This window comes from Rhopalosiphum padi, chromosome 4 (genome assembly GCF_020882245.1).
Source record: "Rhopalosiphum padi isolate XX-2018 chromosome 4, ASM2088224v1, whole genome shotgun sequence".
In the NCBI taxonomy this organism is placed as follows: domain Eukaryota; kingdom Metazoa; phylum Arthropoda; class Insecta; order Hemiptera; family Aphididae; genus Rhopalosiphum; species Rhopalosiphum padi.
The window spans coordinates 49902262-50046440 of record NC_083600.1 but is presented as its reverse complement, the minus strand read 5'-3'; the positions used below and the strand labels follow the sequence as shown (position 1 = coordinate 50046440).

Genomic DNA, 144179 nt, shown 5'->3' with positions numbered 1-144179 from the left:
TATTGTTTATGTATAGACACGCAGACAAAAATATTCGATATTCAAGAAAATGTAAGTACAACAAATTTAGAACAAAAGAAAAAATATATTTAAGTGCATATTTTTAAAAATTTGATATATTATTTTTGTACCCGTTAGAGGAAAATCGTCGAAATAATAGTAAGTAGACGATAAATTATAGGCATTATTATTGGCAATTCGAGCATCAAACTACGTTTATCGCGATTTTCATTATGTAGGTAACCGCAGTAGGCATAAATGCATGATGATGAAATAAAACATAATGTTCGATTTTACTGCTATTGATTTTTCGTCTTCAAAGGAAGTAAAGTAGGTATAATTTAATATTCAACCATGCGGAATTACGCAAACTCGATAAATCTCGAAACGTTGCTACTTGTATTTTAGTCTGTAGATTTACCATGCGTATACTTCATTACTTGTTAATATTTGTTTGGAGTCCTAGAGAGTAAAGTTTCTAAAATTTTCATTATTTATAAAAAACAGATGTGTGTATAGTCTTCTAGACGGTTCTATAATATTGAATTAGCCCTAATGAATCGAATATTATTCAGAATACGAATGTAATAGTTTTATGTTGGTATGCCAATTTATTAAAATAATATTCCTACTTTATAATATGTTTAAATATAATATTATTATATTAACACGTTGCATAAAATTAAATCTGAAATATTTTTCAGAGAATGTTTAAATAAAGTTTGATTTCATCAGTCTCCCAGAATGACAGGTTTTCCGGGAATATTACGTATTTATATTCATCAAGCTGTTTATCGTTTTGACCGTCGTCTCGGCTGTATAATATCTAATTTCATGGAATCCTCAACTGTTTCTAAAAAAACGACATGTGATATGTGGACGACTTGAGTTCGCATTAAAGTGTTTGCGTTATAAATAATAAATATAATATTTAATATTATTTGTTATGTTCGTCATGTTCAAACTTGAAATATTCTTCGATTACATAAGTCAGTGCAGATGGGACATAATAATAATATTAAATATGGGTTGGTACTTGGTTTTCTTTAACAAATAATAAATATATTTGCCGCGTTTAAAGTAGTCTTTTTTTCTAGAAGGTTATATTTGTATTCTGAGCTGAGCGATTCACTAGTTTTACAATGTGTTATTTTTTGTGTAAACTTTTTATAGTTGAACTATTAGTTCGATCTTTAACTTGGAGAATGGTTTCTGGTAGCGAATCGGATCAAGTTATATACTTTTAGAAGATCGCACTTAGAAAAAATTATATTACTTTTCAAAATAATCGGGAGAAAAAAACAGTAGGTAAGTAAATAATTGATTTGCTATACAGGCATCTAGTGCACCTCATCATTCAGTAGGTCAATGTAATTGAATGTGTTTAATGGTACTGTAATGGATGTATTAAATTTGAATTTAATGATAAATCATTGCATACGAAAAATGATTTTGATCGAAGATTATCTATCAGTTTAATTTATAAGTTTATTTTATTGTATACTTGTATTGCTATTTGTTAGTACGTATAGTGATGTTTTTTATTGTTAGTAATACGGTAGGTTAATTAATTTTTTTCTGCAAATTTTGCATTAATATATTAATTATTATTATAGTAGGTATCACATAAATCAGTTAAATTGGCTGTATTATTGTTATTAACTTTTTCCCCTAAGTCAATATCAACACACCGCATAGAACGGTGTGAATAAATTCGAGTAGGTATGAGTAGGCACGAGCCCAAAATTAATTTAAATATTTTTAAAATATCATTACGTAAACTAAAACAAATTAATAATAATTTAAAAGTTTCAAGTCCCTACATAGATTTTTAAATTACAACAAAATAACTAAAAATCGTTATTTTTTTGTTTAAATACCCAAATCCAATCATGTTAAAATTTGAACTTCAAATGCCTATGATGATTATATTGTATCTTGGAAAATATAATACAAGGTTTAAGGTTTAACATACATTTTTGTTCTTACAGCAATTTTATTTATACAATGTTTTATTGAAGACATTTGAAATAGAACATTTTAACGAAAAATAACGATTTTAATAAATTTATTATAATTCAAAATACATTATTTTTAGGGACTTGAAACTTTTCCTTACATATCTTATAATTTACTGTCAAAACAGTCTTTTATACTGTCGGGTCAAAATTGACTTAAAATATAATAATTAATAATAATATAATAATAAATTATGATTTTTTGCCAAAAACTAATTCAATCATCAACCGTAATACTAATTGCAATATATGTATGTATACAAAAAAATATTCTTAAAAATATACACAACTATACGAATATAGTTTAGTATATCCGTTCGGAATCGTTTTTCGTATGTGATGATTTATCATTAAATTCAAATCAAACACATTCATTACTTTGACCTATTCAATGTCGAGATACACTCAAAACCTATAAATAATAGCTACTTATTGGTACAGCAAAGTGATTTTCTTAGTTTTTTTTTTTTATTCTAATATTATTGTTCGATTTAATTTTATAACAATAGTCACCAATTTGTATTGCATAATGTATTGATCGATATATTTTTTTTACACATAATGTAATATTCTTATGTTTTATATACTTATATGTATTATTTAAAAACTAACGTAAAAACAATTACTAAACATTGAAATAATATGAAATCGTATGTTTACTTTTTCACAATATTGATCAATACATATTCAAAGAAGAATGCTAAAAGGATATAAATATATAATATTTATATCTGATATGTGGAACAGGAAAATAGTTGAAAAAAAAACAAACGCTGCAAACGCTTTTCTAAAAGAATATAATATATTACGACTACCGCCCATGGAGTATATTACCTTTATTTTACTTTTTTTTTAAAAATAACATTGTTATTACGAGTTAATCATTAATATGGTTACCTGCCAACAATTATACAACAATAATATCAGTGGGGTTCTCATGTTAATATGGTAAGTTTATATAGTAACAATAAACAGTAACAATAATTTATTGCAAAACTTGTGGTTATAAGAAGAAACCATAAAATGTTTGCAAAGATGTGCAACTCGTTCAATAGAAATCGAAATATTCTAAAAAAAAAGTAGCAGGTATAATATTATTAACATATTAACATAAAGAAAATCCCACACGAGTATAGATATCATATGCGATACCGTAATACGCTTAATTTAGTATACATTTTAAATAAAATGTTTTTGTTTTGTCAACTCGAATTATAAAAATACACCTTTCACGTAGTATAAGCTGTATTCTCATCACAAAACCATCTGTCGGCTAATAATAATATTTAAAAAATAAATTGCGAGATAATAATAGTTACACTGGAACACTGAACAATGAATAGTGTTGTGTACATTAAATACATTTCATTCACAGATTTTCAAATTCAACTAATATACTCGTAAGTTATAAAAAATGCTATCCCAAACACTGGCGCATCCCTGGACTTATTGATTGTGAAAGGAAAGTAAATATTTAATCTTTGAAAATGTACACAACAAAATTTACAAAATTATATTATAATGTCTGCAGTGCAGATAATAATTTGTTTATGATTATCGGAAAATAAATTATAAAAAATAATTTATAAAAGTTATATATTTTTTTATTAATTCAATTTTAGTTTATAAAATTTAAAGTGCAATGTATATAATACTTATTTAACAGTTTACCATATTATACAATCGGTTAGTACAGTTAATGAAAAACTATTCGCTGAAAATATTGAAAAATTTTGAAAAAAAAAATAATCAAATTAACTACAATACATAACCGAAATTGACAAATCTTCACCTATACAAATTAATACCACTCTCCACCACTTCAAAAACACTTTTGCACATTCGTTTTCGACCAATTATAGTTGCATAATATTATGATTGTTAAGAATATTGTAAGCTCGAGTCTCGATTACCGACTTCATTATCACTAATCTTTTCATACAGTAGATCCTACTGACTCTGAGTAGAATATATTATATTATAATATATAGTTATTTAAATATTTCGCTACAGTCTGACCCATACTGATTACTTGTCGTGTATGTAAGTCTTAAAGTAATGTAAGGGTTAGTGGTCAAAACTCAAAAGGTTGCTGTAACACGACACGTCTAATATTATGCTATTATTAGTGCTGCACTCGAAGTACAGAATCGAAGAAGACGTGTATTTTAGAAATAGTGATTGTGTACTTATTACCTAAATTTAATTTGACTTTGGTAACATCTGCAGTGCAGTACGAAATTTGATAACATTTAGGTGTTGTTCAATTGTTATTATGTATAGGACATAACTACAGGTAAATTAGTTAAATTCACATTATTGTTTTTGAACATATGTTTACAATGCTTATAGTTACAGTAATTTTGGATAGTAATATAAGTGTACCATTTCGATATGTTCTAATTTTAAAAAAAAATTGTTAAATTAATTGAATTATACCTACGAATGTAAATTTGTAATAAATATCTACATCATGATAAAGCATCATTGTTAATGATGTAACCTGACTATCTGAGTATTATGACATTTGCGTGTATCTGAAGTTGTTATTTGTATAATGTATTAATCACGGATGATTGGTTCATAAGAAATATACAAACAATCGTTCAATATATTTATTCATTAAACACGATAAATGTTAAAATATATACTATAGGTTTATATAAATAGATTTCCGAGAAATGTTAAATTATTTGAAAATCGTCTACAATAAAAATAAATCCAAGTGAATTCAATAACTTGTTTTAAAAATTAAGCAATATTCGAAGTAAACAATTGCAAACAGAGGTTCCTTACCTAATAAGTGAATAAACTTATATATTATTTTTTTCTTCAATTTTTAATACATGCTTGCGTGGGATCGTCTGGCGTCACTCCACGTTGCTTACAATTATTTTTTTGTTTTGTTTCGCAAGTCGACCACGGATGAAGTTGACATTTATTTTTTTTCAATTTCAATAATCAAGCCAAAACCAAACAAAAAAAATGTGAAAACAATAGTACAAAAATCGTTCCAACAGTTATTGGATGTATTCGAATTAAATCAGAATTTGACTTTTGAGTGAATCATGAAAAAATATATAGGTCTTATAAAATGTAATATTTTTTAACATATTTAAAATTGAACTTGTATTAGATAGCTCTTTAGACATGTAATTTGTACAATTTTGCGTGATAAACATAATTTAAGACAAATATACAGAGCATGTAAAGCTTATTCTGATGACGTTATGAGACAATATATTATTTAATTATTATGTCCATATTTTTTTTTGTACTAAGTGCAAATAGGTATTTACAAGGAAGATTTATGATTTTTAGGCTAAATCCCCTTACAAAACAAATATTAAGTATCAAATATATTTCAGAAAGAAATGAAAATATCATGTACAAATTTGAATTATAAAATAACGACGTAAAATATCGACAATAAAACGGTGAAAACCATTACATGTATTTAAATATTTTTGCTGGTACATGATTTATTATTAGTGTTTGAAGTTTATATTCATGACTCCTCCACCTCTTATCCCTTATGATGACGTCATGCATACCTATAGCATGTTGTCAACGTCTTTACAAAGGTACAACATAGTAAATTTGCATTCAACGGAAACAATTGTGTTGTTAGCTTTAATGTTTGAGATGTTTGAGTGAATTACCAAACTTACAGACAAGAACATGTCATAAATGAGCATTTTTCAATTGCAATAGTTTACTTACTCATAAAGTCATACCTCATAAAAAAAAAAAAAAAATCAAAATTTCAATTCACTCTAATGGAAAAGATAACGAAATTAGAGGGTCCTACTGCCTACTGGTTAACATTACACTTAACTTACATAATATGTCATATTTCTTTTCATTTCGTTACAAATATAATATATTATTATTATTTATTAGTATTATAAACTGTTGCAGAATAAATCTATATTATAAATTTATAACTATATAAGGTACATATTATACTACATCGTTACGCGTCGTTTTATCGCGGACGGGATACGATGGTTTTTTTTCCTTTTTATTATTTTAGTATCTTTCGATTTTATATTTATTTACCTATTTGTTGTACGGACACGCGGAGTAGATATCGAAGCGTTGTATTATTTTTGAATATGAGATCGCAGGAGTATAGAAAACACGTGCCAATTATTTTTTTACTATAGAAAACGAAAATACATTTATTATATACGTGATCACTGATCATTTATTATAATGTTGAACGATAAGAACACGGCGCCCAAGTTGAATACCTGTACTAATGTACTTCATTGTTAACTGCTGCAGGAGTGCAAGTAGTATAGATAATGTGCTATAATGTTATTAACCTTTCGCTAAAAATAATATTGAGCGATCATAGAATTAGATCCATCAGACCGTTTTATTAAATTTTTTATGGTTATACATAATTATTGATTAAAGGCTAAGTATCACTTGAAATTATTGTTTTTACATTTATTTTTAATAAAAAAAAAACCCCAGTTTTGCGATAATAAAATAAATAGTTTTATGCTGTTTTTATTGTAATTTAAGAACTAGATTCAAATTTCAAAAAAGTATAGTGGACAGTATTAACTATACAATGTTTGAATATTTTATTATCTACGTTTATTATTATTTTTTAAATTAAAAAAGGGTGGTACCTACTATGGTATAGTATACTCAATGGATTTTGCATCTAAATTTTTTTACTATTGTTGATAACATTTAAACTGTACGGGCAAGATCTACTGAAGTAATCTAAAAATGGATTTAAATTCGTTTTGAATTTGTCTAAATTTTTATTAAAATTGCCTATGTTAAACCCCTTAAAAAGGGCCTACAATTCAAAATTGAACATGATCGCGTTTATTAGTTAAAAGATCCAAAATGAAAAGGGGAGGGTGTACAATATAATGAAACAATAATATAAATAGATGTAGACGATTTAATGTAAATTAAAGACTTTTTTATATGATCATCGAGTAGAATGCTAATGTACCTGTGCCCTGTGTTCTATACTCCTATAATGGTTCAAAACATATAATAAGTAGAACAGATAACATAATTTACGTATAGTAATAATTATATTCAGGTAATAGTATTTATAAATAGACGTCTAAACTCGATATCATTGTGAGCGACAAAAGCGTCACATAATCTACTATATTATGCGGTTCTAATTAAATGTTAATAGTTGTAATTTAGATTATTTTTAAATATTATATTATGTTGAAAAACACTAAACGATCCTCTTTGACGCATTGTCGTCCGTGATTTTTTGACCAATTTTTATTTGTCCAACACAATGGACTGTCTATATTAAGGTCATTAAGGGCGAGTCCTGAAATTTAACTAGACAAATTTAAAATGAAATTGAGTAAACTATCGAATTAGATTGGTATGTGATGTAATTAGTAGGATGGTTATTTTTACATATTTTAATACATAATAAATAATAATATATTAGTAAAAATAACATTGCAATAATAATATCAATAGATTCAGACATTCTATAATAAATTGTTAGTGTTATTGTTCTACTTAAAAAAAGGTAGTTTAATAGTAAACGGATTATAAAAAACAGTAAGTGTAGTTGAAATTTGAAATTAAATATAGTCAAAATTTGTCAATATCAGGAAAATGTACAAATTATTTTTTAGTTAAAATGTATACAATTTTCAATTTTTTAAAGAAGTCTTGAACAATATAAGCTTTATCATAGTCGTTACTCGTTAGTTGTTCAAAAATACATATTGTATATGTATTAGAAATTTTAAGTTCAAATGTTGATAAAATTGAATATTTAAAAAATATAATAATAATAGAAAATAGAAAAATGAATTACTAATACTTAGTAAGTAATGTATCTAAGACCTAAATGTATAATAACATATCATTAGAAATATAGGTTGACAGATTGTCACGATCAGAATTGTATTGTTTTTCGTACACAATGATTAATATTGAATTAAAATTTAACATATCAATTGAAGCGAGTAAAGTTACCTACTTAGTAACAAGGTACACTCGACACCTACTTTATACAAAGAGTGACTAATCTGTTTTTTAATGTTATTATTATTTTTTTTTTTGTTATGTATTAAATTATTTTATTAGTTTTATTTTAGCGCACATTTTGATTTGTATTTGTGTGGTATGAAATCCTTTATATTAATAGTATTAGTTATAACAAGAATAGGTCACACATTTTGAGTGTTCACACTTTTTTGTTTGACGCAATTGTCGATTACTTCAAGGACCACTATACTATAATAACCTTTCGTATAGACAACCAAGTATCCGCTAAGTTGGTGTTTTATGTTTTATCTTTTTCTGTTTAATCATATTGATGTTGTTTGATTCAACTTGACGATGATTGATGCACTTTATACATTTATAATAACTGCATTTATTCATTCTCTTGTATAAGTTATGACGTGCGTTCTAATATTATATAAGTATACTTCTTAGTTCTTTTTGTTACATTCGCTAACTTGTTACTAGTAAAATACGATAATTAAAGTCACTATTTGTTGTACGCTAAACATCGTGTTATCAAAGTTACAACTTCGTATTCTTTATAACTTCAATAAGCTTAACCCCCCCCCCCCCCCCATTGTATTTATTATTCAACGCCACCTCCAGTTATGGTGAAAAATTCACGTTGGCGAGGAATTTTCTCGGATTATACTACGCTTTATGATTATATGAATGTATACAGATGTGGGCAAATACTCTCGTGGGCCGTGATATGGACGTATTATTTATAAGACAAAATTTTGGAAAATAGAATTGTTTATTAAAATATCGAGTCGCCAACACTGTTTCCGGTACAAAAAATAGATACAATATATTTTTTACTTTAATATTCGTTTAGCACGATTAGAAAGAGTTAGGTAAAAGTAAGAATAGTAGGATCGTTGTTCTCTTTTTAGAAAATCTGAAAGGACGTTACACAATGGTTAAAACCTAAGTCGCAAAAATTGATATAAAATAAGCTAACAATTTTCGCAAATACATTACATCATAATATTATTATATCATACACTAAGGTATAATATTATAGGTTTAATGTTTATATAAATTAAATTATATATATATATATATATAACTGTGTAATTTAATCGAGTGGCTACAGGGTTACTGCATAATAATATATAATATAATCGCATTCACATAATATACATATACAGAGGTACCATAAATGTGTAATTATATATTATTATGTGTGTTTTCTAAATTAATAATTTTACACAAAAACAACGTAATAATATACTTATATATAACACATATTATAAAATATAGTCCGATTTACTGCATACATGGTTGAAATTTATGAACGATACACGAACGTAAGTAATTAGAATTTGCGGGTTTAACCTTAAAAAATGAATATGATGCTTTGCGAGTGAATTACTGTTATTATATTTATTACACATTTACACACGTCAAACACGTGCAAGTGTGACAATAATTTATTCAGAGGTATGATGTCGTATATATTTTAATAAAACAATCTATTGTTAAACAAAGTCCCGCAAGATAAAAAATAACAAATCATAATTTATATTAGATAACTATTATAGATCTATGCGCGTTTAATTACATTAATACAAGAGTATTGAAAGTATTGAAGATTAACTTTGAATTGCTTGTGGAAACGAGTACCTATATACATAAAATGAATTATAATTCTATATAAATTGTCGATACCTATACATATTATTTGTCCTCGTCAATATACATTTATTCCAAATAATATACTTTTGAATTTATAATGTTCTCAAAAATAGTATTAATTATTATAATTTCGAATTTTTAAATGTAGCCTTCAACTCTTATCCAAATTCTTCTTCATTAAAAATCATTGCATGAAAACCTCAAAAATGTTCTAAGGGGAATTGGTATTGCTATCTATTAAATTAACACTTACCATTAAAATTTGGGAAAACAGAGGGAAAGTTAACTGTTTTGTTGTGTAACTTATCATTGAGGAGTCATTGCAATGTGTGTGTCAATTTTGAATTTAACAGTAAATAATTGCACACAAAAAAACGATAATACTAAGTATATATTTTTTAATATTTTACTATTAGAATAATTTATTTTTACTATATTACTATATTATTAGTACAGTAGGTTGAATTAATTTTTGCCGAAAATATTGCATTTTAAAATGTCATTGTGTGTATAAAATATAATAATTTATATATTTTTAATCATTTTTGAACGGTTTTTCTTTGAAAATCCTGAAACTTTGAAAAGTATTGAATATTTTCACTTTTGACCCTAAAGAATCAACTAGATCCAATTTAATACCAAAAACTATACCTTTAAAGACCAAACTTGAAAATCGATTTTTAGTGCCCCAAAAGTTGACAAACAAAAATACACACATATACACACACCATTTTAACATCATTCATTGCTCTTTATAATTTCTAAAATGTAGGAATAACACTAATTAAATAAAATAAATTATATTATCATTGTTTGAAGAGTTGTTAGTGATGAGCTTTTTTTAAATTGTTCATGTTAATATTTCCCTGTTATCATATGCTTATTGTGCCTTAAGATCGTACAGATTATATATTTTGTAAATACAAATTATAAAAATAAAAATAAATACATTTTAAGTGTATTTTGGTTTGACTAAACCCAAATAAAAATAATAAAATATTTATTATTAAGTACCATGTTTTAATATACTTGAAAAGCCGACGGGGTAAATTCACAGGGTTATAATATGAATGTATGTTAATATTTTAAAAAATATTTTTACTGAACAATTGCCTTTATAGACATTGAGTATTTTAATAGCTACAGTATTTACAGGTGGGTGGAGTAGAGTCATTAAGTATACAAGCGACAATGTACGAGGATAAACACCTACCCATAAAGGCAAATTCAACCTCGATCGTCTGAATTTTTTTTTTAATTTGTTTACAGTATTTTCACGTGATTCCACACGAGTATATTTACTCATACATTTTACGCGGTTATATCAATGAAGTACTTGCGTAAATACAATAATATAATAATATAATTACCTATATAGATAGTCAGATAGAATGTTCTTTAAATAGACATATCGAGTACTTATTTCGTCTATTATTTACGAACTGCTCTATTTTTAAATCCACAAAAAGTGATAACAATAATATTTAAATATGTTAGGTACATAAGTAATAACTTAGAACAATGTCGTCCCGAAATACATAATATATCTGTACGTTGTGCCGTGTAGCGCACCTATACAGTGTTATAATCTATATTTGTGGGATGGGTAATGACGGAAATCGATATTATGGTAAGGTAGCTCGAATGTTCGATTTATAGCAGTCCGTTAAATTGATCTAAAAGTTGGAACTTTATAAGCTATACAAATATAATAGCGATTAAACACGTTTACACGTTTCCATTATAGTTCTATTGATTTTTAATGAATAGCCATAGCGAATGTCGTCTATAAACACGAATAAATTTGTAACAATCTAATAAAAAATAAAAATAATAAATTGTGTTTATTTTTTACTGTACCTATATATATTATATTACATTGATAATGCCTAACAATAAAGCAATGTACCGGGCATGTCTGTCAACTGCAGTGGTTCACATTGAACTACAGTAATCTGAAGTTGCATATTATAGAGATCCTTCACAATTATATAAGCTCTCTAGCATCTCGGGTAAAACAATTTATTAAAGTCATACGATTTTAAGAACAAGTACTAGAAAACTTTAAGAGAACATTTACAATACTTGAATACTTCCAAAGCAATTTATTATTGGTTATTTTTGAATTAGTTGCATTATAATCATAGCAGCTTTAATTTATAATGTAATATGTGTTGGAAGCATTGATTATAAATACAACATAGTTAAATATCAATAGTGTTTATAATCAACGGTTGGAACTTGGACGTGTGTACACTTATCACAATATATTATATTTAGTTAATAAATTGTTATTTTATTAAGAGTATCACATTGCCTAAGATGTATATATATTATATAATATTATGAGACTAATACTCCAATAATATTAAGACGATTATGTTATGTATATTCCAATTTTCAAAGTCCTCATGAATGATATATTAAGTTAACACGACTCAATCAAAAATGTATTTTTGTATCACAATATATTTCAAGACTTAAATATTAACCGTTATCAATACTCGTTAATTTATAAAAAAATAATTACATTTATCTTTCATAAAGGTAGATTAAAATCCAATAAAAAATAAAAATGTATGCATATGAATAATATCTAAAATAAATAATAATAATATGTTTATTTTTTATCAGTATTTTTTATAACATTTAACAAAGATATTTAATACATTTTACTATTTTTAAAGAAATAACTACCTTGATAAATGAAATATTAGGAATATTATCCAAGTATGCGGCTACATGTAGCTATTTTAATTGGAATTAACCCATAATAAAGTAATACAATATGATGTAATGTGTATTAATAATTAAATATTATTATATTAATAATAACAATTAATTAATAAATAATTATTAATTATAATATCGTAGATCATGAATTATAAACCTATTATTTACCAATTATTAATAAAGCCATACAAGAGCTATTTGGTTTTCTATACAATAAATTTGTTCGTGAATAAACTACCAAGTAACATATAATAATATATTAATATTATTATAATGTTTATGCGAATAGGGTGTAAATAAGTTGGTCATAATATTTTAATGTGAACTACAAAGGTGAATAACATAGAAAAATAATAAAACAGATTATTTTTGGTAAAAATGTAGGCAACGTAGCATTACTTTTAGTTTTTACAATAATTTTCAGAAATACACTTACCTACCTAATTAAGTTATAGTTTAATCGTAATGATGCGAAATTATATAAATATATAATAACAATTGAACGATTTGATCCAAATTTTTTTTTTAAATAGATACCTACTTTTGAAAAGTATTCACAAACTTAGTTATTACTTATTACATAGCAAGTAAGTAGGTAATTACTAATTTTATTATAGTTACACGCTGTTGTATTATTGTAAGTATCTATACATTTTATCAGCGAGCGTATTCTTTATTATTGTAAATTATTAAATTTATTGTATATTATATTCTGATCACGGAACGTGCCGCGGCGAAAATTTGTTCTTCTGCTCAACGCCCAACAAACGAGACCGGTTTCACCATAGCGCGTTCCCTAATTGGATTATTATATTATTATAGTATTATATTTTATATCGTTTGTAAACATTATGATAATTTTCTTAACGTCGATGTTAACATATAAAAAACTATTATCAGTTACCTATAAATACATTGGTACCCGCACCCACTACATGATAATTATTGAAGGCTCGCGTGAATTTTAAGCACACAACAATAAATAAATATATAGTAATTGCTCATGCGTTCCCAGTGAACATCGGTAATTAGTTTACCGATGAACAGTTTTATGTCCCACTGAACGTCACGGCGTTTACAATAAACGTTTATGAGAGAAATAAAACAGTTTATGAACCACAATAAAAATTATGAGTAACAACACAAACAAAATAAATTACAACTGTCACAAATATAATATATAATATATGAATATTACAAAAACCACAAGTACACAGATATACATGTTTCGAGTATTGTGATGACTATTACTTGGAAAATGACACTTAGATTTTAAAGCCCCGAATAATCAAGACTCTTTGATTGGAAAAGTATAAACATATTACAATCAAATTTTAAAAAGATAGAGTTAATACTCAATGTCTGTATTTTAGATTTTTAGTGAGCCAATGTATTTATTTTTATTTTATGTATTTTTTTGGTTATGATTATCCTTCATCGGAGCAATAAAAATTCTTCCATCTTCAACTTCGAGGGTGGTTTCTAGTAGTAAATTAGATTTAGTGGGTATTTTGGACAGTGAAGTTAATATTCCAGCGGGGTATACATAATTGCTTCACGGGATATTATCTGATCTAATATAGTAAATTGAAAATTTAAAATACGGCGATGGTTTCTTACGATTATAGTCATGCAAGAACCATACCAATTATAACTTGGAACTCATTTACAAAAAATACTACCACGGTGAGAAGTCAAAATCATGTGAAGACTTTCGAGGTGTCAGGATACCATCAACCTACCTGCCATCCTTAAAATGGAACATGAGTGGTTGGAGTTATAGAACTTTGGTTACAAATCACTACATGTTATTATAATTTTCTATTTTTCTAACACGACGGGAAGTCAACATTTTTATTCAGAATACCTATAGGTGGTATATTTTGCGGCTTGAATCGTAAGCGTTTATATAAGTCGATAAACCCGAACAAATGTAATAAAAAAAAATTGAAGATTATTCGATTATTGGCTTATTATACCTCGCTGTATATAAGTCAAATTAAACATAATATTGCCGACCTAATAATTGCGTTATTAATTTTGTTTTATTTGTTATATTATTTTGCAATAGTACCTATAACTTACAACTACTCATTACTCTCATAATACTTTTGTCACATCGAGATTACGTCACGTCGTATTTGCATTGAAAAGAGTTGATGTATTCATTGACTTCAGAAATTGTTAAAAAAAAAAAAAAAAAAAAAAAAAAATACAAGGAAAATCGCTATTTGTAACTTCTTAGTAGTAAAATTAGTAACGCATATCAATGTATTATATTATAATTAATAACACATTAACATATCATGACGTCACTCATTTCTTTATTTTTCAGTTGTTACCGCTGCAACCGTTGTTTTTACGGTTACTGGCCATTTGTCCAGTTTCAATCGTTTTCACGAAAATAGTTAAACATCTAATAGTTTTTAGTTTATCGATAATATGTGCGTGGTATTAAAATATTAATTTAAATTTTTTGTGATTTAGGTGACCTGAAACTGACAATTAATATTCAATACACAATATTATACTTTTGCATTTTTCTATTGCGACGGACAATTTTGTGATTGTACATTGCGAGTGCCTATCATATTATTTCCATAATGATAGACTCATTAAATATTTAAATATATTCTATTTATACGATTAATGTATTGTTATTGTTTGTTATTACAAAGTACAAACATTTTGAGTAAATATTTTAAGAGATAAGTAATTTTTTCAAATTTATATACATAGGTGAGTAGGTGACCTATAATCAATTTTATAACTACGAACGCGTTCACACCCGGTGATATTCAATATAATAATATTGTGATGAACGGTCCTTATCAGAGTAACCTTTTTAACAAGTGCCACACCCGCATTTGTTGTCTCCGTCTACGTTCAGTAACTCACGTTTGGCTACGTGAGTTTTAATACTAGTGTGAATTGACCCATTATCAAACTTAGAGGTAACAACGTTCGGTCCACGTTTTTACGATAGTTTTTATGATATTTTAATTGTATACATGGACTTTTTTAAATTACAATATTTTATATGCTCAAAACTCGCTTAAAAATTCCAATACCGTAAAAAATCGGCGTACAATTACAGATGATATTGTTATCTTTAACTTTTAAGTTTTATAACTGATGATTTCACACTACAATAATCAAAGCTAAACGTGAACGGTTCAGTGTAAATTGGCCAACATGTTCACTTGTGAGACAGAGATAATAAATGGTTCTATTAAGAATATACGTTTGGGGACGAATTTTGTTGTGAATCGCTAAATATTACTAATACAACTACAATACTTACCGTTATTTAGATAGATGTTTTACATATCTATTATATAATGTCATTCACAAAATCACAAATTTATAGGCTCAGTGATTCCTAGGTTTTTATCTGACAGTCACCTGTGACCTGTTACTGTGATTAAAATATCAAATCACGATTCCCAAAAACCGTTCTCGAGGTTTAAAAAACGGTGAACGATTGTTGAATGGTCTCCGCGAGGAAGGGGCCGATAAATCACATTATCTAGTTCGTTTTAATATTATAAATTCGTGCACTCGTTTTCATGTATACGTTACCGTGTACACGTAATAATATTCATTTATAATAATAATATAATTATAATAATAGTTAATGATATTAATTAACGCGATTCTTTGAACAGCCATCTCGAGAAAACAGTTCTCAAATCTCAAGGTTGGGCATTGGATCTTATGCAATGTAAATATTAAATAATATTAAGTTTATAATTTTAACTGCGCACACGTATTTAATAGCGAGATCTTGGGTGGGATTTTTTTTCAATTAATTTTCATTTTTTACCCCGTCAAACCAAACGAACCTGACCCAAAACAAATAACATAATTACGGTTAATATGGTATAGGTATTCCCGCATCATTACACACGGAATCATATTATGTTTGATAAATAATATCATTATTAAAATAATGTATGATATATAATTATTTTAGTCTGTATATAATTATTACATGAGAATAGTGTTGATCATCTGACACGACGACTTTCTCTGCTACAATAATCATCGGGTATTATTGATAATAGCATAATACTCAAATGACCGTAATGTTTCTATAGAATACGTCATTTGGATGTATTAAAAATTGCAAATAAAATCCATAGTCGACTTTTTAAATACATATACCTAATAAAAGGAACTGTGATTGGCCGCAGCAGATTGTAAATTATTTAAATTTAGTGTTTTTACGCTATAATTTATGTTTTCGTATAATTTAATATTGTTTGATTAGGTTAGATTAGGAATTTATCATTTTATTTTATGGTTTATGACGGTTGGTGCGGACTGCGGATTAGTGAAATACAATGTAAATTGTAATAAATGTTTATAAATAATATTTTAACACGTGTCTACAAGATGTCTGAAGACGAATGTTATGTTCTCAAAAAGTGTCGTATAGACCGACGAGGAGTTGGGGCTGCAGAAATCCTATGCATATACTCGTACATCACGTTTCGATCGGGCTGAAAAAAGTCCGAACTCTAAAGGACGGACGCTATATGTGTTATTTGCTTTACGGTATATGGTGTAGGTACATTGAAAATAACAGTTCAGTACTTCAGGATTTTTACGAGATAACTTTCATATTATTGTAAGCTAAATGCGCACCACGAACCTTTATCGATTAAAATAATGGTTTTCACAAGTGTAAGTATTTCTGTAGCGATGATTACACTTTATATACTTGAATACAAGTTTTGATTTACTAGAGAAATCTGATAAATCTATAATATACGTACGTAGTTTGTATTGATTGTAATAATTATTAACTACACACTCGATTATACGGTTATTGCGTCTCATATTATTAGACGCAGAGTACTTAAATAGTACATTCTATAATAGGCAGTATAATATAAGAACGGGAATTTATTTTATACATCTTTAAGTATATCTTGTTATTAGGTATATATTGAATTACGAAATTTAACAAAAGTCTATAAGATAGGTATAGTAGGAACTTAATGAATCGAGTATTATGTCTAAACTTAAGTTGTGTTTCTGCGTAATCCGAAAGAACGCGCGTTCGCTAATGCGTCGTTTTAACTTTTAAGTGAGCGTACTTCCTAAACACAGGAAGTATTGTGATTTTCATTAAATTGAATGTAAAAAATATCGTACTTTTATTTCTTTGAAAATTTAATATTTACTCGTGATATATTATACGCATCAAGTAGTTGCTAATTAGACCGATTTAATAGTAAAACATAATTAAGTAAAACAATAGCTAATTTAATACTTGTCTTAAATAATTTATGTGAAAACCTTGTATTACATTTTTCTATGAATAGCTTAAAGTTAAGGCTTTAAGTATAAACTTTTGGCTAAAATTTCGAGTATCAATGCCTTATGGCTTATACTGTTATTCGTTTTTAATTAAATCAAAATAAAAAAACCTTTTGACAAGAAATTGTATTTTACTGCAGGAATATCAAATTTTAAACTTCGAACAACCATAAAAAATAATTGGGTAATTACGCTCATACGCTCAACATTATTTTTTAATTACAGTAATAAAAACTTATGAGAAAACTTGAATTACATTTTCTTATCTTAAGTATGAATAAAAAAATTGTTATTGATTCATAATTACAAAATATTTTGCAAATGTTCGAGATTCAAACGAAAATTGTCAAAATTGTATCTTTAAACGTTTATGAAAAGTTGCTGTGACATATATTTTCGATATTTTTTAATTGGTATTTAAATATTTATGAGAAATCTCGAAGTAAAAATATGATTAATTTACCAAGCGATTAGTTTAAATTCAATATCCTTATGTTTATATTAAATTATGTCTTAGAACAGTAATTTTTTTCTACAGAAATTTAAAATTTTATGAATGTTTGATTTTTATGAAAAATCGGTCTATTTAAAAGCAATAACTATGTTATATTTTTCTGAAAATGATTATGCATGTTACGTGACGTAGACATGTCTGGTATTTTACATCATATCACGGCTCCTGTTATAGGCAAAATATCGTGCTGGTTAATATTCTGAAACAAAGACATGTTATGGTGGAAAAATAACGACAATGTTGTTATTATTAAAATATAATACATATTCATTATTTGAACCAAATATATTTTATACTCATAAATGTTATTATGTTAATTACCCTCGTATTGATTCTATTTTTATAATGATAATATATTCGCAGATACTCGTGCGGCTGTATTTCCGCATAGGCATATAAATAATGTTGAGAATATTTATTTGCAAATAAAAAAATTACCAATAATATCACGTATTTCCTCTTACATCGATTAATTACGATCGTACATCAGTAAGAAAATCATCATCCGTGGCAAAAACACGAAGTTATCGACTGTGGCTACCACATTTTAAACACGGTGTAGTATCATAGCCATAACATTGTCGGCATGACGGTATACTATGATAACTATGTAAAGAATATTTTAATAATATTTACGTGACCAAATGGGTACGCGTATCGACAGTGTGCACCCTACTGCAATAAAACATTATAATTTACATTAATTTTATTCAAATATTATATTTTTGATCTAATTTATTGATGTACTGCAGTTGCACGCTAATATTATACTTGCACCAGTGTCGATACAATAGTACTGCACTACTGCAGTAGTATAATACTTTATAATGTATCAAAAATGTTATATTTACTTGTTGTCGTGTTATTAAATATAATTAGTAGTAATGGTCGTGTTCTAGTCTCAAATTAATATTTTAGTATAATATTTTTTTTAACTTAATTTATTTATAACATTGTTTATAATGATTGCTGTGTAGTGTGTATACTTGGCTAAAATAATATTTAATTTTAAAAATTCAGTATATCTTGTTTTCTTATTTAAAGTTGTACTTCATTGATTAGAAAATGTGGTTTATGGTATTTTTTTTCTAAGTCAGTCTTAGATTAGGTGAGTACCAGATTATATTTATTTTTATTTTTATAATATTATTTTAATGGTTGTCACCATATATATTAAAATGATATTATTATATTGCTATTTTTATATGGAGTTTAAAAGAATAATTAAATTTAAAACCCAAGTACGTTTTATACTTTTTAGTTAAACAATTCAAATTAAAGTAATAATTTTAATAAAATTCATAAAAATTGCAAAATATTGCAACATATTTTGTAGTTGAAAGTTCATATAAATTTGTTTTAAACCTAAGTTTTGAAAATTTAATACAAGATTTCTTAGAAGTACAAAATTATTTTTTACAAATGTTAAAATTTAGACGAATTTACTTATTTAAACGATAAATATCGATGTTAATTATTTTATTATAATTCAAAAACATTACCTTTATATTAATAGTGCAATGTTTTAAGCTTTTCGATTAATATTGTTTGTAATTACAACAAAAAACTAAAATTGTTTGAAAAAAATCGATATTTTTTAATCGTGTAAGTATCCAATTTTGTCTAAATATCTTCAACTATTTTTTTAGTTTTCATTTTTTTTTATCGTAAGTACTGGACATTTTTTGTTTCCTTAAAATATCAACTAGATTTAATTTGCTAATAGACACCACATTTAATGTTGAAGATTGAAACTAATTTTTTATCTTCAAAATAGGATGGCAAATACACACAAAAACAAGAAAAAACAAATCGTTATAAAACGATACTCGATTAAAACATGTTTGACATATGTTCAGCAATTTAGTACAATGACACAATACAACTATAAGTATACCTTAAAAATATTTGATAAGTAATAATTTATTTTTAACATTTTAATTATTTGTAATAGCATACTTTTAGTTAGGTTAATTTTGACCACCAACAATTTTTTACGATAACGACCAACAACCATGAAGTTTTCTCGGATATTCTGATATATATATATATATATATATATATTTATATAATTTGTTCCATAAGAAAGAACACATTGTCATAATATTATATCATATTCCATTGTTCTGAAACATTTGCTGAAGCTTAATTATTTTGTACCTTTTCTGTGATTTTACTTTTTACATGACTATTGTGTACTATTATATGTTATTATTATGACGGCCGGTTGTAGGTACAATGTTTCGACAATTGTTAATATTACATTAATTATATTTAAAAATGAAAATATACCACGCCATGACATCCGTGAGACTTTGTTGTTTATGATATCATTTCGATTAGTTGCCATGTTGGTTGCATCGTAGCAGTTATTGAGGTAGGTATATCGTATATAACAGCGAACGAAGTTTTCGGATTTGGGCGTTTCAAATAGGTATATGGGAAAATATCGTCATATAAATAATACGAATACGATATAATATAATAGTTATAGATGATATATGAACACTTTACATGATAATTGGTAGGTAAACTCTATATTACTCACTAATATTAATTATACATGTATAGATATGAAAATGACAATAATATGATACCTATTGAATAATGATTAACGACTGATAAAAAATTTAAAATTATGTTAAAAAATCTCTACTATAGTTGACTACATAACTACAGTTTTATTATGATGTACCAAATTCCAATTTTTACAGTATTAATGGATTAAGGATGATTGAACTATTATAGATATATGGTAATTATACTAAAAAAATGTATAATATTTTAAAATAAACATTTTTTTTTTTAAATCTCACAACTCATAAGTAATGTTATAGTTTTATAGGCAAAATGGAACATTTAAAATTATTGTTTGTGCTAAAACGTACCATTTCGATAAAATAATACGTTCTGCAGATATTACAGAATTAAGTTTTTTAATAGATAAAAGTTAAAGTAAAACTTACTTTTTTAGTATGTTGTTAGTGGAATTATAGAATAATGCGCAAAAGATTGTATTTTTGACAACTCATCAATTTATTATCAATAATAATAAAATTAAAGACTTGATGATTTTATTATAAACTGATAAAATATCATAATATACAAATAAATGAAAATAATTAGTCTGTACAACATTTATTTATAATTTAATTACTGTTTTATACAAATTTAAAATAAACAATGACAATAGTAAGTTATGTGAATTTAATTATTTTATTAAATCCCATTATCTATCTCTTAATAATGTGAGAAATAGTGCATTTTGCTCCATTTTTTTTTCAAATAAATTTTATTTAATATGGGCAAAAGTTACTTTTGTTTTACTTTTGTGATTGTAAATAATGTGTTGCGATTCATGTATTTTATTTTGATTCATTTTAAGAAATAGTACATTTAGACAAAATATAATGATAGATTGTAGTCCACATTTTTCTTTATAAAAATCAATATATAACTTAATTTTGTCAATTTTAGAAATAGTACTTTTTGGATTATCACCCTACAAATGTCTTGTAATAATATATTATGTATCAGTTTAGGCAAGTTTAATCATTGTTATTGGTTTATTGTTTCTCAAATTCTCGACTATATTATATTATCATCATTTTTTCTTTGGATAACAGATTTGAAGACAAACTTCATACTAAACATAATATTATGTATCCTTAATTTGTAAGACTTAATATTCACTATAAATATAATATTATATTTGTGCTAGGCTATATATGGAATAGTGAATTGTTTGAACACATTTTCCAGCGTGTCTATTTAAGTTTACAATTTTTAAAAACTAAAACAATTTGAATGATTTTAATTATTTAAAAAAATATTGCATCAAAAAACGTATTGATTTTAAATGTCACTATAATATCATCAATAAAATGTTTAGAAATGTATAAAAGATATGCGTAGTTATAGAATGTCACGAACATTATTTAAATAATTTTTCAAATTGTATTTTGTACTTGTACGTATACTTTTCTTTTTTCTTTTAGTTTATATAAGAAATATTTTTAACACATTGAGTGTCTTGATTATATAATAAGTATACTTAACAGTTGACAGTATCCCATATAAAACGGTTGGTAAAATATTTACAATTACACATTGCAGTCCGGATAGTATTATTATGTCAGTCCTTGTATACATTCATAATTTTTTTTTAATTATAAAACATTGCTCTTAATATTCTTAACAATATTAGTGACTTAAAAATTATTGTTATTTGTTATTCACTTGTAACAAACTTGTCGGTTATTGCAATTATTGTTTATATAGTTGCGCCATGTATTTGTTATTCGTTGAAACCGTTTTTATCAGTGGCGTATTCATAAATGAGTAAGACAGTAAGGGACAATTTTTATCCCCAAAACAATTTAATAAATAATTTGTATAACTGAATAATATTACCACTTGTGTTTTTATTTGTATTATTATAGTTTTTAACACTATATAATATTATGCATTATTAAAAGAAAGACCTATTATTTTTACTATAACAATTTTTTTCATCTATTATTTTGGAATTGTACAGACAAAAAAGCCTGGCGAACGAGAGAGTAGGATGCTCAAATTAAAATTCCTGGTTATGCCATTGCATTTGTATTTTTTCTGAGTATAATTTTAAACGTTTTTATATTATACTGATCCGATGTTACTTATTTAATTTTTATGTAATTAAAATCATTAATTAAATTAGTTTGAGAAAAATGCATACATATTATTGTTATTGATAAACGAAGTAGATTCTTAATAATCACTTATCGATAAGATATATACTATGTATATTATAAATCAATACATATATTTATATATATATCCACACAGTCCAATGTTTCATGACATTAATTTTTGCATTATTGTGATTCAATTGAAAATGTTTATGGCTTTGTCGGCTAATGTTTATTTGTTTTACATGTGAATTTTAATTTAAACAAAATTAACTTTAATTATTTATTTATTTATTTATTTATTTAATTGATTGTACTATATATTACTACAATAATTATTTTTTAAAAATTCATAATTTTTGATTATGTTTCTCATATTTATATACGAGAACACTAATATACATTATTTGTCGAAAGAATATAAAAATACGATAATTTTGTCAACATTGCATTTTTGATGATCATATCACGTTAAATTATAGTTTTTTTTTTGATAATAATTTATTTGACTGTTTGACCTGCAGAAAATATTATGCAAGCATACAACTGCAAAAAAAAATGCCTGCAAATAACATTTATTAAATTTGATCTTACAGGTTACAATCTAGTAAATCTATACAAGTTTTCAATAATTTCTGACCAGTAAAGTATGAATTTATCACTTTTTTCTACTCAGAAAAGATAGGTTTAAAATTGAGAAACATTGAAAGATATTGGTGTACTCTATCTTTATAGTAGCTTTTAAAGATAGAATTCTGTTTTTATAACTATTTTTGTTGCGTACATTTTTTGAGGAAGTGTTAAAAAAGTGCGATTATATAAATGAGTGTTAATTTAAAATAGAAGGCTATTATGTATATTATATCAATAAACTTCAAGATAATTTAAACAACCTTAAAGATATTTTTATTGAGTTTTAAGTTTAGTAACTTTTATTTACAACATATTTTGTATTCAGTATTATTACTATAATAATAAAATATAAACTAGCTTTACCAAAAAGGAAAATATGAGTATGTATCCTAGATTATTTTTCATCAAATTTAAATAAATTATTATTTTATTTATAAGTATATTATATATTATCTGTACACTTTCTAAATATTGTAATTTATTTACAAAAAGGATACGAGAAAGAGTTAAAGAATAAAAATATTATATTAACCAGTTGCTATAATATAATATTATTCATGTCTTACCATATTACATAAAATAAAGGTGATAATTTATGACTGCAAAATTTTCTAGTGGGTTGAACTGAAAATTCGCAGTCTTTATTTCATCGGCGGTCAGCAATACATAACAACTTATAAGTTGAAATTGAATTCAAATTTTACATGAAAAACCTATATAGTTTATAAAGTCAAATTTATTTGTTTTCGTTTTAAAAGACGATACATTTATATTTGTTAGTAAATACTTTAAGACGAAGCCACACCCGCCCATGTTTTCGCCATCTTGTAATCATACAACATGCGGCAAATTTGTGTTCAGTAAAACCATTTTTATGTATAACAACTTTAATATTAGAGTTTAATTAACCTAACCTAAATTGGCTAAATTAAATGTAAGAAAATTATTTGTTACGTGTAATGTGTACGTCAGTTTTGTACAATATTTTAATTTTTAAGATAATTTATTATGAGCATTTTTATATTTTAATAGGTAACATATGCATTACTTAACGGAAAATTGAAATCTTGTAGTAAATTAAAGTGAAAACATAAATTATGTTCATAACTTAAAGTTTTATAATAGATTAAATCTCCCTAACATTAAAACGATATTATGCGGGAGTGGTATCCTATTAACCTGCACCAACTCGTTAATAATACATAAAGTCATATTATAATAATATATTATGACATATCCTTTTAGGAACAAAGTTCCCTGTAAATTTTGAAAATAAGATCAAGAAAGAAACATCACCAAATTGTTTCCATTGAATTTAATATAAGTCCACGAATTTAATAATAAATAAAATAATTATAATAATTTATAATAAATGTACCTAAGTAATATTTTTGTCATGCTATTTCGCATTAATTTAATACGATGGTCAAAAATATTTTTTGGCTTATGGTCAAAAAAAAAAAAATATTTTTAATCATAATAATATAATATTATAGTTCATTAAATTAAATTCATAATGATACGATATTATTCGACAATAATGTTGCCCTTGAAAGCATAAACATATGTTTTACGTTATGTCACCTAATCTTATTCAAATGATCGATTGTATATAGCCATATAGGTTTAAAACTATTGAAAACGATATTAACAATATTAATATACTCCGATTGATTCTGATTGATGTATCCTAAAGCATATATTATTAGGGGTATAGTGTTTCAAATTTTTTAATATCAGATCATATTTTACTGTTTTATAAATAAACAGTATAATTACATTTTTTGTGTTTTGAATTTGCTTGATAACTTATGAGTTCTGTGATATACCAAATAATTTGATTCAGCATTTTAAAATCTGGAAATTTTATTCTTTTATAAATATTATTATAATACATTTTTTTATCAATATATATTATATCAGTATATGTATATACATATATATATATATTCAATATATATTGTATATACATTATACTCATAAAAGTAATCCATTTTAAAATGTATAATTAAGGTAAATAACAAAATAGAATTCTCTATAAATATTCATTTTATATAATGGAAAGTTTTTGTAGAAAATAACAATATGAAATTTGACGGATGCACTAAATAATATTTCACTCCATAATAAAATAAATAATAATGTAGTTTATTGTTAAAATGGGTAAACAGTCAGGATTTTAAATAGATTACGAATTTTCCAATAACGTAATTGTAACAAAATTAAAAATAATAATTTTAAAATATTAGGTCTGATTAAGTACAAGTGATGTAAATATATAATAAAGTACAACGGAATTATGTTTGGGTGTACTCACAGTTAATGTACTGTAGTATAATATTTTCTTGTTGAAATAGTCCCGTGTCTAAAATAAAAAGTATGTTTAACCAACATGAGATTTCACAAGAATGATGAATAATATTATTGTGCAATTCTAATAAAAAATGTCAATATAACGGTAGTATTTTCATAAATATTTACTTAAAAAGCCTACAATGCAAATCAGTTTATATTTGTGAAGGATTTCTATATAATTCACTTAAAATTAAAATATATTATTATAATAATATTAGTTACAATAATTTTAATTAGACAATAACGTATAGACTTTATGAAATAAAATATTAATTAAAACAAAGGAGAAGTAATAATTATTATTGTTGTTGATTTATTTTGACAGGATTTATGACTTTTGTTCTCAGTCTACATTGAATATAGTATGTTCTTTAAATATGAAATAATAATAAATGTATATTGTTAATAACTACTGAGAGACATTTGTTAAATAATAATATTGCAATTATACTTATTACCTATATAAATATTTATAATCCAATAAAAAAGAATGATCTTACGTAAGGAACTTTTTAAATATATCTTATGATTTGTGTATACAGAGGGTTTATTTTAGTAGAAAACTTCAATATTTTAAAAATATTACCTTTTTAAATTTTTTTTTTTTTAATCGGCAACATTTTATTTTTTATATTGTCATCATTTTTTTTCACTGTTATATTTTTTGATGATACGATAAACAAATTTTGATTTTAAATAACAATCTACATGTTTCTTAATTCAGTAATAGAAAATTAAAAAAAAACAATTATGGTTTAAAATTTATTTAGGTATTCAATAATATAGCTTTTAATGATTGAGAATTTCAAGTTTAGATAAGAAAAGTTAAGTGGTAAGGGGTACCTCGTGAAATGTATGGTACACCACTCAGCTTATCTATAAACTTGAAATGATTATTAAAAAAGAACTATTCGTTCAATATTTGTAATATTTATGTGTCAACAGTTTTAGAAAAGTCATTTGTTTCAGACTACAAGAAAATATAAAATTAGATATCTACAAATCAAAATTTGATAGTTTTTAAAATAATATGAATGTTCACCTCTGTTATGAAATAATCATCCTGTAGTATAATATATAAATATACAATCTATAATTGCTAATGACTAATATTATACATACTATGCACATATAAGGAAACATAAATTACGAGTACATAGTACGTAACATTTTATAAGAATTGTTTTGAAATTGTGTAATCGATTTAATTAATGATTTTTTTCAGGTATATATATTATATTGTATGGATATTGAAACGAAACTTTTAGATGTCGCATCAGTAGATTCTTTCAATCTCACTTTTATAGTTTTATGTATTAATTACCATAAGCAATAGGTCTAATAAAATAGTAGATTATTTATTAAAAACTATATACTTTTCTTCCAATAACAATATTATAAGACTTAAATCATATACATTAATGATTATACTTAACATAATATAGTTTGAAGAAGTATAAAAAAAGCTTATCGTATATAACTATATTATTCGAAAAATGATTGCGCAAACTAGTATGCAAAAAGTTTGTACTGATAACGATTGATATAATGATCGATCGTGTAACATTTATCATCTATTAGTTAAGCTACCGAATTCATTGTACTACAACCGCGCTCTCGTTACAATAAACTGAAGCTGGTAATTAAACAACTAGTAAAATGTGGTAAGTTAGGTCAGGATAAGTTAGGTACCATGAATTGTATGTAATAGTGATATTGAAGTAGCGAGTATAAAATTGTGTTTCGATGTATAAATTCTGATTGTGACTTTCAAAGTCGTTAAAAATAAGGCTACAGTGCCAATGATGACATCCTTCTTCAAAATAAATAAATAGGGTAATCGCCACCGAAATGTTTTACAAATAGTGAACTATAAATTGTAATATTAATCTCATTAATTCGAAATATATATATTTTTTAATTTCATGTGCAATAGTAATATCACTATAATACAAATGCGTGGTCATCAATATTATTCTTTACATGTTAACAATCGATATATAACACAAACTTACGTTGAACAGCTTAGTATTAATATAATAACATTTGAAATTTTACAATATTTTACTTGCACGAAAACACAATAAATATTGTACACACACACATAGGTACACATATTTTAAATATACCTTTATTATAAATGTGTTATAATGCTGTATTATAATAATTTTTATTTTCAGTTAATAAAACAGTCTGCTCCCACGGGCTGAAAATTGTTCACAACGCCTCTGCCATAGTCGATACAGATACAATAAATATGTAAGTTACCATAATTTTAAATATATTATCTCATCTCTTTTCAATGAGCAACATATACTATATATTATATTATAACAACACGTCATGTTTCATGAAACTCGACGTTCTTATATCGATGATAATAAAGTGTATTTACAGTCGTTTCCCACATAAATATTTATTAAAATGTATTCATAAGTCTCAGATTATAACAATATATAGTAAGACAAAATTGCTCAGCCAGTTTACACAATATAGTATTATTATTATTAATAATAATAAATATATTAAAATATACATATATTTAACGGTAATAACCATTGTTAAACTAATAAAAATGATAACATAAAAAATGTGTTTTCAATGGTAGTATAGTATCGTATTCTATGCGTTATTTTGAATAAAAGATACTTGAAGTTAAATATGTGTATATAAATTGTATAACATTATCGTGAAATAGTCATAATGGTCTGCATGCCTCTTGTCTGCAGTGTCTCAATTATTGTTTACCATAACCAAACGCGGAAACATAGGATTGTCAAAATAAATTTTAGTCGTTGTTCGTGATGCGACAAAAAAAAATTAAGGTAGGTCTTACCGGAAAACTAACGTCTTGAGTGTTATTCAAAATAAGTCGATAATTACGTCATATATAATGTATGACAAGTGAATTTTAGTTTTACAATCACCCACAACAAATTAAATTTAATACAACAGTCTATAATAAAACATAATATTAATATTCGTTCTATAATATATTATACATTATTTATCAATTGTATAATTTGAATTAAAGTCAAAGTAATAGGTAACTACTAAGTACTAATATTAGTTAACAGTAATAATGTATGAATTTTAACATCATTTCTGCAGTCGCGTTTAATTATTTCTTGATTCGAGACTGATTTTTAACAACTCGATGCAATTCATTATATTTATTTATATACCAAATTTTTAAAAAGTATCTCAAATCTCACCTCATGTTGTAAACAATTTGACGCTGAATTGTGTTGCTGTTTTATGTGCCCATATTGAATTGTAATATTTATTATAATAGTGCGGTTGGAATGAAGAATCTTTGAGTCATTAATGTTTTGCTGGCAATCTACTTCTATCTTTTGTCAAATCTTTACGACGAAAATGTTATGTTTCAGACATATAAGTATACATATTAATATTAAAGGTACAGTATGCATTTACCCATAACAATCGGACGTTAAAAATATTTACGAATACGTCATAAAATTTGTCGTTAAAGGCCTAAGCATATTTTGCATAGGTACCTTTATACATTATATTCTATTGATACATGCGAATATGCAATATTACTGTTTAACGTGACGTAGGTAAACTTGTATTATATTAGAGATTCGGACAACAGTTGTAAAAACTCGTCCACACGGTTGTTTAGTCGGTCAATGGTGGCAGTTAAAAATTATAGAAATAAGTATTATTCTTAAGGTCTCTTTTTTTGGACATTGCGTCTTATTCCTATTTATTTTAATGTTTTTCAAAAATTAAATAAGTATTGAAAATCGATACTTTCTACATAACATGTTGTTTTCAGTGACATTCGTTTTGATGTGGATACATTAAAGTGTTTTATTATTATTATTATTTATTTGATTAACATTTAGTCAGTGATTATAACAGCTTGGCAATTATTTTAGTTAATAGTTATACCAAATTATGACAATATAGAAAGATAGAAAACAAAAACATAAATACAATATTAAATAACGAAACCAGTTTCCAATACGAAATTAATTATATTTTTGATGACCGCTACAGATTTAATGTTGAGTATAGAAAAGAGGTCGAGGGGATGTTAGAAAATGTCAGGTAACTGAACAAAATTATATGCTTGTAAGTACTTAAAAGAGGGACAGATTAAGAATGTATGAGAAAGATCGCGATGCTTTCAGTTAAGTGTAGTGTAAGTACAAGGAGAAGAGTCATATAAACCAAGTTCATAAGTGTGATTGGATAGAATCCCACTGTGCACAATGTGTTTCATAACGTTTTGGGGACGTTATTATAGTGTTTCATGATTAACGTTGCTTTGTAACATAAGCGCGATATCACCGGTTTGTTTTTGTGTGCTATACAAATTTATAAACAATGAAGTACCACATGTAACGTACCATAGATGTTTTTGTGTGCTGTTTATAGTTCCGAAAAATCTGGTATACATGGAACGTCCCGGCAGCGTTATCGAAGGGCTCTTGTTATAATTAGACGTAGCGCGGCGATATTGTTTCCCAATTTTTGGGTAATACCCCGATACCCGTATACATGGTCCATAATAAACCGTATATCCATATTTTATATTTATATAATGTTGTTATTTATGTTATCATACACTAACTCAACAATATAAGTAATCGACAATAATATAATCGTCAAGATTTTCATTATGTCCTGTACGTCTGACTAGTTTGTTTGTCTTATGCTACAACACGCATACGGCACTTTTTAGTATTTTATACTATTTTATACTGTTTCAATTCAACAACCGCATCGAGCCATCGAAATTCATATTTTATTATGGCCGATAATAAAAGAAAGGTATGTTTTACTTTAAAATATTTTTTATTTATTAACTTGATAGGTACGTTTTGTAGTTTTTGTTATTAAGTGGATGTCAGTACAATATTTGTTTTTTTTCTCGGACTCATGGCACTCATGCGCAACTTAGATACCTAAAATGCTTGCACCTACAATCATTTTTTTATAGAGTCGGATCTAGAAATATGAAATAGGAGGGGCTAATTTGTATTATAAAAAGACAAAATGCTTATATAATTTTATTAAATACATATATTAATTATATATATAATATGTTAATTACAGTAGAATCTCAGTAATCCGACAGTTATTAGACCACGTTACTGCCGGATTAATGAAAATGGCGAATTAATGAAGGTTCACATAAAATATAAAAACGCATTTTTACTTATGTCATACCATCAAAAATATTATTCTCTATCATTTTTGTAATGTGTGATTTTAATCTAAGATTACTCAAAAACAAAGAAAATAGTTCTGCGTAGCTGTGCTCTGTTTATGTTGGGTGTGGCCAGAGGGAAAAAACAAACAGTGTGATGATATCCTCTTTACTCAATATATAATAACATAACAATATCTGGTATCTACTTCTATAGGTTTCTCCAAAGTGGGTGGTTGTCTTATTCCCTGATTACAGGGAATATAGTGTAGTACCAATAAATTGGCTAACTCTAACTGATCCTCAGTTTTGCTACTGGCCACCTGGCAAAGTGGATAGTGATGTCCTACAAATGGCAGAAGAGCCTGATTATACATGGACTAAGTACAAGGTTAAAGTCCATGGTGGGAACAAAACTTTTGGTAAGAACTTATGAAAACAAATTTAATACTTAATTAGCTAGTATTTATTTGTAAACAATTGTAAAAAAAGCCATTAATTAACTCTTAAAAAAATTATTTGATTTATTTCACAGATAATTTTAGAAAAGCATGGTACCAACAGGTCGAAATTGAAAAATCCACAACAGAGACTGAAATTGAAGAATATGAAGCCTCAAAGCCCAAAAGAATTAAAAAGGTGTCTGCTATGAAAAATAAATCTCTATTTGATAATATATCAGATCAAAGCAATGATTCGGATGGTAATTGTTTACAATTTAATTTCTTTTATCTGTAAATGTCATTAGTTTTAATTTAAATAATTGTATTTAGGTAATTATTTTGAAGTAATGGCTTCATCTACAAATTATCCATTACCTGTACCTGTACCAGTTACACCGGAAGGTGCAATAGCTTCAACAAGTTATTCACAAACAGTTGGTGTAGAATTAAGGCAAGAAGATTACACAGAGTTGATGCCAACAACATCAAATCAAACTAAAAATGTGTGCTCAACGTCAGACATTTCACTCCAGGTATTTATGTCTTATGTTGTAAATTAATTCCATTACAACCTACCATTATATTTTGTATTTTTATGAACCAATCTAAACGTAGAAAAATCTTTAGCATATAAATTTACAACTTGTTTTTAATAACTAAATCTTCCTTAATTCACATAAATGTTTTAGCCAAGAAAATTAAATGATACATTCAATGAGATTAATCTTCAACAAGATAATGGTAATAAATAATAATAATTAATTTTATAATATTAGTGTTGAAAAAATAATTTCTTTATGTTTCAATGTTTTTTAGTACATTAAATTCTGAACCCTAATTATAATTTTAAGTTTTTAATACAACCTAACTAACTTAAACTAAATTTTTTATCAACCTTTGCTTCAAACAATATATTTATATACCTAATATATGTTATAATATGTATATTATATGTTATAAATGTTATGTTTTAATATTTTATTCTATATAAATAATATAGATCCAACCATAAAAATGATGTTGAATAGAATTTTGATAAAAATAGCAAATATAGAAAATATTTTATCTAAAAACACCGAAGATAAATCTGCATTATTAGATGAACCATTTTTATCCAAATTTCCAATAACTAACCCTGAAGGATTGTTATTAGTTGAATCTTGTATATTGAACGAACATAGCTTTGACTCAAAACTGGTAAATAATTTGTTTTCACATATAAACACAATAACATGTCTATTGGTATAACAAATTATATATTCATTATTTTATTGTAGAAGTTTTTTATTCGATCAATTGGTGGTAGGGATGGCAAGGAACATATAGTTAGATCATTGTCTAAAATGTTAACAAATGAATATGCAGGAAAATGTACCATGATTGGTCGTGGAAAGAATATTATCACTAAAATGGGAGATACTGAATTAATCAAAATATTAACAAGTAATTTTATAATTTCTGAAATCAAATATTGTTATTTGGTGACGTAATAATCAGTTTATCAATTATTTATTTATTTTTTTGTTTAAAGAAGTTGTTAAAGAAAATTCTAAAAACAATATAACCAATTCAGATATAGAAGTAGAAATTGCTGAATGGTTGAGACGTGCTAACACAAGACTTCATAGGGAAAAACAAAATTAATAACTTCTAATACATAACTATATTTTTATTTAGTTTTTTACAAAAGACTGTAAAATAAGTAATATTTTAACTGATTGGTTTAAACTTTAAAGGATACATTATTTTTTGTTTTTGTTTAGATTGTACATAAAATACATTAGTATAAACCTAAATTTTTGCTTGCATTTAATATATTAATATTATCAATGTTGTTTGTTTAAATGATATTGTACTCGATCCTATTGTAATTGTTAAAGAGATTATAAACATAACACCTTCGCCTTATTTTTGTCTTGCTGATAGATTATTTGAAAAAATTTTCATAAAAGAATTGAAAGTAACTATTAATATTAATAATAAACGGGACAAATATATTATGTTAAAGAACAGCGATTTTGTGATTGTTAACAATATTATTAAGCCACAACATGAATTAGGCTTCAAGTTAATTGTACAAAAATTTTTGGATTCTTCCTCTCTTTTTACTGAGCCAATTGTATCTTCAATTATTGGCTTACATACAGTAAATCCTATTGTTTTATCAAAAAACTTCACAGTTGATATTTCTGATATAAAATATAAATGCTTTTTTATTTATTTATCAAATGATAAAGCTATAATTTCTACATTAAATCATTCATTTATTGAAAAGTATTATTAATATGATTATACTTGGTAAATAAATGTATGTATTGAATTATAAATGTATATTGTATATAATATAATCAATTCTATATTTGTAATTTTTATATTAAATAAGATTCATTTTTAACCTATACCTTATTTATTATAATTTTTTATTCTTGTTAGTGATATGCTCTGAATTAACAAGATATAGATAATATCTAATATCTATAAGAGTCTTATTATAACTTAAAATATCTATTTTATGTCTCTTGTAATTATTTTGTTTTTTTAAATAGTATGTACAATTTTTATGAAATTATTTTTAAATTGAAACACAACAGACTATTTATTTATAGTATTCATATATGTTAGTTATAATATTGGTTTTTTTTTAAGAAAATGTTATGTTTTATATCATTTTATAATATACATATTTTATTTTATTTACGTAACTTATAATCTCAAATATTTAATAATATGTTGTTTATTTTTATTACCATAGGTACTTAAATAAAATATCAATATTTAAAAAATTTAAACTGTGTATTTAATTATTTTTTTATAATACTTCCTTTCCTTTTAAACATACATACGATGTTTAATAGAAACATACATACAATGTTTAATAGAAACATACATACAATGTTTAATAGAAACATACATACGATGTTTAATAGAAACATATATACGATGTTTAAAGGTGACGTTTCGATAACGTTTCGGAAAAACATATATGGTATGGTAAAAGGAAACATAAAGATAACGTTTTCTGAGTGTAAAATTGTTACGGTCATTAACAAGCACAGGGACGTTACAGTAACGCCAATGCAACGCATATGAGGATGTTGCATGTCCTCATGAAATGTCCTAGGAACATCAATGAAATGTAAAATTGCACAGTGGGAAGCGAATGGATCTTAGTAAATCTAAGTTATTGATTGAACCAGATTTTTTATTAGGACTGTTGGGAAAAATAGTATTGTTTTTGGTAGCAGAGCCAGTAGTTGGGATAAAGTTTGGAAATGTGACGACGTAAAATAGGGATAAAATCAGTCCGAGGTAATCGAGCTTCGGAAGGTAAAATTGTGTTAGAAGTAGATTTGGCTAGCCTGTTCGCTACTTCGTCACTATACATGCTGACGTGGCTATAGGGACCCACATAAGTTGAATTAGGCGACTTGCCTGATTGAAGTTATTCGTATATGATTTGATATGAAAAACGAGAGGGGGTCGTTTAGAATTAAAGGGATTAGATATTAAGGATTGTAAACAAGACAATATGATCGGAGACTATACTAAATATTTATTATTATTATTATGGGTTAAATTTTAAATGAACGCAAAAGGGTTTCGTAAATAACCATAATACTCTACGGTATAGAAGCGCGATGAAGGGGGCAGATTACTGGCAAAAGAAATGTGCAGTTTATGTACACAGAAGGAATATCCAAGTGATAAGGGAGAGACTGAGCCGTTGGTATAGATGATCGTAAAAATGGGAAAATTAAGTTTAAGGTAATTACAACAAAATATCATTGACCATAAAGTGTTAAAGTAATTTTAACGCCGTACACAATAATATATATTGTTACAATACTAAATCGGGTTTCCACTATACAAGTATAGTATATGTTCGCAATGTTCGCGTATATACAGAGTGTACAGGACTATTTAACAAATATATAGTAACATTTGTCAAATAGTCCTGTTACACCTTTTATAGGTGCATAAATATCGTTTGCTGTGATTGGTTGGTATCCAATATCCACTTATAGTATATACCCACGGTGTTTATATATTTTTCCTATAATTTTACACGGCCACATTTTAGAATACTGATAAGAAGACGCTAAAATATAATACTGACACCGATCATCGAGAATACGTCTTTAGTAAAACCACATTTACCTTGTTTAACCAATGTAAAACGTTAAGGGCGGGTTGATCGTTCGTAGCGTCATTGAATGCACGACAATACGCGTTGTGCATTATGGAAACCTGCACTTACACTATATAACAACCAACGTTACGGTTACTTCGACTTCTGCAAGCTCTGTATCGCGGTCACTGGTAATTCCCGAGGGTTTATTATTATAGAATCTCACCGGATTTCACCGATTACTATTATGCCGAAAATATTGTTCGAACGCTTGGTGCCGAGAATTTATAAGCCCCATAGTTATATCAGGTCATGGTACTCCGTTTACCTAAGACCGTGGTAAATTCGGTCACGACCGCCGCCCACAACGTCGTATACGCCACATTGCAGTGTATACTCGCGGCGAGCGGGTGGTAATCGTGATAATTCCTGTTAGTCGTGATTTTTATTGCAATCGTCTACGCTCGTCGCCTTCGTCTTTCTTTGCACCTATGTATCGACGCTGTACGATTCACGACGATGTTCCATCGAACTATTTTCGGAACATTGTTAATTTACTGAACACCCTTTTTTAAAACGTTTAGTTAGCTGGTGTGCTGAAAACGATGGTAAAGTCAGAAGTTGTTGCTCGGACTTTGAAGTTATAGTCATTAGTTAATAGTTATTTATAGTTTATCATTTATTGTGGTATAATATTATAACGTCTAATTGGTGCGTGGTTCGTACAGATAAGCAATAACGCAGTAGATAGTTTGAACTGTCTGAAGCCGGGTTCATAGCCACGCCGTCTGTCGTGTATTTTGACTGTGATAAAAATACCTAATATGAAACATTGCCACTTATTAAATAGACTAGTAGTTGCTCTCAAAGCCTACCGGTTCCGGCGGTTCCAGTCACCAAACTCGAAGATTTTTGTATCGTATAATGTATGTATTTATGTATATGACTTATATTATATCATGTAAGTTTGACAAATCTAAATCAACACCCTAGGTAAAATAGTAGGATGATGACATATAAATATTAACTAATAAGTGCATAATAATTGTCGCTTCGTATTATTCGTATTATAGTCAAAAATTCATAAGGATCCAACATCCAACATTTATATATATTGCGTACATCTATACTAATGATCTTTAAAACTATTTTGTTGTTGTGGTTGACAATTGGATAGTAAAGAATTTGTTATTAATTTTATTGAGTATCATTGATCGGGTAAGTGGCAATTACTTATCTACCCGTTATAAATAGTAATTAATGAATAGTTAAATATTATAGATTACAAATGATAATGTATATACATATATAGATTATAGGTAGGTATACCTATATAATTATTTATTATTAAAATACAAACAGGTTAACATTTTGAATATAATTTTTTTCTAACAGGTCCAAACTTGCTTTGCCCATAAAATTGATAATTCAACATCATTGCCCATTGGAGTTTGGTCGAAGGAAAAAAATATAAAAAAACAACATTAACTCATTATACAATATTATAATACTTGTATACATAATATTATACCTACCTGTACCTATATGCCATTATTTTATATACATTACCACATATAACATACTGAATCCCACACACCTAAGATGTGACAGTTCGACACTAAAATAAAATATAACAATAATAATTTTATGTATTTTGCTAGAGACACACATATTCAGATTCACCAAGTATACTCATCCCCATTTCTTCCTTTCTTAATACACATATCCAAATAATAATTATTGGAATTTTAAATATTTTCAAAGACCATATTTATGTAGGTATACTATTTAAGAAATGTCATAGAATCATTACAAACATCTTTTATTTAAAAAAAAAATTTACATTTTATTGTAAATTATTAAGCAGATAATTTTGTCAAAAATGTTTATAAATCTATATCGATATTCAATCGAGTAGTTTTTAAGTTTGTGTACTAAGAATAATAGGTTCATTATAATGGATTTGGAAAGTTGGGGCTCTATGTCACTACCTATGATGATTTGAAAGTATAATAATATTATCCTTAATATACGAGTATCTATATACATTTTAATGAGTCAGATTCTAATGACTTTTATAATTTTCAAAACAATGATCCATTTAATAATTTGCTGTAAAAAAGGCAATTATTATTATAAAAATGGAAGTCTGTAGTATAATTAATATAGATTTATCATGACTACAAATTATTTTGAAAAATATTTTAAAAAACGTTAATACTTTTCTAAAAAACGAATGTTTACATTTAAAATAATCGTCTTGTATAATAATAAAAATATTACGGTGGGCTAAATAAAAAATATACCAACTGCGTCGCAGAGGCGGGAATAATTGCGTTTTTGAATCAAGTCACGGGCCAAAAATCCTCGGCTAAGTTTAGCCGTGGCATTCCGAAAATAAATATGAGACTAAGCTATAGGTACTGTGTTCGTTTACGTTTGCATGACATATCGTTCGCGCGTATAATACTGATACACGAGTTCTTTACCGCGCGAGTTCCGGTAAAGTTTAGCACAAGTTGTATACGACACCGTGCATACTTTTTCGAGAATTATACATATTATTACTTACACGAGTTGCAAAAATAATAATATTTTAATCATTGTTGTATTCTAAATCGTTGCAGTGCTTTCGATTACAGTATTATCTTTATTATTGTCCGATTACGACTGCAGTAGTCGACTTGGGGACGTGTTTCTAAAATTTCCATGCACCTCCTAGCGCACAATACTATACGTCTAAATATTAATACGCTCTATACTTGTAGCTTACATTACGATTGATGTAGATATTCTTCAGTTATCAAAAAAAAAAAAAATAATAATAATAAATATATTTATACGATACATTATAAAATCAACTTCAACTAAAACATTTAATGGTAGATTTTTTTTATTAAAATCTTTATTTTTGATACACCTCCATTCATAAGCTACTATATATGCTTGTCAAAATTAAAAAAAATCGTAACTACCACTAACTTCGTATTAAATTTTTGGAGGAAATAGAAAGAAGAAGAAATAAAATCAATTCTGTGGCAGTTATCGGACTTAAATTTTGCGCAAACAAGGGGAATAAAGCTAATAAAGAGGACCAGAAACTACAGCAAACTTCAGGTAAGTGATTTTTAGTTCGGGATTGGGTTCTTTGATTTTTTTAAAATTATAATCATCCAAACATTGTATTATAAAACGATTAACAGTTACAGTTAACACATGACATATATTTAATATAAGCGCCAAATACTTTACGTAAATTGTTTTTAATACCTAGTATTATTGCTATTATTAAAATATTAGTTTGCTTTATAGGGATAATTTGATACCTGGTTGATGGTTGTATTCGTTATAGATCATTTAAACTCAGTAATCAAATTCTACATTGTTAGTTTTAGAATTTTTTCTGGCGAGGAGATAATGTTACGAAAAATATTTTCAATTTAAATTGAAATTTTGATTCTTTTGATTATTAGTTATTACTATAGCCAAAATTTGTATAAATTATAAATACGTACTTGTATATTCTTATTAGTAAGATAATTTTGATTAAGCATTAAAATTGAGATCATTAATATTATAACAATAACTAGGAAGAAAAATCCGCCAAACTTTTAGTTTTTATATATTTATTAAATTAGAACGTAAAACCAATAAAAATGCTGAGTTACTTTGTGTAATTGTGCTTTAGTCTCATTTTTATTGAAGATTTATTTTATATATGAAATTTGTCTAATAATAGTAACCATCATTTATTATAATATTATGTGTCTATATTATCATAAATGAATTAATACATTTTGCGAATGGTATTACGAATATAGTTAAATTAATCGTATAATTGTTGATCGGTCATTATTTAGCCCTACTTCAAAATAATAGGAAACACAAAAATCACTGCATTGCGTGGGTTGTTTTTTTGATTTTGTATAGCTCAAGGTTTAGAATTTCATCTTGATTCAAGTAATTTTTTTTTGTGGTTTTCTGTTGTGAAATTAAACTACACACAACTTTAAGCCTTTACCTACACAATGTTACATAATATTCAAGATAGGTACTCGAAAGCAGAATATTATTCGATAATTGTCTTGAGAGGTGTCCCGCGATAGTGCTCATCACCTACTGTAGCGGCACTTTGTGGTGAGGTGAAGGCGTGGTGTACGTGTGCGTATTATATGCGTATACATGTATGGGTTTGTGTGTGTGTGTAAGCGTGTATTACTCACTGCGAATCGCAAGCGCGATACAACGCGATTGTCACTGTCGAGGCTGATGGACGAACAAACCGGTGGCAGTTTATACCGGGCTTTCGACGAAACCGGTTAATCCGTCAAATTCGCGTGCAAGTCACCTGGAACTTTTGAACTTATCACTCATACGCATTATTCGTCTTATATTATTCACCCGCTGCCGCAGCAGCAGAAGCAGCAGAAACTCCACCGCCGTACCTTGTCGTTGTTTTATCCGCTTTTTATCACCTATCCCTGTGGTACTTCATATACAGTAAGCCTATATATTTTATATTATATCATTTATACGGATTCATATACTATCGTATAGTTATTATAATAAATCGGGTTGTGCTCTAATGATGCGTGATCTACAAAAAAATAGTCTTACTATTTGTAATATGTATAACATCAATCATTATTTTTCCAATTTTGCTTAAATTAATGTAAGCAATTTAAAGCAGTTTATTAATTTTATCAAGAAAAATTGATTAAATACAAACATTAAGTTAATAGATGGCAGATTTCGTTTATTGAACCAAACAATTGTTGCGGGAACTAATTCTAATCCTAATTATTGCATTTATTAATCGTTTTTGTTATAATTATACTAATATTATTGGTTTTATGGTCATGTTTCGTTTTGCTTTTTGTTTAAATTTTCTTTCGGTTGAACGAACCGTTAACTCTATATATTAAAATATGTACCTATAAAAATACAATATAAAAAAATTTCATGAGGTACCGGTTTTTCTTGGTTTTTACATTTATCTGTTATTAAAATCAATATTATAATATAAATAAATCCATAATTCATTATAATATAATATACTATACTTACGTCAAATCTACCTCTAAAAAAATTATTTTTTATAACGGTTTAAAAAATAATTTATATCATAATATTTTCTAGTACTGTCAGTAGTTACAAATTATTATAAATATATAGCAATGGGACATGGGTTTCTAAAAAGTTTTGAAGAAAACAAATTTATAATTGTTTAATGTTTGAAGTACATATTATAATTATAACTACCTATTGTGTTTTTGTACACCACGTCTTTTGAGATTCGTAAAATAGTTTTGCTATACTTATATAGTAGTGTATAGTATATGCTATATGGCCTATACGTATATTATTAATATTAATAGTACTATCAATTTTTCAAAAAAAAAATAAAATAGAATATCTGTATTATTTTAATCGAGTATAACTCTAGAGACGTAAAATTAATTCTATTATGATGTATAATTTTCATTTTTTGTGATACATTCTAAAAATCTAAGTCAAATTAATAATTTCAAATTGTTGGGGTTGTAACCTTTGTTCTGAAAGCCCTACGAATCAAAATTAATAACTTATTATTTTTTAAATTAAAACAATCGTTTCGATAAATTAATAAATATATAATAATAATAAAAATAAAAATAAATGTTAAGGTGTGCACAAAGAGCCAAGATTTTCCAACGGCAGCACGGCAAAACCGATTATAATTTTGATAATACATTTCATATTATTGAGGTATTAGGTGGAGCTTGTATGGCATACAGCTGAGACCCAAGAAAAAACTGCCGAGCATATGATTTTATTTTTACAAATCATTACTATTGGTAGACATAACATGAATTTAATTAATTTTATCTAAGTTTATTAACAACCTACCTATATGTTATATTATGTATATATATATTTATATATATTCCAACACATTGTTGCATTTGTGACGTATAGAATTATATATATATATATATTTATGTTTCACACATAAATGTGTCGTACACGCACAAATAGATACGAGACATATACCCATTAATGCACATGTTTATATATAAATTATACGTGCGTGCATACGTGTGTGTGTTGTATTGGTCATTGGCGGAAGAAATTATATACTTTTGTTTAATATGTATATAATATGTGAGGAATATTAAACCATATTGGCTCATATAAGTATGACCTTTCGATGCGTATTGTTATCATTTCCATATTAAACTATTTTGAACGTTTTTATAATGTGGCCAAGAAAAAAATCTATTTCAAATATCTTTTCTTTCATTTTAATGTTTTTTGTGCCTATCCTGAAAACGGAGAATTTAAAGCTTTAAAGTTATACAATTTATTATTATAGTCGCAACATGTTATATTATAGTGTGAAGGTTCTTGAAAATCCATTATATATCTACCTACGTCACAATATAATATACCTGAATATATAAGGTCATCCACATTATTATACAAATGTCGATATATCGTGTACATAAATATCGTTCATATAACAGAAAATAAACTTTGTAAATTTAAAAAAATAAAAATGTCTTGTCTGAACAGATATTGAACATTTTATAATAAAATTCAGAAAACTGGGTAAAAAGTAAATAACATTGTACATAAATAATATTACCTACCTATTATAATAAACGGGCAAATGAGCAATGAACACTGGGCGTGTATAAATGATAATTTATAAAGTTTTTGTTGAAACATTTCCAAAGTGCATTTACATGTTATACACGCGCAATTATATTTTTTTAAATTGGAAAATTTTTTAATTCCCACATAGTTACCTAAATTATGGTTTTTTCTAACAAATCAATTTTTATAGATAGCCACAGTTAAACCTTTATAACGAATAATGTTCACATAATTGAATTTAAAATTTAAGTTATTTTAGTAAATTATTTTCATTAACTATGGATGAATAATTATAGAACGTTTATGAATGCATATTTTTACTAACCCATCACATTGCCTTTTATAAATGCGGCTAATTTTATTCAATGAAACAAATACATACTAATTTTTCCCTATTTATGTCCAATTTAAAATTATATCTACATTGTTTTGTAACCCGTCCGTCAAATTTTAAATATATCTATCTAAATAGTTAAATGGCTCCTAAAAAGTTCATTATTAAGCAATAATATAGTAGTTTTCTATTGATGTATTTATAAAATGTATACAATACACATTTTTATTTTAGTTGTAAAAAAAAACTAGACTTTAGTATATTATTATAATGCCCATCAAGTTTAAGTTAATATTTTACTCTTTATTAGGTTTTTAATACAATTTATTGTTACCTAAAGACCAAATATTATGTAAATATATCAATGAGTATCATTATTCATTAGAAAACATTTTATAAAATCAAAATTATAATTTAAAATATCTATTATTAAAATTAAACATACCCCTATAATTATAGCATAAAAATGAGATTGTAGGTACCTATAAATTAATAACAGTTATTAATATTCAATCACATTATAATAATTTTTTTTTTTTAGAAGACAAAAAGCAAAATTAGGTAACTAAAATTGATTTATTCAAAGGTATTGCAATACATTTTTATACTTGACAAAAAAAATGTTGTATTAGTATTTGAATGACATTTAACAGTATTTAATATTACTAAATATGTCACCATTTGATTAAAATTTAAACACACACAAACTACAAAATTTAAGTAATAAAAAAATGTAGAAAAGGAGTTTTTAAGACTAAAACTACATATTATTTCATTGAAATATTAATTATATAAATAATAAGCCAGCGGTTAGTTACTAGCTTACTATTATTATATAATAAACAAATAATAGTATAATATAAACATATTATACATATAATATACATATTATTATACAGCTATTAGAGATATAACCTATTGGTAACAGGTGTTAAGACTATGTATAAGGTATAGAATATGTGTAAAAAAATGTAATATAATATTGCCTCTTTATCATTATCAATTATAAAATATTTAACTTAATTATATATTGATATTTTAACCTACACAGTTTATACAGAGTGGGTCTTTAAACAGTAAATACTTATTATCTCAAAAAGTATAAGCATTTTTGAAAATATTTTTTTTTTCATAAGGTATTGTCAATACAAAACTATTATTAATATTTTTGATCATAAAATTTTTTAGGTATTTAATTTTTTGAATCATTGTATACTTTTATATTTTGAGTAGAGCAATAAATATACGTTGTATTTGGTACCTATTTATAGGAAACATTTAGTAAAGGATATGAATATAATATTAAATAAATAATAATATTTTTTAGATAATATTTATTTATATATTATATGTTGCCAAAATTGCTTTATTAAAATAGTTAAGTATTAAAAATATTATTATTATTGGTTAATTCAAAAATATAACTTGCATGCCCCACTAAGTTTATCACCACTAATAATTTCTGTGTGACTACAAAATATTTAACCACAATATTGAGTATTTAAATATCATTAAAAATGAAGAATAATATTGAAGCATATTAAAAAAAAATAACAATAATATAAATTTAACTATCTATACGTAATAATATTTACATAATTCATTCTTTGAAAAATAAAGTCAGAAAAAAATTGTTGATAAGTGTATCTGTAATACAGTTAATTAAATCTCCAACTGTAAACTAAACATAACTTTTTAATATTTTGTATTGTAGTTAACTCCTTAGTTGTTAATCATTAGTTATAAACCATAATAAATAATGATTAAAATGGTTTTTTTAATTATTTTTTTTTAGAAAAGAATGATTTATTTTATAAATTATTACATATTTATGCTATAATTTTAAATAATTTAAATTCAATAGTTATAGTTCATACGTTATGTTGATTAGGTGGTGGTATTTTCGTTATAAAAATTAAATTATAAGTATTTTAGTTTATTCTAAATTATTTTTGCAAATTTTTTAAAATGCTTTTCAATCTCTGGTGTAGTAGAAATATACTTTTAATACCACATTTGGTGTGATAGCAAATCGTAATTTATAAACCTCAATCCCACAAAAAAGTGGGTATTTTTTTATTTATTAGAAATATATTACAAACAATACCATTATATTATTTATTTCTAACTTAGCAATGCTTTAAATATTATTTTGTGGATTTAATGTTGTTATGGAACACGATATTCTAAGACAATAATATATTTATCAATTTATCTATATTTTAGATTCAAAACGAATATATCGGTAATATTTTTTTGATTTTCTTGTCATTACGATTTGATATTTGGATAGGTATGCTCAGTGCTTTCAAGATTTCTTGTAAGAAATGTTTTATATAGATCTAAAATCATCTATTATACTTAGATGGCTAATTATTATATATATTTTTCATAGTTTTAAACAACAACCATACAAAATATATAAGAAATCTCATAAAGTATAGATTTAACTTAAATTGTACGTTAAAAATCATTTTTGTACGTAGGTGATTGATGATTTATCATTGTTTTGAAAATTATAAGATAAATATTTAACATTATAATATCACCACCATTCCGTAACAAAATGAGTCTAGTTTCGTTTGGTAAACTATTTTATAGGGCGGGGATTATTCCATAAACACAAGAATAGTTTTTTTCTATGAATTTGTATACATGGTTTTAACATGTATTCATTATTTTTACTAAAGCATTAGAGCTTTAACTATTCTAGTATATTATATTGCATTAATAAAAATAATAATAATAACAGTATTAATTATATATCTCGAGACTGATAATTATTGAACACTTATACAGTTATACAAAGCTTTATCCTATATTTATTTCTATTACAATTTTTTTCTTTATCGATTTTTATTATTTATTGCATGTAAGTACTTAACTTAAAATAACTTTTGATTTTTTTTCTATATAGCTAATACATTATACTTACAAACAATAATATTTTGATACAAGTGAAATAAGTATTTATTTAAAAATGAATTTAAAAGCCTTTTTAGTTCAAATTTTAAATGAAACTATATTTTTGACTTTATAAAATCTGGTTACCTTATGTGCCTATATTTTTAACCACAACCAAATGTTTAGATAAATAATATAAAATAATAAAAATAAATAAACACATACAACAATCCATCACTATCTGAACTCGTAAAAATTTAGTTATAGAAAAACTAATTGGACATTGGCTTATATTTATTTGATAACAATATTGCTTTGTACATAAATGCTATAATACTACGTTTTACTTTTGTAAATTGTGTATTGATGACTAGGTATACTATAAAAGTATAATTAAATTGAAATAATTTTTTATTTATTATATTAAATTTTAAAATTGAACATTGGTCATATAAATGTCTGTTGTCGGTTCAAAATAATGAAACCGCAAATTTTATAGTAGGAAGGGTTTGTTAAATAAATAAATAAAAACATACTATAATAAATGATAACCCAGTGAAATAACTTAAATTATATTACGTATATCAGAATCATTCAATGTAACAGTTATTAACATATCATCTTAAAAACAAGTAGGCAATTTTAAATTCCAACGACTATACCTTTTTTGTATGGAAATTCATCCACTGAAACTAACATTAACTTGTAAAATAAACGTTAACTTCGTTGTTATTATTATTGATCAATTTAATTTTTAATTTTCAAATTAAAACTTAATTTTATTATAATGATCCACATTTTATTTCCAATTTTAAAGCTAAAATCAATTATAACATGCATTTAATATCATAATATCTGAGGCAGATATAATCAAGTAATCTAATTATATAATTTGCTTTATATTATTTTATATTGTATCAATAATAATAAAAATAATATAAAGATAAAGGTCGAATTACAATTATTATTAACAAGTGAACACTTTATATTATATACTATTTAAATAAATTAACTGCTATTAAATCGTAATCAATAATTTATTATTATTCTTTAAATGTATTATTTATAATTTAGTAACATATTTATTATTATCTTATAAAGATATTATATTATATACTTTTAGTTAATATAAATTAAGCTGTTTGTCATCTGAGGCCCAAAACAGGGTGTTAATTTAATTTTTCAATGAATATAAACTCATTTAGTGCAAGATCTTCTAATTGATCAATTAGTATGATCGTGGGAAATTAAACCAGCAATGTATTCTTATTAAAATACCTAATTAGTGTATATAAATTAATGCATCGGATAACACTTACCTACTAAAAAAGTTTTTATATGACGTACATTTAAGCAATAGTCAATAGATTATTGTAATTATTATTAAAATACGAATTGAATTGCATATATACTATAATATCACCAAGATAAACTAACTACTTATGGTAACTATAACTTTTAAGTACTTATATAAACAAACACACACATATAGGTAATTATAATATATATTTATATATATGTGTGTATATATAATATATATGTATATGTATGTATGTATGTATGTATGTGTGTGTGTGTATGTATACATACCTATATATAGTTCAAAAAAAGTTTTTTTTATTTAATTCAACATAATCGACAAGAAATTAAAAATTGGCTGTTATTCAAATATTTGTTTTAATTTATTACTATATAATACATATTTGAAGTTGTTATTTATAAGTTCTTTACGTTTGTTCAAATCGATATAATGATGTATTTATATGACATTATACCTTTTCTATACCTAAACCCTCTTTAAATACAACAGTCATTAAGTCATACAGTATAAAGAATGTTTAATCATATTTAATAGCTACCTATGTTAAATTGCCATAATATAGGTTTAAATAGCGGTACTATACTTCTGTTCAAAAAATTATAACTATATTATTAGAGCCATGAAATAGACAATAGCTAATATATCTAATACCTATAATATAATATTAAACAACTATGAGATACATTTAAAGAAAAAAATGTCGATACAATTCGTGTGTCATCGTACACTGTTGATATTTTCTTTTTTTCAACACATGTGGGTCGCTACAACTGCGCAGTTTTTTCTAAACTATTCAATAGATTCCATCTGGAGGGACGAAAAAACAAGGAAGTTACGTGTATGGTTTCTCTACTTATCGTACTCAAAATCTCATCCTTATTTAACAAAATCTTACCAACCCAAACAAAACAAAAAATATATAAAAACATCCGTTTTTTTTATAATTTATTTTATATTTTGTAGTATAACTATATAGTTAATATTCAGTAGTTATAATCGTGTATTTATTAAAATACATTTAATTATTTCATTTTAAATTTAAAATGTTGATAAGTGAATTTGTTTTGAATCCTGAAGTTATTCAAAACGTAGCGACAATTTCACCATATACCTGCAATCTGCATATTAATTACTCGTCTCTGATTTCGCATAAATTGAGAAATCAGCTGTGATTATAAATAGCTGTTAAAACTTATGTACTATGAATTATGATTATTACTTTCAACTATAAAAAAAAAGTTAGTGCTAAAATGTTGTATTTTTGAACATACTCAACATAGTTATCAGAACTTTTGTTTGTATATTTGTTTTTTATGTGATCTGGCCCTTCTTGATTCACGTAATGTATGTGATATGTAATAAAATAGGCGATTATAATTCCCTTACCCCCTACCTATGTAATATCCAAGACTTAATTAAAACTATGTTCAAGCTAAGCTTAGGTATCTAGTTTTCGATAATCCTTAAAAAACTCAAAATAATAGAATATTCCAAAATTCACTTCTGTATAAATTCCCATTGTATATTCGCTTCTATGTAAATTTCTAATGAAGTCTCTAGTTTCTACACAGGAATTTTAGATGATTCTAGCTTTTACCAAAAATAGTTATCACACACACACATGACAAATAAAAAAAGAAAATTATCATCGCTTCACTTAGAATCGAACAAAATACAAAGGTTATTATAATATATGGAAAAAACAAATGTACAAAAATAAATTATATAGGTACTGTATAGTTATTATTTTACCATTACTATAAAATCAAACGCAGTGTTAATGACTCGCCGCTGAGTATTTAAAAAAAGTTAATTAACATTCCTTACATTTATAAATAGCTTACATTGCTTATACAACAGTTAACAAATTCAATTCAATCTATGCAAATACAAAGGTGTAAATAATAACGTATGCATTGTATTTATTTTAACCGTACTATTTCACTTCGTAAAAACTAAAAGTTATTCGTTTATTTTTTTAAGGCACCGGTGAAAAAATATAATTTTCCAATATTCATTATGCACGTTTATTTTTTTAAAAGTTTTTTCTAGTCCAATGCGATTTATTGTTCTATGTTCACAATATGTACATTGACTAGAATTACATAAACTCTAATAAATCAAACAGTGATTATTATCGTTTATAACTTTATAAGTATCATCATTTTCATAATCACTTACAGTAGGTAGGTTGAATTAAAAGGGTCACCTAAATACGTTCATACGTATGTCTATGTATATAATACTATAATACTACGCTTGGATGTCCATTTCTTCAGAACACCAATATTAAATCCAGCAATTATTATAACGTTTGAACCCGTTTTAAATTCAACGTATAATGCAGCAGTATGATACGCGTAGTATGCAGCAGAAATTTTTTACTTATTAGTTAATAATATTTTATGGTCATTTGTAATTTTTTCCTTACACCTTTTTTAAGTTTACCAAAAAAATTGCAAATACTTTCCAAAAATCCTACCCTTTTCAATGGATATATTATAAGCAGTTTTGTAATTTATTATACAGAATTATTTTTATAAAAAACACATTCACATTAAAGACCTACAGGCAGTCCTTTCATTCCTTTACTGCATATTACTATATGTTTATTTACATGTTAATATATTGTGTCCTATATAATTGTTATGTTCTACACAAATACACGCAATAAAATATATATACAACTTTTTAACTTTTATAAACAATGAAAGTTCAGTAGAATATTTGTACAATTTCAAAAAATTCAGCAAATTATTAATTTAAAAATAAAATAGGTTATGTTATTTGTTTGAATTAATGTATGTGTGTGTAGTGTGTATTTAACGTTAATAATTTTCAATCTGATTGTTGTATTGTAAGTGCACGTTTTGGCCTAATATTTATCTTGTATTAAAATACTCAACAAGAATTTAATAAAGTATGACTGCAGACTACAGTATACATTATTATTTATGTATGTGTGTATCATTGTAACTGGCTGCTGCTGTTTCAAGTCTTCTGAGTTCATTGTATAATGTGGACATTGGTTATAGTCTATTGGCAGGGGTTACCTACATTGGATATACCAAGATTTTGTTATGGGCGCACGACACGTCTGAACGAAATTTTTTTAGGAATTTACTTTGGGTACTTCGAAAATATAAACATTCACGATTTCTTACTAGTACTGCCAAAAAACAATTACTGTACACCATAAACCATTGGTATTGTTACAATAGGACACGGGTTTGATATGCGACGACATAATGATGATGTCGTCATTGGCGCCAAGTCTGAACGTTTCACGAAACGATACTTAGTATTAACGGTACGCCGCCGTAATCCGCTGTAGATACATAATGATGTATAATAGTAGTAATAATAATCATAATGACGATAAACGATAATTGCCGAGGGAAAATCCACGGTTCAAAAACGCGGCGCAGGTTTATGGCGAAATATTCGCATAACAGTTTCTTTTTTTTTTTTAATTCAATGTTTTTTCGACATGCCGATTTCACGGTAATATCATAATTATACGGAGCGCGTGGCTCATGGACCGACATAAGTTTCCCACCGCCTTGCACATTCTCCTCGCCCCCACCCCACCAACAACTTCAAACTAGTATTTAATAATTTTTATTTTCCTTAGGAAATAGCACAGACAACAGTGGTATTTATGGCTTATGCACTGATTTCCGTCCGAACGGGTCCTGTGGGATAGGGCATGTCGGGTGACGGGTTCGTTGGTTGTTACGGAGAGAAAGGGTGTGAGGAGTGGAGATTCGTTCCACGGGAAAGTCCCGAGACCCGTTGGGCACGCTGCGTCACCGCCGTCGACGATCGAGATGAATGGAAAAAGATTTCATTCTGCGATGACAAATAATACGATTCTCCGATCTCGTTGTTACTTATTATGTACCTGTCGCCGGAGTATTATCGTCGTCATCGTCGTATTGTGATAACCGTGCGTTTCCCGTCTCCTCGACCCCCACCCAGCGCCGGCTCCCACCACACCCGCCGAGCGTATGATCGACCCCCACCCCGTCCGCGTCCCCACCAAACAGACTTCAGCAGCAACCGGTTTGACTGATAAAAATAATAATAATATATACATATATTTATATATTATATTCTATGCGGCATGGCCTGTATATACACTGGCGGCATACACCAAGTACCTATAAAACGCTGCATACACCCCCTACTCTTCCTCGGAGAACGCGTAGTTTCCTCTCAGTCATGCACCGCACACCGCACCGTCTGCTATAGTATTACATGCCCAGCTATACTATATTATAATACATACCGCGACCGCATTATTTTTCACATATATACCAGAGATACCAATATTATAATATAGTAATATCATATATTTAATACACCTACGTAGTAGTAATAGTAGTGCAATTTTTTTTTCGTATACATAAATACGCTCGTGTGTGAATCATTCGCGGTATTATTCGTACGCATCGCGCCGAGTCGAGTCACACAGCTTACGGTTTTTTTTTTTTATTATTATATAGTACGAATTAGGTACACGTCACGCGTTCAAATATATCTATATATATGTATAAACAAATACATAACGTTTTTAACATATATTATTTAATTTCGCGAGTGCGGCCTGTATGTATATATATAGTATAAAGCTAAGGTTTCGGAGACTCTTGTAGATCACATCGCATTTGCAGTGCACCGCACCGCGATCGATCCACGCGCACCGAAACGGTGTATTTTTCGATGGGATTTCGCAATCCGTACGTGTCGATACTGTCGGTCGATTACAAGTTGCGCGCCAAACTGATGCCACTGAGGTCTTGATATATATATATATATATATTATACATTTCAGCAGCTACATTCGAATTCACCAGTAAAAACCAAAATTCATAAAATCCGACGACGACTCGAGTACTTACATATTTTATAGTATATATAAATAGTACCTACATACACAATACAACCCACATAGTACCAGTTTTGTGTATAATAATATTTATAATAAATGTGCGACCGTGTGTTTTTACAGACCGTGTAGAGTCATCGCGATTGAATATTATACGCATACAATAAGAACGAAGACAGAGACAACACATTTCAAAAATGGCTTGGATCAAACGCGGTCGCGGAGATAAAGCGATGCAGCAAATGACGTTCACGATCGTAAGTTTTTAAATCAAGACACAGTTCTATCATTATTATTATTATCATTATGGTCTTAAACATACACAATTAATCGACGTTTCTACGAGCTTCGCGCACTACAATCGCACAACCGTGTGTGTGGCTTTCAATTCGGTTTCTTAACCACTACGACTACGTAATTGTACCCGTCGTCGCTGCTAATTGATCGTACTAGAGCTGCAGCAGGATTCGCTGACCGAACGATGTGTGTGTGGAGGACGGCGTGAGACGTCGTGTGTATTGCCAACCTAAATTGACACTGTACCTATATAATACAATGATAATGATAATAATTATAGTATTATATTATTGATTATTATTTTTTACCTCAATCTCGCGATTAATAATATAATGTTATAAACATTAAATAATATTATGTCGTATGGTATGCGGTTAACGTGACTACGCTCACGTACGCGACCATCTGATATACTAATAAGGCGGTCTCGACAATCGACATAACGATGCCTAAATCATGGATATAGAATACGTTGTCGAGGCGAACCACGAACGGTCAGCGGAAATTCTGTTTCCGTTGTTGCGTTGATTTTTCCGGTCGACTTTCCGTTCGTAGACTGCAACTTACTACTGCCATAATTATCGTATAAAATAATAATTAATTATGATACGCAATACGCATTAATACAATACAGGGGAAGTTGCTAAAATTAGCGGTAAGACGCGGTCAATAATTGTACTAGTGTATAGGTACATGCTATAAATTATAATATTACGTACGTTTATTATCTTGGCGAAAATCGACAGACGCGTGAAAGACCTCTGCAACATAATCGACAAATTGGTGCGCGCACATATGTAAAATAATAATAATAATAATAATATGTATATCGTGTGTATGTGTGTGTATAAACGTTAAAAATGTCTCTAATCAGTACGTTAATTACCGGCCTCTATAAGATGCTAATGGACAATTTTTATGTCAGTCGAAACCTTTTATATATTCGTCGCAGACGTGTGCGTGTTGTGTCCGGTCCGATCGGTTTTTATACTTACATACACAAACACTTTATTATATTAAACAAGTATACGATCGAGACACACGGAATATTATAATTATTATATTATTTTTTTACTTCCTATATACTATATATTCGTTTGATTATCTAGTTTTTTTTATACATATAAACGTTTAAACTTGATATTATTATTATATATACACGTTTGATATCGTTTCGATTGGTCATGAAACCATCATGCAAGCCACCGTCACGTCGTTAGAAAGTCAAAATACGTTTTTTCCTTCCGTCGTTTTTTCTGCACACGAACTGCAGTCAGACTTACGCGAGTGTCCAGCCATATTATTTTCTTACGCCGTAATATCTTCATATATAATATACCCTACACAAACCGACACCGAAATCACAAAAATGGAAGTTGTGACACGCGGGGGTAAATAAATACCATATTATATTATTATAATTATAATTATAGTTATTATTATTATTATTATTATTATTATGTAATGTCCATGATACGGCCATATATTGACTTATAATTTGCTATATTTATTATATCTTTAAATGCATTTAGTTAAAAAAATTAATAGTGATATTTTCGGAGGAAAGAGTTAATATGCACTTGGTTAAAAAGAGTTTTGTCCCTAATACTTTAACTAAGATTATTATGAAACGTCAGTGTTACTAAACACCTTCTCTATATAGACATTTCAGTGATAATACGATATGTTGAACTTTACTTAAGACTTGAGATACGACGCTTATCGCCGGTTGTTTCCGGTCTACACAAATATAAATGAAAAGTGAATTCTGGACAATAATTTAAAGAACCTATTCACTTTAACGAAATTTTTCTTCATTTTTTTTAATAATTTATTCATTATTTGTTTAATCTGGAATGCTCCTTTTGAATCTTTTGTTCCTGAATAACAATTTAAATTTATTAATTATAATAGGTATAAATAATATTGTTATTTAAATAATATACATTGCTCACAATAGCAGTACTAACACCCATATAACCTATATAACCATAAATTATACCATTTTTTTTTAGTTAATATAATAATTTATCTACGATAGACATTTATTTTAATTGATTTATATTATCAATTTCGTAACTTATATATATTTTATATAATAGTCATTGAGGTACGTACTATTAATAAAACTTAAAGTTATAATAAGACAATAATTAATTGACTTGATAATATTAATAGATAATTTATTTTTAAACGTTAATTTATACTATATTTTTTAAAGCAAAAATATAATTATAACTTTATAAAAACGTTTCAAATTGGTTAGGTTTTTACCCATGGATTAGATACTTCTTATTGAAAGAAAAATCATATTAAATACTCGCACAAAGTAGGTACAATGCAATGTACATGTATTTCTTTTTCTTTTTTTTGTGCATGAATTATAATTACAAAAATAATTACAATATATTGTGGTTTTTAAATATAATTACACAACTCTACATCTGCTATATACCATTTTATCGAATCTATTTCTCCAAGGTATAACATTTATTACTATACATTTTTTTTTACTAATAATAAACAGATAATTGAATTTATACACTATACGCATTTCCAGAAAAAAACGTTCATTGTTATTTTGTTCTGAATTTTTAATAATAAAATGTCGCAAATAAATAAAACGATAAAAATATAAAATATAGGTAATACATATATATATATAATTTAATAATATATTCTAAGTTCAGCGTCGATTTTCCTTGTTTGTATAATATACGCCCATAAATTTCCTTGCTATTAGCAAATCCATTTGTATTGTATACTCGTTAAAACATAATATGTCATCATTAACATGTTTCTATATTCAATTCTATACATAACCGGGCGAAAATAAATTATATGAAATCGGCAGGTTTTGAAGGTTATACACACATTTTTGAAGCTAAATTAAAAACTGATTGCGTTTTATTGCAATTTACCGAAATTTATTTATTCGAGATGATTATTCTACGATATACTATAATGATTTCATTTGAATTCGATATTATATTCGATACGTCATGTTTAACAGTATATTATAATATTTTTTGTAATTGATTCATACTAGTCATACTACGTCTAGTAATCAGAGTAGTTTAATATCTTTCTTTACATATTATTATAATTTTAAAACGAAAATCTATCCACAAACAATAATCATGCATACAATTTTCGTACACATAATATTATAGAGGAGATATTTGTGTAGGTTGTAACATGGCATGAGAAAAATTTCATAAACAACATAGAAAATATATTTTTCATGAGAAAATAAAATAAGCACATATCTACCTTGTTATTTGTCTTATGGAAAAAGCTAGAATAAGTAACGAATATTCATTATTATTATTTATGTTTTTTTGTGACATAAAAGTGTAGGATAATCTTTTTTTTTGAATTTAAGTACAATTTTCACCGCATTTACATATAAGATATTTTTTATTGATTTTTATTCATTTACATTGAACTATATATTTACCTACTTGCGGGCGTATATCTATCGATATATGTATAACACTATAACGCATATGTATATATATTTATATTTATTTATTATTCCGGCCATTTATAAAAAATTGTATTCAATGGAAGTCATTATATAATCAAATCATAGCCGGGGTTACTTGGACCAGATAACACAGCTTTCTATGCAAGACGTTATCATCGTAGACTGAGAAATTGTACGATAATATAATCCGATCTCTAACCATGTACAATTTCGATCCCGCTCGCAAACACAGTACTGTATATATACACTATGATTTAAGGAGCGAAACTTCACGGGAACAATTATGCTTAAGCGTTTGAATTTAAAACATTTAAATCGAGCTACTGTGGATGAATTCAAATTGAAAATTCATTCCAGTCGCGTCTAGTTATAAATTATAATTCTGATAGTTTCTAAAATTATTCTGTACAAACATGATATGAACTGTAATGTTCAGACACTGTGCAATCGCTCTGTATAAACGACGCTCGCATATTGAAATAATAATAATATTGTTTATCTAGAACAAATGAATGCATGTAAATGTATAGATTGACATAATCATGACAAATTTGTAAAGACAATTCTTTTTTTTTTTATATCCAGTGTGTTCACGGAAATTACAAGACACTCTTTTCCGTGAATCTCACGTAACAATACATAAATGCATATTATATTTTCTTCCCAAAACCGCACATATGAGCGTGTAAGTAGCTATACATAATTCTCGTTTTAAGTACAGTGTAGTTTAAAACAGTACTGTGTTTCAATATCGTTTTGCATTTTTTTTTCAATTTTTATTTATACGCGTATCTTCGTCCTTGTCAGCATCTGTCAAACGCTCTGCAACAGATTTATATGTATGCACTTTAATATAAATCACGCTATCGGTCGGATAATGACGTTTTTTTATTATATATGGCGTATAATCTATATCCGGATGCTTCTGGCACGTAAGGCTTATTAAAATTTAAGTTGATTTGTTCGTGGATTTATTGTAAATTTGTATTTTTTTTAATAATAATGTATGTACACATTTTCTTTTTTGCGAAGGACAATTTGTGATGCATGTATTACATATTTTGTAAAAAATGTGTATATACAATTAATAAATAGATTTCTGGCTTCTGTGGTATATTGTAAAAGAAGGTTTCACGATTCAAAATATTTTTTGAATTCGCCCGATAAGTCAAATTTTATTAGTAACTATTATGATGCACTTTAGCTTTCAAAAACACTTTTAAATGCTAAACATTCTATTTTTCGGCAATAATTTAAATAGCTTTAGTGTGATGAGATTCTGAATTTTTTCTAGAAAAACATTTAAAAATTATAGAGTCGTGAGATATTTTAATTATATTATAATATATATATGTATATCAAACAAAGTAAAAAGTCACAATTATATCTCAGCATTTTTAATATTTACAAATTAATATGTGTATCTACATTTTTAATAGTAAGGTATTAAGTTTCTTTTATCTTGAGTAAATATATAATATGGCACTTCAGACATAGGTACACTCATTGTTTACATGTATGGACTTGAGTATAATATCGTGTGACTTAGGTCATTGTTTAAATAATTTATCAAATAATAAGGAAAATGTATATAATATACATATATTCATTTGTATTTTTTTTAGATTATTTATGTTGAGAATCTTATCGTTTATTCAAATTATATACATGCAAATATAAAATTTAAAATTTGCACATTTTTTTCTTCATAATTTATGCATACATTTTCAGACATACAAATTATACTGTGTGTTATTCTTATTATGCTTTCATGTCATTTAAAAAAAAAGAAACTGAAAACCAATTTAATGTTTTAAAAGTTATAGGTCATATGCATATTGTATAGTGATCTTAAGTTAAGCATTTGCAATACGGTTAGCATTTATTTTGTTCATATTACATTGTTTGCTGGTAAGAAGAGTCAAATTTTTACTAAATGTTTTGTATTTAATATTACTACATTATGTTTCAAATACAGTCATTTTTTACGAGTATTTAAAACATTAATTTAATTAATATTTTTATCACTTTATTCGTTCCATAATATATCAATTACTATAAATTTACTAGTATATTATAATAATATAATGGATAATAAGTAATCAGTCAAAAACTATTCTCAGGATTCGTACTATAATTTGATAACCTCTAGGTAAAATTATAAAATCATTTATATTTCTAAATATTTTGATTGACACCAAACACTCATTTTTATTTTTTAATATTTATTATTTATAACGGCATTTACAAGTAAACCAAACCAAAGTGTTCATAACACATTCACTCTCTGCCTCAACCCATGTCTTACATAGTTTTCCCTCAACACAAACAATTAAGTTTCTTGTCTAAAATTAAATCACAGTTTAACTTTAGTACATCAAATTTACTTTAAATGAATTTGCTTGAATAGCAATTTCGAATTTTGTATATGAAAAATAAAATAAATTCAGTAAGTTAGTATGTCAATAAATATTAACAGTGTGCGAGGGGGTTCTTCTTTTGTAAAATTGTTTTTTATATTATTTTACTGTTATTATTGTGCTTGTATCTTAAAATATATTTTATTGTTTTTTCCAAAATAAAAATTTAAAAATAAATAACTATTATTATATCATGTAATTTTAACAGACATTATACCTATCAAATTTCCAAACAACCGAAAAATATATAAACCATAAGTTTTTTATTTTAAAATCAAATATACATTCAATATTTGTCTGATATACACAAAATAATGTATTGGATAGTATTCAATCACGATGAATATCAACATAAGTTATGTGATGTTTTTTTAACCTATTTAATACTGGATTAAAATTTGCGATTATATGTATATAATTATTATAATTATTTTGAGACACGCGTGTTATTGCCTGAGAATATTTGTCTGCGTATTTTAAAATTACTCGGCAAATTTATTAAGGCGTATTTTATACGAGTAAACAATTTATTTAAAATTTCTATACACGTCGTATAATAATTATAATAACAATAATAATAATATATTATTATCATCTCGTGATAAAATATCTGGTCGATTGCGGCCACGGCCTGTTTCGAGACAAATGAACAATGTATCTTGTGCTAATACCTTTGCTGTGCTACAACGTCATAACACTTATAATACATTATAATGACACAAATACTGTAAATCCTCCCGAATCGGCTCGACCGTACGTCTACCGACTAGATCGTCCGGCAGGGGAAAATCGCAAAGCGGTGACGATAAAAATCTCCAAACACATACTACGCTGGCGAAACTCCATACACGGTATATCGAACATAACATAATATAGAGTTGTCGGGCTGCAGATACGATATCACGCTTATATTGTTCCAAAGACTCGATTATATACTTAAATATTATTATGACCGATAAGATCGTCGAAAACACTCGCGAAATCTCAGTTGTACGCGTATCGTAACGCGGCGTGCGTAGGCAACGTACTTGGACTGATTAAAACAATGCCGCCGTCTTATCGACAGCTTCCAAACTGTATACAGGGTGATTATTCTATCTAAAGACACTCTATAATATTACGTAATCGCGGTGTTCGGGAAACGTTATTGATTATAATATACTGGTGCTATAAGTAGTAATCCTAAACAATCGCGGTCGGACAAAACTCTAACCCAAAATGCAAGTTAGGTGGTCTATAAATCGTCAATTTATCGTTTATACATTTATCGTCTAGCCCCTTATATTGTATACTGACATATACTTATACCTTATACCGCTGTAACTGGCTTTTTCTAAACGCCAAGTGCGTCGAAAAGGGATCACACTGTATTCGTAAGACTGCAGGCTTCGTTGTATTGTATAATAGTTTTTAATATTATTATTATGGCTCGTTCATGACACGATTTTTTTTTCGCTCTCGCATAACGAAACCTGTTACAATCGGCGGTGCCACTAATACCATCGCGTTTGTCTGTTTAGGACATGCCCATCAGCGAGGACCAGGTGGCCGAGCTGTACGGTGAAGGCGCCCGGATCCACAGCGTACACCACAGGTCCAGGCCGGAGCAGTCCGTGTTCGCGTCCACAATGTCGTCCAACGCCTCGGTGGACACGACGGTGGGCTCGACCGCGGCGCTCATACACAGCCACGCGGCCAAAGTCAAGAAGAAGAAGTACGCTTTCCTCAGGCAGGGCCACAGTGGCAGCGCCCAACATTCGGCTTCGGCCGCGGCCAACAACGGTTACGTGACCGGCCGCCACTGCCGTGACGCCGCCATACACAGCCAGAAGGAGCTGAACATCCGGTTGGCCACGCCCACGGTGCCGAACTTTATCGATCAAATACTCAAGAAGAAACAGGCCACCGAACAGGTGTCCGCGAAGCGTCTGAGCAGCGACGACGACGATGACGACGACGACGACTGCGACGATGACCGGGATACAGATGAAGACGACGTATTCCTGCAGGACCTCAAGTCCGCCGCAAAAATCCGGACGTCGCAGAACACATACGTCCCACAGGTACGTTATTATTCCTTTATGAATATTCTTTGTAGAGAGGGCATTTTGTATTTACTCCTACCTGTGTACGATATTAAGTCAGGGATGGGTAGTTACGTTATTCGAGTGACGTTTAGACAACTAGGATAGTTCTTAAAGATTATATTACGGTTTGATTAAATATTAATACTGGTATATAATGAGTTGTAAGATAAGAAAAACGGCTCTTATATCGACACAAATTATGTCATGTTATGTAACTTTCGTTGACTTTATTTTATAGTGCTAATTTTCAAGCCCAAACGTAATTATAGTATTGAAGACTCTTATTACTTGATTTTTACCCATTGGCAATTTGTTCGTTTGGATTTAGGTAATAATAGTGCAGTTTGCACGCACGAATTTAAAGTATAATTTGCGTATTTTAAATATTTGTGTATGTAATTCTTAAGTATTACAACGTTATCCATAGCTACGTAACTGTAACTTGTACCGAGTTACTGTTTATACTCAAAATTCAAGTAACTATTGTTGTAATTTACGGTATCCGGTCACGTTATAATTTTATGTATTTGCTAGTTGGTCAAGTCTATACGATGTGCTCGTGGAGTTGATTTATGTTATGTAAACTGCAGTCCCAGTTTTAGGATATTTGATTTTTCCTATTTTTTTTTTCACATCCCCTACTCCGATTGGGTTATTTCGTTTTGAGTTTCACCCTGACCTAAATAAATGAACGAACGCCAGTTGTAATGGATATAAGACGGGGAGCGACCTCGTTTCAACTACATCAATTAATATTCTAATATCTGATGTATAATCGATATACGCACAGTTTTCGTGTGAAACGCGTCTGTCAGCGACTTATATTAATATCAATCGCACTCGGTTGTCTATTTCACTGTTTCTCGTCGTTCGGCCCACTTGACCACATTATGGCCCAACACTTTAACAGGACTATGTCATTAAGGGCCTGGCCCTCTATGTATGGTGATTACGAGTTTAACGATGATGACGATGACGACGACGAGGGTAGACATACGAAAGCCAACTATGAACAGGTAAAAAGATAATAAAAATAATAGTTAGAGAAAAACATACAAGTTGGATACCGCGATGGGAAGTTATTTGCGCAATATCCCACGACACATAGTTTATTATACTCTACTATATAATACTGTACGCTAGTCATGGTTCGTTATGATGTTATTAGCTGCTCGTCGCGTTCACGATCGATCTCGCGAGGTCGATGTATCAATATATTCGTCTTACGAGGATCTGCAATACGAAGGGATTCGACCGCCAGGACGAAATATAAAGAATTATATATTCTTTTATAGATCTGTTTGTAGGGATTTTTTTCTTCAAATTTTTTCTTCTCATAATTCACAACCTTTAGAATCTATTTTATGTAAAATATTTATTTATCAGACGTTCTGAAAGAAAAATAAATATAAAAACTACTCTGATTATTATTATGATCGTACGGAGAACTAAATAATTTAAGTAAAATTACTTAAATTATTTAGTTTAATTAATTATAATTTAACTTTAAATAAATAAATACATATATATATATCTTATATTTAATTTAACTTTAATTTTTTCTCAAACAAATTATTGATTATTTTTATAAAAATATTACAAATATCAATTTAACTGAATATTGACGAGTAGGTGAAAAAAGATATAAAATAAGTATTCGTAGATCTTTAGTTCTGTGTAATGAAAGGTTTGATAAACTGCTTATTTAATTAATCTTCCTCCCGAAACGATTTTTAACAAGGCGTAGTTTTATAAATAGCAATACAACATATTTTTAATCGATGCTGTATTATTCGATAATATTGTGTAATTTATTTTAAAAATTAACTCTACCTACAACCTTTAGTACTTCAACACACGCCCTTCATGTTTGATGTTTTTTCTTTAATTATATTATCTTTTTTGTTATATATTGTATATTATAATAGTATATACATACGAGAATCTTAATTGTCAATTAACAAAAAAAAAAAAAATAGCTAAATTAAATTAGTTCAACCGTCGTCTTTGTGGTTAGACAAAAGAGTTTATCTTAGAAAAAAGGACTGCTTATTAAAGGATATTACTTTTTAACGTTGCATCATCTTTGTTCTTTAAAATAAAACAATTCGTTTACAATTTGGCAATGACCATTGTGTATTATATAACAAGATCAATTTTTTAATTGCTTTAATTTTACTGTAGAATAATAATAATCGTGAGATTTATTTCGAACGCATTAGTTTTTTTCAATATTATGATTTTAAATAAGAATTTCACGATAAAATGAAATAACGTAATTATATTTCCGTTGTTTCGCAATACGTCGAAAATGATAATTGAAGCTTTCAATGTTTTTTTTTCATAATATATAATATTAATATCAAAGCATTCTCATTTGATAAAATTTGATAACAATAATATTTGTTTTTAATACCAGTCCTGTGGATATTTTATTATTATAATTCATAACGTTTTGTTTTAAAACATAAACTTCTTTCGCCGCAATCAAAATTTTGTTATATTTACAACAACAAAATAAACATATTAATAGGTACGACTATAGGTATTTGATGCAAAGTAATACCGTATTTCCTTGAATTGTTCGAAGTACGCAGCATAGTTGTACGTAGTCAACCGTTTGTTTGCCTACCTTCCGGGCGCAACGACTACTCGAGTACACGCCACGCATATTGAATTGGGCCATTTATGCGGGAAAGATTGTGGCCTTGGAATACACTTACTATAGATTAATCGATCATAAACATAGCGCATCTATTACAGGAATTATTGGAAAACTCGTTAATGTGTATAATATATGTTGCTAGAGGTATTTTATAATATATTATAATACAGTCGCATGATAGGAATGTAAATTTTCATGGGTGGCAAGGTTTAGGTATATACGTGATGTGAAAACGTAGAAATATAAATTAAAGAACCTCTATAGTGGTTTATTAGAAAAAAAATGATAATAACATACACGTAAGCACGCACACATATAAAGAAATTTGAGCCAAAGGTCGTCCCGCAGACAACATCAATTGGTCGGACTATCAATACATGAGTGAACGTGCTAAACATATATACACAATGTCGCATATTACAGTCGAAGCCTATAGTTGTAGAAGGACCGACCTTGATCTTGTAATTGACCCTTTGCCGGTAGGTAATTCAAAAAATAAGACCGTTTTTTCTTTTTCCGTTCGCCATCAAAATAAATAATATGTTTTTCTCAAATAATAATAATATAATCTATACTAATTGATAGATATTTTATATGCCATAATATGAACGCTGCTCTTATAATTGATCAATGTTTTTCAAAAACGCCATAGATATAAAATTGAACTCGAGCAATGAAATTGTTTTGTTTCTATACTGTTGGAAAACAATAAACAAAAACAGCAATTAAGGTTCTAGCAAAAATTAATTTAAAGATTAAATTGTTTTATTATGTCTGTAGTCTTGTTTTTTTGAAAATAATCTTATAGAAATAAGTAGGTGTCTAATAATATATCTCTATATCTAAACTATTATTCAGGGGTCGCTAATTATTTTTTTCGCGCCACATTAGGAATTCATGTAGTTTTTGATGTTTTATAAAATTAAATTTACGTATTTACCCAAAGAAAGTAAAATCAAAATCAAAATCAAATTTAAACTAATAAAAACCTTATTAAAAAAATATATTACTTGTCGACGGGCCAAATAAAGTTTGTGACATTTGGTGACCCCTGTTGGCTGCTATATTATGTTTAGTGTCTCGCTTATTAGCACTGATAAAAAGAATATTATGTCGTCGAGGAAAAACTATATCATCGAAATCTTTTTGAATTTTCATTGGTTTGATAGGTACTTTGATAATCATATATAATACACTATAATATTCAGATTGCATTATTGTTGACGCTAAATATCTTATTTTTTATTTTTGAATAAGTAATAATTTTCAGTAATTTTATTATTATATGCGATAACGATAAACAACTGAATGATAACATGATATTCAATATCATTGAAGAAATACTTTTTTTTTAATTGTATATTGATCATGTTTTAAACTACGTGACGGTATACGACAAATATTTATGTATACTCTTGAGACGTATCTAATAAATTTAAATAAAAGAAAGACAAGACTAAATAGAATAATATCATAAAAAGTATTCAAAATTTAATCATTGAAATATTTTTTATTATTCAACAATCAATTTTGATTTTTTCATTATAGTCATTCATAACTCATTTATAGTTATTACCTCTTCGACATAAATTACAAAATATAATATATATATAATTTTAAATATTAACCTTTATGTGTACTCCATGTTTCACTAATTGCGATTGCATCCATACTCATTTTATTATATTCAAACGAGTAATCTTTATAATATATTAAAATAATTAAATCGATCATATTTGTTCAAAATAAATGTGCAGCAGGGAGTTTAAAAATGCATCTGTATACTGGTATTATAAATTATAATAAATTATATCATATGTTAACAACTTAAAAAACAATTTAATGGGAATTTTAGTATTCAAATCAGGGCATACTGATGGATGTATGATAATTTAAATCTCATATATATATATATATATAGTGTACAATAATGGTGATCAACAATCGCGTCTACATGGTACAATAAAACATAATATTATTATACATATATTTTTAATAATATTATTGTTTTACTTGTTGTGATAAAGACTAGCACGATGTCCCTCAGAGATCGTAATATTTAAATATAAACGCGTATTATAATAATTTATTTACGAATGTTTTTATACCGTGTACATATGAGATATTAAATACGTATTCAGCATTTTCGATTATTGGTGCTAATTTTTTTTGACACTCCCTCCTGTAAAATGTAAAATATATTTGACAATAACAATTAATTATAATATATGCTGATAAAATTAAGCGGGAATAACAAATTCAACAAAGAAAAATAAACTATATATTGTTAATTAAATTTTAATTCGCAAGTATTATAGCAATCAATACATATAACTAGGAAATAATTAAAAATTAATAAATCATTATTCAATATTATAATAAAAATTAATTTCTAATGGTAAGAAAATAAGCTTCTATCAAATTGAAGATTAAATAGTATAATAATTAAGTATTATACATTTTATAGTTGTAAAAATATTATAAACTCGAGTATGCAATATTATTGCCAAAATTAAATCTCCCCCTTCCCAGTCAATTCAAAATACATCAATGTGTGCAATTTTCTTATTGAACCTTTGCAGTGTAAGTTAATTTACGACTCGAACAGTTATATTTATCTCTTTGACGTAGGAGTCAAACAAAACTACATAGACAGCAACGAACGCTTTTATTATAATTGACAACCACGATCCACGCGGAACTCGTTATCGTGGCGGTCTGTTTCGTGTCAAAAAACCTGCCCGTTTTTTATCGGCTCGTGTTATTCTTCGAATTGTGTCACGTTTTAATTCGACGGTTGTCTACGCGAACTAGAAACTGGCATATTCGCACTACTTTTGAACAAACAACCGTGCTTGAAAAACGATATTTTTCGTCGCCAGTACGATAAAAAAATATGGCATTCAGAAAATATTTTTACAGATTCTGCGGGACTACAGAGCGAGAAGCATTGTGTTAATAAAAATTATATAAGGTGGTTCATTTGATGTAAATGACTATATATAGCTGACTAATAGCTACGAGTAGTATGATTCTCTAAATAATAAGATAAAATGGATTATATATGATATAACCATATGAACAATGGTGGATTTAACTACTTAATTACAAATTTAACGTCTTTGACGACGCTCTCGGCTGAGACAAAAAAATATTCTATTGAATATGACTAAGCAACAACTTCTGTCCACGCATGAAAATATGAATAAACATTTTGATTTAAATAATGTTATGACATTTCATCGTTTATCTTTACTTGAGAAAAATAGACTAATTCAATGCGTTGCGTATGCCATATGGAATTTAATAAGTTAAGGATTAAGTTGAAAATAAAACAATACCATATAAGCAAGACATTTAGTACCGATTTAACTTGAAAATTTTCATCGTAGTAATCGGTTTTGGCATTAATTATAGTGGTTTTTATTGATATAGCAACTAGTCATGTGGTCTTTATTTTTTCTTTTGAATTTGTATTGCCAATTCTCAAATAGATTTACAGAATATGACTTATGAGCGTTTATGTTCTATGTCAGCATATTCGGAAAAGTTATTCAATTAGATGTATTTAGTTGCAAGTTACACTGAAATTGTGTATCTATAGTTCAAGATATTTTGGAAATTTTTAACTTGGTTACAGTTACAGTAACTTAGTTGCATTTAAAACTATGAACTATTGAATTATTTATGTTTATTTATTCAAGAAAACAATGACACTAATAAGTAATAAATATTAATTTTTTTAGGGATACACGAGAAAAATATATTAGTTATATAAGTTATGATTAAAACAAAATGTAAACATTGAAATTTACTAATGCGCTGGTTATTACAAAATATTTTAGCTAATATGTATAGCGAGTAAAATATCACATACATAGAATATACAATAACTATAATATATTAGGTTGACACGAAATATGGATAACGGACTTACACAGTAACATACAAATAGTACACTTATATAGCTTAATATTAAAAATTCCTTTATATTATAAAATAAAATAATACATTCACCATTTATAATACTAATACTTATCTTTGTAAATTTGTAATATGACTAATATTAGTAAAAACTGAAAGTAAAGAAAATTAAGTACCTGGTTAGTAGTCATTGTATGAAATAACGTTAAATTGAATGATTCTGTTCAAATCTTATATAAATAGACAATAATTATATCAATGATTTTTGAAGAAAAAAACTAATTTTCATATTAAATATTCATTTTATAAAATATTTCAATTGTTAAAAATGACAACAAAAATTATATTTATACCATCCAATCACCTAATATTTAAATTTGACTTTAGATACATATATCTTTCATTTAAAATTACACAAAAATAAGTATAACTGATTACAAGTTATAAGTTCTAACTTCTAATGTAACTTTGTTACGTAACTTTATTACTTTAATGATACACGTAACCGATTACTGTCCAACCTTGTGTCTAGGGATAAATACCATGAATTAATTTTATAATAGATTGTGTTATTTTCTCACTTTTTATCAAACTATCAAAGTATAATTATTTCAGACTTCAGTAGCTATTATTAATACCTGAAATGATTTAATAATAAGAGAACTATTCTAAATTTCATCAAATCGTTTTTTTTTTTTGATAATAAGATTAATTATGTTTTTTTAGTCAGTTTTATGTCTAACGTCATATTATATTAACTTCTGTAAAATGTGTTTCAATCCAGAAATCGATCGTTTTAAATAGTTTTTATTCGAATCTGTATACTATACAATTCAATCATTTCAATAAATAATATATTTTCTTCACTCGTTATTGGAAATCTACTAGAAACTTTTATTCGAAATAAATAATAGCGTAACACAGGAGAATGTGGAAGTATAGTTTGATAGAAGGTTTGTAACATTATCATTCAGTTTGTACTTTCTCGCATCATGTTGCCGCTGTGTTCTTGATCTTAGTACAGTTTTCTAATTCATAACAAAGTAATTATTATTAATTGCGTAAAAATTAATATAGCTTTGGTTCATGAATATGTATTATGTATACGTTTTTACTAAATGTCATTGTCACACAAAAATTGGGTATAATAATAAGCAATAAATTATCATTGTAATTTCCATAACGTTGGTATAATTATTTTCGTAATAAATTACCGGGTCAAGAAATAAAACTTATTTTATTTTTCTGTGCCCGCTCTTACTATTCATACATTTGTGTAATTAGTAACGTGTTTTGATATCGTTATTATTTTGTTTTCGTTTTAGGGTTTTTTCTACAGTGCTTCGTCTCGATTTTACTCGAAGTTTACTACATCGCGCGCCGTTTCGATACTGGTATAGGCAAACAACATAACATTAACGTACGTGGTTGAGTGTATTGTGCGGCAGTACTAATCAATCGCATTGTACTGAGGTCTATGCATTTCGTTTAAAGAATCGGCCGATTTTAGCGATTTCCAGTCGTTTGGTATAATCCGTTATTCCGTTCGCGTCCCTAAATATAAATTTATTAAGCTTGTTTCGTTTACGATTGATGAGAGGGTAGAGTATTATAGAATATTTGAAATGACCGAGACAGATTTTTCAAGTCATTATATTTTATTTCAACAACAATAACAAGTTAAAACCATTTAGCAATTAAACTTTTTTTCTCCTCAAAATATATAAAAAAAAATTGGCCATAAAACCCTATGGTAAAGCTTTTTAAGTGTTTTTTTTTTTAAAAATCATCATGAATAATAATTTTTATTGTACTTTACTTTTATCCATATAATGTTTATTTATACTTAATATACAATTTTAGAATTACATCCAAATATTTTGGCACTCCATGTTAGGTTATAACCCCTCATCATTCCCCATAAATATAGCTCCAGCCAATATTGGTGTAACATAAAACTTCTATAACCGGTTGAGTAGCGCAAACAATAATGTTATTAATATTATCAGTGACCGTCGGGGAATTTACTTAAATCGTGTGTCACACAAAAACCTCGAATGCGTTTTTTTGCGCACGTACCGGAGGTGGCCTCGGTCCGTTTATGTTTCTCGTTTAATTAAATAAAATATAATTCCAACATATATTTTTAGACCACCTTAATAGAATGTCTTCTTCAACCCGACCTTACGGATGTTTGATAAATGTTTTATTCAGTTACGCTGTATAAGATTATACTTTTTAAGTCTAGAGATACTCTTTTTAAAAACAATTATCGTCTTCTCATCGATTTTGATGTAGCGGACCCTGTTCTGATTTATGAAATCCTATTTACGGCTGTGTATTGACTAAGGGTCTAATCGGATTTTCGTGTATGTTCGACTAATACGTACCATACGCACGTCTGCAATACGATACTGCGTGAATGTAATTTATATTCGTTAACAGTGTTGACAAGGCGTCCACACTCTACAACGTTTTTTTTCGATAATATTTAATTGCCACCAGTCAAACGAACTCCGTTTACAATTATAATACTGTCTAACTTTTGGAGTGTTCGACTGCACTTATATAAAAATCTCTAGGAATAACTGCTACTGTGTCCCTCGAAAAACCCACGTTCACAACGTAGAATCGTGTATCTGCATAAACATTATAACCATTCGATCGAGATTGGGTCCCTGCCGTGAATCGATCGTAAAACACACCCGACTCAAGTGTAATATTATATACGCGTTTAATATACACCACAGGGCTCAATCGGGCGCTGGGAGTTACGCCCGTCTCTCGCTCGATCTTTTGGCAATGCAGACTCGACAAAAGCACGCAAATATATATATAAACAAAAGTCATCCGTGGTGTAATGCGCGCGCGGTTCTACAGTGGGTGGAGGAAAGTAGACGGTGGGTGGTGAATGAAGACTGGCATGAGTGGCGGGTGAGGATGATATGAAGTCGGACAAACGCGAAACGTGTGGCGTGGAAGTAACTGGGGGGTGGAAATAATATTCGCGGTGGCGGCGAAAGGGTAAAATAACCTCCATGGAGGAGGACGGGGTTGTTTCATATGAGGGGTACTGTTGGCGTGGAAGTAGCCGTTAGGGGAGGTGGTAGTTATTTGGTTATCCGCGCACGCGTCCGCGAAATCAGCCCTCTGCAAACCGCGCCGACAACCCTCCAACTCCTCAGTGCATCTCACGGGACGCGTGGAGAGTACACGCGATATCGCTGCTCCGGTTAGTTTTCGCAACACTCCTCGGCACGTGCAGAGGTCTGAAAATCAGGTGACGGCAACGTGTCCGTCAGTGCGTTTTATAATACTAATTGTTATAGAAGTTCGCGTAGGTCATATTTTTATAATCGTCAATCTACAAACGAGCTTAGACGGGCGGTGGCTCAGGAAAAAATAGAAACCGATTTTATTTTTTACTCAGCGTGAGATAGTGTTGTTTGCGCATACATAAATCTGTACTGACTGTGTATGCATCTACGGACAATAATAAAATATGACGACTCCAACAAGTAAGAAATATCATCTATGTCTAGGTGGATATTATAAAATTAATATTATACTCGAGCTCGGGACAACTATGGGTATTCGTCTCGACAACAATCGCGACAGCTTTATATATGTATATGTGTTACTACAGGGCGTATTTGTTAAATAACGTTTAATCGTCGTAGGCGATGGAGATTTATCCGCGTGAAATGGTTTTAGATCTATCGTAAACATTCCGATCGCTCAAGTGCGTGCGGCTTACTATCGTTTTGTTGCGCATTACGCGCTCGGCGCCGTTTTCCAGTCGAAACGATGTACAGTTTTTCGGCGGTATTATACTATTATCACAATCTTTATTATTAGGTAATCTCGATAATGAAATAACAAAAATCAAGTGTATTTAAATCAGGTCAAGGATCGCGTCGGAGACACATGATACACATATATTTTATAGCCGCATATATACGTTTGGTTTGCGAATCGAATGTGTGTGTTGTGTAGGCTTTTTGAGGGCGACATTTTATTTCGCCGAGTTCGGGTACGTTCGGTATTCGTCGTCAGCTAAGTCATATACTTATTGACCAAAAACAAGGAAAACTTTTTGTTTTTTCTTTTATAATTTTACAACGGATTCACACGTAGTGTTACAAAACCCGATTTTTAAACAATATTATCTGAGGATTTCGAGTGTAATAATTTAGGCTTTGGATTTCTTAAACGGCCGTGAATTTTAATACTATATTTTTCAACCTACATAATATGCAAAGTCGCTCTAATCTAAACACGCGATTTTTACGTGACACGCATTAATATTATATAGCTATTGGTTATTTTGAAAAACATATTTTTTATCTTTAAAATACAATTGAAAACAATATTAATTACGAAACGCTAAATATTTTAAATCTTAATTTTTATTTCCGCCCGCCTGTATGCTGTGCAGTCTTTTCAATTGTAACTACATCTATGAATTATTAAACGAATTATGATATTTAAATTTCATCAACGTTTCGAATTTTCCATACTTACAACGCGTCTCAAGTTTCTTAATTATACAAATCGGGTTCCCTTGACCACCAACGTACCCTGATCACGTCCAGATGATTGGAACAATTAACATTTTTATAGCTTCCTAGTTGGCCCACAGTACAATTCTTACTAAAGTCTGCACTCGCATAATGATGGTTCGTTAAAATATCGGCAATTCGGCGAATAAACCTTCGAACACACTCATCCTGAATGTGAATCATTCGGGACAATCCTGACCACCGAGGCCGCCGTTTGTTCACATTTATGCGGTGACTTTGATTTTGAGACTTGTGCCCGAATCGCGCGTCATTGATATGTCACCGAGAGCTTCGTAGCAATGCCATACATTATTATGGAATCATTTTTGAAATTCCAGATTATTATGTTTAAACGGAGTATTGGAATCCATGAAAAATCGAAAACAAACGTTTTCTATAATTTTAAATTACAAAAGCTCCGCACTATAAACGCTCGTACTATAAAGCTGCGACGTGCGTCTATCAACGGACATACGTCCGGATTGCTTTAAGTTATATTGATCTTAACTTTGTGTACTATTTGCACGTATTGTATTATAGTTCTGTTATTGTGTATACTTTCCGATCGGTATTAACGAAAAGTGTTGAGTCGCGATCATTATGCCTTTCTTTCGGAAGTCTAAATATTTTTATAGTGTAATACAACTATAAACACCTTTATAATGTATATCGGCTGAACAATTAGCGCAAACGACCCACTGTATCGCAACATCTGAGCAACAATAACCATAAATGTTTAAAAATAACCCAATAGATGTTAACGATATTGAATAATAATTATATGCTGGGCTCGCAAACAAATAATAAACACACAAGAAGTATCTGTATAGCTGTATTTCTGTATGGGCTTAGTATACGTAAGTATAGTATTGTCGCCTTGAAATTTCTTTGAGTAGATATATTTTAACACTATGAATAGCCAGTAATTTAGTGTCGCTAATGTCCTTACTGTGTGTTTTCGAGGGTATAACTCGTGGGCGATGACGATTCTCAACCGGACGTATAGTACTATTTTATATATAATATAGAGGAATTAAACCCGACGAATTTCCGGCGCGAATAACCGAAATAAAATATTTTGAGCCTCCCCCCTTCCCGAACAAACTAAATTGTGTACAATAAGTTTTGCGAATAAGCTCGTGTGAGGTCCGCGATACTATTATTTCGTTTATCGTTTATCGATTGTATTACATTTTTTCAGTTTTATTACGCGGAAAAATGGGAATACATTTTTTCCAAGTTTCACACTCTGATACAACATGATATATATATATACTTTTAGTGATTACGTATATATATTATATATATATACGTAATCACTAAAAGTATAAAATGAAATTTATATTTCACCCACCCAACTATTTACATGAGCCTCAGTCTGCGAAACTTAGAACATGATTAATTAATTCATGCCGTGTACGCAAAAGGCGTGTAACACCCTCGGGACGCGAATACGGTTAATAATGTTAAAGATACCCGCTGGTCTTGTATTAAAATCCACCCATATTCCTTATATATCTATGATATATTTTTATATATTATATACACATATGTATAATATAAAAATTAAACATTGTTTGGATTGTATATCGTATATGGACAGTATACTATGTTCAGATTTTCTCGCGTTCCTCGCTTGCTGACAACGTCCGTAATGTGTAATTAAATCCGAGACGAAATTATAATATTGTAAATCGTATTCCAATACGTTTTACGATCGCTAACGATTTGTTTTAAACGGTTCTTCAATATAATATTATATAATCGACATCGTCTTTATAACCACTGTTCGACGTAAATAGGTTCATTTTTGTTCATTTTTTTTCCAAACTAAACTATGCGTACAGACGAATAGTTGTACTTTTTGCTTTGTGTAAAATAAACTAAACGGGTTTATCGTTTCGTGTCGTCGTTGAACACTGTTTTACATAATGCGCTGCATGTTTCGGATAATATCCTCAATTTTCTAATTAAAAAATATTGTAATTTAGTGCGAGTGTATATAATTTTAAAACCAGCGCGTTGAAACAAATGAGATAAGTATAGCCGGTATACTAGCAAGTTGTTCTAATCGATAATCGTCCGTTTTATTTCACCATACGCAGAGTGATGCAATTCGATGTCCGTTCGCACCGGATTGAAAAAACAATTTTTAACTTATAATTTTTTTATGACGTCAGTATTTCCGAGAATCATATTTAAGAATGAAATCGTCCTTTATCGAACATACAGAAATTTGAACTGGTTCTAATTAACCAGGTTAGTTCGTTCTCGGTTAAGAAAAAATAGTTTTGATTTTAGTTATTTTAATTCCAAATAACATTAATTACATTTCGTATTATTATATTATATTCAAGAGTTTTAATACAAAATTATTAAGAAATTCTATTTTTTCCGCCGTCCATCGCGTTAGTTTTCGGTCGCCGAGTGTTAATCTGACGCGGAGCTGCAACTGCAGTTATTTTATAATATTTCATTAAAAAAAATAATAAAATTGTATTCGGCGTTGATGTCGTATTAAGTATAACTGTATACTTTACCACAATGTATTACGTGTATACATATATCACGAACACCCATAGTCCCGAGCTCGTAAAATGTCTCATATACCTAGTCACACACTGTCGGCGCGATTATATAATAATAATAACAACAGGTACATGCGATCTTGGCCACTGCTGTAGGGGAATATAATAGCTGCAATAATAAACCGGAAGCGGCCCAGCTCTTCGGCGCCGGCAGTGGTTTTTTCGGTTTGAAAACCGGGAAGAGGATATACGTATAGAGAAAAGGTCGCATCCGACGCATCACCACTACGGCGAGCGAACGGCGGCGGTGGTGTCGGCGGTGATGGTGACGGTGCTCCTCGGTCCGCGGCCGCGGTGGTGGCGGCGATCTGGAGGTCACGTCGTGAAGGCGGCAGAGGCGGCGGAAGAGTCCGCGGCGTCGAAGGCAACAGCGGCGGAGGAGTCCGCGGCAGCGAAGGAGTCCGCAGCGGCGGAGGCGGCCGCTGCGGCGGCGGTCGCTGCTCACGGTGGCGGCGGCCGTGGCGGTGGCGGACGTTGACGGCACCGCGGCCCGCCGCACCATTTCAACTTTAACTAGTACGGCCGCACGCACGCCACTCCGATCACAAGCGCTTCAGAATCGGAGGCGACGCCAACTCACACGCTCGCACGCTGTCGTCAGCTTCGACTCGACCGTTACCTGTTACACCGCAGCCGATACCGCTTCACCAGCACCGTCTTCGTCGTCTTCGTCGTCGCTGCTCAACAACAACGACCGCCGACGTTACCGCGTGCCCGACGCCTGCTACACACCACCGACCCCGAGACGCGCCGAAACCATGGTTTTGCTCAGGACCGACACCCATCGGCACATACGGGTGGTCAGACAGGAAAACCAGGCCAAGTCGAAATTAAACGCTTCGCAGGTATACCGCGCGACCGCATAATGATAATAATAATAATAATAATAATAATAATATCTCGATCCACGGGGTCGAATGGTATAATCGTAATGTATTATATTATTACCTTTTATCTCGTGTTTTATACAGTTCCCGAGTGTCCGTAATAGATGTCGATGTCATACGCACACCTATTAGGTTAGGGATTCTATCGTCCGCGACAAAGCTTAAATTATTATAAATATTAATAAGGGTAAGATTGTTTGGTTAGTGGCGATCAACATTTGCAAGCCCTTAAAGACTCATATCTTAACCTTAAAACGTGCTCATCAATAACAAAAAAAAATTATAAACTTAACATTATTACGGTTACATAAATAGTTACCTATTGTTTCATACCTCGGTATCTTAAAAACAAATTAAAAATATTCTGATTTTTGAATTTAACAACTGCAAATTTCAAGGTATACCATTCTATATACAAAAAAATAGATTTTTTAAGATGATATATTATGATAAATAATAAATAAAATAAATATATTTTACTATATTATGAAATTCTTGGTATTATATGTACAGTTCAAAAATTTGGGGTATTTAATATTTAATACTTAATATCACTGATTTGCGCCTATAACGAACTTTTTTGCAACTGGAGTTATTATATTATTATTTTGTTCTATTTAAAACATTAAATATAGTCTTTGGAATGTTCGAATTACTGTCATCACCGCGATTAGGTGTTTCAATAGTATTAATACAGCCATATCATTTTAAGTAGACTATACCAGACAGTCGATTTTCGCCACTTTTTCGTCACTTGTTTTATCAGTGTTGTTTGCGATCCCACACAATTCAAAAATCCGAAAACCAAAAAATTACATTTTTCTGCGTTCAAAAATAATTAACTGTTTATGCTGATCTGGAGAGACGTCAAATGCAGCAGACAGAAAATGGTATTTTTAAAAACACCAGACACCGGTATCATCGTTAACACGCGATTTTTGTTTGTATTATAAAATCAAAACAACGCTTTGTCGTGTTGTGTTTATGCTATTTGGATCGATTTCGGTGTATTATTCTGCCAAGTCGAACTCAAATAGATGGAAAACGCGTAGGCACGTTCAGCCCTCTACTCTTGATGAGATTTTATTACAATATATATCCTCTAATAGTAGCTAAATCGTATATTTTTTCTGAAAACTACACCAACCTATAAATTGAACTTTATTGACTTTATAGCTCGCATATTATGCCCAACCCATTTGGCGGCGATATATTGTTGTTTCTCTGTGCAATCGAACGATTCCGTCAAACTCGTGTCTACCTATATGTATAATATGTATATTGTATATTATACTAAAATATATTTATGTTTGTATGCCGACCATATCAATAAAATATGTAATATATAGTGCGTTTATTGTCATTTCCGTTCTGAGTTTTTAGAGACTCGATTCGTTTAACCATTACACGCTTGACGTTAATCGTTATATTATATCGTTTATAATCATTACACGAGGTAAACTGTACACTAGATCGGTATGTGTAGCTAGTGACTAACATACATATAAATTTGGAGCGTGATTGTCGACAGTAATTATTATTATTATTATTATTAATATTATTTATTAGTTTATTACTATTACGAATACAGTGTTTTTCGTGTTCCACACGCGCGACCTACCTATACATATTAATATTAGGTAATGGTATTCAATCGTTTTGATCGAAAACTGATCCCGTCTCTGCTGCTCTGCAAGTAAAAACAGCCATATAATGTACATGCACCTATATTCTGTAATACAATATGTGTGTATATGATATGTTAGGACACATTTTACAATGTAAGACAATAATAACAGCTTTGAAAACAATATAATAATAATCGCCAGCTAGGCCTAAAACCTGTGCGTGTAATGTGTAAAATAATGAATCGTACGCGTTATACGCAGGTACAATAGGTACATGACTGAAAAACAAGTCGCGGAAAATATTTCGTGATTTGACGGGTGCGATAGTGATGACGACTAGCTGTAGGCAATATTATTATAAGTTATAACTTAGAACGTATTATAACAACGTACGCGTGGCTATGAAATTTGAGTTCGGTTGCCAGCTCGCAGATTAAACGCGTTTATTCCGGTTATATGAACGAATTTCGCCGCCTCCGGATTATTCGATTTTATACTTTGTATATTATTATTATGTCTGGCTGAAAGGTCGAAACTGCAATGACTGCCCTTAATGGCATTATGTGGACTACCTATAATAATTGCGGTCATACACCATTTTTAACTATAAAAATGTAACAAAAAAAAGTATTGTCGTTAATTATTTGGTGTATAGGTGTACTATAGTATATAAAATATTGGACCAAAACTATTTTTATTATAACTACGTTACAGTATATAGTTATACAATAAAATAAATTTATAATATACATTATTATCGTTAATAAATGGACAAAAACAAATACATTTCTGCCACGTAATGATATACGTATTTTTATGATTTGTATATTATTTGGTTGTATTTTAGAGTAGTAAAATATATATGTTGTACGAGTTGAATACCATAACCTATACTTTAAACTTTATTAATTTTTTGGATAGGCCGCAATATTATATATATATCGGAAATGTTTAAGCTCTCGAAAATCTGCAGCTGCATGCACCGCGGGTCCTATAGTAATGTACGAACTACTATTTTTTCCGCACTAGTTCGCATACTTACTACTTATATATATATATTTATATAAATAACGTATTTAATGCAGCCAACATATGCGCTATATTAAAGTATATATATATTATATTCGTACCTCTACCCCCGTGTCGGTTTCGTGCCGTTGTTTTCGACGCTGTGCAGGGGATCGTGTAAAATATATATATACACGATTCGTAATGCGCTTTCCCGTAGCAGTGTGACCGAATAACGGCGGTGGGTTGGCCCTGACAGAGTGTGAGTTCGTATACCTTTTTTGGTCCATGCCGGTACACCCTGCGGCGTGCGCGACGCGTATCCCGCGGTCACGTGAAAACGGACTGTCGACAGTATAGGTACCGATCACAACGACGAAGAGTTTTTCCCAAGAAAATTCTCCGTTTTCTCATAAATCGTAGTAAATTACCGATAACGTATCCATTATCCATCAGGAAACTGTATACTTGTGGTTGACTTCAGAGGCGCTTATAATACTGCAATATCATGTAATACCCACTCGCATTATAGCCGTACGATCATGATTTATTAGAGTGTGTGATTGGTGAATGTAGTGAAAATTTAATTGGAAATACGATAAACGAATCAAACGTATCGCTCTTCGTCAACTATACATATAATAGGTGATGTACAGGCAATAGTGCGGATTTATTTGTAGTTAAAGATATTTTCAAAACATTGCAACACTAGTTGAAATATTTGAATGTATATTAGAAATTCGTTAAACTTTGTGGATGAAGGCCGTTTGAGCATATTACATCGAAGTAATACCAATTTTGAATCATACATTATCTGTCACTGAGATTAATATTAGTATAAATTAAGGTACAGATTATTACGATACATACGTATTTGAACTTAATGTTGCCCATAGCCACTTACCTGTCTCTACATATAATACGATTCATTGAGCTTTTTTTATCATGTATATTTAAAATGGCTAGCGTGTCGCGTGACAAACGGAAGACAAAGCCGAATCTAAGCACTTTTGTTTTGTTTAGTTTATTTTTAACGAGTTGAATTTAATAACCGCGACGAGCTGGACCCGCAAACGCAAACAAGTACCTAGTTAAAATTGTGTTGGTGAACTACGATGCGCGATGTGTTGTCAATATAGATATAGTGTATATGTATAATGTATTATGGAAATAATTTAAAATTTATAATCGCAAATAAATATTGTTTTTTATTCACGATTCAAATCGATCATTTGAAAAATTAACTCAATACCAACACCCTTTACCCCTCTCAAATCAGCACCCCATCACACTGTTTTCTAGGTTAGTTTTTTTATGAATATTCAGTCAACTATACGTAGTTAGACGACGACTGAATGCAGCGAAGATTATACCGATTTAATTATTCTATTGTGATACAGCGTCGCACGAGTTCAGACCTATATTTTAGCTAACCTAATACCTGTGTACGAGTTTATAATATAAAATATGTATCCTATATACTAAACGTGCGTTATGTTTGCGATAATATTTTTCACCCGTCGTTATTCTTTTCGTTCGCAATCAGTATTGTTCCGGTAAAAACAAAAAAAAGAATTCCCGACGCCCACAATTTATATTATATAAACAATAATGATATACGAAAAACTCTTTTCCATAACGAACAGAATATTAAAAACAATCGTCTAACGAATGTATCTAAAGTCTCGACTATACCTCGTCACACACCGCAATCGCATTATTATTGTACTCGGACACGACCGAGCGTGGGCGGCGTAAATTTGAGTTCACATGTTAACACCTTTGTGGATACATATTATATTATACAGGTACGACTTCTTCGGCAGATTTCGTACGTCCGTTTCATTATATCGTAAATTCTATAATATCCATTATTACAATAACGGACGCCCCCCCCGCCCCCCACAAGTCCGAGACGACGTATAAGTTCGTCATCGTCATTCGGTTCCTTTCATCGCCACCGCTGACCATCACAATAACGATTCAATGCCAGCAAAAACACGTATGTACCTATTATGAATTATAATATATATAACACCTGAAGCTTCTATACAGCGCGCATTTGAACCGTATTTCGCGGCGGCCTGAGTTTCGAATGAGCATTTTTGTTTACGTTTTGTTGTATATTATTTATTATTTCGTTGTCGCCATCGTACGCATCGAGGTCGATAAATCCTCTCGGTGTATATGTGCTATCGATCGAATTGTTAATTATTATTAATTAATTAACGCGTTCGTCATTATTACCCAACGATTGATATATATATATATATATATTATATGCACGCGCACGACCGAATACATCGTCATGATCTATCTTTAATAAAAGTCACTTTGGCATCATCGAGACCTTCGAAGGAGACGTGTCGAAGGGCGGTTTAGGAATCACAGTTGAATACAATTGGTTTCATTAACATCCTGTATAGAATAATATATATTATATACTTAAATTAAATGTAGGTACACATACATACTCTTTCGTTAAAAGTGTATACATTTTGAATGCCAACCACGATAATACTTATACCTACAGGTACAGCATAATATAATATTATGTTATATAGTATAATATAAGTATTATGGACCTAGAGTGGACGTTAACAATGCGAAAACAAACTTTGATGAAAGAGAAAATTTAATTAACTTGTAGAATGTAGGTCCACACACGCATAAGTACGAGACTAATGAAAATGTTATCGTATCTGTTTCATTTGTCGAAAACAATATAGATAGTGTTATATTTTAGGAGCAGGTATATTGAGTTATCCTTCTGGCCATCATTCTGTATAAACACCCAACGAAAACAAACGTCATTGGCGGTTTAATGTCAAAATCACCATATGGGTGTTTCAGTAAAACATTTGATATATTATAATAATATACATTGCTATTTTACATTCTGCGTTCATTTCATTTTCACGTGGCCTAATAGATAAAATAAATACCCTCGATGAATGTAAAGAGGTAAACGTCTTGACTGTATAAACACGAACAACAAAAAAATTTGATTTATGATTAAATGGGTTTAGATTTCAACTTTCGAATAAACATCAATATACTTGTAATACGGTCTAGGCGCACATCATGTATTTTGGTACCCAAACTTTTGTGTTTTATTTTAAAAATAACACGACTGCGTCATGGCCTATCTGTAGAAAAGGATCATTTCTTATGTATACGAATATAACAATAATAATATATTATATTATAAGCCCGTACTACGGAAAAAAAAATAACGATCGTTTTGACGGTGTTAACTATAATAAACGAGATGAATGAAATTCGTTATTTACGGTCAGAGATCATAAACATTTTTATGTCTGCAAAGTAACATAGTATTATAATATCAAATCGCACGCGTTTCGAATAACTTGCATCGTATTATTTTATTTTTATGAATTAATTAAAACATTCTAAGAGTGTCCTCTTATTCATATTTTCCAGCTGTCTATATTATTCTATATAGTACTCGTATATGGTAGATTTTGTGCGGATAAAACTAAAAGAACAATTCGTGTTTTGACTCGAAGCCAATACCGAGGCCAGTATAATATGACTTTAATACTATTATAACGATAGGTTGTATCTGACACCTATTGTTGGGAATCCCAAGCACACTCGATTCGATGATCTGCCGTGATCACGATTCAGAGGGCTAACACGCATGGAACTCCTGCTCTGTCGTTATACACATGTACGATTATCGCAGTAATAACTGCAAGGCCGAATATCGTAAACTCCATAGTGTTTTGGGCTTCCGGCAACCAGACCGGTCGGGCCATTATTATGGACGACGCACTTTAATGTCATATAGTATGTTTTCCGCTCTTCAAATCAAAGTCCGATTGTCTCGCACAGGATAGTGAAAGACACGAGGTTACATTATTGTAGGCATAACAACAGCAATAATACTTGAAGCCTAATAACCCGAAAGATCCTGAACATCAACTAAGACCTCGAAATATCAGCAAAGTCAGACCCGTCGTAGCTCACAAACACCCAACTAATTCGCCATTAAAACTCCGCAATTTCGTCCGTTCTATCTTCTATATATGCCTACACAATACGACTATAATAAGCACTCCATTCGGCTATCGACGAAATACATTCTAAGAACACATCATTATATTAAATTCGATTATCATTCGTTTGACAATGAAATAGTATATTTTTAGTATTTAGTATATAAGGGGTATACCTACCTCATTTTATACTATGTATTAATATATATCTGATTCGTCCGTAAAAAACTTCAAAACATATTTTGAATATAATGGTACGTAACGAAATCATACATCATTACTATAGCTAGCAGCTGGAGCTATATTTAAACTTAAACTATATTTTCATCGAATATTTTCATCCACCACATAATAACCTTGTCTATTGACTTTTTACTATTTAAAACGATACGTACTCTGCACGTGTTATAAAACGTTAATTATTTGTGTACGTTTTTTACTCATACTTGAATCGTTTGTACTTGAAAATATACACAAGTATATAATAATATATAATCATTAAGTTTACTACGAGAGATAATATAGTTTTGTAATTTAGTGCAAATAAAAATAGTAGGTACTCTAAAATACGATTAAAAATATCCAGAGTTAATCCATTACGATCGATAATTTACTAACACGATATAATAATATAATTGAGGGGTGTGGGAAGGGAACGCTATGTTTATTTGAAAAAGAACTTTATAGCGGCAAGACATATTCGCCAATTGCAAAACGTTAGGAAAACCGAAAAAACATGATGAAAATTATATTTGGGGCTTAGTAGGCATGACAATTTTTAGTCATTCGATTCGTATAACGTACAATTCAATATTTTTACTTTGTCTAACTTGCAAATATTACCCATTTGTTCATATAGATCCTTGCTTCGCTAACAGTATCATTATGCTCAATGGTAGTTGGATTCGCGTCCGCTTACACGTCACCTGCCTTACCGTCCATGAACAGACCAGGCAGTCCGCTGACCGTAACCGAGGAAGAAGTAAGTACCTACCCATTTTTGTCGGCATTTGAAATGTGCGTTACTAATATATTAATTGCTAACATTTTTATTACAGGGTTCATGGATCGGCAGTCTCATGCCACTGGCAGCACTCATCGGTGGCATGGCCGGTGGGCCCCTTATTGAGTCCATTGGTAGAAAAACCACAATACTCGCTACCGGAATACCTTTTATTATTTGTAAGTAAACACTAAACTAAACAATAGAAAACTCCGTTTAAATTCGATAATCGTAAACATTAATTTCGTAATAAATTTGGTATTTAGGTCTAGGCCTAGTACCTACTTGTGTTTTTTGTCAGTATTAACCTACTTTTTGATTATGTGCATATTACTAATGCACATCTTAATCTGAGTACTTGTCTATTCAAATAATTTTCTATTTGTTATACATATAAAACAAATATTTTTTTTAAGTCGTCTTTAGCAATATTAACGTTTATTGTGTTTTTGTTTATTTTTAGCCTTTATTCTGATAGCGATGGCTGTTAACGTGCAAATGGTAATGGCTGGTCGGGCGATAGCCGGATTCTGTGTAGGAGTGGCTTCATTAGGTCTTCCTGTATACTTAGGAGAAACTGTACAACCTCAAGTTAGAGGAACGTTGGGACTTTTGCCCACCACTCTCGGAAACAGCGGAATTTTGCTATGTTTCATTGCTGGCAAATACCTTAACTGGCAGATGCTTGCTATCCTTGGTGCTTGTATCCCTATACCTTTCTTGGTGTGTATGTTCCTCATCCCCGAAACCCCGCAATGGTACATAAGCAGAAGTAAGTTATTCTAGATGTGAATTATCTTAAATTGAGATTGTATACTTAAATAACCGTGTTTTATTTGTTTGTGCGTGTTCAGACAAAAGCAAGAAAGCCAAAAAAGCTCTTCAGTGGCTCCGGGGAAAGGACGCAGACGTAACGCAAGAATTTAGTGAGATCGAAAAAGCTAATCATATGGGCAAAAACGAAGAAATGCCCGGATATCTAAGCTTGTTCTCAAAGATGTACTCAAAACCGTTGCTTATATCTATGGGACTCATGTTATTCCAACAGCTCAGCGGAATCAATGCAGTCATTTTTTACACCGTCAAAATTTTTAAAGTAAATATCATATACATGTTAAATATATTGACAATCGTTATGAAAAAAAAATAAACGAAGGCCCTTAATTTATCACATCTAAAAATGTCGATTAATTTTTTTTATTGTTATTATTTAGGAAGCGGGAAGCACCATCGACGAAAACTTATGCACCATCATCGTGGGTATCGTCAATTTCTTGTCCACTTTCATAGCAACCGGTCTCATCGACAAGCTCGGTCGCAAGATCTTACTATACGCTTCCAGCACTACGATGGCGATCACACTCATCACTCTCGGAACGTTCTTCAACTATAAAAACAATGGTTACGACGTGTCTCAATACGGATGGTTGCCTTTGGTCAGTTTCGTGTTTTTCATCATCGGGTTTGCTATCGGCTTCGGACCAATTCCGTGGTTGATGATGGGTGAAATTTTGCCAGGTAAATATAATAATTGATTATAAAACTCAACTAAGCATGAGTGCGATATTATATTATAATTATGATAACCTACTACTTATCAGTTAGGTTTTAAATTTTTATGTGTAGGCCTTGGTTCCTGTCTATTTTTCGGAGATTAAGTAAAGCTTTGACCATATAAAGTGTACTTAATATCAAACCTATTTTTTTTTTTAATTTTGAACCAAATAGACCTCCTAAATAACTGATAAAAAAAAGTCTATTACTATATTTTTATGAAATTTTCGCTAGAGCGTCCTTTTTTCACACCCGCGCGCCCAATACCAATATATAGTTATGTCTATATGTATTTAATAAATAATTGAACCGATCAAATCATGTTCTAATTTCAGCCAAAATCCGAGGCACGGCTGCTTCGTTGGCGACAGCTTTCAACTGGGCCTGCACATTCTTAGTCACCAAAACGTTCGCCGACTTATTGCGCGTCTTCGGCACAGACGGCACCTTTTGGATGTTTGGAGGCATCTGTCTGATGGGCCTGATATTCATCATATTCTGCGTACCCGAGACTCAGGGTAAGAGCTTAGAAGACATCGAACGCAACTTGACCGGTGTAGGCAAAGGCCCAGTCAGGCAAGTAAGAAGGATGAGCTCGATAGCGCATCTAAAACCACTGCCGATGGCCATCTAAACGTCAGGAAAAATAATAACATTTTATTATGTATTAACTATAAAAGAAAATCGGCGTATATATATACATATATATATATATATTATAATAATAATATTATACATCAATTTTTCTTCGGAACGTTTTCGGAAATTACAAAATATAAAATTCGCAAGCTTATATTCATGCGCGTACCTCTTTTAATATTTTACAATAAAATTTACGTTTTTATCATTACAACTTTTTAACTTTATAATTTGTAAATGTGCATAGACCATTTTAAAAACGCGTTAGACTGCACTGTTCTAAAGTGTTATTATATAATGGTGCTAAAATATTTCGGACAATAATTAATAAAATAAAAATGACTTTTTTTTAAATTTATATAATATTAACTATATATATACATAAACTTAAAAAATACGATTACAAAAATGATATCGACGAAGGCCGTCTTATTGCGTTTCCACATTCCGGAGAGTAGGTGAAGTTCCAATTTTTTATATTAAATTATTATTATTATTATTATTCGTGCTGTGATAGTGACAGAGCATCCCCTCCCTCCTGCAGTTGTTTGATAATGTTTACACCACGATACGCGTTTATAATATCTATAGATCAAATTCCGTTTTTTATTGATCAGGTCAATCCCTCCTCACAAACCATTCAAATTTTTTATTCGACTTAAGAATTTAATAGTATGATACGTATATAATAAATATATATATATTATATAATTATAGTTGGGCACTCGTTATTGTACTTACAATTTAATACATTATTACACTATAATACTATATATACCTATAATATATGTCGATACGCTTAAGCCACATTTTTATATAGGGGGAGGCCTTCAAGTCTGTGAAGGTGTTGTGTGTGTGTGTGTGTGTGTGTTTAGATTAACGTTTTTAATATTATTATTATTATTATTATTATTATTATGTAGGTGTAAAATACGTAATTATAACACTATGTATACCGTTTAATGGATCGGTGAACAAACGACGTTTTTAAGTGTTTTTTTTAAACGATTTTTACATTGCAGTATACTTGGTACCTATATTTTTCGTTTTTCCTATCCGTTATAAGTAAAACCACTTATGATTCCATTTACATATTGTGTAATCTAACGGATCGTGAAACCGAAAAATAAATGATTATTTAAAAATTATGCATCGAGTTATCGCAAATTTAAAATAAAATATAATAACCGCGACGAAAGGACGATTTTTTTTACTAATATCAAAAAAAATAAATAGTCATTCATTCGCAAAAAGCCATCCCATCGTGAGTTTGTACAACATAATAATATGATCGATATTCGGAAAACTGAAATATATATACACACGCCTACAATGAGGGGTGGGTTATTATAAGTTTATTATCGATACAATTTTTATAACGATTAGACTGTTTTTGATTTTTTTTTTTTTTTTTTTTTTTAATCAATCTTTTATTGTGATTTGATATTATTATATAACATAATAATATCAATATTGAAAAGCCTCGCGTAAAAATCGTTTTTTTACCAAGTAAATATATTATTAACACAAATACTTACTGAAATCGACTTTAAAATCGATGTCGTTTTTTTTCCAATCAGGCGGGCAAACTTTGTGATTTTATTATTATTATTTTTTTTTGTATTAAATTTAGTTACCAATATATTAAACTATATGATTTTTTTGTTAGGACATTATTATTTATTAAAACAATATATAGATTCTTGGATGACATGTTATTTATTTCTAGATTTATTTAAATTATAAAATATAGATTTATAATTGTGTTTTGAGCTCAAATCACTCTAAAAAAAAAAAAAAAAATGTAGTACATTTATATATTTATATTGTCAATTAAAAGAATAAAATAAAAGCAATAGATATTATTAGTTATTACTTATTACTATTATTACTACCAGCTGTAAACCTATAGTTAATGAATTAACAACACATTCCATATTTTATGAAATTATTTAGTATATTATTATCAAAACATGTATGAAGTATGATTTTATTTTATTTTTTTTTTAATTCGACGTATATTATTTCTGTTTTAAAGAAAAACTAAAACATTTTTGTGGCTTAAGTACGTTTGTCAAAGATGCGTTAATTCATTATTATAATATATTTATTATTTAATATAATATACATTTTTAGAGACTTAAACTTTTTTTATGAAACGAACATACGATAAAATATTGTTTTATTTATTTTTGTATTACAAAATTATTTGAATGTTTAGTGTTTAAACATTGTTTAATTTATGTGTACAAATAAACATTATTTGTTAAACATATTTAACGTTTTTTTTCTCCTCTCCATTTCATTCATCTACCTAATAATAAATTATCTACTCCTGTAGTGAAAATCTTATCATAGTGCCATGTACTCTTATCTAAACCTTATATACCTAGATGTATGTATTTATATCAAATACATAGAATTCAAAATTCTTAAGTGTTTATTAAATAGTTATGTTATTACAATCGATATCGACAACTTAATGCGACAAGTCATGATGTAATGTGCAATACGCTTGTGTGACTGTTTTTTAAAAACAATGGTCAAATTTTATCTAAATCGATTTATATATATATATATTTTTTTTTTTAATGAAAATTATAGAAATATTTGTGTTTTCTTGTTGATATCATTCTCTTGTTGCGATTAAACGATAACTTTCCGTAACCTGATCTGTTTAAAAGTGTTTTATTGTGCACCGTGAATTTTTTCCTCGTAAATATAACATCGCACTATATACACCGCGAAGGTACGTACGTTCATAAGTCATAACTCGTGTGGCGCACTTGAGCGTCGTATTTCGTGTGTTAAATACGCGCATAGGTTACGTCATGTTGGTAACTCGTTACCGACAAGTCGAGTGTATTGTAATATCGCAGAACAATATTGATTATATTCATCTCACGCGACACCACGGCGAGTCGTGAACGCAGCCTTCGCTCGACTAAACTGACGGTCTGCTATAATAGACATCACACTAACCGGGTGTTTGTGCACCGACATAATATTATTAGATATACTCAATGACCATTATATAATCGTATAGGTTCACCGCCGCCGGTTGGGTTGGTGTTGGGCGTTATAATGTCGCACTGAAATGTATTACTATTGTCATGAAGGATATCCGTATATTTTTTAATTTTCTCTTCCGGCTCACGGCTTCCCCCCGAATTCTGAAACTGTTCCCCGATTTCTGTCCACGTTTCTCGTTCGCCGTCAGAAAGAGTATATATTATTCAAGGGCCCCCACGTCCTGTTGTTGCTTCCCTCTGGAATTTCCAGACCTCTAAGTCTGTATTATTGTTATGCTCGTGAATATCGCACTAATCCACGACATTGATTGCGATGTCCATACTATAATAATTAATATAGTATAAATGATTAGACATTTCTATCTTTCTCCGAGCGAGATATTATCCCACGGATGTGCCTATTAGTATAATATACAATTATTCAGTAAACTTACGACCTACAATTTTTATAATTGTAAACATTAAATTTCTTTTTTATATTATTATTCCTCGCCCGTAATTCGACTTTCCTTCGAATTTTCACTATAACGTATTTCTTTTCTTACGTTAACAAAACTTGCTTTTAATAAATTATTCTCCATCCGATTCAAACATGATTATAGTTTTTATTCAGTTTAAAGTAATTTTGACATTTACCATTTACAGCAGCATACACCTACCAACCTTTTCCACCTATTATTTTGTGGAAATCGATTTATTGTAATCTTGTAGAAACAAATAAAAATTTCAACAAAAATATTCGGACTCTTTTCAAATCTGATTTCTTTCCGTTATAAAATATGCAATTGTTGTTTCAATGTGACCTGAAAATATTATTCAAGGTCCACTTTCCTGACTACGTAACTACTAAAACCACAAAAATCATTAAAACCCATTTTTTTTTTAATTATACAACAACGTAACTCCAAGAGAACAAATTCAAATGAATAAATTTATTTTGGTATATATTATAAACTGTGTTATTATAATAACAAATACAATAATACTCGTTTAATATTATGTGCATTATACAATGGTGCTGTTTAATATTCATAATTTACTTACACTTTATGTATATATACAATAATACTCTACTTTATGCGTTTATATTTTACTTCAAATAATAGATGTCACGAGCGCGCCATTATAAGTACATACCTACCTATATATTATATTATACTCGTACCTTTAGAGTTTAGGTACATGTAGGCACTGTGTACATTATATGATTATTATACAAATTAACTGAATACTTACCTGCACCTACGTGTGACCGAGCTGAATAAATTATTTTTTGGCGTAAAAACATGAAACAAAGTGTCAACTAAATGAAATAATAATTGAAGCCCTTAAACACGTCGCATAGACAAGAGTGGATGAAAAACGAAAGAGAAATGTCATTGACGTGCGTGCATACTTAGGGTGGGTGTAGTACTGTAGTGTGATTAAAAACGCAACCGTATTATATATGAATTCGTTCTGACGCCAACTAAACATAATTTTCTTTTAATTTAGAAAAACTAGTGCAAAACAATTTATAATATCTGAACTCTGAAGCCAATGAAGGAAAAATGACTGCAAGCGTCTAATTATTTTTCACTATTTCGTATTATTTTATATAACACAGGTACGTCACAATTGTTAACATTGATAAAAGTACCTACTTTAAAAATTATCCGTACACGAAAAGTCAGTGGGTCATCAATTTAAAAACGTAGTTTCTTATAGAAGGCATTTTTTAGTGTTGTAAAAAAGTCGATACCTAGTCCCTAACGAGTAATGGTATAAGCCATAAATATAAATTTCAAATTACTTACATTAAAATCGAAGAAAATTATGAAGAGAATCTTTAAATTGTACACGAACGTTACCGCCGTTTGCATAAGCGTATAACATGATCGATACGTACAATATTTATGGATATTTTTTTTCTATATTGGTTGAGTTTTGAGTATACAAATAGCTCTTTATTATGGACTGTTCTCTAGCGTAAATTATCAAAATATACTACACTATACTACATAGTACACATATACAAATACAAAACTGCAAAAGTATAAAACTAGACAATTCATAATTTTCATTTTAAAATCATTTAAATGGACCAAATATACAGCCCAGAAACATACAATATTATTTAATTTAAATGGTATTTTAATTATTATCGTGGTATTTTTTTAATTTCCAAGGATGTGGTTCCTACGTGTAATTATATACTTGATACAAAGGAACGCATAAGTTATTTAAACAAAATTTAGTATTTATTCATACGAACCCCAAAATAGTCATAAATATTATAACAAATATAAGAAATATTTAAAAATAAAATATCAAATAGTTTAAGTGTATCTATCTACGTTATTAATTTTTTAACCGCCTATTAGTATTTATCGATTTAATAAAGATAATATTTTTGTAATATGTATTTGCAATACTTTATAGTATGCTTAAATAATATAGCAATATATATTATATTACATTATATTATATTTTAAGTAAATTCAACAATAAGACAATACAACGTCGCCATAATAGGGATGTCATCCGTGTTCAAAGGGTTCTCGAACTGTCGAGTGGCTTACACGAGTACCTACTATTATATTACCTGCACTTTAGAATTTTAAGCACGTCATGACAAAAATAATCTACGATGGAACGCTGCTTTTGACACCTTTTTTTATTGGAGCCGAAATGCAAAAATTATACGGCACGGAACCTATAGGTATTGTTGACGCTCGTATTAACAATAATATCGATATTATTATTATTATTATTATTATTATTATTATTATTATTACCTATTATTTATTATCTGTATATTTCTTATATCGTATTTTTCCCACGTGCTGGGTTTATGATATGTTTAAATAACTTTAGTGTGTGTCAAACCGTGTACGTGTGAGTGTCAACTGTGTCTGCAGCCATATGTGAAAATAAATTATTTAATATTATAGAAACTTAATAAATTCTTATATCCGAAGAAAATTTGTGATATGGTCCACTTTAAAAATCCGTGATCATCGGGTACAGTCAGTGTGTTAAGCTGAGAGTCACAAAACATATAAGTTTTCAGTCACCTAACCTACCCTTTCCGCACTCACACGCACAACACGTTTGCGACTCCAGAAATGTCTATAATATTGAAATTACTATTGAAAAATATCTATTTTATAAAAATTCTAAGCGGAGTATACTTGGTTTTACATTAATGTTTAATTTTGACAGTATTTTTGTGTTTGCTTTGGGCGATAATAGATAGTAGACGCGCATATTGAAATTGAGTTATTTTAGCAGCGGACTGTATTGCAACCAAAATTAAAATTTCCATTTGACATATGAGTCACTCGTAGTATTGTTGTCACGCCTCTGAAATTGCATCTACCGACACACGGTAATCAATAACGAATTGTTCTTATTGCTGTTCTCGCTATATTCGCCAAGCTGTGTCATAAGACAGCGCGGTATTACAGGTCCGTTACCCCAGCACTGCCATGTTTGAAACTGAGTATACAAATTATCCAGTATTATGTACTTTATTTTGTACAATTTTGTACAACCAAAATAAAATTTTCTACACCTCCCCGAACACGAGAAAACGCGATTTCCCCGTGTCTGTGCTGCGGTAACGTTATACCGTGGCACTGCCAATGACCATTTTTTATCAAATCAAAATAAAGTACATAATACTGGATACATTTTATATTCAGTTTCAAACATGGCAGTGCTGGGCCGCTGGGGTAACGGAGCTTGGTATTAACCCATATATATACCAGTTAGTGCTGTTTGATATACGAGACAAAACGACCATGTATATATAAAAATGATTTGGACAGTAACTTTTTGGAACGCTGTAGCGAGTGGAAAAAACATTTACTGTCCTCTGTACGGAAAAAAGTCATATCATCATATCATTGTATCGACAGAGCCTCTCCGGCTCTCCACCCGAAGAAACTCCTAGAGCCCCATCAAAAAAATATGAATATATGTATACAGATATGTCGAAATCAAGAATTATTATCTCTGTCTAAATCTACATAATTTGTACGGTATCTTACATGCCTTCTCAAGCCGTTGAATTTTCAACCAACCGCAATTTTATCTTCGTCGTCCGCGCAAGTACTTTTGACAACACAATGAAGCGGTAAGTACGACTGTAACGAGTAATGGTGCCAAAAAATTCACAACAAATCTTTACCAGAATATGCAAACCCAGGTGACATTTTTTCTCCACCACTCCGCCATTCATAAAAATGTCAGTTTTTGAAAATAAAAATGAATTTCATACGTGTTTTATTATGATTTAACAACAACGACAAAAATATTAATGATTGGGTATATTTATTCATTTTAAACACTGATATTAATAATAATTAATAATATAAGCAGATAGGTACATATAATAATACGGAAAAGTATATTTGATGACTAAAAAGATGTATACCTACGTGAATTGACGATAAATTCATTTATTTATTAAAATTATAATATTCTATTTTTATGAGCCTATAGGCTAGGTAATTAAAATACCTAATAATAATAATAGGTAATATAATAATAAAATTACCTAATAATATATATATATGGAGTGAACGCAATATTGTGACTGGTGGAGTCAATGCGTTTGGTTACCAAAATCCAAAGTAACGTGACGATACAGTACCTACTGTTTTTTTGACCATCATTTACCACGTGCCGTCAAAAGCTGCAGTATCGCCAGTATCATATTATTTTCAGTTCAGTTTTTGATTAACCATCATCGGTAAATTTTTCTGGTCGGATAATAAAACCTATGCAACCGTACGGAAAAAAGTATTATTTATCCCCGTGTGATTAACCTTACATGACCATGTGATTGTTTTATAATAAATAATAATGCTCTGCCGTACGTAATATTATGAGTATATATTTAATTTATTTGTAAGCAATATGTGACTATATTATGAGAGATCCTTTTTTAGGTTTATACATAAAATTTATCTTTTTTAGACTGTATATATAGAATATAACATCGAGTGAAAGAAAACTTGAAGCTTTTATTATTATATGATATTATTAAAAGATGTCCTTTACGGAGCAGATAATGTGAATAGTGATAGGTACCGTACCTACTATAGTACCTATATGTAATTATGTACTATACTTATTGAAATCAAAAAGCAATTTATTACTATAAATAAACTATTATTAACTTCTGTATTTTTTTCGTTTTATGTGTACCTACTAATAAATATTTTACATTACACACAAAAAGTTAATAAGAAAAATAATTTACATATATCTTTTTTTTGTAAAGTTTGTGTAAAAAATAGTCTTGTACTTTTGTTTTTACGTGTATTGACTTGGCCAACGTAACCTATTACAATTTAATCATAATATTGTTTAATATTTTATAATAATCAATACTGTATTGTCGTAAATCGTTTTAGCTTAGAATACCTGCCACGATTATTCCACGTTTATGATCGACAATTATCCATTTATGCGATAACTAATTTTTAACAAGTCTAAGTAGAACGTAAATAATTAGGAACATGCATTATTAACGCTATCTCAGGGTCACTAAATTAATGTCTATTTAAAAAAAAAAAAATAATATATTACACTATTGTTTTTATGATTTTTCAAACAACACGTTTATCTTATTTATACCAATACAATATATTAGTTGAAAACATTGAGCTTAATATATTTTTTGATTTCAGTTATTGTTTGAATAACTTGATTTGTTCGATTAACATTATATCATTTCCGACAAAATATCTGTATAGAATAATGCGTTAATGTTAAGATTTAACTAATGATGCTTATGTATAATAATTATAATAATACTGCGATGCCGTTACAAACTATGTCCTAATTCTTTATAATAGCTATGCAAAATAACTCATTATTTTTAAAATAAACACATTAATAGTTCCCTGCAGTATCAACTCATTTTTATTGTATGGTAGTACTCAATAAATGTTTAGAACCTTTTTTCGATATTATTATATTCTTTTAATGAATTTCAAATTCTACAATATTTCTAAAATAATTACTCTCTCGTAAACAAGAAAATAGTAGCAAATAATCTTATATAAATATTACAAAAAAATAAGTAACAAATTTAGAAACCTAAGTAACAATTTCATCTAGTGAACACTTATATAAACATATAAAATATCTTATATTGCTATCAAACTCTATACTTATAAATACGAAATACAAATAACGAACAAATGGCCAATCGTTTTTGAATAGTTCCGAGTTCTAAACAAATTATCATGTATATTGTAAAGAGGGTTAAAATATCTTAATTTATATATTTATTTCAATTTTATCCATTATTCATAAATACTAATTGTCTTTTCTAAACTTAAGTAATTAATAAGTTCTTTGTTCGTTAATTAATAAACATTTTCAAGTAGCAATTATTTATCTCTGTATACAATTTAAAAATAATTAAGATATAAGAGCCAACCGGGAAACCAACTTAAAAGGGTGTTATTAATATTTTTAATCAAAATGATTGGCAAAAAGAATAGTTGATGCTTATTATACTTTATATACTTATATGTATTTAATATAGTCTTTTATTTTACTCGCGGTATATTATACTATAATATACCGTGATTTTACTAATACGTATTAAGAAATTTTAACACAACTATTTTAAAATATAAAATTATAGTTGATATGGTTACGACTATTAAAGAGCCTAGATAATATTATTATCTAGGCTCTCTAGTTACAAACTTATATTTATTGTCCATATAGACCACACAGTTAACTTAGATACTATATGAAAATATCAAAAATATCATATAAAAAAAAAAAAGTTACTGTATACGGAAATAGTACCAATAAAAAAAACATAGATATAACTGTAAAACCAGTACAAAACATAGATTTTCTTAAGTTACTCTACTAATGAATTTTATTATATAGAAAGCGGAAAAATTGTCTGTAGTTTGATTATTATAGATATAAATGATATACTGAATATTTATATCATCACAGAGTATAAAAGTTGAAAAATATAAACTAAACTCAATATTTTCAGAAATAAACGGAATTAAACATGTTAAGATCATTCTATTTAATAATAAGCTAATTAAATGAACGTAGTATTATAGTGGGATATTAGTATATCTTTTAGAGGTAATCACAAATTACATTAATTTATCATCTACTATCGTTTGAGATGTATATATATCACAAGCGTATTACATTACGATATAAAACATTAAAACTAGAAAAGTCATAAAACGAACGAGAAATGACATTGACGAGTAATATATATATATATTATAAACACTATTCAAGTAATATGATATCTTATATATTTTATATAGGTTCTATATTTTGTTAGGGAGTCATATATTTTCGAGAACAACGTCTCGTGACACGCGAAGGAAATATAAAACATTATTATAAGGTATTTGCTCAGACTAATATGACGGCATGAGACTTATCACTATATTAATAGCCAATTTATTGAAAAAGTGACGAGTATATTTGGAAAAAAAATAAAAACTTAAGTATAAATCAAGACGAGTGATATATGCATTATGCCGTTTATATAAAGATAGTAAATTATGAGTATAAATACATAATAAATAATAAGGCTTAGCACTAATGAATTACAAATTTAAAGCTATAGTTACTTTTAAACAAGTTATATGCAACGAGTTATTTTTTTAAAGTAACTTCCAACTTAACGAGTTGAATATTTTGCTGTTACGTAAGCAATTTATTACTATCCAGTTAATTAATTGTATAGTCACAACGTAAGAACATTTTTCTCTCAGCTAATACTCGTATTACTAGATATGTATTTTTTTTTCACAGACATTATTTTAGAAGTAATAAGATCTAATAGTAATAAGATTTTATATTTTAAGCTTAAAAAATAGAACAATGATTAATGTTAGATAAAAATACAGAACACTATACCTTGATATAATAATACAGTCTTGTGGTATACAAATTTTACCAAGAAAAATCTAACCAAGTAAAATTTGCATCATCCATGTGTTAATGATGTTTAAATATTATTCCGGACACGAGTATAACTTTAGTAGGTATAGTTATTTATCGCAATAGAACAGTAGTGTTGGAAAATGTACACAGGCAAATATTATATATTCATTCATATATTTTGTTCTCACTAATCATTGATTAATTTATGGTATTTTAACATTATATAATATCCATATCTGCGAATTTCTTCAATTTCTATTCTTCCACGTTTATGTAAATACACATCAACAGCGTAAAATAATTATTAAATATTTATTATTTTGCAAGTTGATTTATTTATAGAAATTCGTATCCAAATTATAACATTCAATAAAATATTCATACTCATATATTTTAATGTATTTTTATGATTGCACCATCAATGTAAAAACATGTTTGGAATCTCGTAATTAAAATTATTGTGGTACAACTCGTAGAAGTCAACCAGAAAATGGACAGACGACGATGGTGTACGTTTAATTGCCTATCTATGATGCCCAGTATTATATTTATAATTTATTGTTATTTAAATAATAAATATCACAACACTGTTTAATATATCGTACTTATATAAAAATATAATGTATAAACAAACATTTAAAATTTACAAAAATAAACTAAATAACGTACTGACGTATATTATATTTTATATTTAGAATATATATTCCGTGCATTTTTCCTATAGCGATGGAGCAGTGTAGCACTGTACTTGGTAAGTCGAACAGTGCTTAACGCTTTAATATTTTTCAATATTAATTGTGATTACTGATTAACTTTTAAATAATTACCTTAAGTCGTCTTAAACTGTTATAGGTACTGTTACTTGGTTATACATTTATAAAATAAATGGAAATAAGCTAGTAAAGGATGGGAATAGTAAACTAAGTATACTTGCAATTAATAATAAATATCAAACCAAACAAATATTCGTGAAATGTAAAATGTATTATTAAATTTTGAACGCGATTGACCGAAATAATAGTTATAGACATAAAGCTAATCATATATTTCATTATTTAAGTACGATAACGATTTATTATAGTTAAAACATAATTTAATAAAAATATATAAGTAATATAGGTACTACTGTAAGGCTTTCCGTACAGGAGTTGCCAATTGGCGTGTTGCGCCTACGGCCGACCTGTTAATTACGTACGTATTTACACATGTGCAATTTAGTGTACCTTCACGAAGTACAGTGGTTAGTGGTTATAAAACATTATCTATTTATATTGTACTTTACGATTTTGTTTACAAATAAAAACGATCAAAGACGTTATCATTATTGCTACAAAGATAAGGATTATTGTGTTTATAGATAGGTACCTGTTAAACATTATTAATATTCGTAAGTCATAAACCACGTACACACACGGGTGCCTGTATTATCTGTGTCGGAGAAGTAATAAAAATTAATAGTATAGTACTTAACGTCTATTCAGATACAATAATATATTACTATATCAGACACAATACAAACAACTGTCGGTAAACAAATTGGGGATAAGCACTCCGTGGCGGCGTAGACGGCTATTGTCTATTATAGTGATCTTAGTTTTTTGCTCGGTTAAGCCGCGGTAATCGGGATTACACTGATCGTATAATATCGTCTTGTGAGGGTATTAAGATTGTCGTTTTGTACACAAGGCCTACGTACGAGGTACTATACCTATATAATAGCATAATATTATAGTTATCTATAATGGCTCGAGTGATTTATCGGTGTCGTGTATGATGGTATACCGGGTGTTGACCAGTCGCCCTCGACGGCTGTTATCGGGATTTTAAATATATACCAGTTGCCCCCAACTGCAGAATGTACCGGTTGCCCTCACGTGTTAATATATTATACACGATTACAAATATATATAGCCCGTAAAATAGGGGAGGTAAATATACGAACAATAAATAAAAATAATGTAAAATAGTATAAAATGAAAGAAAAAAAATTCATATGCTTGGAATTATGTATATACCTCTACCTAATATTGTATTTTGTAATAATTACTAACAAGATAATATGAATACAATAGTCAATGAAATAATAAATATTTTAATTATGTGGCAATCAGTGTGATAATTTGTTAACAAAAAAATAGTATAAAATTAATATAATAACTTAGACGCGTTTTGGTAAAATCCTCGCTTTGCACCGAGTAGTAGGCCAAGATTATTAATACGATTTTCATTTTATCCATATTATTTGTATACTATATTATATTTATTATTCATTACAAAATACAACATCATATACATAATTGCAAATATCAAAATTTGATTCTATCATTTTATACTATTTTACATTATTTTTATAAATAATTTTATTTATTGTTTGTATATTTACCTCCCCTATTTTACGGGCTATATATTGTAATCGTGTATATATTAACACGTGAGGGCAACTGGTACATTTAGTTGAGGGAAACTGATGCATTTTGCTCTAGGTAGTTGTGGGGATTTGGTATAAAAAAAAGGTACTTTTGAGGGCAACTGGTACACGCCCGGTATACCTACCAAATAATATTTATCACATTAAAATACGAATGCAGCAATACCGTTTCAGCGATGTCATTCTAGGCTGCAAAGGTCACGGTTTCTTTTGCAAACCTTCGTGGGGGTTTTACTATTTTGCGATTTTGTCAAAACGACGAGCTAATAGTAATATTATACCATAATATAGGTAATTTATACTTAAAAATTTTGTCTGATAATGTGACTGTAAATTATGTAAAAAAAAAAATATATAAATTATGCAAAACGTTAATACGTTTCGAGATAATGAGTGTTTATATTTTATAGTTTATACTGTTTAAATAATTAACCAGCATAATTTAGCGTTGTATTGTTTATTATAAACATCATGTCATTAATTAAATTATCTTTCAACCCAATGGCCTGTGTTGCCAAGGGTCTTGTTTTTTCCAATAAAAAAAATTATACATATATATATTGCTTTACTTACAACCACGATTCAAGATACACAGGTTACCCAATGCCGTACAGGAATTGCCAATAAATCGGTCCCCAGAGTAAAGCTTGCCGTTTATTACCAATCGTCAGCTGTTCAGCATAAAAATAATTACAACTAGCGCTCTCAGTGTATGTATTATATGAAATGTTAAATACATATTTTGGCGCCAAATTTGTGTATGGTTTTAAACCATTGGTTTATAATTTATTATTAGTTATGATACTTACTATATTTTCCTATTATTATAATAAATTTAATTGAAAATTATTTGAAAATCTAATTTTTAGTTTTATTCATTTGATATTAACGATGCGATGGTATCCAATATATTATGTTACGAGTGTTATGACAGACCAGTACATTTGGTGTCCTTCGAAATAATCAAAATACATGGGAAAAAAAATTGGCATTATTAAGTAAAAAGTCTCAGGTATGTGCTCATCATTTTAAATTAAAAGATATTATTATTGAACAAATATTAAATGAAGGTTCTATTCAGCATTCGGTTAGTAATTAATTATAATCATTGTTTGAAAATAATTATTCTTAAGACGCCCCGCCTCACCTGCGTGTGTTGTCTCTGTCATAATAACGTATAACATAGACAATTTGCATTCATCAGAACCCATTTTATGCTGATATTAGCTTTAATATTAAAGTAAATTTACCTATGATTAAACTGAAAAATAAGAAATAAGAATATCATCTAGATTATATAGGGAATATCTTAGGCTTTATTTGATACTTTCAAGTGAGTTATAGCTATAAATTTCAATAGTTTATCTATACAATATTAGAAATTAATTTTAGTTAGCCGATAATTTAATATCCCAATAGGTTTGTATCGGAGATAATAATAGAAGAAATAGATGATTTACAAATCATGTTCAATCAACATACCGTTAACCGTTGAACTGGTTTTGTGATGTTACAAAAGTCATAATAATAAATATTTAACTATATGTTAATGGCGCTTGGATGCTAATTATTGTAACCGTAGAGTCCATAATCGGTGTTATACATTAAGCTTTAAAAAAATGCTCTGTTATTTTACATAACCAAAACTCGCTTAAAAATTAAGATATCAATAAAATCCTATGAAATGCCCTAAATAACATTATTACCATTAAATTTGATAATAGGTAAATTTACTCTAATATCAAAGCTAACATCACAAAATGTGTTCTGCTGAACGAAAATTTGCTATGATCTACATTAGTAAGAAAAAGACAACACATGCGGGTATAACGTCCTCTTAACTAATATATTATCTTAAATCGTGACTACAACAATGTAAACAATATAATACGATTAATACGAGTACACCCACACTCAATAGTTGATATGTAAAGTGAAATATTTCAACTTTCAAGGGATTATGATATGATTTACCTAACAGCCGCTTAACTAATAGGTAATGATTTTTATCGTCGAACCTTCCAATTAAAAATTGTAAATAAAAACAAATCCACCATAAATAATGATTTATATATAACAGAATTACAAAATAATATATATTGAACAGATATAAAATAATACACTCGACAGCCGACTTTGGAATTATTTGGCACAAGGTTCGGTACACTAATCCCATATAGGTAATAAGTAATAACATAATAATATTTACGTTTCGATATTTTTGACTCAATAAAAGTTATTGAAAAATATTCGTTTAATGTAATACATTATTATATAATATTATAAATGATGTTTCTAATATTTGTGACATATTATGTATAATATATTGAAAACAAATACACACATGTAGGTAGGTACATGTAACTATGTAAGTATGTATTTATGTATTATGTATGTAGTTTTTAATAAATATAATATGAAGATACCTACAGGGTTATGTATAATTATATAACATCATACATACACATACATACCAACATACCTACATATTATACATCTATACTCAACCACACGCGATAATCAAATAAATCGATTTATCGATACACGTGAATCTCACACAATATGCACTCGTGATCCTGGTAAATTTAAATTGTTTACGATTTATAGAATATTAAAAGTTTTCAAGGACAATAATATTACCTAAATTACCTATAATATAATGATTATAATGATGAATTGATGAATATAAATATTTTTTGAAAACTTCTTGATATTGTAATTTGTATTAAATATCGTATAGTATTTTATTTAAAAAACACAAAACTATTTAATAAAATTATGAAATTAATTCAATTCGAAAATTACTTAATATTAAATAAAAAAAAGTATAATGCAAGTGAAAACGTCATGATTGCTGGGATCAGACGAGTAGAAAAAAAATATTATTATTATTTGGTTGACTCGACCAGAAGTCTAGAACCAATAGGTTCTTACCAATTTGTTCAACAAATATATGACTGTTAACATTGGAATCGCTTTAAATTGAATGTTAAAACATAAAGTTTGCATGTTGACTATAATCAAACTGTCTGTTGAGAATACAAAAAAAGTCACGTTACGATATTATTTATTATTCCGTATATAGGTAGGTGCCTAAGTAGGTGTGTTTATTGTTTATATTATCATTTATCATTATTATTAATATTAATAATATTTATAGTCATAAACTATATCGTTATTAGTTTATTACTGTTATATGATCTGAACGATTTTGCAGTCTGCTGTGTCATCATAAATATATTTTATCAAATAATTTATTATACGTATCTACATAGGAGTATATAAATTTTAATGATCATCAACTTCAATGGCTGTTACTTATAGCAAATTTAATCTAGGTAATTTTGTTTAATGAAAATCAAAAACTTTGAAGAATACTTTTTTTTAAATAATTGGGTAATACAAAACAAAATAACAAATACTTGTAAAATTGGTAAACTTGATGGTTATCAAAAAGTTTAACTGTTTTTGCTTAGAACATTTTAATATCGTTACTATACAACGAATTATCGTCGAATTCTAATTTAACACATTCATACCTTCCTTTTTGTTGATGTATACTCAGTATAGGTACTCTCAAAATCTCAAGGTGCCAGGTGGATATATATCCACCTTGGGTACTCTATAGTATGTAAGTATGTTTATCACTTCTACGCGTGTCGCTAGTGGTAAGATTATTTTTAAGCTCGTCTAAATTTATTATTTATTATTAATCATAAACTTTATTAAATTTAATATATTCAAAATACATTTTCAAACTTAATTGTTTTTAAAATGAATCTCACGAACCTCACGATTATTCCAACATTAGACAAGTCCTAAATATTCTAGTCTCGCTTTTCGTCGCGATTTAACAGACTTAAACTCAATTCTTAATGGTTCCCTGGATGTTCCCGAATTCTTCGTCTCTATACTCTTTAGTCCCTTATCATTCTTCAAAAATCAATCCTAATAAATAATAATTCTATATTCCTAGTCACAAAACTTCATATGGGCATAATCACACTGCATCGTATGCTCAAAGTTGCAAATAATAATAATTAATTCTTGGGCCACACAACTACTATTCCTGTAGATATTTGTTCAATACCTAACATAAACAAACCTATATGTATAATAAATTAAATAAACGGGTATTTTTTTAATAGATAATATTATTTTCTTTTTCGTCGCCAACAGTGATGGCAATGCATGTTGCCACTGTTTAAAACATAGGTAAGTACCACAAAACGTGCATTTTATTTATGTAGTTAAAATGTGCTATAATAATATGCAAAATAAAATAACCACTATTTGCTTCAACGTGACGTGATATTTGGACATAATAAACAAAAGCAGAATAATTCAGAAGTTCGAAAAATAAAACACGCTAATGTCGCTAATGCATAAATCTTAGCTCTAATAATAATCAACTGAACCTACATCGATATTGACATTATTATTTGCGTTTATAAAATTACTTTATCTGTTACCTTTTACCCAATAAATTAATAATAATCATCTAAATTCTTATATAAACTATAATAAATTATAGTACCTAAATTGTACCTTTTTATACAACACTTAAATACTTTCTCCATACCCCATTCATCACGTTTCAACTGTTAGAACAATGATTTATCTAATTATCTCGGTCTCGCGTCGCTGTTCTACTGTACGTCTGTACCTATACGTGGGTATGTGATGCAAATCTTTTTTTTGCCAATGACTTATTGTTAAGCAGTTGATTTAAAAATGCTGATGCAGGTATTGAAATCAAAATCCTTCGACAAGTGACGACTGACGAGTAAAAACTAGTGGCCGATTTATCACATTTCATGTAATACAAATAGATATAATAAAATATAAATATTTATGAGCACTGAGCATTTGAGCCCACTAAATAATAATACAGTTACAGTACATACTACATAAACATAATATAGTTTAAGAAGATAAAATTTTCAAACATTAGTCATTCAAAAATACAATAATTAACTGAAAACTTGAACGAGTATGAAAAATTAAAAATTAAAAAGTAAAAATATTACTCGAAACATGAAGTTACATAAAGTAAGTAGACCTATACTATATATCAGTATTCAATATGGTAATAATATAAAATTATATATGTAATGGAAATTTTTATTGGAGAGTGTTGAGTAGTAACCGATTCTCTTTTTTAAGTATGTCAATTTGATCACATATTATTAAAATCAAGAAAACATATAATCTACATCACACAAATTAAGTGACAATAATGAATAAGAAGTATTATTCAAAATTAATTAGAGGTAAAAAAATTTCTTGTTGAATTACTATACTTAAAAATTATACAAAGATAACAAAAAAAAAAAAAAAACGGGAATAGAAATAGAAATAAATATATTTATCATTGTGTTGGTCAACATTTAAAATATAAGATGTAAATATTATATTTATTTTAAAAAATTAATTTGCACAACTAATATTCCATCGGTTTATTATTTACAAGATCCAGGTAAAAACAAAATGGGAACATAATTGACTAAAAAAAAAAAAAAAAAAACATACAACGGTTTTATTATATGAGTAAAAATACATTCAGACATTATTCATACATACATTCATAAAAAAAGAAATGGTTCCATACAAAAAAAATTATCAATAAAATATTATGAAACCAATGAAAATATTGGATCAGACACATTAATAACATGGCTCTTGTTTATACAATTTTAAAATTTTCATAGATTTCATATATGGTTAATTTTATACTTGGACTATTTACAAAATAATTGAACAATATAAACAATAGGTTTGATACAAGGTGATTTTGTACAATATTTGTACAAACACAAACGCATTGTTACAAATGTTTACTCCAAAACGTAATAATAATAATAATAATAATAATAATAATAACTAATAATAATTGAAAGTTAAAATATAAAAAAAATAATAATAATAAAGTTGAGTCCGGCACAATGACTGAGTAGTAATGATGAGTTAATAAAGTGTACATGTACAGACTTGTCGGTATATTATTGTTTTTTTACTTCAAAATATCCTTTTCTTGGATATAATATCATACACAACACATTGACTGTAGAAAGCAATTACTACACGTGTTGTGCCATTTATATGCTATGCATTTTACTAGTTTTAAAATAACAATGATGTTGATACGGCACAACAGCTAAATAATTCACGTAGTATTTATGCTAACGTGTTGGAATGCATCGATTGATAACCAGCAACCTTGATAGCTATAAAGATCTGTCCAAGTAAACATGTAACACGTTTAATGTGCAAGTACAAAACGTCTGCACAGACATCCCTGGTGCAATTATATATAATAATAATGTTGACAGTTTCACGCCACTAGAAAACCAATAGAATGCGCATTTTAGTATACATAAATTATTGGGATCATGATTTCCAATTGTGTGCAGACGTGGGTGTTTGTGATGCAGACCGTGACTGGCCTTGTTGGGGCATCATCTCCATTAAATACTGTCGTTGCAAATCAACTGCCTGCCTTTGTAGTTCAGCAAGGTTTGCGGCTACCGCAGCAGCCGAATTCTTCCCACTAGCTTGCGCCATGGCAAGTTGGTATGGATACAGAAGTGGTGCAAACTGCAACATGGCAGCAGCTGGATGAGGGTGATAACCCTCTGAGCATTTGTTGTTGAAGGGCAAGGTGAGCTGCAGCTGCGGCATTAAATTTACCGCCTGTCGGATCCGAAGGATGCATTTTGTGTGGTTGTGGAGGTGTTGGGGTTACGTTTTGGTGCAGGCGCTGGCTTGGGCACGGACGGCATTGGTGGATTTATATGAATTGGATGAACTGGTGCTGGGGAAACTGAAGATGGCGGCGATGCTTGAGCCAACCTTTGTTCTATTTCTTGCTCCTGTTGAAGAGCTTTCACAAACGCAGTCTTCAGTCGATTTGTATGTTCTGCTTTGAGAGATTTCTTTACATTGCTGGTGACGCACAATTCACATATTATTTTAGATTCTTTATCTGCAAATGAATAAAACAATTGTATTATTACTTTTTTTAACATACATTTTACACTTAATAAAACACGTACTTCTGGAAGGTTTTTCCAATTTCCAAACTGGTGTAAAGTTTGAATCACATTGTGAACACTTATATGGGTCTTTAGGTATACTGGCTTCGATCATTTCACCATTTGTTATGAAATCAACCACATGTTCCAATCCCAGTAAGTAAATAAATTCTGTGTTTGATGGATTTGGAATAAAATGCATTTCAGGTGGCGGAGGTTTGGGTGGTGGAATCTAATTGTTTCAATAAAATACATATTAAAATTCTGCAAGATGAAATTACAAGTTAAATTAAACTAATTACTTGTAATAATGTTTTCTCCAATTGTTTTCTAAGAGCCAATTTAGCAGCAGCTTGTCTCTGAGCAGGTGTTTGACCATCATCATTTCTCAAACGTTCCTAGAAATAATTAAAATTATTATAAATATAAATATATAAATAGTTTTTTTTTCTTTGATGTATGTACCGATTGGGAAGCATTGGAGGAATGGTGGTCTTTCATTACTCGTTCAAGTGTAATTGAAGGTGATGAATGTGTTGAATGTGCAGAATGTGCAGAATGTGATGATCGACCATTGGATGACCTCGGTAAATTTTGTAGTCCATTAGAAGGAGGTAATCTACTTGAACCCATCAAGGGATTTGAAGACATAGACTGGTGAGATTGATGGGCATTAGATCTTGACGATGATGGCTATAAAAAAATTGTTAGTTGAAAAAAATGTATTACAACATCAAATATGTTTAAATTTACCAAGCGATTTAACGGGGGTGGTGGTGGTTTCGCATGATGAGGTACATGAGGCATTGGTGGTTGAGCTGACTTCCCAGTCGGCAATTGGGATGACAACAAATTAGAATGATCTTTAGTATGAGCTGCTTGAGGCGTGATGGTAACACTCTGAGCAATTTGGTTAATTTGTTGAGATTGTTGCAATTTCTTCAACAGCACCAATGTCATTTCTTCTGTTCGAAGATTTTCCTTTAAAACTCTGACAAGTTTTTCTCTTTCATTCACCTCTTCAGGCGGTGTAAAATCCTATAAATTGTTTTAAATTAATATGTTAATTAAAATAAATAATTTTACTAAAATGTTATACCTTAGGGGATGGTGGAAGTTCAAGTGGCATATCATCATCACTTTCCTCTGAAGAATCATTGCCAGTTGTTGTGAAACCATTAACCAAATGTCCATTCATATGGATATGAGCTTCATCTGGCTGATTACATTTTAAAGAAAGAGGTTCATCTCTTAATGATTGACTTGTACGACTGCTAAACATGAAAAGTAAAAATAAAAATAGGTAATATAGATAAAAGTTTAGAGTAGTTCTTTAGTTTTATTTTTTAATTGAAAGTGTTAAGCAGATAAAAATGAAATTTAAATATATATTGCACTATAAACATTAATATAATATTAGAAATAAAGAATGTTCTAGATGTAATGTATACTTGTTAACATCAATTGTATTAAATTGATAAATATATCTGAATCATACTATCATATTTTAATTAGAACTTGCAGTTGAATAAAAATTAAGTTTTAAAAACTATAAATGGTGTATGCAATATCTTATATTACATATATTTACTAATTATAGTAAATATGTACTTAGAAAACAACAGAAATAAATAAAATTGTAAGTGTTAATTCATTATTATATACCCCAATATATGGTTATTTTTTTATGTTACTTTTAATTATATAGGTATTATAACATATATAATAAATTATCTGTACCTTGTTAGTTAAAAAAAATATAAAATACTATGTTTTTTTTTTTAATTACCTTGATATACTTAAATCGACGACATCGTCATCAATTTCCATTTGAGATGCCATTATCTAAAACATTTAATAAAAAAATTAAATTTATTAGTCTAGGTCTTTCTTAATAATAAATTGCATTAATACATAATGAATACATATAAATTATGTACATTGAGTTGATTGAATAGTTGACTATAATACTGATTAAGTACCTATTTCTTTAATATGAGTTATTAATCTGAAACTATTTAATAAAATTAACCTGAACTTATAGACTATAATATTATATAATACATATACCTAATGTAATTATTAATGAACCAATAATTTCTTAAAATAGGTAGTAACCTACTTCAATAACTAATCACATACCTACTTTATTCTAATTTTAAGCTAAAAATCAAATTCTTTGTTTGGGAAATTCTGTTAATTAATCCCATAGTATTATAGAACTAATAATAGGTAGGTTTATCTACTTCATACTTAAATATACATATTCCTACCATTTTTCAAATTGTTTTCTTTCAAATTATGAGTTAGACAGTACCTATTAATGAATGCACATATTAATAATTGTATTATGCTTATAGGTCCATGAAAGACAATAATTATTTTGTTCAGCTAGTGATTTAGACAGTAAGTACTGAATAAAAAAAAACAGCATGTACAAAAGAAGTAACATGGTTTTATACAGAAGCAATTAAAAATTGTTTTTAGTTTAAGCATATTTACGTGCCAATGACAGTATTTAGTACTGATATATACGATATATACTCCATAATTGTTATTAATTGAATAAGAGTCACAATTAAACTATACTGTTCATCAATAAACAACAATACTTTTTCACAAAGTATTACTAGTTATATCTATTAAAAATATATTAACAAAAACTCAAGTAAAAGAAGCCTAACTGAATTAAATATTTCAATGTTAAGTAAAATGTCTGTTGTGTGTAAAGAAAAAAAGTTTACAGAGTACATATACAATACAAAATCAGTTTAAATATTAAAAATAATTAGTTACCAATGCAAAAACGGTTCAACTTAGAAGTTAATTATCTTCCAAAAGAGTTACATATAATATTCATTTCATATGAAATGCATAGCTGTAAGTTACTAACAATAGGAATTTAGATACCAAAATTATTTTCCTTTGTTCATATCTAACATATATTTTGATAAATACAAAATAATACCTATCCACGATCCTAACTTTTATTGAATAATAAAAAATAAATAGAATAATCACTATCTAACTTACACCCAATAAAGGTATATGTATAAAAGTCCATGTAGCCATGTAGGCAAGCATTTATAACAAACTTATTTAAATAATTAATTATAAAAATGGATTCAAAATAATAAATACATAAATATACAAGACATTGATTATAAATAATTGAAAATAAATGATATGATACAAATTATGTTGATTAACTAAATAGTTATGTCTAATAGGTAGGTATAAGCTACTTGACAGATGGGCATACAAAATAGAAGAAACTTAATACAAACAATAAAATACACCAGGAAGTAAAGTAATTGCAATTAGGCAAGTATCTTACTAACCACAACATCAACAGAGATTGATAGCAGAGCTTTTAAGTTAAACTTTTGATAAGAAACTTTAGTGCACAATGGGCCTATAACAACTATAAAAACCTTGATTTAATTTAAGTATGTTATCTTCAAAAGTATGGATAAAAAAAAAAAATATAAATACCTTCATTTTTATGACCTATAGTTATTAGACAAAATAATTTTAAATTAAAATTGGTTTACATACTAAATATTCATCAGTTTCTAAAGATGCAATTGGTTAACTAATGCCAAGATTTATCATTTAACATTACATTTTACAAGTTTTGATTCAGCGATGGAAGTAGTTATCTCTAATCAAATAGTCATAGACTAATAACTTTCAATATAACGTTTAAAGCACCAAATGAAATCGTTTTAAAATGCAGTTCTTGTCTGTGCATCATGGGGTAAACGTGAAGACCAATATCTTTTCGGTCTGATCTCTTAGTAATCAGTCGGAAGATTTTGAGTTTTTGACCGTGCATAACTGAAATAGATGACGACATACCATATGGACAACAGCCCAGAGAGGAGATAATGACTGGCGAAGACGTATGTGTGTGTGATCGGAAACTTGGAGACGGTCTACGGCCGGTCGGCCAGCTAAAGAAGTGCGAGTAAACCCAGAAGGAAAAAACTTATGGTCCACGAACGAGGTTGTGTTACATATTATTAACACACGATTCGATTGCAGTCGAAATTATTCGGCGACAGGACCATCGTTTGGGCAAAACGTGCAATGTGTATAGTGTATTCGTGTCAAGGTGACGGGAAAACGACAAACGCGGCGGCGGCCATGACGCAGGTACAAGACTTTTCGCCGTCAAGTTTTTTTACCACACACGCACGCACGCACGCACGCACACACACACACACACACATACACACACACGCGAACGAATAATAAATATTGACAAAAACGCAATGAAAATATCTAACGATTTCGGTTTTTGCAGAATACAACGAAAACAATAACAATAATAAGCAATAACAACAATAACAATAACAATAACAACAACGACGACAACAACATACTTACGCAGTAAGTCGTCGATCGGCGACGACGACGACGGCGGCGGCGGCGGCGGTGGCGGAGACGGCGATGGAAACAAAAGACGACGACGGTGTAATAATAATAATAATAACAATATTATCCGTAATCGGCGTAATCCGTTTTTCGGTCCGTTGTGTCCGGCTACGGCGACGGCTGTCGGCTACACGGCAAAATGTGATTCCGACATCACAACAACACTGTAACGACGGGTCGTGATAACAGCGGCAGCGGCATCGTCGTCGACAACGTACTCGTTATTATTGTTGCAGTAGCGGCGGCCCGGCGGTCGTCATCGGCCATCGCGCCGTTGTGGCGCGACGACTACGGCACGAGCAACAGCAGCAACAGCAACGGATCGCGAGCGTCGCGCGGACCGCGAAGCCGAAAAAGCCACGGTCATCCGGACGACGGCGTCCCCTGCCGGGGGGCGAGGGGGTCGCGGCGAAACGAAAAATAAGGGATCGGCGGACGGCGGTCCCTCGGTCCTGCGGCGATGTCCCGAGATATATTTAACTATCGTTTTTTGTTGTTTATACACTCCGCGTAAACAGGTAAACGTGACGGCGGCGGTGTCGAACGCCCGCGATTGATCGGCGACCGTCGTTTACGGGAACAACGCTCCCCGGCACGGAGCAACAGTGTACGGCGACGGTAGTCGCGCGTTCCACTTGAAACACGGCGATGTTTGGCGACGCGAGATCGGACGGCGGAAATATCGGCGGGTCTGCCGAGAGATCGACTTCCCCGACGGTTCGACGGTGAAAAAAATAATTAAAACGTCGAGCCGGAGTCGTAGCACGTCACACACACACACTCGGCGAGCTCGGGTAATCCGGTAATGGCCGGATACGCGAAAATTAACGCGCGCACACACACACAAACGCGGACGTCGGATTCAATATGGCGCGTCGCGCGCGAGTTTGCGTGTGTGTGTGCGTATTATACGCTTATTAATGCGCGAGACCGTCGTGTGTGTGCGCGCGGGTTTGTGTTGGTGTGCGCGCGCGGCGTGCGTGCGTGCGACCGGCGCTGCCCGTGTGTTGTTTTTCCACCGATTCTTCTTCGTTTTCGTACACCGATCGGGCCCCCCCCATCCCCACCGCCGCCGCCGCCCCTGACTCTATCGTCGCGACCCCGGCCGCCGCCGTGTGTATCAATGTCCCGCAGTCGGTCACACTCGTACACTCACACACGCGCAAACACCCATCTCGTCATTACGTACCGCGCGCGCCGCCGTCCCCAAACCGCCGGCGACCACCTCCAACGACGACGCTGCAGCTAAGCCACCGTGGCCCGCGAGCTCCGCTGCCAAAGCCACACGCGACCTCCCCCGACCACCCGCCCCGCGACCAGCCGGCGCGCACACCCTTCCTTCGCCGTCGTGTCGCGGTCCGTTATTATATTATTATTATTATTATTATTATTATTACTATTATATACACGTCAATGGTATTACATATTATAATATTATTATGGTATGTACGTGATGTTGTATGTATTATACCCGCTCCCCGGTATACCGCTAATGACGACGACTGCGGTAATGGTTAAACCGACGACGGCGACTAGTCCGCGTCGACTAATTCAATCGCCGTCTGCACGCACGATATATGTATCGACGACCACGACAACACTGTCGAGGTCCTATCGGTGGTGGTTCGTGGTGTCTGCCAAAAATAAATTCCGATCCGATTTTAATCACTTTTTTAAATATCAAATATTGAGATAACCGTCAAGTGTCGTGATGTGTAATCCCGCCATCAATGATCACAATGTAATAAAAAAATAATCAGAAACCTAGACGATGCATGGCAAATTAATATCCAAATTTTAACTAAAACCATAATACATCCGAGACCATAAGGTCTCTAAACCCATCTTTCAACGCTACACCGTGTTTTATTTATATCGTATTCCGGTCACAATTTCCATATTAATTTAAAACGAACGTCGCTTCTATACTCGTACCAAAGATCAATAACACGAACAAATATATTATTAGATATGTCAGATGTGCATTCAGTTACGCCGTACGAAACGTTTTCGACGGCAAAGACGGCGGTGAAAAAATAAACAGTAAAGATTGTAAACTGATGTTAAGGTTCTGGAGACTCAAATTCTTGACAATAGTTGGAATTAATTGAAGATAGAACACATATTAGTATTTTCAATTAATGCTAATTGTTTTTTTGCGCTTTGAGCGTGGAAATGTGGAATAGTACTATTTAATATTTAGTAACATGTTATATGCAATGGCAAAAAAAATCACAACTTTTTCACCGTTTTCAACCGGTCGGTAAGTCAATTCAAAGTTTACTCCTAAAAGGAATTTATGTACAAATTAGTGCAATTACAAAAATTATATCAACCGAGTACATTCGTACGTCATACCCAAGTGTGGATATATCAAGATAGGTACTGGTTGCCAATTGCCACACATAGGATCTAATCGAAACGGGTAGGAATTTTAAGTTAAACGTAATAACACAATTATTTTTTATGAGCCTGATATTGAAATATTCACCCGTCACCCCATAAAATAACGATTTATAATCAAATAATAATTGTTGATATTTTATTTTAAAATTATTGATCTCAAATATTTAGAGCATGGTACACTGTTAATTAAATTATTATTATCTGTATTCATTTAAATTCCCAATGTATTTATATTATTTTAAGTAATTTACATAGAGATTTGAAAAATTCAAATTTTACACATCTATAAATAGCTCATAAAGTTAAAATATTTTTTTTAATTTTATCGTGTATTCATGTATAAAAAATAATAATATAAACTTTTGAAAATATTTTAAGTATCTATATATGATCATTCGGTTTAGAATTATACAACGAAAAAATAAAATCAATTTCGTCGAATTCCGGTTTTACGTAAAAATTACCGTTTTCTTTAATTTTTTTTTCTAGAATTTTAAAAATTATAAGGAAATGGGAATCTTATACCTTTGACTTCCTTTAGTACCAATTACAGTTGAAATTCAAACCATTTATATTGTCCTGAAAGGTGATGACAAACAAAAAAAATACATCATTATAAAATCAATATTTTCATTGCTCCACTCGGTATCTAAAAAAATTACTAAAAAAGCAATACAAAACATATTCATCTTATTTATTCATAGTTTTAATACAAAATAAATACAAATGATACAATGTTTTCAATAAAAATTAAATCAATTTTCCAATAAGTAATACCAATAGTAAAATAAATTATTTCAATAGCAATCTCAAGAAACGTATCATGAAAAATACTTAGTAATATTAGGATAACAGTCAGTCTTTTCGCTCAACTTCGTTTTTCAAAATCAACGATTTTTTATTGAATTCAAATTTAACGCATTCATAACAGTGACTTACTCAATGACGAGGTATACTCGGTACACTTACTTTAATACTATAGTTACCTAGGCTATACTTGTTCATTTTTTAAGCACGCAGTTGTACATTTTATTGACGTTTTTACAAATTGAATCGAATTGTATTGCTTGTGTTTTCTACAAACGTAAATTACTTCAAATCGAACTTTTTACCATCTGATATTTCTAAGTACCGATGAACTAAGTTTATATTTGTCATCATATATGAAATTCTCACAAAACAATTATTTTTTTTTTTTTAATATGATGAACTAAATTAAATTTGTTTTTAAATTAATTCTATTTGCTTGATTATTAAGTCTGTGGGCACTAAAATTCTTAACCTAAATCAGAATATAGGTATGCGTTATACCTTGTACAAATAAATTAAATTGATAAAATAGTTATTGTACAGCTAGTTAATAAAATATTATTTTATATATTTTTTTTACGAAAGTAAATTTCTCTTTTTTGGTGGGTCACTTTAATAGGTTTTTTTTGTACAAGTAATTAACAACAACATATATAAATAATATAAACATTCATATAAGTACTGCTAAGATGATTTATTTTCTCTCTGACCCATGCGCAATATAACAAATTAAAATCCAACAGAAACGATGTTTTGTTGTTAGCTTTATTACCTAGCTAATATTAGAATGGCCTATCATCGATATTTTTTACAATAATTCAATTTTTCTACGGTGTATGAATATTTTAAAATTATAATATTTGACATAATTATAATACATGTCAAACAATTTAACTAATTGAATTACCTATTATAAAATAACCCAAGTAATAACTTAAATAGATTCTCTTATAAATATCAAACTGAAGCTATATTTTTCATTTTAAATATTTTAGACTAAAATATACTTTTTATTTTTATAAAGCAGGCGATGAAATAAAAAAATAATTGTGCAAGTTAATAAAAATATAATGGGACATTTTGACAACTTATCATTGTATATATGGGTGATTATTTAAACTGCAGTGACTTATTACTATTATATACCATAACATAATTTGTTATTAGATTTAAAATGTTAATGTAATTGTATAAATAAAGATTATATGTATCCACTACCCACACATTTACAATAATTATCGATGTTGGATGTAAAACCACAAACATTATATTGGACATGGTATACAATCATTGGTCGTATACGTTTGGTCACGGTTAATTTTAATATTTTAAAACATTTAAATACAAGAAATAAAATGATATCAATAACTGCGAAAATGTCTAATGAAGTAATAAAATAGCGATTTATTTTGTTTTAGAATTTCTACTGAAGTTTGCAAGTATATCTATGCTGTAGCCAGTAGCCAATTATTTATTAGTTTATTACTAGTATAAATACATTGCAACTAATATCAAAAATGCCATACATTTTAAAATTTTTAATAATACTCATCCGACAGCCTTTATATAGTTTTGTATACAATACGTATATAGTATGACGTTAAATATATACGACCATAATATATAGTATATATTAATATATTATATACACGGTCTAGGGAAATAGTTACCTTCTTATTATATAAAAAAAATACCTAGTTATAGATTATAATATCTAACGATCAGCCCTCTCGCTGTGTTATTTTCTAGTTTAGTATTTTAAATTATATTTTTTGTTATACCATTAAAATATTAAATTACATTAAAAGTAAAAAAAGGAAAAATTAGTTTGTTCTACGAAGACTAGACGCTTACTGTTGTAAACTAATAAAAAAAAAAAAAACGAAAATGTAAATAAAACAATTTAAAAATATATAGATAATAATTTTAAATCGAATTGAAAATTACTATAAACTATTGTCTTATAATTTACAGTAAGAATGAAGAAGTTATATTGGTTGAAAATAGAAATTACAATCATTGTCCAGATATCAATCACACAAATCGAAACGAAAGAGCCAATGATAGAATAGTGTAAGTCCTTAAAAGTTAAAACATTAGAATTAGATTTAAAAACAATAACAATACATGCTATAGATTTTAAAATTTAAGCAATAAATCAATTTAAAATATAATTTTCTTGGTGTTCAAATTTGAGAGGGTAATTTCTATAATAAACAATCTATATGATGGAGTTATGTTTAAAAATATGGATTTTTGAAATAATATAATTAAGACCCTAATTTTGATTTTGATTAACAAAAATTAAGTGCGTTAATTAATATTTTATTTTACACAACTTAGTGATAAGCTTTTGTGGGAAAAATCGTGGTATATAATGTTATTATAAAAATGAAAATACGTTATCATACTTACTTTTATGAGGAAACGTGGATAGGAAAATTTGATCATAAAAAGATATCCACGAAGTTGTCTAATCGATTAAAACCTTTTTTATGAACCAATAACCAATATTTTTCAAATTAATTTCAAATAATTGAAAATCGGTTTTTAAAATTTGCAATTCAATATTTTTTTAGTCCCTTCCTCTCTTCCACTAGAAATTTGTTCAATCGAATCGAAAAAATTTATTATTGGAAATTCTAAAAACTATTTGGCAAAATATTGGCATATTATTCTAATAGATCAGACAAATTCGGTGATACCGCAACTTCGTGTAGATCGAATAAGTACAAAAGAATCTAAGATTGTCTATTAAAATTTGAAACTGCTTTTATACAGTTCTAACTAACTTACCTAAAATAAATAATGTGGTTGAAGTATTATAGTATTATACAATGGATTATTTAGTTTAATTTTAAATTCTATTCATCCAATTATTTGGTATTTCATTAACATGCTTAAAAAAAGGAAAAATAAAACCTTTGGAAATGTCTCGAATTACCGTTGATGCGAACTGCAGAACCTTGTCACAAACTAAACAAATATAAATAGCCAACTTTTTTAAAAGTGTTAATGTGTTTTACTACTTTACTAGTGATATATATTTATTATAATTGTTTAAATGTATACATTTATAAATATTGTATTACCTATATGAAATCGTACTAAATATTTAATATATAATACTTAAATATATAATTAATATACTTGTGACCAATATCTATATGCGATCAATGTATATAATATGTGAGATGCTACCAATTTAACAAGTCATCATCAATAGCCAATAGGTATAAAACGCGGCCAAATTTGTCATACAGATTAGTACAAACGTATAAAATAATTACTTATTTTTAAAGTATATACCCATTTTATAATTTTTAATTATTATTTATTAACTGATTCAACGTTTAAAATGTTATGGATTATATATATACTTTACTTAATAGCTAATACCTATACTAAATGATTTATGTTATTATATAATCAAAATTAATCAAATCATATCCACATGAAATATGGATACAAAACTATACCTATATAAATATTATAAATAAACATCACGAGGTTATCAAATCTCAACGCAACTACGTTTTTAAACAATAAACCATAAATCTTTAATTCCAAGTTTGGACAAAACATAAAAAAAATGTACGTTACTTAGGAGCAGAAAAACTTAAAAAACATATTATGTTGAATGACATTTTGAGGCTTACAATTAAAAATTATGGAGCTGAAGCTAAATAGCGATAAGGACTATTACTCTAGAAGTCTAGAACAATATCATTGTTTAGGAGTATTGAACTATCGAATATAACTTTACTCATAAGCTATAAAGACATAAAGTGTTAGGTATAACGTATTATTGTATTAACGTCAATGGCATTAGTAAAAAAATGTATGGAAGGGGATTAGGGAGTCTCCAAATGCATATTATTCTAATATAAAAATTAAAATATAACTATATAAGGTTTTAAAATATACATACATCATATTATATATAAATTATTGATCTATAATATAATCAATCCACCAATCGCAATATATATGTATATGAAAAAAATAACATTAATGATATTATTATATTAATATTCATTAAATACCTATTTGATTAAAAAATTATTTACAAATAACACATACCTACTATAAAGTGGAGTGTCATATTCCCCAAGCACCCCTTCGGATACACAACTAATTAACGTAGATACACGTATACATACAACGTATATACCTACACTAATTAGTCATTTTACCTTTAAGTGGTTGTATATATAATATATTATATTATTATACAAACACTATTTACATACATCAAATATACAAATATATTATTTTTATTTTTTTATTTCTCTGTTTATAATTATATTAAATAGATTTATTATTCTTTTAATTGTATTTATTACTTTAAAATTTAACATTATATAAATATATAATAATTAATAATATTATAATAATACTTTCTACTTTCAACACAAGCTTTTTTAAAGAAAGGTAAATATTTCAATCAAAATTATTTTCAATTTTTGTAAATCTAAATTTACTATGCAATCTATATTTTTTATTTTGGTAGAAAAACAAAGTTTACTTACAAGACATTTCAAAAACAATTTATACACTTTTTATTATGTAAAATAATAGATATTTGGTATTTTAAAATTGTACATTATTTATATCATTTAAATTGTATTCACTTTAATGTCATCACTATATAATGATACATAAGTATGCTTTTCATCTCACGAGATTTATGTATTTTAATAGTTATACGAAGATTTATTCGTGGGTAATAGTTTACTTTCCGGAATTAAACCTACTAATAAGTTCTTTCGATGGTAAATATTCCGGGTCAAGTTCCGGGTTACCTGTGACTGCAAGAGATCATATTGTATAAGTTCATTTCTACGGGGCAACTTCAGATTTATCTAAAGGTCGTGACTCGTATGTAAGCTTTCCTGGGTGCTGGGTATTGGTATTATATATAGGTATCTACTAATTATATACATTATTATCCTCTATTCTGTCATAAAGATAAAATATGTATATATTAATATATAGAATCTATGTCTATATAATATTATAGATACTTATAAATTAGTAGTAGATATTTTTGTAGCTCATATCGATTTATAATATCGGATATTATATTTTTTATATTTATTGAGTTAATAAAATATTTTATTCGCAAAACCGTTTTCCGATTAATTTAAAATTATTGCTATACGAAAATGAGAGTCAAAATTAACAAACATTTTTAAGAAAATTATCTGTCAAATGTGTATGAACTATAAAATAGGTATCCTTATATCTTTATAATAATATATTAATATTGTCCTCAAACATTTTAAAAGTTTGATAATTGTCTTACTTATTAGTTATTAATGATCGCCTATAATAGTTTATATGTTGGCCATGCGTGACTACGATGTGGATCCATGAATTATATATATTAGGTAAGTCAATATTTTTTCACCCCTCTGACAGTCCCTCCCTTTCAATTTGATCGCCCTTGTAAATAAAAACTTGTTGTATTGAACTACTATTGTTTAATTATTCAATATTACTATTTTATTTTTATAAGAATTTATAACGTTATTTTTAACTAAAAACTAGCGAAGTTGTTCAACTGACAACTGTTAATAGTAATAACATAATAAGTTTTGCGAGTTTACCTATTCAGCGATTAGGTTGTATATTAAAATACGATAACTCATTGCATACAAAACACGGTTCCGAGCTGAGCCAATGTGTCGGTCAATATGTCTAAAAGACTGAGGATATTCATTTTATCCTATGATTTATTTATTTTAATAGGTATTACTGTATTAGGTATTATAGACTATGGCATTAATCATTTATTTTTATTAACATAATAACATATAACATATAGTACGCTAGTTTAATAATATAATAGGTTGAACTAATGTTTTCCAAAAAATTTCATATAAATTATATAAAATATTATGTAATAAATAATAATTATTATAATAATTTGAAAAGTCCCTATTATAATTAATATTTTTTTAATTAAAAACATCAACAAAATCATAATGATTTTGTTAAAAGCGGGTTTTGCGTAAACATTTTCAATATAATTTGTTTTGTGTTTTCCCCGATTATTTCGAACAATGTATCAATGTTTACATAATAATTAATAAGTATGTACAGACTTTCTTTTTACTCGAAATTTACATGATAAGTTGTCCTATTCTAAATTCTTAAATGACTTAAATATTTCTCCAAAACATTCAAGTATAATAATATACATATTGTAATTTAATGTATAATAATCACAACTAATTTCAAATTTATAATATTTATTATTTATAATGATTAAAAAAATGTTTAATAATATAAAATTAATTATAATATAGTATGCTATTAAAATACAGGATAATAAATATTAAAAGAGTTAGGTAATAATTATTAACTATAAATGCATAGGCACAATATTTCCCGCACAAAAATGTAATTATTTAAATTAATACCTAGTGGTTATAGTAGGTTATGTAAATTTAAATGTAATACGAAATGAAAGTTTCGTAAAACAATTCTTGATTAAATATAAATTTATAGCTATATGATTTAATAATAATATATTTTGAGCCATTCTATAGCAGTATAGTAGATAAATGATGATAAAGAAATCGTAGGAGTGGACACACGCTAATATGGCTATTTATTTTATTGTAATTTAAATATGAAACTCATGAATCATGATAACTATATATCTAAATAAATAATAGATTACATTTATTGAGGATTAAAATATTTAAAAACGTGCGTTTATGAAAAATTCTTACAAATAGGTATGTGTGTTGTGTCATAATAAATCGATGTTGTGAACAGCGCAATTATTATAGATAAGTATATTACTATATTAGGTACTTTTATAAAGTGTAAAATACATGGTAATGCATTCAGATTTGTTAAGAATATTTGTTGAATCAATTACTATATAAGAAGTGAATAATGAATAATGTATCAAAACGCCAACGGTTTCTTCTACAGAAGGTATATATATACGAAATTGGTAAAATATGAATTTAAAATTATGTATACCTAAACATACGTGTTTTTGTTACAGATTTTGCAGCTGCTTTATTTAACAATTTCAAAAATAGTATAGTCATACCTAGCTGTATTATTTTAAATTTTAAAACCTTACAAATCGAATATATTTGTTTGAATAGAAGATTATTATATTATTAAATTCCAAATAACAGATATTATATTTAACGTCAAGTATAATATAAAAACTACTTTTGTGTTATATAAACTAATTATTGTTTTACTTATTTATATTTATTTTATTATGATATTAGGTAATATATATATATACGTGTTACATATTATTAATATATTATTATATATAGTTCTATATGGTAAATAAGTAAGATGTAAGATGTATATGTTACATAATATTATAATTTAAATAAATACAAATTATATACATATAACCAAATGGAGCAACAGAACAATCAATATTTTTTATAACAAGTAGAATAAATAGATGATTTTTTTTTACTAACATCCAAAGATAAATTATTAAATTATGTGTATACCTACCACATATTCATTTTTTTATGAACGTTTGAATTTTAAATATTGATAACATTTTTCATAATCGCATAATATTTTGTGGACAACTAGACAACCATACAGATTTTCTCCACTAACTACTAAGATTCGTATTACATCATATACAATGACATATCCTTAAAATCAAATTTGACATGTCCAATGCATATTATATCCATTACACTGAGTCAATACGAGTTAGATATACTCAATACAGTCAATACACACACATACACGTATACAGCAAAGCAATTTCCCTGGTTTTTTAAATAGCAGGAATTGCTTTTTTTATTACCATAGTGAAACCTCTTAATACTAAACGCTATAGGTCATTTAAATTTATCTACTATTCAGAAATGCCTATTAAGAGAGGTTTTAATGTAAGTATATCTATATATATATATGAAACTAATATTTCTGATGGTCAGATTATTTGCCAAAATTTTAAAATTATTATAGTTTTATTGGAGTTAGTACTTAGCCATTTCATCATGTATTCCACTTTAATAGTTATAATGTACGTACTAGCAACTAGCTATAGTTATGTTTATTAAAATGTATTGATGTATTAAATATTAAACAAATTATTGCATTTAATAATGTCACATGTGTGTATACTGTATGTGTACCTATACAAAGTATTTATATGTACTCAATAACTGTCACAGACATTTAAAAATACATATTGCATACTGATATTAATATATATTACCTATTCAGATATAGCGTCTTGACGGTTATATAATAATATAGTCCTATGTACTTTTGTTGCATGGTTTATGATGATAAAATATACTTTTTTATGGATAAAAATGAAATTGCATTGTGCGTGATATATGATTATGATTATACATATAGGTATTAGGAGTAATAGAAAATCAAAATTTGACATTATTTTTTGCAATATTATATAGAAAAAACTACGGGTTTCTAATAACACCCCCGAAAATCTACTGTTAAGCCGTTGTTATTTGCTACGAAATCTATGACGTGATTATGATTGATATAATTATAATTCTTAGAATTTAAAACGATGCATATATAATTTATTCCTCTCCAGAAATGTGTATCTATGTGCACTGGCGCACTGCAGTATAGTTGCGTCATGCAAGAAAAATTTAATGCTGACTTATATATCCAATACTCGGTCAAAAAAATTAATCGTAATATATCGTAGATATAATATAGATATATACTAAATTATACAGTGACAATAATAACATTATAGAATATAGGTATAACTATTTATGCAACATATTTATACGCCATTTTTTCTAGAAATTGATAAAAAATTAAAGTAAAGCGATTGTTCGTCGAACACGAATGTTTTGATTGTACCAACTTTTGGTAACCATGAACACAATAAACAAGGTCAATTAGACGCAGCTCAATGTGGTGTTTTTATAGGTGTGTGCGTTCATTTAACACCAAAAGATCGGCGTTATCGATAAAATTATGTAAAAAAAAATACATTGGTGCCGATCCGTACACAGAAATTTTAAACAGTGGGGGGGGGGGGGATTATAGAAGTGTATTTAATATATAAATATAAGTTTTTTTACTATTTAGGAATTTTTGTCTTTTTAGGTTATTTTACAATTATATTTTACGGTATTTTTTTTAAACAATTTTTGTCTAACTTATTTTAACAGACATTTTATTTTTTTGTTAAACAGACTGTGTAGATATAACTTTTTATAATTTGTAAGCACCTGCTTAAATAAATAAAATGATTTTTATTTAATTTTTTAAACGAAATGTGAACATGGAATATGTTCTTAATACCTATTATACTAAGACTTGATATTTTTAAAGTATATGTTAAATGTTTTAAAAAATTGAATTCATAAAAAATAAAAAATAAAAATGTATATTTTTAGTAGATTTATTTATATTTTAAGTTTAATTGTTCTGTATTTTAAATACATTTTTAAAGGTTTTTACTTATTAGGTTTTACTAAATACAGTCAGGTCTAGGTAAATTTAATTTTAGAGTTATACAACTCAACTATAAGCTATAGTTAGGTAAGCATTTCAAGGGACAAGAAAAAAATTAGTAATCAATGTTCGAGTTATTAGGATTCGACCTTATAGTACCATTAGTACCTATATTAAATGATAAGACGAAGAAATAATAGAATATATAATCATAGTTTATTGACATATTCGGAATTGTAAAATTTTTTATACCTATAGATTTAAAAAAAAGAGGTACGTATAGGTAGTATAATATATTAATATATATTATGCAAGTATTAACTTATGAAGATCCTTGTATTAAATTATCATGCTTTTTGACCTAGTGAACATTTTTGTATCGATACTTACCTATAGGAAAAAAAAATTTTAAAAAACTTGAATTTTTATACAAAATTATATTTTTATTTTTTAGCAAAATCAATTTTATATTTTTGTTACAATTAAAAAATGATTAATTTTAGGAACTTAATTTTTTTTATTTATATAAGTAAGCATTTTATAGACATCAATACATCATCAAATAAATTTCAAAATATTTTTGTGTTATTTCTAAACACTACAAATATTCGCTTTATTTTTTTTTATTTATGTATGAGAACATTTTTGTTTATGACTTAGTGAGTAAAAAAGCTTAAAATTAATATATCGTCTCTCATATAAGTGTTTTAACTTTATTTCTGCCATCATAAAATCCCTTGCCTTACCAATCCATTAAACCAAATGCAATATCTTTTAACCGTTTATATACAGGTACTGCTATGGTATTTGTTAACCATTTATCCTTTTTTAAATAATCTATATTTCAAAAAAAATTACCATGCAAATATATCACTAGATGTTAGAGTAACTTATTATAAAAACTTATGGAATATCTCGCGCCAAATTATTACATTTCAATCCCTTTAATAATCAAGAAAAATATTATCAGTAATCACTCATCTAATGTTAAAAAACTTATCGTCGATTGGCCGTTTATGTCATTAGAAATAGTGTCACCAGTGTTTAAATAATTTTATTATTTTACTTTACATTTTCTTACCATATTATACGTAAATTTAACAATAATATATTATTTTTAAGAATTTTGTATTAATTTCTAACTGTTTCTATCTCTTTTCGATACATTATGTTTTATAGATTTGTTTAAATATGCTATTAATATTTATATTTTTTATCACACATTGCATGTACCTACTAACTTTAATACAAACATCACTTAAAGAACTCTTTAAAAAATTGTTGCGTATACATATATTATTATTTATTATAATGTTTTGTTTGAATTAATAAAAATAAAAGAGTTATGTTAAACAAAATAAAATAAATATAAATTAACACAAATGCGTGTCTTACCTATATATTTTTCTTACAAAAACTAAAAATCTCAATAACGCATTTTTTTAATAAACATTTTAAATTTAAATATTGACAAAAACCGGATATTTAAAACGAAAAATAACAATGTAAATATTCTTTTTTTGTTATTCAAAAAATATTATTTGTAAGGACATGAAACTTATTAGTTTTTACTTCTATATAAATTATTATTTACAATACACAATTAAATTTTCAAATAATTAAAAAAAAATTTAATTAATTTTTAGTTATTTAAACAACGAATCTATTCATACTGTTCTATACTGTCTTATTGATTTGTACGTCATTAACAGCTATAGCCTGGTATTATAATAAATATAAATTTGTTGATTGTTGTTGGAAACGGTTTGTACAACTTATCACATATTACTAATAGATAAATGACTTACACATATCAATATAAATATAATATAGTAAAATATCCTCAAAAAAATAGGTTTAGACGGGCTGAATGATAAAAATCATTTTTCCAGTACAACGGTTTATTATTGAATTCAAATTAAACACATCCCATCATCACGCCATCACAGGCTACAGTGACTCATTCAATGACGAAGTACACTCAACACCTTTTATACGGGCATACAGCAGAGAGGCTTCTTAGATTTTTTTTAATACTTCAGTTTTTTTTATTGTTTTTAAAACAGCGAGTTTAGTAAAAAAAAAAAATAGTTTTAAAATAAAAACATATGCTGCAGTATACTTATAATTTAATCAAAATATAATTTTTGTATTTTACTAAATAGTGCATAATAAGAAATAATAATAATAAATATAGAAAAAAAGTAATAATAATTGACTCATTAAAACTAAACAAATATCTATTATGTCAGATTTTGGGATAAAAAAAATTAAAACAACTAAAATACGGTGTATACATTATACTCTATAATACCTACTTAGTATTTATAGTAAACTCGTACTTATCTAGTCATAATGTTTGTGTTCAATTATAGGCATGACTGCATGAAGTAAAAAAACGGTGTAATTAAAATATCCTGTATCAATTGTATCGCCTGTATCCAAAACACATCATATTTAATCTGAACACCAGAATATCTACAAATTACATTATATTTTTAAAATTTAAAATTAGAAAATGTCTGACACACTCACATCTAATTTTATACTATAGAGTCAATCAGCCTATTATTAAATTATTAAATTTAAACGTAACAATATTATCTATGATCTAGCGTTGTTCAATTTTTGTTTTAGATATCTTAATTTGAAAGAGATTTATGAATGGGTACCAGTGTACCTACCGAATACCTATGTCGTTTTCGCCTTCAATCATAATAAGAGGACATCTCATCCATAACTGTCCGAGTTTTCCTTGAGTAAATTGTGTTATTATCAAACTTAAAATTAAGAACATATAACATATAAGTATTTTTGTTTGTACTTCGGTTTTTTATGATATTTCAATTTTTACGCTCAATATGAGTACATAAAACATTGCAATTAAAAAAATAACACAACTCGCTTAAAAATTAAAATACTGTAAAAAACTGATAATTTTCTTAGCTTTAAGTTTGATAGTATGTCAATTGACTCTAATATTTAAGCTTTCAACACAGCATTATAGTTCTGCTAAACGCAGATTTGATGTGCATGGTTATTTATACGAAGAAGACAAGTGATAACAAATCATATCGGTATGTGTCATCATCTAAATATTACCTCTTATACAAGCGGTTCATTATTTTAACAAACTATACTCCTTATTAAAAATATTATTAATGAATAATACATTAATACATGATGAGTACAAAATATAAAGATAGCAATGTTACTTATTCAGGGGGGAGGAGGTCGGATACCCAGAAGGTGGCAACTGTCAATGTGCGAGTGAGCTGTTAGGGGTCGTTATCGAGCGATCGCGAGAACCCGGAGAACCTATAGGAGTAATGGAGTATTACAGTATGCGTGCATGGCCTCCGCCTCTGTTTCTGGTCATTTTACAGCTGAGACAGTCGAATCCAGAGTAGGGTACGCAGCAAGGTAGCCCACCTGGCCATAATGTCACTAGTATGACTGCCACAAACAGCCCTGGTCGGGACTGATGTCGGTAAGGCCACCGCAAAGGAGAAGGCGCCCAGAGCTACGTCCACTATTCAGCTATAAAAAAAATAAAAGATAGATAGTTGTTACCTTGATAAAATCGTTTGACATTTGTATGGAAAAATTATTATACCGTGCAAACAAATCTAGGTTTGTTGAATATTTTATGTGGTATAAAGTCGATCAATAATAAACATGACCACAATTCAATACATAAGTAACGGAACGATTTTATCAAACATTTTCTATACCTACTTAGGCTTGAGCAGTTGAGCCATTTTATATTTTATGAGATGAACATCGAGAAAAGTTAAAAACATAAAATAAAATAAAACCGTTTATGCATTCACAGATTATCACATTTATTGAAAGTATTCGAGTTTAAACAGATACCTTACATCGGAGTTATACCGTTTCGTCCATTATAAAGGTACCTTCTAAAATGTCGAGTTATAATAAATGATTCGGTTTTAATAGTTACCTATATAATTATAAAAAGTAGGTAGTGTATTTGTGTATTGATGTTACAATATGCTTAATGTTAGTTCTTACTTCTTATAAACTGCAGTTTTCTCCAAAAATCAGCCTTTCGCATTTACCCCATTTTCACTCTAATTATTGGCTGATGGTAAATACTTACCTGGGGCTATCTATATAAATACGAAAATACATTTCAACTTTCAAATAGATACTTTACGCAATCATTGACCGCATAGCTTTCAAAATTGTATTCATATACATAATACATATTATACAATATACCAGCTGATACCTATATTATAATAATATGTATTATTTATAATTCGGTTCACAACATTCCATCATTAAGATATTATAATATTAATATGATTAAAATGTATTGCCGCTAAAGTGTTATGACGTTAGGTATATCATAGGCGTGTTTACGGTAGGGCCCCCCGTTGGACTGTGCCTCCAACAAAATAATGTCCGGATAAAAAAAAAAGTCGGTGTGAATCCTGCAGTGCCTTGTTGTACCTACCTATAGATTTTGATTGTTTTATATTTTGTAATTTTTTAATCTTGTAATATAAATAATAAATGTTTAAAAAAAATAAGTCTCACGATTTAAAAACTGCACAACAGGCCACCAAATGCCTATGAGGTATATATTATGTTTTATTAGAGGCTGGCAGTTCAAAACTTAAAAGGAGTTTTAACATATTTAATTTAATTGTTTGAATACGTAATTTCCAAGTTTCCAACACATGACGCGTTTCGCTCACAGATAGAATTATCATAATTATTTCAGAACGTGAACAACATATTCTGGACAGCTTGGGGTGGTAATCTTACACGAATACTTATCAAATTGATATAACACTATAACAGGTATACAACACTAACAACTATGAATCTATGTTTAAATGAAAACACTAGAATGTTCAATTTGAATCGTAATATATTTATTATTTCTATTTAACAATAATTTATAATGGATACATTTAAATTTGTAAATTATTTTTGAGTAATACAATGTGTTGATCACTTATATTATATTATGACCAACTTAACCATGAACCCATAAATATAAGTTTAATAAAAATTAACAATTATAGATCATATAAGACCAAGATCTAACACAGCAAAAATAAGATAAAATTAAAACTTAAATATTATAATAACATCAATAAAAATGAATTAAAATTCTAGCATATGGTTAAACAACATTAATAATATTTTATCAAGTTTGTTTTAATTGATAATAATTATATTTTGATATTGAAGCAGTACAGTACGTTACTACATTAATAAATATTTAGTTAAACTAATAGTATTGGATATTTGGTTTAAAAAAAAAAAAAAATACACAAAACAGTTTTTAAACATAAATACAATTGTATAAGTGCACACTAAAATGTAATTTAATAGGATGATAGATAATTAAACATACAATATAGAAGTGACCAAATTCCAATAAAATATGATTTACAAGATATATTTAAATTATAATATAATATAATATTTTTATTACCTCCACATAGTTTTAACACTGCATTTGTTATAAAAATTATTATTTATTTTTTGTCTGTTAACAACACATTAGTATAATATTATATGCAATATAATTAGCTAGATATAACAATAAACATAGGCATAAAAATTCATGAGTGAATATACAAATACATTTTTTACCGTCATTAGGATACTAAGAGTACAATACTTGACTGAAAGTAAATACATACTTTTAAACAATATTTTGGGTATTAATTGTCTATAAAAATAAAGGTTAAATACCTAGTATATACTCATAAAGGTAATATAAATATAAGTGTATTTTAATCAACTATAATAGCCAATAGGCATACCTATTTTAAAATTTTAAATATAAAATAAAAATGATAATTTTTATTTCATTTTCTGACTATCAATTAATATATTTTAAAATCATAATATCAACATATAGAGTATAAATAAAATAAAATAATAATTAATTCACTAAAATCCAATATGAACGTTGGATAACAATATAATAAAAAGAAATAAAAGAAATTAAAAATCAGTGCGTATTTTTTTGTTTCAATGAGTTTTAGTTTGTTGAAAACAAAGGATTTTAATTTAAGATTTTGAATACGTACTTTTAAAAAATTTTGTTATCGATCACAGAATAAAAAATTTTTTATGATAACAAGTATAGTCTATCACGAATGTTTTTATCATATTCGTTCAGTCATAGTTTTGTTTGTGTTACTTGTGTTACTGTTGAAAAATATTCACACAAATACATTGTAACAAATTTAAATAATTAACAAAACAATTGTTACAGTTCTTACTTCTTTTATAAAATGGTTATAGACAATTAACCTACATTAACAACATAAGAAATGATCTTTTTAAACATCACAGTCGTTTAGATCTTAATTAATCAAATATTTCTAAAATCACGTTCTTTTACATTTATGATATTATAATATATATATATTTTAATAAACACATTTCAACAACAATATTATTTTAACAATATTAACAACTCTTTGATGGTCCGTTCTAGTTACGGCCAGTTCTAATTGCCTAAACACTATAATGTTGTACATATTTTAACAGATGTTATCACAGTCTAATCAGTAAAATGTGCTTTTTTGAGTTGCACTCGTCATATAAGTAGAACCACATAGTTATAAAGTTTGTGGTAGGAACACTTTTGCTAATTTAATACAATACAAATATTTTGTCTTTATAGTTATTGAAAACAAATGTTTTTTTTTTTTTTTTTTTGAAGCAATTGGATTGATCATTGCATAAAAAATTGATCTTGGTGGTATATTATTGAGTAAAAATACATAATGAAATTGACAGAAACTATCAGAATATTACAACTGTTTTATCATGTTTCATTTTTTTATTAAGTATGTATGTAATAGAAAAATAAATGAAATAGTGTATAACACTGATATTGTAACATAATAATCAATACATAAAGTAAATTAAAAATGTACCTTGGTAACTTTCAATAGTGTTTTTTATGGTTATTAGATTTTTAAATAACATTTTTTGCTTTAAATATAATTATTATACTTATTTAAATAACTTTTCTTTTAACTGAACATTTCACATATCATAAAATTAGTGTAAAAAATATATAATATGTAATAAGTAAAAATTTAAAAATGTTCTTTTATTAGATTGTTTGTATTTTGTAAAGCAACTAAGAAATTATAAGGTGTTTTCCTTTTTAAAATTATTTCATATTATTTAAAAAAAACTTCTACAGTAAAAAAAAAAAAAAACATTAAAAACGAATCAATAACAGAAAAATTGTTTACGATTGCCATAAATAATGGATATTAAACAATGACTTAAAAAAAAAAATTATTAATAAAAATAAAATAGGACTAGATTGAAATTGGGTTTTTTTTAAACAATATTTATAATTTAACATTTTTGTTTTTAGAGTATATTAGGATGTGACAGTATAGTAATGATAAAGTATTTTTTTCCTATTAAAATTAAATTTTTTTTAAATGCTTTACATTTGTTAACTAATAAATTTTTGAATTATAATTCTAGATAGATACTTCCATATTACTTAAACATTATTTGCAACAGTAATTTTTTAACTACACAACCACTATGTAAAATTATAGTTTGTTATTATTATATACTGAGAGTCATATTTCTAAGCAGATTTTTTAAAGTGTATATTTAGTTTTGTAAGTATAACCTTTTTTTAAACTAATTTATTAATACTGACCACAAAATATAGTATATTATGTAAATTAAAGATTGGTATTTTAAGTTATTTTTGTGGTAAATATTAATTAATATCTAATTTTGTTGTTAAATCTTTTGAAATACATTGCAATATATAATGCGAATGACTTACAAATAAATTATTTTTATTCAAAGGTTTCCAATTTGTTTCCATCCAATTTGATACATCCTGAAAGCAATTAGAAAATATCATTTTTAATTTTTGTTATAATACAACTAATGTTTAACAATGTATAGCCTTAATGAAATATATGAAACATATTTATGAATCAGATGTGGATATTTTTTTTAAATGTCTAATAAGCTAATATTTTAACGATAATGATCTTATATTCTTATATATAATACTTAAGTAACCTAACCTTTCGATCTTATTATGTCTAATATAGTTTTACAACCACCATATTTTTCCTATTACAACTACATAGTTAATATTAAGAGACCATCATAACAAATATTATTAAAGAACACTATGATCTGTTTTGCTAAAAAAATGTTTAGTATATATTTCGATTTTCAAGAGTAAATAATAGTAAAAATATGTAGTTTAAAATATTTAGGGTATATAAAAAAATTTGAAAAATAATATAGATATAATATTTTGTGGTAAAATACAATTTTAACTTAATATTAACAAGAGCCACAAAAGAAAAAAAACAACAAGCCCTTTTGATACATCTGTGCAAGTTGTAAAACAGAGATGACCGATTTAATCGATAATTTTAATGAACGAGAACATATTTTGAAACAACAGAAAATATTGTCTACAGTAAAAATATTATATTATAAAATAAATAATACTTCAAAATTTTCATTAAAAGAAAAATATATTTCTATATCATTTAATTTTTTAAACATTTGATCAAACATTTTGCAAAATTAGCAGTTGGAATAGAAAAAATGGAATGTTTTCGCAGACATAACTTCACAGATACAACAAACACACATGGACTATGTATATAAGCCTAAAAGTACCTACTGATACCAATGCGGTAAAGGTAATAAATGATTACTAAACCTTAAAATTCAAATAATTAAGTTAGAATAATTAGTTGAATAAATTATAAATGATTTTAAATACTTACTAAAACAACTTCATCATAAATCATTTCGCTTTGTGGTTGTTGAAAGCAAATATCTTCTTCTAATAACTCATACCTCTTCAAATTAGAACCTCTCAGTCTTGCAATTCCACATACATCCACTGGTTCAATAAAATATCCTAAAATTATTGATTATTATTTACTAAATTTGTATGAAAACATTTTGAAGATTGTTTAAAGACAATTTTGATTAAGGTTTAAATTCTAGACTAAATATTTCGACACAATTTGTAACTGTAGAATAAAGACCTGCATGGGCCGGGCTAAGGGTCCGGAATTGGCCAGGCCTGGGTAGCTTTAGGGCCGGGCCGGACATTTTTTTGAACTAAAATTAACGAACCGGGCCAGACTAGGCTTCTATGAAAAATGGAGAATTGTTCTTCAAATTTAGTTACAATATATATTATTTAATTTTTTATTCAAAGGACTTAATGTATAAATTTTTATATATCAATTATATTAAATGTTTTTATTATAAATATGTTGTTATAACTTATAAGTAAATTATAATTATTGTTTATGAACACAATATTAAAAAAAAAACCAAAAAAAATTGACTTATCCGAGCCGGGTCAGACTTATATACAACAAATGGTTACCGGGCCGGACCAAGCTTACTTAAAAAATTACTGGGCCGGACCAGACTGAAAATTATCGGCCTGTGCAGATCTCTACTGTAGAACTTGATATATCATTAAATTGTATTATCATCAACTATTATACTAATAATTTCACAAATTTACCCAATACAACAAGTTCTGTAATTTTGCTGCAAACCCACGATAATATTATCAACGGATTAGTTTCAATATCATCTGGAGATGGTTCAAGATGCCAATGTCCTTTAAGTAAGCCAGCAGGATTCATTGATTGTTCGTCAACCCAAATTAATGATTGAAAAGTATTTCTATAGTCCACTAATCTATGTAATACTTCAACATTTATCTACAGATTTATAACATATAAAAAATAATTTCATTATACTTAAGTTGTTAGTAGTTAAAAATTCATATAATAGTATAATCAGGCATGGATCCAAGAGAGGGGGGCAATAGGCCAAGGCCCCACTGTAGACTCTGCCACACAGGTAAATTTTAGGATGTTTGTTTTTGGCAGCCGATAAAATTTGATATTTACATGGTATTCCCCCCCCCAAAAAAAAAAAAAAAAAATAAATATGTTGTGGATCCACGCCTGAGTATAATGTTAAAAAAATGTAGAATAATTAACTTACCACATTACAAAAAAGAACTTTGAGATGTGTTAATGGCATTGATGGACGAAGTAATTTAGTATGAAGATGTTTAGCAACAATATGACAGTTGATAATTGTTAATCTTAATTCAAGTTTAGGGCTATAATAACAATTATATTTAATTGTATTTACTAATAATAGTTGAACAAAATGAACAGTTATAGGTAAATAATGTTCATAGTTACCAGTATTTTTTAATATCTGCCCAGATATCATCACTTATATCTATATCCAACTCATTATGAACGTGTAAGACAAGGATTTCCAATTGAGACATTGAACATAATGCTGGAAGCAATTTGCACGTATTGGAATTTAGGTCTAAACTTAATTTCTAAAATAAAAATTGTTTTATTATTAGATGAATAAAATAAACTATAATTAATTTGGAAGAAAAATAAAAAAAACTGACCTTTAAATTGATTAGTGACGACATACTATCAAAGGTAGAATTAAAACATGTAGTTTTGCTCTCTTCGTTAAAAATTGATGGTCCCAATCCAGCTAGTTCCAAACGTTGTAAGCTATCACAACTGTACTTCGATAGCATATGAATCAAAGCATTCCAATAGTAAAACATAAAATATCCAAAACTAAACCCTTCGATGTTTCCTTTCTGCACAACATTGAGAATGGCAAACTCAAAATAGTTTTGAATTGACCACCTGTACTGAAATCTGAGTAAATGTTGTGGTAAATAAAAAAAGTAATTTTCAACTTTAAAACCTATATTTTTTTTATGTCTATTTAAGACGTTCAGTTACTCACATTTCATCCTTTGACAGCTCACAGTGGTTAAGCTCAATATCAACGTTCCTCAACAGTTCATTGCCCATTAATGCCTTAATTACAGATGAAGCCAATTCAAAGCACTGCGTGCTCCGGGAATCAAATGCAAGGTGGATGTCACGTACCAACGTCACTAGATTCTTATTGGCATGCTTCACTTTTGACTTGACTTCAGCATATGAAGTTCCAGCAGACGATATGTCTAACACCAGACTGTGCCAGAACTGTGGATGGTATAAGGCGGTTCTCCAGTGTTTGCAAGTGGACGAAGCAGCCACTCTGGATTCAGGTGATAGGTGAGTGAACACCTGATGGAGAGCCAGGCTGGGCAAAGAGTTCCAATCGACGGTTCCCATATCGACGAGAAAAAATATATATATCGGGATAACAACACGACGCGCTACGGTTCACAGACATTTGACGAGTAACATTTTCGATTTCGGTTTCTGGAAATAGGAATATAATATGATGTACTTAGCTGTAACAGGTAGATATGTAGCCTCTTAGGAGCAACAATAACGATGTAAGATAATAATGTAAAAATACTGCACGGTAACAGTCTCAGAGTGTACTAAAAACTATGACACAAAGTTTGTGAATTTTTTCCTTTAATGTTTATAATAAATCAAACAAGTTGTTCTAGTCTGAAGACATTTTGATTTCCGAGTTTTGTCAACACTCAACAGCGAAGGGGACGAAATATAACGACACACCGACACCGTACCCGATCAACAGCTGCAGCTGTTATAAATTGTAAATCCTCATACTAAATACTAATGTGTATATACCAAATAGTAAATACTGTGGACCATATGACTAACAGTGCGTACGAGACACGTATGAAAAATATCGGAAAACCGTACAGCCAAACGGCTAATATGACTACTACCACAGAACAATGCTACTACTATATAATATTAATATTTCATTTCAGGCGCGTACACAAGAAAGGGTTTAAGCTTTAAGCCGTTAAACAGATTCAACGTTTCCCTTTAAGAATTTCTGAAAAATTGATAAGTATGTATGTTTATAAAGTATATAATATTAGTATAGAAAAAGGGGTTTCTGTCAATAAACTTTTTGTTATAAAAATGTACAACCTTAGCCCCTCCCCTGAACACATGCCCGTTTCTTTTTATTTTTAACATATTGTACAATTGTAGGTAGTAAAAAATAGCTCAAATTATAATTGCACAAGTGATATGCAAATGTCCATATATTCTAGTGAGTAGACCTAGGTAAACTCAGGGGAGGGGCAAATGGGGCAGTCGCCCCTCTTATGACCTTTTTTCCTTCAAATGTCCGTAATTTATATAAGTACCTACCAAGTAGTTTGTGTGTTTAATGTATGAAGTTCACCCCTTCTATAAAAGCGTCTGGGACGACCATCAGGGTAGGCTAGCTTAGTTTTATAATAATTTGTAAGTCGTAAGAGGATGGCGCAGAACACTATACTCATGCGGTCATGCACGACGTGTTGTCTCCGTCAGTCCGTCTTACAAATATAAAACACTAAAACATATCTAGGTACCTATCTATTTTGAATTTGGTAACACCAATTTGGTGTTCTTATATAATTCTTCTTATCTTAAATATTAGAGCGAATTGACCTATTGTTAAACTTGAAGGTAGGTATAGGACATCAGGTATCTGTGCTTAAGCTTAATTCTTTTGATATTTTAATTATATCAAGTTATGCAAATATGTACATTATTCATAATAATAATAAAAATGTTCATCTGACTTAAAAATTAAAATATCGTAAAAATAACCATGTGAAAGCATAGATAGTTATTTTAATACGTTTCAGTTTTATAATCGATCAATTCAAGGCCCCAGTGCAATAACCGAATACGTCCACATTTTTCAAAAATCGTCTTTGATATAGAAATATTTAGAAAAAAATCTCTATCGATGAGTGCAAAAATTGAATACGTCCAATGAATAGTATTGGCTATTGAAATAAAATGATAAAACTGATTTTTAAATTTCTGTTGGGTGCAATAACCAGATGCCAGATGCGTCCAAAAACAAAATTGAACGTAGGTATTCGGTTATTGCGACCATTGAAAATGTAATTATCGTAAATTTTTTATAAATATCATGAATATAAAATTCAAACCAAAGAGTATTTAAGTAATGTATCTTATTCTGACAAAAATAATAACACCACTTTTTTGTGTATTTTGTGAATTTTTGGTGTTTTTACCAATTTTATATACCTAGTTTTTTATGTTTCCCGAACATTTTGAAAAATGGATGTAACCCGTTATTGCACCAAGGCCTTCAATTTCTCTATTATTAAAGCCTAAAGGTTATTGCACAAAATTTGAACTATTAAACACAAATTGCTGATGTTAGACGAAGTGTATGTGGCGTCCTCAACATTGTAAATTCATGTTTAGCGAAACCAATTTTATTTAGATAGTTAGGGTTAATATTAGAGTGAATTAGCGGTTATAAAATTTATTATCAGACTTAAACTAACATTCTAAATGTTTCAATTGTGTTGGTTTCTACGATATTACCTAGGTACCTATTTCAATTGTTAAGTGAGTTATGACTATTATGAGTAATAAATATTACATTTCTAAAAGCTCATAAATAGTAATGCACTAATGACTATAATGCATTAAAAAGTGTAGGTTAAGTTATAGTTATATGTCCATATAGTAATAATACCTATATCACCTATATTTACTTATATCTATATTTAAAACAATAAAACATTAAAATATCAATAATACATAAGGTACTTACTATAATATCGACAAATTATAATATTGCATATTGTATAGTATTATAGCATTATAGCTTAATGCATAAATGGTTAGGTATATAAACATTACTAGTCATAACTCATTATAGGTATACCCATCTATAGCATCCATATATACGTATATAGATAATTAGTCTTAGTTTACGTGATTTTAATTTATATGTCATTAAAAATATGTTTACCTATTTTACTTGATTGCCCAATAATAATTAGAGTATGTATTTTTATGTAAATACATAACTTTGATGAATGCTACAGACTTAGAAATTCCGATTAAAAATTATCACGTTTCATAACAATATCTTAAGACCTAATAAAATAAAACGTTTTTCGTATTTACATAATTGAATATTTTGTTAAATAATATGTACTGTTTTATATTTAGCTATTCATATATTGACATTAATGACATTAATAACAATATTCATTATCATTATTATGTAAAAAATATGTTTAATCTACTGTAGCCAGTAGGTAAATTGTAATAAATAAGATAAAAAGTAGGTAAATGATTTATCATCTCTGTTATACAATCTATTATTATGGTGACTATAATAAGTTATATATAGAGTATAGATTCGTTCGTTTGTTTTTCTATTCAGTAGTTTTATTTTTTTCAGATTACAATTTTTAAATGTTTTTTAAATATTTTGTTTTAATATATTTTTCGATAAAAATAACTCTATAAATATTTATATATTTAAATAATTTGATTTCTTCATACAAATTAAATTACCCATTTACAACTTAGTAAAACATAGATATTTACCCCAATACTAATTTGATTTGCATTTGTAAAATATTAAAAATCAAAAAATGTAAACTTCCAGGGAGGCTCATTGAATATTATTGTACTCGGATCTAGCCTGACCAACGCACAATTTACGTACTGAATACAAAATTATAAATAAGCGCAACTTGGGGACTTGGGGAGGGGCTAAGATCACAGACCACCACAAATAGTTTGAATTTAAAATAATTTATAAGCATAAACACACATATAAAATTATAATAGCCCCCCAAATTTAAAATTGCGCCTATGAACTTATTTCTATAGATTTTAATATTTTAGTCTTTATATACTTACGTGTATTTATTAGAATACAACACAATATTTCCACATCCAATTGAATTTACAAATTAGATTTAGGTTGTAGATGTACGTAGGTTGTAGATAATTGATTATCTATTATACAACAAGTATAATTTTTAATGTTTATATCTTTATGGCCTCATATAGTCATATTATAAGCAAGTATCTATAGGCTATTGTAGATGTCAGTACCTAACACAAATTAAAAATTCTAAAGAATAAATTAAATAAACAAATGTGAAATGTCATTTTAAAAATTAAATATAACTTATAACTATTAGAATTTAAAATTATACAGTAGCTGATATATAGATAATTAAAATTCTATTGAATACTTAATCATTATATTTGAATACTATATTATTTTTTAGCATACCTAGAACATTTGATTTCTGACTGGACTGACTGTCGAGTGTCGATACTTAGCTAAACATTTTAAAAATGAATACTGAATTAAATTCTATATGTACCAACATCAAAGTAGTCATATCGCGTATACAATATAAATATGTTTATTTAATATTCAACATTTCATAACATATTTACCAGTTTACCACTTTTTTCATACTATTATAACGTAATCGTTGAATGTTTAACGTTATGTAATAATTTATTATCATTATAATTATCCATGTTATGGGTATATAGACATAATATAGTCATATAGAATTACCTTTTAGCTTCTATAGTGTACCTATACTTTATAGGCAGTAGGCACTAATATTGTTATTTGTTTTCATAAACCATGATTTATATCATGCATGATATAATCATTAGACGAACATTTAAAATTTATAAAAATATACTCAATATAATAACATATTGTGTCATTGTACATTTAAAATCGTAATCGCTAACTATTTATACACATGCATAGTTCATAAATTCCTAATAGTTTTAAATTTTAATAGCCAATAGGTAACTTAGGTACTACGTACCTAATATAGCTGTGAGCCAAATGCTTACGATTACCTATTTTCTCTGTAATTAATATTATATAGTTAGCTCGTTATAGACAATATATATATAGGTAACTAATAATAAGTATCTATATATTGTTTAAACCAGCGGTTTCTAATCTTTTTAGTTGTACGGATCACCAATTTTGTAAAAAGAATATTTGAGGCCCACTATAATGACTAATAGCACACCTATATATGTATGTATATATAATATGCATCAGTTATTAGAAATAAAAGAATTTAAAAAACAATTGTTTATCAAGAAAAAACTTTGTTCAACTAATCACAAGTAAAGGTTAAACAATTTAATGTGATTTTTGACATTGATTGACCCTCATTATGAGAGACTCAATTTTCTGGATTAAGACGGGATAGTCTTATTAGTCTTAATAATCACATAATATTAGTAAGTTCCTATACTTATATTTTTTTAAATAACTGTGTAGTACATTTTAGTTATAACATTGATTAAATTATTTCACTTATGTGCCGCCATCACCTCCGACCGAACTCATTGAGTCTACATCCTACGCGTTAGATTTTACAGGTCGAAAATTTATATTTATCGGTATCGATCCAACAGAACAATTTCAAACAGTTGTTCATTTATTAACATCATCACGTTATGTTAAAATTAGTATAGATTTTTTAAGACGTATATTCTCGCTTATGGGTAATATCTTATCTTTTATACTGAACATTCCACAATCATATAAACGTATGATATTTCTGGATACCGATTCTTATAAAATATCAACTATGGTTTATAGTGGTTCAAACGTCCTAGTAATTGAATCTAAAGATATTGACGGATGCAGAGTCTTACTAAATCGTAAAGATTTAATAAGACTTCAGGAATTAGAATGGTGTATTACTGAGAATATTAATGAAAAAGAATTAAACATAAAGCCAAAAATTATGAGACAAATGGACGAATACTGTAAATATTTAACTGAAAAGTGCTTACGAGTGGATTTACAACCTAAAAATTTGGAAGAAATGGAAAATTTCATTCGTAACGTAGAAATCAGACAGAGTATGGCTATACCGAGCTTAAGTCAAATTAAAATGTTTGCTACTGTACAATTAGCTATACTTTGTATGGATCAATGGAACGCACAAAACCCTAAAGTAATAATTTATTAATATAATATATAGTAATAATAAAAAAATATAAGTACATAATTTATATTATGTTGATCACTTAACGGATAGGAAGTTGGTGGGGTAAATATACGTCACACACGTAGCGGATCAAGCGGCGGGCCGGGAGGTCGTATGGGTCGCATGGGTCGCATGGGACGCATGGGTTGCATGGGACGCATGGGTTGCCATCAGAACATACTAATATATACTACTTTTACTATTTACGCATTAAAGCATTGAATGGTATTATTTAATGAAATAACAATAATTACCAATTTTTTTATACAATACTAGGAGATTTATAAATTAAAAAAGAGCAATAAAATGCATATATTAGTTACCTATAAATATATAAGTGGTGTTTAATAATTTAATATGTCTTGTGCCGTTGTGACTATATAAAATTGGCATTTAAAATATCTCATATAGTTGATCGATTCTAATACTTATTTATTATATAGGCATAGTTTTACTTGATTACTTCATAGTACTTATACGTAATAAATTATGCGCATATGTCATACGATGCACTCGATTCAGTTGAATCTGAATCACTAGGTAGGCAGAAAACAAGCCACTAGCCGACGTCTTTGTATTACAACGATGGTTGAAAATTGTTTCAAGTCGTAGGTTTATTGGTACAATATCAACAATTTTAATCTGATGAGTTGAGAGTTCCTATGATAAAGTATATTGTATACCTATGTATCGGTAATCGTTGTATATCAGGTACTTATTTATGTTTTAGTTTATTTAAAATCATATAAGTGCATATGAGTAGTGGGCTCCACTGAAAGGACTCGTGTGTGGGCGCAGGAGTTCTAACTATTAAAACAAATAATAAAAAAGAAGATAATATATATTATAAAAAAAAAAATAACATTTCTATTGTGATGCATACTTAATTCAAAGTTAAATTATTTCACGTTGATATAGGTAGATGAATACTATGTTATTTCTATAATATTATTAATTCATCATCAGATTTCAACAACCACTGCAAAATATTTTTTTTGAACATATTGATGGGGAGGTTTATTATATGGGATGGTATTTTATTACATAGTCTGGTTCCAATTATTTCGAAATGTGTACATATATAGGTGTGTTTTTTTAGATCTATTTGTAACAAAATAGTTTTGTGCGTAGGTATCTTGTGTTTACTCCGTATAATAAAATTATTGGTTTTTAAATATATAGTAGTGATTTTTAGGTAGGTAATTTTTTTTAATAGGTAGTACGTTTAGTTCTTTATAATATGCATTTGGTGTAGAGTACAGTCTATCTTTATTGAGTAATATTCTAATTATTTGATTTTTGCATATTTTTAATTCTGATATAGACTATATATAGTATTATCGAATGCACCACCCCAGCCTATTATACCATATGAGATTATTGATTTTACCAATATTAAATAAACCTGGCGTAATTTTGGTAGTTCTAGAATTTTGTCTAGATTTCTTAATATATAATTCATTTTTCTGAGTTTGTTTACTAAAGCATTTATTATTTGGTTCTTCCATCTTATATGTTACTACTTATTTCAATTCCTAAATATTTAAAATTATTTTCTATATTTATTGATTCACAACAGCGGTTTTGTAATTGTATACAAAATGTACTATGAATTTTTATTTCTGTTCCCGTTGGTAGAATGGTAGCATATATAATATACTAAGGAATGAGGAACACCGAACAACGCATGTTTTTTGTAAATTTAGGAATAGATTATTTTTAGTCAACCATTTTTTTATTAGTTTTAAATCTGTTTGTATAATATTGAATATCTCATCCTAAGAGTCACCCGAACATAGCATAACTGCAGTATCATCTGCGTAACAAATTAGTTTGCATTTTAAAGGAAGTAAGTGAATATCGTTTAAATGTATATTGAAAAGTATTGGAGATATAACCGTTCCTTGTGGTAGGTACACCGCATTTTACTAAACACATGGAACTAATAAACTCATTTAGGTTACAAACACATTGTTTTCTATTATGTAAGATGTATAAATGTATTATTTATTATATATGATGAAAACCACTGTATAGCTGCATTGCGCAATCCTAATTCATTTAATTTTTGTAATAGTATATTATGATCAATAGTGTCAAATGCTTTTGCTAAGTCTAAATAGACTGTAGCGCATTTATTATTATTATCTAGAGATTTATAAATAAATTATGTCACCGTAGCAATGGTTTGGTCTGTACCTTTACCTTTTAGCTTTTTGGATCGGTAATCATTGTATATTAGGTAGGTACTTATACTCTATAGCTTAGGTAATTATTAACGCGATTTACTTATTTGTTGTTGCTATAACTTCAAAAACGGTCTGCTGTGTGATTAAAACGACCAAACTTCATCTTTCGGATTCCACAATGACAATATAGAATAGTTTTGTTCACGATATGTATATAAGTGTATAGCTATAGAGCTAAGTATAAATATATAGTTAATTACTATTATATTTTGGAATTGTTTTATTTTACCTCCAATACCATGGCGTAATGCAAGCTACTATCAATTATTCAGGCCAATCAATTTATAAAGTGGGCTAAATTACTACAATATTGGTCATTGGATTTTAAATACGCAAATGCACGGTCCAAATGACGCCACTGAACTGTATCTGTATATTTCAGAGATTTCTGTACATTTGGAATTAACTGAGGTATACGTGTCGGATATCTGATATACGAGATAAATCTATGGACCAGTCGCGGATTCGTGGTATAATATGAAACAGCTAGTAGATTATATAATAATAATAATATTTATTTAGCAAAAATTTGATTATAGTGATTATACACAAGTGTTTGTTGAAAAGTATTAACATATTTGCAACTCCTCTTTAAGCAAAGTGTTGGGAGGTATAAAATTTGAGTTCAATACAATACAAATTTTGAAAGAAAAAATAAAAAAAAATAAAATATAAATAAATGTTAAATATTAATATGTAATAGGAATAGTGAAAAAGAGAAATATATATATATAACTTAATATAGATTCAAATAAATTATAATTGATAATACAAAAAGAAAAAATATTAAACATTTAAATATAATTAAAATATAAAATTTATTAGGTATAAAAAATTAATTTCAGAGAAATCCAAGTTTTTTTACAAAAGATTTAAAAATATATATGTTATTAAAATTATAAACATTGATATTAATTTTGTCTACATATTTGAGTTGCAGTTTATAAAGAGCTATTAAGAGCATTTAGAACATTATAATATTTAGGTATTCAATTTCGTCGAAATTTCAAATAGTCCTACGTATCTAGTTCATATTATGAATCAATAAAAAAGTGTGAAGTACCTACTTACAGGTAGTATTGGGTACAATATAGAGATGTATAAACATTGTAAACAATGTAAACTCTAGCAAAGTAAATTAACGTACCTACATTTTATGGGTTTTTTTACTAGATAATTTTTTTTAACTGCAGTTGTTAAAATCGATGTGACTCATAAATCATAATTTTAAATTTTAGCGTAATATTTATTATTATTATAAGCAGGTAGTCTTTAAGACTGTATGACCTATATATTATATACATACGTGTTCACATTTGGTCTATTTACACATTTTGTAAATATATAAGCACTCTATATATAACTATCGATATTCAACACGATTGTCACAATCAGTAGGATCGTTTTACCTTATACATACTTATTAGTTATTTCCATGGCTTGAATTTTAAAATAATCATAATACGTATACATTTTAATAATTAAAAAGATAAAAATTTATAATGTCGATATTGAAGTTATATTGTCTTACCATAAATCATAGTTTTATTTTTATTGTATGAATTATTTTCGATTCTGAACGAATTGTAAGTAGTTTCTTAAATGTATACATAGAATAATACCACGTGGGCTGACATTATTCGTTGCCTTCAAAATGTGGCGCCTAACAGTCTTAACAACTTTAACTGTAGACGATGGACGACTGGGCATATTGCCGTCCATCAAAACATTCAAAATCCGCGTGGACGAGTTCCATTTCGCGCCCCGTTCGTCGAATCGACTGCAGCTTTCAATACGCGTACCACTCTCACGAAGCCACCGGTGAACGAAGTGGATGCTGCCGTAGTGTGCCGATTGCCGAACACTTATTGTTATTGATGATCTTTAATTACCTATATATTATAATACACATACGATACTATATATATATGTCTAGTAGTGATGGTAGCTGGTGATACACTGATATATATATCACAGTATATATAATACGGTGGATGTCAGTAATAAAAAAATATCATGGGGGTAAACGAAATCAGTGGCGTAATTACCGGGGGAGATTAGGAAGATATACCTCCCCTTGAATCCCCCTTTTTAGCATATTTTTGTGTTTTTTCCATTTATCGCTTTATCAGTAAGTAATAAAATAGGTACTGGCGGGATGTCTGGCATCGACAGTTTTAGTCATATCACCCTCCTCTATGAAATCCTAAATACGCCACTGAACGAAATCTATATATAAAACACCCGTCGTCCGGTAATTAGGTACGCTATACTTACTATTATGGTATACTCAGTGTGCGCATTGCGCAAAATACCTAAACACAGGTGCGACAAACATAATATATTATTAATATGTGACTACGTAAGTAGGGCAAAGTGGTTATACCTACTTGTCTCGTTGTTCTTTATACCTTTGCAAACAAAATACCTACATCAGTGGACGGTTTAAAACGATTTACACGAAATACATGCGTGTCGTATGCCTGTATAGGTATAGTTATATTGAGAAATGTTTGTATTACATTATTACATGGGTGTAGATTTTAATTTTTTGCTAACATCATAGTATATCATCTCCCCACATAAATCACAACCGTAACCGGCGTAACCAATAATCATATCACGTTTTTGCGAAGCACCTATTATAGGTATTATATTATTATATTAAGTAGGTATTATAGGCGTGTACCTAAAAGTCCTAAAAGTTAATAATGTCTATCAATATAAGATATAACAGGGTTCTGCGAAAGTGCGAACGCCTGAATGTAATAGTGATTTAAATGCACTTATTATTTTTGTCTAATTGTTTTGTAGTGGCGACTGTCATGTACACTGAGACTTCGCGTGATCAATCAAACACTTAATTTTTACACTTTTACAGCCATTTACAATCCGGCCGCGGTATATCTAAAAAAATATACAAATATGGCCATATGCCCCCAATATTGATTTTAATTTTACTTAAAACTGTATGATTTGCAAT

At 28.3% G+C, this 144179-nt stretch overlaps 5 protein-coding genes across 11 annotated transcripts; 3 read left to right on the top strand and 2 right to left on the bottom strand.

Moving 5' to 3' along the window:
- The first annotated feature begins 27566 nt into the window (after positions 1–27566).
- Positions 27567–86814, top strand: LOC132930870 (facilitated trehalose transporter Tret1-like). 7 transcript variants are annotated; one of them, XM_060996967.1, is made up of 10 exons: positions 27567–27583; positions 28100–28178; positions 51889–52022; positions 59493–60035; positions 82203–82325; positions 82402–82525; positions 82810–83118; positions 83201–83442; positions 83561–83864; positions 84236–86814. In XM_060996967.1, exons 3-10 carry the CDS (start codon positions 51963–51965, stop codon positions 84532–84534), a joined length of 2004 nt encoding a protein of 667 aa, XP_060852950.1. In that variant the 5' UTR covers positions 27567–27583; positions 28100–28178; positions 51889–51962; the 3' UTR covers positions 84535–86814. The 7 variants fall into 7 exon arrangements, with proteins under 7 accessions (XP_060852950.1, XP_060852949.1, XP_060852948.1 ...); XM_060996966.1 differs by lacking the exon at positions 27567–27583 and adding an exon at positions 38686–38793; XM_060996965.1 differs by lacking the exons at positions 27567–27583; positions 28100–28178 and adding an exon at positions 38673–38793.
- LOC132929717 (uncharacterized) lies at positions 29053–33789 on the top strand. Its single transcript, XM_060995246.1, has 8 exons — positions 29053–30725; positions 31322–31526; positions 31640–31807; positions 31878–32080; positions 32237–32288; positions 32548–32744; positions 32825–32990; positions 33079–33789. The coding sequence occupies exons 1-8, from the start codon at positions 30705–30707 to the stop codon at positions 33189–33191; spliced, it is 1125 nt and encodes a 374-aa protein (XP_060851229.1). The 5' UTR covers positions 29053–30704; the 3' UTR covers positions 33192–33789.
- Positions 86815–103287: 16473 nt separating the features above from the next.
- On the bottom strand, positions 103288–109291 carry LOC132928697 (transcriptional repressor p66-alpha-like). Its single transcript, XM_060993544.1, is given in 10 exon segments — positions 103288–104564; positions 104566–104679; positions 104681–104925; positions 104996–105206; positions 105277–105372; positions 105440–105667; positions 105728–106012; positions 106074–106248; positions 106764–106819; positions 108836–109291. Coding segments are annotated over 10 exon segments (1647 nt in total). The 5' UTR covers positions 108839–109291; the 3' UTR covers positions 103288–104330.
- Positions 109292–126974: 17683 nt separating this feature from the next.
- LOC132930263 (F-box only protein 33) lies at positions 126975–133712 on the bottom strand. The gene is made up of 7 exons (XM_060996029.1): positions 132929–133712; positions 132573–132837; positions 132346–132494; positions 132140–132260; positions 131649–131850; positions 130888–131024; positions 126975–129971 (listed from the first exon to the last, which is right to left on the bottom strand). Exons 1-7 carry the CDS (start codon positions 133303–133305, stop codon positions 129846–129848), a joined length of 1377 nt encoding a protein of 458 aa, XP_060852012.1. The 5' UTR covers positions 133306–133712; the 3' UTR covers positions 126975–129845.
- Positions 133713–138266: 4554 nt separating this feature from the next.
- On the top strand, positions 138267–138929 carry LOC132930028 (uncharacterized; the record flags this gene model as incomplete). Its single annotated transcript, XM_060995686.1, has 1 exon — positions 138267–138929. A coding segment is annotated over one exon (663 nt), but the record flags the coding sequence as incomplete, so codon positions are not given.
- Between the last annotated feature and the right edge of the window lie 5250 nt (positions 138930–144179).

What these genes read in the sequence shown, in the direction of transcription:
- LOC132930263 (XM_060996029.1), bottom strand. Translation starts at nt 133,305, where the DNA reads ATGGGAACCGTCGATTGGAACTCTTTGCCCAGCCTGGCTCTCCATCAG. An exon ending in AAGTTCTTTTTTGTAATGTG is followed by an intron (nt 131,851 to 132,139) that starts GTAAGTTAATTA and finishes ATAAATCTGTAG; the next exon opens with ATAAATGTTGAAGTATTACA. An exon ending in TACAGAACTTGTTGTATTGG is followed by an intron (nt 131,025 to 131,648) that starts GTAAATTTGTGA and finishes CAATAATTTTAG; the next exon opens with GATATTTTATTGAACCAGTG.
- LOC132930870 (XM_060996967.1), top strand. Translation starts at nt 51,963, where the DNA reads ATGGCTTGGATCAAACGCGGTCGCGGAGATAAAGCGATGCAGCAAATG. An exon ending in AGAACACATACGTCCCACAG is followed by an intron (nt 60,036 to 82,202) that starts GTACGTTATTAT and finishes TTGTTCATATAG; the next exon opens with ATCCTTGCTTCGCTAACAGT. An exon ending in ACACCGTCAAAATTTTTAAA is followed by an intron (nt 83,443 to 83,560) that starts GTAAATATCATA and finishes GTTATTATTTAG; the next exon opens with GAAGCGGGAAGCACCATCGA.
- LOC132929717 (XM_060995246.1), top strand. Translation starts at nt 30,705, where the DNA reads ATGGCCGATAATAAAAGAAAG. An exon ending in TCAAAGCAATGATTCGGATG is followed by an intron (nt 31,808 to 31,877) that starts GTAATTGTTTAC and finishes AATTGTATTTAG; the next exon opens with GTAATTATTTTGAAGTAATG. An exon ending in TAATCTTCAACAAGATAATG is followed by an intron (nt 32,289 to 32,547) that starts GTAATAAATAAT and finishes TAAATAATATAG; the next exon opens with ATCCAACCATAAAAATGATG.